This window comes from Perognathus longimembris, chromosome 28 (genome assembly GCF_023159225.1).
Source record: "Perognathus longimembris pacificus isolate PPM17 chromosome 28, ASM2315922v1, whole genome shotgun sequence".
NCBI classification, from domain to species: domain Eukaryota; kingdom Metazoa; phylum Chordata; class Mammalia; order Rodentia; family Heteromyidae; genus Perognathus; species Perognathus longimembris.
In genome coordinates this window covers 28,429,789-28,569,897 of record NC_063188.1, presented here as the reverse complement: position 1 = coordinate 28,569,897, position 140,109 = coordinate 28,429,789, and the positions used below count along the sequence as shown (strand labels likewise).

The 140,109-nt window shown below is 36.0% G+C and overlaps 1 protein-coding gene and 2 pseudogenes across 1 annotated transcript; 2 read left to right on the top strand and 1 right to left on the bottom strand.

Moving 5' to 3' along the window:
* Positions 1-33,151: 33,151 nt before the first annotated feature.
* Htr2c (5-hydroxytryptamine receptor 2C) lies at positions 33,152-115,015 on the top strand. Its single transcript, XM_048335894.1, has 4 exons — positions 33,152-33,186; positions 35,967-36,280; positions 102,632-102,832; positions 114,186-115,015. The coding sequence occupies exons 1-4, from the start codon at positions 33,152-33,154 to the stop codon at positions 115,013-115,015; spliced, it is 1,380 nt and encodes a 459-aa protein (XP_048191851.1).
* On the bottom strand, positions 99,591-100,444 carry LOC125343459 (annotated as a pseudogene).
* Positions 115,016-121,635: 6,620 nt separating the features above from the next.
* Positions 121,636-121,891, top strand: LOC125343808 (annotated as a pseudogene).
* Positions 121,892-140,109: the final 18,218 nt, after the last annotated feature.

Here is a 140,109-nt window from a genome sequence, read left to right as displayed (position 1 = left end):
TAACATGATCCACTGATATTGAATAAAGCTATTAGTCAAAGAAGTACTTATTTCCATGGCATTTCTTATGTTGGACTTCTTGTTCTTCCCAAAGTGAAAGAATGGTTTTGTGGGCTGGAAGTGGAACTCAGAAGAGAATCTGCTTAGCTTGGGATGACCCATGCTTCAATTTTTAACACCATAAAGACACACACACACACACACACACACACACACACACACACGTATGTTCTGGAATGTGCTTTATTTTATACTTAGAAGCTAGTTGTATAGGAATAAAATACCACCTCTGTGTCATATTCCTAAATTTTTAAAGAGATTCTTTCACTTAATGTTCATTTTGGTTCTATGGATTATTTTCTGGAAGGAGAAGATATTTTTATAAAGGAAAACATATAATTCCCACTTTGGTGAAACTATTTATAAACAAACTAAGAATAAGTGCAAAAGCTTTTTTGGCATAGAAAGTATTGCAGCACTTTTGTCAACATACCAAATATACAAAAGTGGGAACAATAGTGGGAGGATTGTATTTTTCCTCCCTATGGTACTTCAAAAATATGTATAACAGAAAAGGAGTAAACAAGACACCTTAAAAATAACTTGTATAAATTAATTTGCTATTTTTTAAGTTTAATTTGAAATAGAGTCTGTTACCAAAGAGGTTAGCTGTAAAAGGCTTTTCACTTTATGGCTATATAGGTAAAGCCATTCATTCACCTTCAATTTTGTTTTTATTTTTCCTCAAGTTTATGCTTTTATTTTTTTTTTCAAATTTTTATTATCAAACTGATGTACAGAGAGGTTACAGTTTCATACGTTAGGCATTGGATACATTTCTTGTACTGTTTGTTACCTTGTCCCTCATGCCCCCCTCCCTCCCCCCCTTTCCCTCCCCCCCCCCAGGTGTTCAGTTCACTTACACCAAACAGTTTTGCAAGTATTGCTTTTGTAGTTATTTCTCCTTTTTTTCCCTGTGTCTCTCAAATTTGGTATTCCCTTTGAATTTCCTACTTCCAATACCAGTAAACACGGTTTCCAATATACTCAGATAAGATTACAGAGATAGTGTAGGTACAACCACAGGAAGGTGATACAAGAACATCATCAATAATAGAAACTACACATACACATAGGACGTTGAAAGTAGTTACATCTGTGATATAACAATTGTTTCCATAACATGGAGTTTATGCTTTTAAAAACATTGTTTCTAATTTTCTGCCATTTATACCATAAATACCATTAATCTATGACATTCATAAATACCATTAGTGAACCTGTTAACAACAGCTATAAAATTGATGAATACTTAAACTTTTATCAAGAGTTTCTAAATGTCCTCCACTAATTATATCTTCTCAGCCAACAAGAACAGCACCTAATTACCTTGTTGCACAGGTTATGAGCTTGTATACAAGATGATTAAAGTTTATTTTCACCCCACTTGTTCACTTGTATGAGTCAAAGCCATCCTATTGTATCTGTGACATTTCATTAGAATAACTATGTAACTTCTGAACCCATCAATGAAGTGGTAGCCTACTGTAGGAACTGTCATAGTTTGTATTATTAATATGTGCTTTCAAATGTTGATGCACCTTTCAAAGTTAACTTATTTTTCTACTGCAAAAATACCTGAAATTAGGATAAACTTTCACCAATTTCTAGACTGACTTGATTTCAGATATGCTTTGTGCCGTCCATTTATCTAAAACTGGTTATACACCCATTAATTACCACAGACTTGAAAGACTTTAGAGTTAGAATCTTGTTCAATTATTATATTTCACACAGGCTAAAGAAAGTGAGGAACAGATTAAGCATTTCTACCCAGTTGTGTTTTCAGTTCTTGTTTTTAACTCTGATAATAACACTAACTCATTGGTGAATTCACAACATTGGGAAAAGCATGACACACTACACTCTCAGTTACCTAAAAGAGATAGGTGTGGATGCATGGAGGATCTGGACAATCTTGTACAAATGAACTGCTTATGGCAGAAATACTTGGTTCTTTGCTAATGTTTTCTATCGTGCACATGTTAAATAAAGGTTATTTTTTTAAACCTAAAAAAAATAAAACACTAGTTCCAGGAATGATGGGATAGGCCTGCAATCTTTCCACTCAGGAGATTGAAGAAGTAAAGATCCTAAATTCTAGGCCAGACTGGATTACATATCAGGACCTTGTCTCTAAAACAAATCAAAGCTAAACAAAGCAAAAAAAAAAAACACTATCCAAGGGAATAAAATTTATTATTAATCCCACAATAAAGGACGATTGATAAATAGAATAAAATATTTTCAAAGAAACAATATAAATTACAATCATTTTGTAGCTATTTAGGATACTCATTCCCTGTTAGTACTCCCCACTCTAAAGTTTTCATTTTCCTGATACATGGTGAAAATGAAGCTTTTATTTAAAAATTCACTTTGGCTTGGTGGTAGTGGCTCTTACCTGTAATGCTAGCTACTAAGGACACTAAAACCTGGGGTGGTCAAAGTTTAAACCAATCATGGACAGAAAGATCCTCGAGACTTTAATCTCCTATTAATCAGAAAGAACAGCCTGAAGTGCGGCCCAAGTGGTAGAGCACAGGCCACGCAAGCAAGCCAACCAATTGAGCATAGGGAAGGCCCTGAGTTCAAACCCTGGTACCTCCAAGAATATCCCTTCACTATCTAAAATTAGTTACTACAGTTGGATGCTGGTGGCTCATATCAGTAATTCTAGCTAGTCAGGAAACTGAGATTTGAAGATTAAGGTTCAACACAAGCTTAGGCACAAAAGTATGAGACTCCTGTATGAAATTAGCCACCAAAAATACCCCAAAAATTAGAGCTATGTCTCAAGTGGCCAAAGCTCAAAAAATATCACCCAGTCCTTGAGTTGAAGCCTCAAAACCAACACAAAAAAAACAAAAGCAAACAAACAAAAACAAAATAATAATGACGACACTGGATGATAAAAGCATCATTTTTAACATCTCTACTTCATAATATGTTCCAGAAATAATTTTTTCCACATATTGCACATGCTCAGAGAGCTTGTTTCATTTGTAAACAGATACAAAGAATGTGTGTTACTTGATGCTATTGAGCACATACACATTTTAAATCTATTTTTTCCTCACTAGAAAAGAATAGTTGGCTTTCAAAAGTTTTTCCCATGGATCATTGCTAGAGTGTCCCTCTTCATTCAAGACTGAAATTGCAGTATGATGTTTTAAGGTATTTTTTCTTTTTTCCAACTTCATTTTTTTCAATTAATTTATTTATTCATTCATTTGTTCCTTTCTCTGTCTCTGTCTCTGTCTCTGTCTCTGTCTCTCTCTCTCTCTCTCTCTCTCTCTCTCTCTCTCTCTCTCTCTCTCATCAGTACTGGAATTTGAACTCAGGGCATGAATCTTACAGGCAAGTGCTCTAGCACTTAAGCTATGTCTTCAGTCTGACAGCTATTTTCTAAGCAACTGATTTAGAAGAAAAAGTCTCCATAATTTTTTGTAAATAGCTTTGAAACTTTAAACAGCTGTATTTTTTTAAACTTCCACTCAAAACAGAGAAAAATGTAAACGTAAACAGCAATACTTTTGGTGTCAAATGTCCAGTATTATTATGCAATGGTAGATTACCACATAGATTTATCCTCTAGTCTAGAGGTATGAGTATAATTCAAACAGGTCTCTGTGATTTAGATAGAAAGTGTATTTTGGCACTAATGCCATGACACTCTGGAACTGATGTTAATTTAATTAAATAAAAATAGACTTACATAAACCAAGTTCCTTTAAATAGAAATAGGAACACAACTCTTACCATAAATTATTATGGGTAAATGGACTTTTTAAAATTTGTGCTTGTTCATATATGTGTTTGAGATAAGCTCTCATTGTGTTGCTCAGGCCAGACTTCAGGCTGCAGGTATGTAATGGCAAGCCTAGCTAAGTAGGCTTTCTGCTTTACTCAGACTCATTAAAAGTTTGCTAGTATAATTTGTTCAACCATGGATTTATATTAAAAAGAAAACTAGGGACATGGGGCATGGCTGAAGTGGTAGAACTCTTACCTAGCGAGCAGGAGGCCTTGAGTGCAGTCCCAAGTACCTTTCTCCACCACTTCAAAAAGAGAGAGAAACTGCAAAAGCTTACTGGCTTGTAGAGTTCCAATCTTCCTTCTATGTGACAGCAAAGAATTTCTTATTCCATTCAAACGGACATGATCAAAGGATTTGGAAAACATAAAACAGTTCATTATAACCAAATAATGAAGATGGTAACCTACAAATAATATGGCGATAATCCTGGTATTAGTAACTCAATAGTTAGATTGGAACTTCAATATGGTTGATCAAGTTTGGTTTGTGCTGCAATAATATTTTTAAGTGAAATGACATTTACACTTATTCTTGGGAACATCACTTGTCATTTGTAAGATAATTCATTCTTCATTTGGAAAAATCAGCATTTATCAAAGGTAGCAATTTGACAGCTTGGGAGACATGCTTTCTTTTTTTAAAAAAATTATTCAAATAATAGGAACAGCAACACCACAACTTTATGTGTAATATCCAAGTAAAGCATCTGTTGTGTCTATCACTACTTTTAAAAGTCTGTTTCCTGGGTGAGGAATTATTTTGGTCAATACATATGAACAGTACCCTGGAAAAGCTGCCTTTGTGTGCTCAGGACACTTATGCATCCTCATGACATGCTGATACGGAGAATTTCTGACATGCAACCCAATCATGAGATCCTTTAAATGTCATGGAATCAACCATGAACCATGTTAACCATAGGAGCTCCTAGAATATGCCTAGTATTCAATGTGCTAGTTTGCCTTTCTTAGTTTCCTTTCTCTTCCTGAATATAGTAATAAGGACTGAAGCTAGCACAACATGACTTTGACAGACTTCATCTGCTTCGATACACTTGCCCATGTTTTTCTTTTGTCAGTATCATTTTCTTATTTTTGTTTGTTTGTTATTTGGCGGGGGGTATCAGGTTTTAATCCAGTTCAAAAACAAGGTTGAGCCATTTTGAAAATATTCATTTACAAAGAGAGAACCTGAGCTAGTTAAACTATGTAAACCAAATAAAATAAAATATTTCAATGCATTGGGTATCCACTGTTGTCAATGGCTATTTTTCTCACCATGGGATTCTAAGGATGCTTGAAACTGGCAGAAAGGGTAAAAGGTTCTATAGTTAAATATAAAAACAAGGAGAACTGTTCTGTTGTGCACTATTCAATGACACGGTTGTGAAAGTTAGGTATTTTTGTACCCATGAAAAATAAAGCATATAGTGATATGACTAAGCAATACTCTAATTAATGAAAAATGTCATTTTGTGTTAATACATGGTTACAACTGCCAAAGGTTACGACCGTTTATTTTTAAAGTCTTAATGAGGGGCATTTTTTGGATCTTTCTACCTCAGGTTTTGGAATTCCTCCTTTTATCTTTTGCAAGACAAGATAATGCTACTTATCTTAAAAAAACAGAATAATTATTGAATAATATTTTTCATAATTAATTAATTTTTTTCTTCACTCTTGTCTTCTATTTATTAGTAATTTCTAGGTTAGTGAAATTTAAGTTATTTCATGGAATCTATCTTTTTCATAATTATAAACATCTCAAATAAAGCCCATTTGTGCTTTATAAAACCATAGATTATTTATATTCCATATCCTGTTCATTTTATTCTATAAGTAAATATTAATTATAGTCCAGAAATACCCAACAACACCAGATCGGATCAGAGACTTACCGCTTCCTCCTAAGCAGCATCTCACATATGTAACCACATTATCTAGTTTGTTGTTTCATAAACATAGTCGAAATCAGTCATTTCAAATTTGTTTCCATTCCTTTTAAGCCATCTCCCAAATGAATCAGTTTCCAAATAACCAACAAGTTAAGATGATATATGTGAAATATACAGATTGAAAAACATAGAGGCAGCAGGCTGATTAATTTTTAGATGTAATAATTTACTTCTCTTTGAAAGAATTCATTTTCTCAACAAATGTGGTTTGTTTTTTCTGTCAGTTTTGATCAGCTTCTACATATCTCTCTTGCAACGTTTTCCACTGGCCTAAAATTTTTCTTCATGAAATAACATCACAGTTGTTTGGATTGTAGCTTCCACTGTGGAAGATTTTTTCTTTATTAGATGAATTGTTTTTTGTAAAACTAGAGTATTTATTTGGCACCGAGAAAGCAAAATCTCTTTCAGTTATCTAAGTATATCTTTAGATACAGATATGCAATATATAGATTGGGACTTTATGTTTTCTCTACATTTATAAGATCTTGAAAACTTTCAAGCTCAAGTGGGATTTGAATTGATCAGGAATAATTTATGATGAAATTGGAAGCATATTTAATATTAATTAAAGGGTTACTATTCCAACTCGGGAACTAGATTAGGTCTAGGTTGCAGTTCAGAATAGTCTTCTTAATAAAATAGTGTTGACCCCTAACACTTTTTCCAAAGAAAGCTACCAGATTCTCTAATGAGGTAGAATAATTTGTCTGTCTGATAGAAAAATGTAATTGCACATATCATATTCACCTCAACTTTAGCAGTAACTTCTGGGAGATTTTTTTTTCCTGAGTAAGCTTTCAGATATATGACATTATCTGAACCAAATATATCTTTTTTTTCTGAATAATTATTTATTGTCAAAGTGATGTACAGAAGGGTTACAGTTCATACGTAAGGCAATGGGTATATTTCTTGTACGATTCCTTACCTCCTCTCTCATTTCCCCCCTTCCCCCTCCCGCTGTCCTTCTCCCCCCTTGAGTTGTTCAGTTGGTTTACAACAAATGGTTTTGTAAGTATTGCTTTTGGAGTCGTTTGTCTTGTTATCCTTTGTCTCTCAATTTTGATATTTCCTTTGCCTTCCCTAGTTTTAATACAAGTATAGACAGTATCCAGGGTACTCAGACGATATACAGTGATAACGCAGGGACAACCACAGGAAAGGGATACAAAAGGATCAACAACAAAAAAAGCCACAGTTTCACATGGCATGTTGAAAATAATTACAACAGTGATATAACACTCATTTCCATAACATGGAGTTCATTTCACTTAGCATCATCTTATGTGTTCATAAGGGCATAGCCATTTCCTCTGAAAATCAGGAGCAAGACAAGGTTGTGCACTCTCCCCTCTCCTCTTCAACATAGTGCTAGAATTACTAGCCAGAGCAACAAGGCAAGAGGAAGACATAAAGGGAATCCAAATAGGAAAAGATGAAGTTAAAATTTCTCTCTTTGCAGATGACATGATCCTGTATCTAAAGAACCCCATAGACTCTACTCCCAAGTGACCTGAGCTGATCTGAAACTTTGGCAAAGTAGCAGGATATAAAATAAAACCTCAAAAACCAAGGGCTTTTCTATATGCCAATAACCAGAAGACCGAGGCTGAAATCAGGAAAGCAACTCGTTTTGCTACAGCCTCAAAAAGCATCAAATACCTAGGGATAACCTTAACCAAAGAAGTGAAAGGCCTCTATGATGAAAACTTTAAAAACATGAAAAAAGAAATTAAGGCAGAACTAAGGAAATGGAAAAATCTCCCATGTTCCTGGATTAGGATAATTAACATTGTGAAAATGGCAATATTGCCAAAGGCTATCTACAAATTCAATGCAATACCCATTAAGATCCCAACACCATTTTTTAATGAAATAGAAGAAACAAATATATCTTTCTTAATATAGAAAAAATATTTTTAATTTTTTGTATAACCTTTCTTGAGACTAATATTTAGTAGCAATTCTATTTATTACTTTTTGTTTGAGCAGCTGCCTGGAAGTAATACATTAGAAACGATCAAATTTTGACTTATGTACATCACTATTTTCTGATTTCCTAAGGTATTCAGTTGACTGCAATTTTATTTTATACTGTTAAAAGAACTTTATGGACTGCTAAAGTTCTCCAGGGACAAATGGAAGAAGAAACACAAATATCATTGTAAATGTATTCTTAAACAAAATTTTCTTAGACTGTTTGCAAAGCCTTAATGACTAATGATCTCTCACATTACTCTTGATTCTGTTTTGTTTCAACCCAAAACACAGTCATCACAGTTGTTCCCTATCTTTGACCATTTTAAGAATCATCTCTCAAATAGGAACTCTTCCATGAGCTTCATGGCCGTCCACTTCCATTCTACTTTAATCATGACTAACTATTTTGAATTCTATACATCTATAGGAGGCTGTCCATTGGCTTCCTCCCTCATGATTAGTTACCCTACTTTATACAACAACCTGTAATTGCTGTCTTGGGTTTTCTGAAGACATTCACACATAATGCTTAATTACAGAGAAAACAATTCAGTTCACGGAATGGATACTGACCATCATTATAAAGATTATACTATATTTTCACCCTGTTCTCAAAAATGTTCATGTTGTATTTATATACTAATCCCCTAAAACCTGTTGTGTGCCTGACTACATTAAGAATGAGTAAATACTCTTGCTAGTATAGGTGTTTGTATGCTTACCCATGTGTTTTCTGAATAATTTATCTCTTCTTACAAAATTACATCAATTCAATACTAGAACATTAAAAAAATTATAATGTTGGAAATGGCTTCATGAGATCATTTCCCCACCTTTTTGACTTTGGAAAAATGGATGTGATCCATATTTTCTACATTGGCAAATTAGGGCCCTTCCCAGACTGTAAATGGTTTGTAGTAAGGTAAGATCACTTCTGGGGCCTGCAGAGAGGTGAAAACATCACTTTTAGTGAATGCTTTAACATTTTGAATACTGACATTGTTCTTCTCCATACATATACTTTTCAACTTTTTCTAATCGCATTATGATCTCTAAAGAGTATCCCTGAAAAAAAATGTTTGTGGAAAAATGAGCAGAAATTTGTCATGCAAAAAGACTTTCTAAGCTCTATTAAAGCTCACAGAAATTTGGTGTGGTTTAATGATGAAAAAGTTACTTGATATACACATTTTATATAGAAAAGATCTTCACATTTCATTAGAGACCATAAAATGAAGCTTGAAAAAAAACATGTCAGGGGCTGGGGATATGGCCTAGTGGCAAGAGTGCCTGCCTCATATACATGAGGCCCTGGGTTCGATTCCCCAGCACCACATATACAGAAAATGGCCAGAAGTGGCTCTGTGGCTCAAGTGGCAGAGTGCCTAGCCTTGAGCAAAAAGAAGCCAGGGACAGTGCTCAGGCCCTGAGTCCAAGCCCCAGGACTGGCCAAAAAAAAAAAATGTCAGTTATTGAATGATCAGCATGGAGGGAATAGTTTTATTTTATATACCATAGATTCAGACATTTTAGTATTAGGATTAGAAGGTACAAAATACTCTTTCATGGATATGAATGGGGAGAAGAAACACACAATGAAAGACACTTTGACTTTCCTAATGCAGAGTACCTGCTTTTCCTAAATTACATTCTGTCTCAGATTCCACCTTCAATTCATGTTTGTCTTCTTTTACCTTTACAGGTTCTATACAAAAGAATTCATTTTTAAATATTTATTATGTAATTCCAAGGACAATAATCGTTATTTCCTGAAACATTTTTGAAGAGCTATGAATTTTTAATAGCAGAATATTAAAATTAACTTTATTGTATTCCAATTGCATAGTAAACATTAGCAGGGAACCACAAAGGCTTTACAAATAATAGCTACAAGGAGCGAATAATTCCTACAAGATTTTGCAAAGCTTCACTTAGTTAATTGAACAAGAGAATTATGTGCTCACTCTGACTTCCCAAATTCAGTTGTAAAGTTAATACGAGGTAATTTATCTTTCACACCACAAATATGAAATGCCATATAAAATGCACCACCATAATAATAGTGAAGCTTAATGCAATGCTCCCCATTTAACTATATCTTAAAATTGAATTTTGCAAACATTCCTCTTTTCACTAACAGCAGAAATCATATTTTCACACTAAGAAAAAGCCAATGCCACTAATGAAAGCATGTGGTTGAAGTAGCATGCTTTCAACACTTAAATCTAAATCTCTACTTCAAAGTCAAATAAATGAGCTTGCTACATGTAGTGTTGAACAGGGCTATATATGGTTTTCATCCTTGTCCCTGACTTCAGACAACATAACACCTTTAAAAAAAAAAAGAAAGAAAATACTTCCATTCCCTAGTAAGTGAAGTAAAATTTGGTTTCTTGTTGACTCTTATTAACTATAACCATCAGGTCACTCATCAGCCTTTGCAACCTAGTGAGATAGCATTTATCTTTGTTTTACCTTCTTACTTCTATCCCCGCTTTGAAATAAAATCTTCTATTCAATAGCATCTACTAAAATGATGTACCAGATTTATTCAGAAAGTATTTGTAGAAAAATAAAAAGGAAATCTTACATATGTTACATAAAATCATAAAATTAATTGGAATAGTTTTCCTACACTATTTGGTTAAAGAAAATGAAATTACAAAGCCTGGTTGAGACAGGAGGATCACAGTGCAAGGTTAGCCTTGGCTACATATCAAGATCCCATCTGCAAGAAAAGAAAGAGCTATAACCCGAAGTTCCAGACCAGAGGCTCAACTCTAGGGGTTCCATGTCAGATCTACCCATTTACCCCAATATGCTAAATAAAGAGATGAATAGTGGTGAAGGACAGAGAAAGGAGATTCATTATGTGGCATGGCATGCATGGGAAGAGACAAAGGAAATACTTTATCCCAACTCAAGTCAGTCTAGAGTACAGACATGAGCTTTATATTGTAACAGAAGAAAAATGGTGGTAAGGGATATTAATTATACTTTAATATTAAACCCTGGTTGGAGATGGTCTTGTGTGTGACCTAACTGGGGAAGTATTGACTCTCATAGCAAGATGTTGAACATCATATACTTCCTAGATTCCAAGGTGGCAGCAAGTTGGATGTTCAAAACAAAGGCATATAAAATGAGACTGGGTGTCAAGCTTTTTTATGATTCTACCAGCTTACTTTTGGGCCCAAATAAGGAGTTGGTGCTTTTTAGCAAAAGTAGTTTTTGTTTGTTTTTATTCATTTGTATTGTTGTTGTAAAGGTGATGTACAGAGGGGTTACGGTTACATAAGTCAAGTAATAAGTACATCTCACTTTGAACAGTGCCACCTCCTCCCTCCCAGTTTTTCCTTCCCAACCTCCCCTCCTCCACAGGTTGTACATAATGTCTAGAGTTTAAATCTAAGAATCATATTTTTCAGACAATAAAGTTGACATAGATGGACACTAAGACATTGTAAATAAAACTGAAAGTTTGTACCAGAAAAAAACACAGGTTCTTAAATGTTTTCATTTATAAAAATGAAACTGACTTTAGTTTTACTGGTTTGAACTTTATGCAAGATTGGCAATCTAACAAGAGGAAAATAATTTTATATTCTTTGATTATACTATGCAATGTGGTTGATAGTTCTTGTTCATCTACTTTCTTCTTGTATTCTCCGTGCCCTTTATTACATAAATCCTAATGTGAAGAAAACAATGTTAATGGTTGTTTATTCATAAATTTCTATGAAGCTGCACTACAGGAAAAGGATTTAAACACTTAATAATCCTGCTACTTCTTGAACAGTTTAGAGTACGTGAGATGTTTAAAGTTTTAGAGCTTTCTCCTGGGAAGTCATTTTTGCCATTCCTCACATTGAACATTTTAATTGCCTCTGTTTCAATAACAATTACAGCCTACTCTGAAATTTCCTGTGCATGATCTGACAGCTCAGGGTTTTAATTTCTCAGAAGCTTTTCTTAAGTAGGTTATATTCCTTATTGAAAGTCTCAGAGGAGTTCAATTTGTACATGATGGGGTAAATTTCCCATCTATTTGCTTTGGTTCTAGCACTGTTGTACCTGATTCTGTATATTAAGCCAGTAGAGCTTTCCAATGTTTCCCTTTTCTTTTTTGCTTCCAGTTGAACAATGTAATGACTCATTCACTTGATTTATTAATCTACATCAATCCACATAAAGTGTCTTCTGCTTTTTGGCATACATTTAATTCAATCCTTATTCATGCTGTTCAAATCCAATGAAGTTTTTATATTAAGATGGATTGTAACCATGAACAACTTCTGATTCTTTCCCAAACATCTTTATTCTTTTAGAACAAACAGTCTAAGAAAATTTTGAGTCTGAATGTCATCTTTCTGTTTGGGAGAACATTTAAGAAAACTAATGAAATACATTAAAATGTAAATGGTTTCTTCCTGTGGAAGAAGGAGGTTAAGCCTTTTCCTATTCTGTCCTTTAATAATTCTGTCCTCTGTTCTCTACCACTCACTTTTCTAAGTCACTATTTTGTACTTATAATGCCTTCATTTTTCCCATGCCTCTTATACTAAATTTATTGAGTACCAATAGTAGTTTTCTGTTGCTATGTGGTAGTTGGCTTAAACCAAGACCTAGTCACTAGCTCATTGTCTGTAGAAGTCCCAGGACTCACCTGGACTCCCTGACTAAAAATCTCAAGTCAAAATAATAACTGGGAAAAGTTTCCTTTTATGCTAATTCAAGTTGTTGATGGGTTTTTTAGGGCTGTTAGGACTGAAGTTCCTATTTATTGCTGACTGTTAGCTGAGGCCACTCTTCCTAGCAAAGTCTCACCACATTCCTTCTCACATTCCTTCTCCATCTTCAAAGCTAGCAACAGCACATAGAAGCCTTTGGAATGCTGTGACACTTCCTTTGCTAACAAGCCACAAGAAAGGATCTACTTTTACAGGGCTGGTAGTGTGACATTAGGTACCCTTGCATAATCATTTTTGCCATATAAAGAAATATACTCGCAGAAGTAATATGTCACCTTCCTCTCACACTCAGAAAGGATGGAATTATAGAAAGATGAGAGCCATTGGAGGGTAATCCTTAGAATTTTGATTACCATACAAATCCATTTTCATGGAAAGATTTCTAATAACTTCCAGATTTTTTATTGATAGCATTACCAGAGAAATAACTTGTATAACATACAACACTGTCTCTCAGAGAACCATTTCACAAAACAGTATTCTTACTTTGTGCAATAAGTGATGCTATCTTAAATTGTACAGCATTACATCAAAATCAAAAGATTAACCTATAAAGTTTATGGAAAACTCCATTAAAATTTTGGTGCTTGTTTTGTTTTAACCAGATGGGGGAAGGCAGTCACTTTGGTTTCTCTTTTTGGAAACTCATTCACAAAGTTTAATGTTCTAAAAATCTGATCAACCAAAACTGGGATGAAATCCATTTGAAGTGAGATTTTTTTTATTTTTATATTAACATGCAGTTTCCCTTTTTATATTAGTACTGCTGCTATATGCACTCATATTGATTTCATTTCATTTCATTTTTGACCCAGGCTGACTTGGCACTCAGTATGTACTCAAACTGTAATCCCTCCAACACAGCTTCCCAAAGGCTTGTTTATTACCACACTTAGTGAAAATTCATTTTAATGTGAAAGATTCAGGGAACTGCAATCTCACGAATGATATCATTTTGATAGGACCATGGAAAATATCATCAGTGTCCACTCCAAATGACCATTCGTAGTAGTTGTTATGGTAGTCACTAGATGGCAGTATGAAAGTATGTATTGACTGAAATGGTCACAAAAAGTCATCTGTTGACTATTAAATTACTATTTTAATCTTAAATATTCACTGTCTTCTTGTGATTGGTTAATAAAAAGCGAAGTTAATGTGGTGTAGTTAAAAATAATGCCTTCTGGTTTTATTTTATAAATATTTTCTATTCACTTACCTTTTTTTCTCTCTAAGCTATGAGTTTTTACTATACTCATTGCGAAACTATAGCCCTCGAAGCAGTAACAGATATGCCAGACTGGAGACTGATATAGAAGCTTTCACCAATAACCTATAGCCTGATGCAAAAAAAGATGTATATTGTATAGCATGAATCCTCCAGGTCTCAGTCAATTGTTACTACCTGAAAGAAGGCATACTTGACTAATCTTCTAGTACCATTGTGCCAATGTCAAAGCACCATGCCCTTCTCCATTGTTCATATTGACCATCTCTGACATTATAGAATTGATATGATTACCTATATAAGGACAGTTCCAGACTTTGTTCTCCATACAAAACCAGAATATGTCAGTTTTGCCTCTCAACATATCTCCAGTTCCTAACAGAACTCAACACATGGAAGGCCCCCAATTAAGATTAATTCAGCAATTTTTCCCTTCATCATTTTTTGTTAAAGATCTTTCAAACACTTAGCTATATGTGAGTTTTTTCTCAGAGGGTACCAAGACAAAAGTAAATCTCCTCTGTCATTCAGATTACTGCCAATTATGTGAAAGTCAATGGTACATAAGTAGACTTTAAAAATCTAGCTATACAACATTTTAAATGAACTTTTCCATTATGAAAACTCGTCCTATATCTATAATTTTTGTGGCAGAAAAGAAGAAATGTCAACCTGGTAGCCAATATGTTCTTCAACAATTGTATTTTCCATGATCCATCTGCTTTTATATGACTGCCAGTTCTCTCATTAAAATCAAGAGTTGCTGCCATAGATACTGGTACATTGCATTTCTTATGATTCACTTACAAAATTCTTGGCAAGAGAGCATGAGTCTACAGATTTGAAAGAATATATAATGTCAGCATAATAAATGTATCTCTTCATTTTGCTGTAACACTTTGTACTGGCAGATGATTTTGTACCCATTCACATTTTTCTTTTATAAAACACAACTAATTGAATAAGGCACCAGATATTTTCTTGAAGTGTAATATAAATTGTGCTTATGTATAAATAATCCTTTTATCCTGTTCCAAATTTTCATGAGCATGATACATCTTCCCTAATAAGCTGTTCCTTCATTTTACTGTTGTTTTGTTTGAACATCAATGTAAAGGCTTTAAATGCATTGGACATACTCATTTCTTCTATATTTGTTTGTCCCGATTTTTCTCAACTTTGAAGTAAAAATGACATAAATATTTAACTCTTCTCTCCTTGCCTCAAGATTAAATGTCATTAAAACTAATTGTATGAGGCACCAGTGGCTCAAACCTGTAATTCTAGCTAATTCAGAAGCTGAGCATGTTAGAATTAAGGTACAGGTCAGCCCAGGCAGAGCAATCCATGGTTCCCTTCTCAGCCCATAGTTAGACCCAGTGTCATGCAATTGTCATCACTTTGTATTTTCCATGTAAATTCTCAGGGTATTTGGGAATCATTTTAATTTGAATATCATGAATCCCTACTTAGTTGCATTGCTAGACTTATAGAAATACAGTCAGTTTAGTTTTATGATGTTAAAGTTTTTCAAGGTAATACTACTTAAAGAAATGTATTATAACCATTTCTATTTTTCTTTTTTCTTTTTTTAATATATATATATATTATTATCAAACTGAATTACAGAGAGGTTACAGTTTTATACATTAGGCATTGGATACATTTCTTATACTGTTTGTTACCTCATCCCTCATTCCCCCTCCCCCCTCCCTTTCCCTTCCCCCTCCCCCCATGAGTTGTTCAGTTTTCAGTTCATTTTCATCAAACAGTTTGTAAGTATTGCTTTTGTAGTTGTTTGTCTTTTTTTACCCTGTGTCTCTTGACTTTGGTATTCCCTTCCAATTTCCTGGTTCTAATACCAGTATACCCGGTTTCCAATGTACTCAGATAAGATACAAAGACAGTGTAGGTACAACCACAGGAAGGTGATACAGTAATATCATCAATAATAGAGGCTACAGTTACATATGGCACGTTGAAAGTAGTTACAACTGTGATATAACAATCGTTTCAATAACATGGAGATCATTTCACTTAGCATTATCTTATGTGTTCATAATGGTATAGCTATTGGGCTCCTGTGATCCTCTGCTGTGACTAGCCTAAACCTGTGCTAATTATTCCCTATAAGAGAGACCATATATTCCATGCTTCTTTGGATCTGGCTCACTTCACTTAGTATAACTTTTTCCAAGTCCTTCCATTTCCTTATAAATGGGGCAATGTCATTCTTTCTGATAGAGGCATAAAATTCCATTGTGTATATGTACCACATTTTCCTGATCCATTCATCTACTGAGGGGCATCTGGGTTGGCTCCAGATTCTAGCTATGACAAATTGTGCTGCGATGAACATTGTCGTGCTGGTGGCTTTAGTGTGATTACGTTTGTGGTCTTTTGGATAGATACCCAAAAGTGGGGCTGCTGGGTCATAGGGGAAATCTATGTTTAGCCTTCTGAGGAATCTCCACACTGCTTCCCAGAGCGGCTGAACCAGTTTACATTTCCACCAACAATGAAGTAGGGTTCCCTTTTGGCCACATCCCCTCCAACATTTGTTATTGTTAGTTTTCTTTTTTTTTTTAATTTTGAATGCCAAACTTTAATTTATTATGTATTTCTTTTATTTGGTTTTTTGTTTGTTTGTTTGTTTGTTTTTTGGCCAGTCCTGGGCCTTGGACTCAGGGCCTGAGCACTGTCCCTGGCTTCCTTTTTGCTCAAGGCTAGCACTCTGCCACTTGAGTCACACCACCACTACTGGCCGTTTTCTGTATATGTGGTGCTGGGGAATCGAACCCAGGGCCTCATGTATACGAGGCAAGCTCTCTCGCCACTAGGCCATATCCCCAGCCCCTCTTAGTTTTCTTGATACAGGACATTCTTACTGGGGTGAGATGGAATCTCAATGCTGTTTTGATTTACATTTCTTTTATGGCCAGTGATGTAGAGCACTTTTTCATATGTCTCTTGGCCATTCTCATTTCCTCATCAGAGAAGTCTCTTTTTAAGTCTCTAGCCCACTTGATGAGGGGGCTATTGGTTCTTTGCGGTTTTGTTTTGGATAAAGGTAATTTTTTTAGTTCTGCATATATTTTAGATATGAGGCCTTTGTCCATTGAATGGCCTGTAAAGATCTTCTCCCAATCTGTGGGCTTTCTGTTTATCTTGTGAGCTATGTCCTTTACCCTGCAGAAGTTCTGTAGTTTGATGTAGTCCCATTTGTCCAACCTTTCTTTGATTTGTAGCCTTTCTGCGTCTTTGTTCAGGAAGTTCCGTCCTGTGCCAAGGAGCCCAAGTGTTTCTCCTAATCCTTCCTTTAGTGTTTTCAGGGTGTCTGTTTTGATTTCTAGGTCTTAGACCCATTTGGAATTGATTTTGGTGCAGAGTGATATATAAGGATCTAGTTTTAGTTTGCTGCATGCGTTGAACCAGTTTTTCCAACACCATTTGTTAAAGAGGCTATCTTTCTTCCAGACTATTGTTTTTGCTCCTTTATCAAAGATTAAGTAGGCGTAGTTCTGTGGGTTCATTACTGGGTCTTCAATTCTGTTCCATTGGTCTTCAGGCCTGTTCCGGTGCCAATACCAAGCTGTTTTTATTACTATAGCTCTATAATACAGCTTGAAGTTGGGTATTGTGATTCCTCCAGCACCGTTCTTTCTGCTTAGGATTGTTTTTGCTATTGTATGTCTTTTATTGTTCCATATGAATTTCTGGATTGCTTCCTCTATTTCAATAAAAAATGGTGTTGGGATATTAATGGGTATTGCATTGAATTTGTAGATAGCCTTTGGCAATATTGCCCTTTTGATTATACTAATCCTCCCAATCCAGGAGCATGGGAGGTTTATCCATTTCCTTAGTTCTGCCTTAATTTCATTTTTCATGTTTTTAAAGTTCTCATCGTAGAGGTCTTTCACTTCTTTGGTTAAGGTTATTCCTAGGTATTTTATGTTTTTTGACACTATTGCAAAAGGAGTTGCTTTCCTGATTTCAGCCTCGGTCTTTGGGTCGTTAGCATAGAGAAAGGCCGTTGATTTTTGAGGGTTTATTTTATATCCTGCAACTTTGCCCAAGTTTTGTATCAGCTCTAGTAGCTTGGGGGTAGAGTCTATGGGGTTCTTTAGGTATAGGATCATGTCATCTGCAAAGAGAGAAAGTTTAACTTCGTCTTTTCCTATTTGGATCCCCTTTATATTTTCTTCTTGCCTAACTGCTCTGGCTAGAAATTCTAGTACTATGTTGAAGAGAAGGGGAGAGAGTGGACATCCCTGTCTTGTTCCTGATTTTAAAGGGAATGGCTTAAGTTTTTCACCATTTGGAGTTAGACTTGCTGTTGGTTTGTCACAAACTGCATTGATTATATTCAGGAATGTTCCCTGGAATCCCAGTTTTACCAGGGCTTTTAGCATAAATGGGTACTGGATTTTATCAAATGCTTTCTCCATATCCAGTGATATAACCATGTGCTTCTTTACCTTGCTCCAGTTCATGTGCTGGATTACATTAATTGACTTGCGTATATTGAACCAACTTTGCATCCCTGGGATGAATCCACTTTGATCGTGATGTATGATTTTTTTGTTGACCTGTTGAAGTCGATTGGCCAGAATTTTGTTGAGAATTTTTGCGTCTATGTTCATCAGGGAAATCGGTCTATAGTCCTCTTTCTGTGTTGAGTCCCTGCGTGGTTTTGGGATGAAGGTTATACTGGCTTCATAGAACGTGTCTGGTAGTGAACTTTCTCATTCAATTTCATTGAAGAGTTTGAGAAATATTGGTGTGAGTTCTGTTTTGAAGGCCTTGTAGAATTCTGCTGTGAATCTGTCTGGAGCTGGGCTTTTCTTGGATGGGAGATCACTTATGGCCATTTCTATTTCAATACTGAATATGGGTCAGTTTAGAAGGTTTAAATCTTCATGGTTGAGTTTGGGGATATGAATTTTTTCTATGAAATCATCCATTTCTTCCAAGTTCTCAAATTTGTTGGCATAAAGGTTTGCAAAATAGTCCCTTATTATGGTCTGAATTTTGGTTGTTTCTGTGGTGATGTTACCTGTTTCATCTCTTCTTATTTATTTGGGTGTGCTGCCTTCGTTTTTTGGTCAGGTTTGCTAGGGAGGTCTGTCTTTCTTGTTGATTTTTTTCAAAGAACCAACTCTTTGTTTTGTTGATTCTTTGGATGGTTTTTTTCATGTCTAATTGATTTAATTCTGATTTGATTTTAATTATTTGCTTCTGTCTATTGACTTGGAGTTTGGTTTGTTGTTCACTTTCAAGGAAATTAAGGTGCTTCCTTAAATTATTGAGTTGCTGTTTCTCCAGGTTGTTGGTGTATGCATTCAGAGATATAAATTTTCCTCTTAGTACTGCCTTTGCTGTGTCCCAAAGGAGCTGGTACTTTGTGTCCTCATCTTGGTTGAGTTCCATAAACGTTTGAATTTCAGATTTAATTTCTTCAATGACCAACTCATGATTCAGCAGTATGTTGTTTAGTCTCCATGAACTGTAGGATTTTCTGTGGTGGCTGTTTGGGTTGAGCTCTAATTTTATTCCATTGTGGTCTGAGAGAATGCAGAGAATGGTTTTGATACTTCTGAATTTGTACAGATTTTCTTTGTGCCCTAAGATGTGATCTATTTTGGAGAATGTTCCATGTGCTGCCGAAAGAACGTGTATTCTGTCCTTGCTGGGTGGCATATTCTGTAGATGTCGGTTAAGTCTAGTTGGTCTATCCAATTATTTAGTTCTGTGATTTCTTTGTTCAGTTTTTGGCGTGTTGATCTGTCCAGAGGTGATAGTGGAGTGTTAAAGTCCCCAACTATCAATGTGTTTGGGTCTATGAGTGTTTTTAGAGTCAGTAGTGTTTGTTTGATGAAGTTGAGTGCTCCCGCATTTGGTGTGTAGATATTTAGAATGGTTATATCTTCCTGTAGGAGAGATCCCTTTACTAGTATGTATTAACCTTCTTTGTCTCTTCTTACCTTTTTTAATTTGAAGTCAATTTTGTCTGATTAGAGGATTGCAACTCCAGTCTGCTTATGGGGGCCATTTGCTTGAGAGATTTGTTTCCAGCCTTTCACTTTTAGAAGATGTTTACTTTTGCTGGATAGATGTGTCTCTTGGAGGCAGCAGAAAGATGGATCTTGATTTTTGATCCAACTTATGAGCCTATGTAGTTTGATTGGCAAATTAAGTCCATTAATGTTGAGAGTTAGGATTGAGAGCTGATCATTTGTTCCTTTCATTATCCCTATCTTGTTAAAGGCTGAGTCTTCCCATTTGTTGATCTGTTATTCTGGTTTGCTATTTAGGGTTCATTTCTCGGTCTGCATTGGGATCTTGGTTATTTTCTCTGTATAGTACATCTTTGAGTATGTTTTGTGAAGCTGGTTTGGTAGAGATATATTATTTCAGTTTTTCCTTACTGTGGAAGACTTTTACTTGACCTTCAGCTATGAATGAGAGTTTAGCTGGGTACACTATTCTTGGTTGGTAGTTATTTTTATTTAGGGTTTGGCATACCTCATTCCAGGCTCTCCTTGCTTTCATGGTCTCTGCTGAGAAGTCTGGGGTAATTCTGATTGCTTTCCCCTTACATGTGATTGTTCTCTTCTCCCTAACAGTTTTAAGAATTCTTTCCTTGGACTCTACTGCTCCTGTTTTGATCACAATGTGTCGGTGGGATGTCCTATTCTGGTCTAGTCGGTTTGGGGTTTTAAATGCTTCTTGTATCTGTATAGGCCTTTCCTTCTTGATATTTGGGAAGTTCTCGGCTAATATTCTGTTAAATAGGTTGCCTATTCCATTAACTTCCTTCTCGAGGTTTTCCTCAATACTTATTATCCTTAAATTGGGCTTTCTGATTGTATCTTGAATCTCCTGCAGCAATCTGTTTTGTTGATTGAATTGGTTTTGTATTGATTTTTTATCTTTCTCCATAGATTCTTAGGGAATCTTCAGCTCTTCAGATTCGATCCTCTGCTTCAGTTAGTCGGGACTGTAGGCTAGCTACTTGATTTCGAATCTCTTTTCCTTTTGACTGGTCTTTCCTGATGATTTCCATGTCATTTCTTAGGTCCTGTATGGACTTCTTTACTTCATTAACTTCATTAATTTGGTTTTGAGTGTTGTCTCTCAAATCTTTAAGCTGGGTAGCTATCTTTTCATTTTACTCTTGAAGCTCATTTATCTTTCTATTTGTGGAGGCCATGAAATTCTCTGTTAATTTTTGCTTTGCCTCCTCCCTCTCTAGAATAATTGACTGAAGAGATTCAAACCTTTCATTTATCATGTTTATCAGTAGACTTTGTAGAGCATTTTGGGGGTTCTCTTCTATGTCTTTGATTGACTGCTCTGCTTCCTGCTTGCTTTGAGTGGGAGATAAGACTTCATTGTTTGCCATCTTTCTTGTGTTTCTTCTGCCCATTTGGATTGGGAATGCCAATCTACAAGCACCTGTGAGCACCATTTAAGACCCAAAGCAGACCTTACCAAGCACCGTTGTGTAAATCTTAAAAGTTCACAATTATATACTGATATCTTTTGTACCTGTGTATAAAATTAGATTTGGTGTGCCTAAAGAAAACAATTTCAATATAACAACCGGTCCTGGGCCCTGTATTCAGTAGTTACTTATTTACTGTTATAACCCTATGAGCAATTCTTGTTCTTATATTAAGTTCCTTTTGGACTGGCTTTCTCTATGAACCCCTTTGTTTCACTCGGATTAAGCAGGGATACCCTCTATCCAATAACCAGGAGTCAATGGGATCTGGAAGACCTAGAAGTAAGTCAGGAGGGTAAGTTAGAGGTAGTAAAGAAACTAGAGTAAAATGTATGGGGGGTGATGATTTTGGTTTAGTTTCAGTGACGTGGAAATGTGGAGGAGAGTAGAATCTGTAGAAACAACAAGGTTAAAATGATAGACTGGAGAGTTAGCAGTAGAGTGGAGGTGTTATTCATAGGAAAGTAATTTTAAAGAAAGAGAATACAAAGAGAGAAATAAAGAAAGAATACTGGAAGACAGATGCACATAACAGAGAAAAACTATTTTGAAAAATAAAAAGAAAAAAAATACCAGAAAAAGTAAAAAGAAAAAAAAAGAACAACAACAAAAATTTGATAGAACCAACAGGTGAAAATGGAAAACAAAAACAAACCAAAGACGTTTCAGAAATGAAAATATAAGAAAAATAATAAAAATAAAAATGAAAGCTTAAAAAACTTTTGAGACAAAACAAACAAAAAAAGTCTTCCTTGTTTGGGTGGGCTTTCCACAGTCTCTGGTTTCCTTGCAATGGTCTGCAGTCTATTCTGCTGCTTGGCTTGTTTGACTTGCTTTCAGTTCGCAGGGTGTGGATCTGCTCTGCCCCTCCCACTTTTAGTGAAATCCTGGGCTCTGTGATTCCCACAGCTTCCAGGTAAGACTTGGGTGTCCTCTGTAGGTGGTGGACCTGAACAGTCTTGGGAACCCTGGTTCCTCTGTCTGCTGTAGGGCCGCTGCCTTTAACGCCTGGCTCTGAATAGGCTATGGACTCAGCAGGGCGGGGTGCCTTTGGCCTGGTTTATTCGGCTCAGGTTTGCTTGCCTGGAGGAGGTTCCTCCCTCCTGGGCGGGGCTGCCTTCTGGGCGGAGCTGGGTATGGAATTCAGCTCTGTTTCAGGCTGGGAATTGGGCTTCCTCTGTGATGGGACCATTTATCTGTCTTGGGAAGTTTGTTCTCCCATGTGGCTGTTCCATGCTGCTGATAGCTGTTTGCACCTTTGGCTTTTAATTTGGGAATTGTGGTGGGCAGGGCGGGGCACCTCTAGCCGAGCCAAGGCCCAGGACAAGCCCCTGCCTGGGCAAGGGTCGATCTCTTGGGCGGAGCTGGCTCTCACTGGTCGGTCCCTCTTGCCCTTCTCAAAGATGGCCATTTGTCCTCGCTTTCCCCAGACGGGCTTTAGCACCAGTCTGGTCTGACCCTTTGCCAGTGTCAAAGATGGCACTTTGCTCTGGTGGTGGGGGAAGGAGCTGCTCTGTGGGCACGAGTGAGAATGTCTTTCGTGGGAGTACTCACGCTGTCTCTGCGATTTCAGCCCGTCCATGCCTGCGATCTGTGTCTGTACACTGCCGTCTGGAGGATTTCACCCTGGTCTCTGTTGAGCTCTGTTGTGCACAGCACACTGGCGTGGTGGTGGGACTCCGCCCGGAGCTCACATCTGTGTTTTCAGACCAGCAAAGTTGATTTTTCCTTCCTGGCCAGAATCCCTGTACTGTTAGAACTTATTTCGGCAGTCTTTCTAGGGGTAAAAGTTTCTCTGGGGTGGGAAAACTGCGATGTTGGAGGGAGCTCAGCTAGGGCTCTGCTGCTCCTCCCAACAGTTTTCTTATAATCCTCCCATTTCTATTTTTCTTACTGTTTAATGAAGACAGTGAAATATCTAGGCAAAATAAATTTGCCTAGTGAGTTGTTTCATTAAGAATATGTTTTAAGGTTGGGAATATGGCCTAGTGGTAGAGTGCTTGTCTAGCATGCATGAAGCCCTGGGATCTATTTCTCAGAACCACATAAACAGAAAAGGCCAGAAGTGGCACTGTGACTCAAGTGGTACAGTGCTAGCCATGAACAGCAAAGCTCACGGACAGTGCTCAGGCTCTGAGTCCAAGCCCAAGGACTGGCAAAACACACACACACACACACACACACACACAGATACACACACACACATTTTATTTCTTGAGTCATATATCATGGACATAAGCCTTTCAAAGGGAACTTAACAATGTAGCCTTAAAGGAAAAGTCATTTGTAGAACTTTTGTACCACAGTCCAGTATTAAATTTCTTCCAAGAACTTTGCATTTTATAAAACAAACTAGCACATTTAACTCATATTAGAAATACCAAAGTCACTGTCATCTTTTCAATCACTTTGGTTCATCTTAATGAGTCAAACCTAAACACTGTCCACTGTACAATTCAAAATCTTCCTAATGGAGTTTTGGTCTGCCTACTATTATGCCAACTGAGCAACATTTATAAACTATATTAAAATGTTAACCTAGGAATGTTCATTGGTGAGTTGAACTCCACCTTTTTCATTTGAATAAATAGAACTGCATGTTTTTCTGCACATCAAAATGATTTTGTTAAATTTTCAGTCTAGTCATGGAATTGTTCATTGTTTCTAAAGTCACTTTGTTTCACTGTTATTGTTGTGAGTAAATTAAATGCTCAAGAAGGCAACTGTGAGATTTAACAAAGTTTTTACATAAACAACTTATGTTGGTGAGTAGTCCTGCCAGCATATTCCTGCCAGAGTTTGTCCCTGAAACAGCACACATAACATAACCATGTGGAGCTTCCAGACTTCAGGAATTCATACACATTTGAACACAAGTTCTGTATTCATTCTTTCTTCCATGTATTCTTTTCCTCTTCTTTTTCACCTTTCTTCTTGCCTGTCTTTTTGCCAGACTTCCTTCCTTGAATATTTGAAAGCCAAGTGTCCAGGCATGTATTTCAAAGTAGCATTCTATTACATTTAAATTTGTAGCTATGACAGGTTCCTTCTTTTCTTTTCACTTCAAGAAAGGACATCAGATAATTGTATGAGTTATACACAATCCAGGGACACTAATGATCTGTTACTCTTAGAAGCCCTTTGCAATCTGCAAGACTCAGAATCAGAGAACTGAAGGGAACAGGAAACTGGCTTCTATTCTTGGCACTGACAAAAAATCAACATAAGGACACTGAATAAGACATTTCTCTATTCTGGATCAGTTTCTTCAACTATCAAAACAGGAATTTGGATGATTTTCAATTGTCCCCTTTCAATATTTTCTTTGAAAGTATGCTTTAACTGACATAAAAATTGAGTTACTTTGTCAAATTTAGAGAATTTCACAGTCTTTATAGGAATCAATAAACTACTTATAGGGTAGTGATATGGAGTGAAAAAGTATGAACACTGAAAAGTATGAAATCTGAAATGGAATCATGTTCTATCACTTGCTAGATGCATGTGATAATTGAATATTTTAATTAGTGTTACATTGTTGCTTTAACAAACAGTAAATGATGAAAGGTACATAGAACAATAAATTGGTAACTGAAAATAATTATCCCTTTTCATATTGTTTTCATATTGAGCAATATATGTAGGATGACTTGATCAGGAAGATTCTTTGTCTTAGGATGACAAATGGTGTCTTAGATAATAAGGCTTCCCAGGGTGTACTGCAATGACAGATTCTGTAGCATGTGCTTTACAAGGTCCTGTACTAACAGGTTTTCTGCTGCCAGAATTGTAAGGTATCAAGCCAAACGTTTTGTAGGAGACTAATGAATAAATTTCCACAAATATTGGAATGAGCGAATGCTTTTTTCATGAATGTAACTTTTCAGTATTTGGCAAGATAATTACAGTGACCACTCAGAATAATTTCCAGCTTTCTGTGAGTAGTGGATGTTTTGTGGAAACTGTAAAATTTTTTAAACATATACATATAATGTAATATGATTGGCTCTGAATGCACTATATTGCCAGTTATTCCTTCTTTGGCTTTTATTTATTTACAAAAAATGATGGTATTTTGGAACAAAATATTTAATTAATTATTTTAAAATTGTCTTCTTATAACAAGTAATACAATAACAACTGATTTTGTATTAGAACCATAATGCTATCACATGATGGGAAAATTGAATTTGAATATTGAATAGTAGTAAATATAAGCTAGTAAAAATGTTAAAAATTGTTGTAATTTGCAAAAAGTAGCATAGATAACTTTTATTCCTTTATCTACAGGAGTGTTTAAAAACCATGCTATTTTTAATTGATTTATTTATTGTCAAAATGAAGTACAAAGGGTTTACAGTTTCATGCATAAGGCAGTGGGTACATTTCTTATCAAACTTATAACCTCCTCCCTCATTTTTCTCTCGCCTTCTCCCCTCCCCAATTCCCTCTCCTCTCCCCAAGTTGTACAGTTGGTTTACAGCATATAGTTTTGTAAGTATTGCTGTTGTATTGGTTCACTATTTACCCTTGTCTCTCCATTTTGATGTTCCCCTTCCCTTCCCTACTTCTGATAAACATATATACAATACCCAGGGTACCAAAATGAGTTACAGTGACATGTTATCTCACTTTAAGTTATCATTTAAGAAAAAATAGATGGAAAGAACAAGAAATAAATATTATATGATAATGAATCTTTGCTTCATTCACTGGTATATTACAAGTGTCAAGACTATTGCCAAGCATATAATAGACATTAAATAAATGTTGGATAAATGAACGATGCTTCAATGGACATTGAACTATTTTCTGATGCTGACTTCCTGTGTTTTTTATTAGTCAAAATATTCTTTTATCTTAACCCTGCCAGTTACTATAAAAAATAACTTCACTTCTTTGAACCTCACAATTTCATTTTGTATACAGTAAATTTCTGTTAAAATGTGATAATATTTAACACAATTCCTGCTGTATAGTAGAGAGTGAATTATCTGTTGAATGATATTTTTATCATTTCATATCAGATAAATAAGCATTTCACAAATTATGAGTGCATTCTTATAAAACCACAGTGCAATAATGACATCCATTAGGTTTTAATTCATAATACAGTAACTACATCTTTTGTAAAGAATACCTTTGGGCAAATTGAGAAATTATTATTTATAATACACTGAAATATATGGCTCCTTGTGACATTTTAAAAATACAAGAATGGTACTCATGTCACCTACAACTTACTACTTGACAAACAAATGCTAATGTGGATGTATATATTTTTGTTAAAATGTGGAATTTAGTCAATATTATATGCAGCTCAGAAAAGAAATGTGTTTTTATTGTCTTTAAGTAGTTATACAAAGGGAGTTCAACTCAATCTGTCCATGAGTACAATCCATCCTGATCAATGTCGCCCATTTCATCATTTCCCCCATCTCTCCCAACCCCACACCTCCCCTCACGTTACCTGCTTCCATTTCATGTATGTACATTGAATATTATAATTGCATTTTCCCCACATTCTCTATTTCTCTACCCACTTCCCTTAACTTTATCCCTTCCTCCAGTACCACAAGTTCCAGCTTCCTGATTTCATTAGAATGTACTTTAATTGTTCAATGGAGTTACATTATTGGAATATTCCCAATATTCCCCTGCATATACCATACATTATTTAACACATTTGTGTGGATATTCATATGACCTTGTATATGTTTATATATATATATTTATAACTTAGTTATAACTTCAAAATATGAGAGAAAACATATGTTCCTTTGTCTCTCTGAACCTGACTTTCTTCATTTCACATCATTTTTCTAGGGCCATCCATTTCTGTACAAATGACATAATATTACTCTTCCCAATGGAGGAGTAAAATTCTATGAGTGCTATTTCTGCCATCTCAGGAAATGCACATCCCCTGAAATTAGAGAAAGGAATAAAATACTCTGGTTAACTTAATCCCTTCATAAGTTAAAGTCCCAGGTGAGGCAAAGGTATATCTCAGTGAACTGAAAACTATTTCTTCATAAATTTCCAATGAAAAAATCAATACATTTAGTCAAAGCTACTTAATACTATATTTAGTCACTGATACGAAAAACTTATGCCTAGACATGCAAGATGGAACCAGTTGTCCTTCAGAACATTTAGACTTTTGCCAAACTAAAGCTGTGGTCTATACTAACTCTCCATTATTGTTCTTTCCTGGGGATCTTAGATGAGAGCGCTTAAGCTGTCCAAGACTGCCGTTAAGTGAAGAAGGTGATAATGGCAAAAATACTTTAATAAATTGTTATTTGAAGTGTCATTTACTCAACGACTACTGTTACCAAATGTATTATCATAAATATCTATTGGAGAGAAAGTCATCAAAAAATGACACCAGTATAATTTTATAAGACTGAGAAACATCACATTTTTGAGGGCAAATAAATAATTCTCATTTTAGGAAAGGGCTAAAATAGTATCTTTAGTTTTACATTCTTTTCTTTAAGATAACTAAATTGGTGGCATATTAAGGTGCTAAAAATAAACTGGATTGGGCAAAGAAAAACTTAATAACATTTATTTTTAAGAAAATTTACATTGCTTAAATAATAAATTATATTAAATAATTTTGATTTTGGCTCAATTTTCTGCATTTATGACATTTTAATTTGGGGTTAATAATGCATTATTTATACATATTAATGATTTGTAGTGATCTATGTACATTTTATGGTAGTAAGTTGTGAAACAATAGCAAGGATTGCTTTTCCTTCAGGTGGAACTGCAAAACCACAGACTGATCCTTCAGCTTCGTAGTGCCTTGTTTCTCCTATGACATAGGAGTTTCTGAAGCTACGAAACGAAGAACTATTGGAAAGATGAGGAGTTAAGAGTTCATTCGGCTGTCCAGATGTATCCAAGTACCCAGTTATTTGGCAATAAATACATCTGGGCAACTGATTGAACTTTTCGCTTTTCATAACACAACTGGAACTTTCTACAACATGAAAGGCCTGCTAGGTAATCCTGTTTGCAATTTCTTGATATCATGACCTAGGGAGTAAGAAGGGAGGAGATGCTACTGTAGATGTGAGTGGGAATTCATTTTGGTACAATGCTACATCAAATTGCAGCTGTCTTGAGAAATGGTTAAAAATTGTTTTTTTCTTGCTTCTAAAAGTAAAATCAAACTAATAGAAAAGTTTGAAACATTCTCATCAGTGGTATTTATCATGTACCTACCTTAACAATATGAAAAACTTTGTTTCCACTTGCTTGAGAATAGGTAGCAAATGCAGGCTCACATGATTCACATGGTATATGTATGTATATATGTATGTATGTATGTGTATATACAGAGAGAGATTAAAAAAAATCAAGCTATGCCTGTAAATCCATCTCATGTATTTCCTGCATTCTCTATGCAATTTCATTTTATTCAAAGTAATGTTCACTGTTTGAAACTATTTTATCTATGTATTTACATAAATATTGATGTTTCTCTTGTTAGAATGTGAGCTCCATGAGAGCAAGAGCAAATCACTTAATGATTTGGCATTGTACCTAACATATAATAGGCAACCAATAAATACTCAAACACATGAAAGTTCTGTTGTAATGGTGTCAGCCTTGCAAATCAGTTGGAATAGGTCCTCGACACAGAAATTAAGCATATGGGTTCTGTCTTAGCTCTGCTCTTTAAAAGCCTTTCAATCACTTTCTATAGATTCATATGCTGAGATAATTCAGGGATAGTTCTGCTACTCCCTATGGAGAAGCTTCAAACGACTGGGCTTGTTGCCCATTAAGATGGAGCCTATAAATGTCTGTTACTATACCCATGGAATAATATGTAGTACCTACTGTAACTGTATTAATTTGGCAAGTGTAAAAAACTTACAATCCTGTACACTGTAGTTTTTTGAACTATTGTATTAATTTGTACTAATTCTCACTAAATTTTATGGTAGTTAATGTCACAAGAAGCTAGGGAGGTGCTTAGCCATGACCTATCAGCTTTTACTACATTCAGTGGTGATTTATTTTTTTCACTCAGCACTTCACTAATGACCTTGAAAACATACTTATATAGAGCTCCTTTACTCAGAAATTTGTCTTTAAGGCAAAATCTTGAAAAGGGAATGTTGGTATCAGCCTTTATTACCTGGAAAATTTTTACAATTTATTATTTTCTCTTTAGAGATTATTGATTCTGCTGTTTAAGTATTTCGAGTTTGAATTTTATTTCTAACTTATCCAGTGGAGATCTCATATCAAGTCATTTGTTGTCATATTTAATGACATATGCTAATGAAACATGTCATATGCTGACACAATAACCATAGATTTCATAATCTTTTAAATATAATGATGGATTTGTTGTTGAGGTGTCACATTAATTAAGGATATTCTGCAATATCTTGCATGAAATTACAGTACTGAAAAACAATATTTGTTCACCTTTTGACCTTAGAAAAGGTAGTTTCTGTTATTGATGCCCAAAAATCTTATAATGTTTTACAGATAGTATGAAATGTTTCGTGATTTATTGTGCCAAAAGGGATAAAAGATTGATCCAACTAGGCACGTACCAATCCTAAATCTGTTCTTATTATTCAACCTCTGCTGTAGAGTTCATAATTGAGTCAACTTATGGATTTAAGGACCACTGATCATTTTTTCAAATTTTTGTAAAACACTTATCTAACAAAATTTGAACACAGGAATTCATAGGTACTTTTGGTGTTCACAGAATGCTGAGAGTTCCAATTTGAAAGATTAGTGGAATCTGAGATGATATACAGATCAGAAAGCTGGATTATACTTGTGTTATTTTTGAGTTTCTATTATTAACTGGCCTTATTTAAGGCTTGAGAGATTTTTGCATTCCCTTTCCTTTCGGTAGTTATTCACAGAGCATTTCTTTTTGCAAAATATTATCATATGGGCCCAGTTGTTTGAGTAACATGATTTGTGTTGCATAATTCATGATATTATATCATATCTCAAATTGCTTAAGAACACTTCAAGAGTATTTTCCTTCAGATAAAAACAACTTCAATGTAATTTTGAAGGTAATGGTTTAATATATGAAAGCCCTGGATTTTATTCTCAGCATCGTCAAGAAAGGAAATTAAAAGAATGAAAATTTTAACAACATAGGAAGATGTGATTTTTGCACTCAAGTTATTTTAGTTAATAAACTGGAGATCTATATGCAGTTTGCAATAATTACTTGTTCTACCTAATTAATTGATTGAAACTTTTAAAACTAAATATTGATCACTTAATTTGTCCATCTATACTTCCAGGAAAATATAGAAGCAAAAAGTATGACTCACTGACTTTTCCTCCTTGATCCTGGGGCCTAAAATAGGATCTGGGAGCTTGCTGTCACTTCACTTTTTCACTCAATGCTGGAATTGTAGCACTTATGCTACAGTTCCACATATGGTTTTTTTGATGGTTAACTGGAAATAAGAATCTCATGAATTTTTGTGCCGTGGCTGGCTTGGAACCATGATTACCAGATCTCAGTCTCCTGAGTAGCTAGGATTACAGGCAGGAGCCACTGGTGCCTGGCTCAGTTCGTAACTTTTTAAGAGATTACAGCATGTTGAATAATAACGGAATTCTACCATAGCTGAGAATGTGAATGATAAAATGTTTCGTGAGATACCAGACAGACCAAACTATGGCAAATATGAGTTCTGTTTTTCTGCTACAAGTTTTTGGAGCACATTGTATTTTACCATCCTTGAGTACTTTAAATTAGTGTAATATTTGGACACTTAAAAAATAAGTATTGAAATCTACTTTCAATTCTCCTTTTCACATTAGAAAAAAGTTTTTCTCTCTATTCTTGAATGTTCAGAAAATAAATGGTAAAATATGTGGATATTTATCAGTCTCTGATCATTTATTTCTGTCATTTAAGACCTTTCAGAGAAAAAGGCATTTATGTCTTATCTGACTGGATTTTATCTGATAGAAACAACCTAACAGTCCTGTTGTTATTACTGTATTCCACAAATTATTTTGAGTTCCTGAATATTAGGAGGCCCTATGTTATGTGTTTGCTGCAAAAGAAGATGATTATGTGATACACTTTTGTAAACATAGTATGATAGAAGTGAAACGTGAAGATTGAGGAACAAAGAAAAGAGAAGATATTAAATTGATAGCTTGAGTGACTAAAAGAACAGTTCTATGAAATGAGATTGGAAACACTAGGAGATGAAGTTTATTCTAGAAAATTTTGACTTACAAATTTTTCAAAGGGCTGAAAATACCAACAAAAGATTATCAAGCCAGATTTTCATTTTTCATTAACATATCCCTTGAAAACATTTACAAGCCAAACAAAATTAACTTTCAACATTACACCATGTTCTCAAGTCATTCAACTGGCTCTTTCTCTGTCACACACACACACACACACACACACACACACACACACACACATCCTTGTCATTGACAGCACAATGAAAATATAATATTTCAATTCTAACTCATAGAATAGGCTTGTAATCTCAGAAAGAAATAGTTTGATGTGTAGTGTAGGAAGAATGTCATAAAACTCCCAAACACTAAATAAAACCTTTCAAAATACAAAACAGGCTTAACCACTTTATTGTATGTTAGAAACCTCTAAGCAGAAAAGGCAAAGGTTTTCTATAGTACTCTAGAATTCATAGTGAATACTTGAACAATATTTAATGTCAGTGTGAAGACTTCTAGTGACATATTCCCACAAGGAGTGTAGCATGGATTCTCAGCAAATTTGCATCCGATTTAATTTACAATATTTTAACAATGTACTGTGGAAATATCTGTGTAAACATCTGCTAGGGTTTGTGAAATAACAACTCCTTGAAAAATAGCTTACAGAAATACAAAGTATTTGCTCTACAATTATTTTATAAGTAACTTGAATTTCATATTTTCTTTTTATTACCTTAGAGTTGTAGTAATCCAAAAAAGAAACTAAAGAGTTCTTCTTCAATTATCCAGCACAACTTATCTTTTGTTTGCAATTTTCAATATTACTGTATATAATCCTTATTGGATAATACATTATTAGCTACTCAATGCATAAAGTAGTTGCTTCTATTTAATATAATAAACTTAATTTACTTTGGTATAAACCTGTTTGTGCTGCCCTCTGGAGCATATTATTATTTAATGCAGATTGCTTTACTTTGCAAAAAAGTAAAACTAGAAATGTTATACAAAATAGATTCATTTAAAAAATTTCTTGAAATTTATGACTTTTCCATGCTACTAAGAGATAAATCTTTTTATTTTAGGCATGCTAATGACTATATTGCATACTTTACCCCACAGTCATGAATTAAGGATGTATTTTTAATTATTTTATGATCTTTGAGTAGATATATATAAAGAGGTTTCTGTTGATCATAACAATTGATAAGTAAAATGCATCTTGATCATTCTTCAACCATCTCTCCCAACCCAACCCATCAAATCATTCTTTAAAACATGGATTAAAGCTATATTTCCTCCATTGGGTAAGATCTAGCAGAATTCGATATGCCTAAAGCCTGTGCAAGAAATTTTTAGAAAAATCAATAGTTTTACATCTGTTGAAAAAAATGCTTTGTGCTATTTCGTGATTGCTTCTACAATATGGCATACTTATCTCTTTGTTACATTAAGTATTCAGTGTTTCTTATATGTGCATTTACATTTATTGAAGCTATGAAAGTTATTTAAATTTAACTAATTTTCTTTTTTCTTTTCTTTTTCTCTCCCCAGAAAATGAATCCAATCTGTTAAATTTCCTCTTTTCAATTTTCCACTTGGGTTGCTGAATACTAAAGCAATCATGGTGAACTTGAGGAACATGGTGCACTCATTCCTGTAAGGATGTTATTACCACTTCATTTCATAAAAAGACAGTTTTATATTTGTTTATACATATTAAACCTGCTTCCATGTGACAAGGGACCGATAGCTGATAAAGTATTATGTCAAAATTAAATAAAGGAGTGAAAAATTTTGGCAAAATTTTAAATACATAATTGGAAAATAAAATCAAAATACTTCTGATTAACTTGGAGGGTGGACTGGGGGTGTAGCTCAGTAGCAAACTGTGATCCTAACATGTCTAAGATCCTGGGGTCAATCTTCAATACCAAATAGTGAAAACTAAGCTGATAGCAAAAAGAAAAACACTTAAGAATTTACTGAAGTTCTTTTATGACACAGGTACTGTTTTCAGGACTTTACATAGATTATATCATTTAATTTTAACAACAATGCTACATCATCTCTATAATCTTTATGATAAAGGAACTGATATTATAATAGATTAAGTTTCAGGTAAAAAAAAATCATACAAATCATGTGGCCAGGACATTGTCCTTAAGCCAAACACAGTGGAAGATTAACCAAAGTTGTAAGCAAAATAACTTGCCTCTGTTTATTTGGTCTTTTTTTTTTTTTTTTTTTTTTTTGGCCAGTCCTGGGGCTTGGACTCAGGGCCTGAGCACTGTCCCTGGCTTCTTTTTGCTCAAGGCTAGCACTCTGCCACTTGAGCCACAGCACCACTTCTGGCCGTTTTCTGTATATGTGGTGCTGGGGAATTGAACCCAGGGTCTCATGTATACGAGGCAAGCACTCTTGCCACTAGGCCATATCCCCAGCCCCTTATTTGGTCTTTTTAATAATTTCTATATATGTTAGTCATAAATTATGATAGAGTTTTTTAAGACATATAGTCTCAATACATTCTGGCATCAAGCAATTCTTCTGCCTCAGCGTCCTGATTTGATGTAGATTTTTTAATCATGTATTATTTTTGCTAATTGTTTATATTCATATTGTTTAGAATACCAGGTAGCTTTGACTAATAAGAAAGTTATATTCAAATAGATATCTGAATATATTTTCTTTCCATTGTATGATGATAGTCAATATTTTTCATGCTGTTTTGTTGTTTTAACAACACAGAAGTATATTAATGACAAGTTATTTTTGGCTATCTTAGGCATTAAAAGAAATAATTTTTAAATAGGCTAGAAAATTACTATAATATTTTGACTTAGGTTGAATTTATCCCTACATCTTTTCAGTCTAAGGGGTCCAGCTTTGGTTCAGAAAGTATATGCATGTGTATATGTAGTAGTATGAATATGACATAATTTTGATAGCTATAATTAGTTTTACCACTCGAAATTTCTCTGATAATGTTAATGACTCAGTCATTAAATCACTAACCATTGACTTATTGGTCAATCAAATGACATGTTTGTTTTCTCTTTATAAAATCAGAGTTTTCAGTTAAAAGAATAAGTGAATGAGATTAAAACATTTATATGTAGAATTTGTAAACTCTGGATGTTAATGTCATTATGTTCCAGCTCTCCAATTCTAAAAAGAATCTTCCAAATTCTTACATAGACATTCTCTAGCGTTATTTATCAGAGAAAGTTATATATTACCAGCAAGGGAAATTTTCTCCCCTGCTAATAATATCAAATTTTAACAAATGCAACAGGTAGGAAAGATATGTTTATGCTTAATAGTCAATTAAAAACCTATTACTACATATGGAATAAATTTAAAACAGCCATTCACTGATACATCTTGCATTTAGACAGAAATGTGGAACGTGCATGCATGTTTTATTAAAGAAAATGAATGTTAGTTTTATTGGTCACTTTACAAGGTTATATTTTGAGCGAACATTTTATTCATAACTTGAATAAATCTAGTATCGCCATCCAGGAAAATTAATTTAAAATGTGAAAATGAGAATTACATTTATGTTTGTTGCACTGAATCACTATCTGATCTAAAATTCCTACTAGTATAATCTTTCTGAGGACCCATATAAAAATGTACATTTTGAATGACTTAAGAGATTCAGTTCCTGGCTAATAGTTTAGGTCTCATGAATGAGAGTGAAATAGAAAATTTGATAGAAGCAGGCATGAAATTGTAGAACAGCATAAAGTCATGTTGCAAATATGAGAAAGTAAGAAAATTTCCAAAAGAACTCTATATATACTATTGTCATAACCCACTGGGGCCTCTTTCGACACTTCTCTGAAGTTGATCTTATGGGAAATTGTTTTCTTAAGTTTCAATTAAAAAAATGCCAAATTCTCATTTTATTCACAGGTCAGTAGATTCCTATATTCCCTGTCAGCTCTCTCAAAGGATATTTTGAGGAAATTAATGTTTAAAAATATAAAAATGAACCATTACAGCAAATCAAACATAGTATGGTTTTGAATTGCAGTGAAAGTTTATAAACCAGTCTTTGTGATCTGTTCAACCTCTGATAAGTTCCCTGGATCTGTGACTTTCTTGGCTGTATTGGCTTGAGAAAATTTACTAATCTCATTTAACCTGTTTTCTCATATAATTATTTAATAGATATAGATCAGTACTAAACTCATGTGATTGTTATATGTAATCAAATAATATTATACTAAGATATTTCAAGAAACTTAGTTCCTAACTCATAGCAATCATTCAGTAAAAGTATTCTTTGGCAAGAAGGAAATTAGGAGAGATGAGAATAGGATAATCACAGTAGTTAAAGGAAAAGAAATTATGTTATATAAGTAATTTATTGTGCATACTCCATATAATAGGTACCTGATTGGGTTTTTTTCCTTCTTATTTTTCAGTGTGCACCTGATTGGCCTATTGATTTGGCAATTCGATATTTCAGTGAGTCCAGTGGCTGCTATAGTAACTGACCTTTTCAATGCCTCCGATGGTGGACGCTTTAAATTTCCAGATGGGGTACAAAATTGGCCAGCACTTTCAATCGTGGTGATAATAATCATGACAATAGGTGGCAACATCCTTGTGATTATGGCAGTAAGCATGGAAAAGAAACTGCACAATGCCACCAATTACTTCCTAATGTCCCTAGCTGTTGCTGATATGCTAGTGGGACTACTTGTCATGCCACTTTCTCTGCTTGCAATCCTTTATGGTAAGTATAGTGTAATTCATTTTCAGTTGCAAATTATACCATAAAATCATGTCAAATACCATAATCAGCACTCATCATTCATTATATTACCCATAGCAATTGGAAAGTGGAGAAAAAAGCAAATTGTGTGACAAAAGAAATTGATGAGTATGTTTGGATTTACTAAATAAAGAACTTGAAGAGTTTTCAAAAAGCAATGCAGACATTGTATATGTTGAAATTAGACATATTCTGTTCCCCAGAATGAAATATTGACAGAAATATCACCGGATCTGTATTGTGGACAGTATACATAATATAATTACCATCTCTAATACAAAAAGAAAAAGTGTATTCTGGTACACATGCTCACTCAGTTTTACATATAACTCTTTTTGAATTAGTGTCCATCTATGTTATTGGCTGAAAAATATATCATTTCCAGATTTCTATAGCAGAGACTGAAAAACTTCTTTTTCTAAAAAGCACTGGCTCTTAATTGGACCCACAAGTTAATTGACAGAAATATAAAAGGCTTGACCCTCCAGCCTCCCTTTTTCATATCTTTACCCTGAGTATCCTTTTGTGGAAATCCACAAAACTAGAAACTTTTTAAAAAGTATTATTTATAAGGCAATTAAAATGTAAATCTTAGGTAAATATTCCAAAATACGTGCAGGAGTTATACAGCAATATCTTCAAACCATTGAAAAAATAAATTAAGGAAGATTAAAATAAATTGAGAGATAGATCTGGATTGTGGATAGAAGAATCAATATTCTTAAAATGGCATTGATCATAGAAATTATCTGTAGATTAAAAGTGTAATAAGAATTACTGTTTACAAAAATGACATTGCATTATGAATATGAGCTCATTCAATCTCCATGGAGCTAACAGATTTTAGGATTGAAGTTAATCCTGAAACCATAAATTTTTTAATTTTTTATTTGGGTTAGGAGACCAGATCACACTCATTTTCTCTATGGTAGCTGCAAATGTTTTTGTTTTACACAGCAATTCCTATGTGCAAACATTCCACAACATGGAAACTTACAGGGCCTTTAAATGACAGATTAAATTAATGAACTTCAACTTGCCATAAATTCTTCAAAACAAATGAATAGTTGTGCTTCTGCTAAATGCTATTTGAAAACATTGTCTGTGTAGCTTTTATCTTATCATTGGTCAAATCATTTCTTCTTTCCTGGCTTTCATTTCCAATACTATCACATCTTTCTTCATGTGTTTAAGGTGTCATGCTTAATCTATTTTGTTTTCTATTATTCTGAAGAAATTAGAATACTTACCCAGTATCTATGTGGATAAGAAATTATATGGAAATAGTTTACTCACTTTAGCAACATGGTTTAGAAGCAAGTATTTATATAAGTTATAGAGCATATAACTGTTTATAGACTTATAGAAAGTTATTATCATCATAGCTAACATTCATTGTTTTGGCTGAATTAAATAAGTTAATTCTCCCATATCATTCTGACATATGACAGAACAGAGAAATTGAGTTATTGGATAAGTTGCAGAAGTTTACATAGTTAAGAAATTGTAAGAATGTTTTGTATTTTCATTATTTTGGGGATAGGGTTTCTCTACATTACCCAGGCCAGCCTCATACTTCTGAGCTCGTGATCCTCCCACATCAGCATCCTGAGTCCCTAGCTGTGTCCAGCTTGAGAACAGTGATTTTAAATAAAGCTATTTGGCTTTAAAGCCTATGTTCTTGAACACTAAAACAAAGTGTTACCCTTGTCAAAGAGACAAACTTAACTAATCACCTACAAACAAAAATGGTACACAGTAAAAATACCACTATATTCTGTTTTGTCATACAGAGATGACACTAAGAATGTTTTACATGATTACATTACAACAGAGTGAACACAGTCCAGAAAGACTTCACTGAGATAGTGAAGATTGCTAAATCTTGAAGTACATAGTTTCAGTGGAATTTGAATTACATTAATGTCAGGATCCTAACAGTTGCTATTTAAAAATTTCACAGTAAACTATCTTTACAGTCATGAAAATGGAGGCTCATCTATTCCATGATCACTTGAGCATTTACTCTATACCAAGCACACTTTTGGATATTTTGGCTAATATGCAATCCATAATAACAGATCCCTACCCTCATGAAGATTATACATTTCTTACTTATGCCATGATTTACTCAATGTCACATGATAAGACCAGTAGAGTGAGAAGCCAGGTTGTAGCCTAAAAATGTTTAAGTGGCAGGGGGGCAGGAGGTAAGCCTATAGTTTTAAAAATGACTTCAAGAAATTGTGAGAAAGGAGGTTAGTTTTGTGAATTAGTTCAGTGCCTCAAATTATAGCTGATGTCTTTGTGTGTCATTGAGGTATTTAACTCACAATGCACTTCAAAATGGTCATTCTTATTCCTGAAAAATGGAAAGACTTGTTTTTGCATCAATGTACTTTAATAATGACCACAGGTGTCAGGTTTAAAATATTCTTATTGCTATAATTGCTGTTGTTGTTATCATATTCTTCCCTTGATACAGCTGTTCAAACTTCTGAGAAGATCTGCTATGGTACGATGGAGGTTCCACACTTAGCCTCAACTTTTACACAACACAGACCATTACAGAAAATGATTGTTAAATGAAGAAGTGTCAAACTGAAAGTATAAAAAATATGACCAACACTTACAAAAATATACTAAAAGTGTAAAGATGAAGGTGAATGAACTAGGGAATACAGTGTTTGAAGGATAATGCTATAGTGACTTCTCTCACATTTCTCTATATCTCTTCTCTATATCTCCTCTATATCTGAGCCAGATCTTGGAAAGTTCTGAAATTCAAGATCAGCAACAGGTATAGATATTTTTTGCCAGTCCTGGGGCTTGAACTCAGGTCCCGAGCACTTTTACTGGCTTCTTTTTGCTCAGGACTAGCACTCTACCACTTGGGCCACTGCACCACTTCCAGCCTTTACTATATATGTGGTGCTGAGAATCAAACCCAGGGCTTCATGCATGCTAAGCAAGCACTCTACCACTAGGCCACATTCTCAGCCTCCAGGTACATAGGTGTTTTTTTTAATGATCAAATAGGTTGTTTGCATATACAAGAATGGAATAATAAAACCTACCGAGATTCTTTTAGGAAGAGGAAAGATTGAAAGGATCATGGAGTCTTGGAGGGGTGAGATTGATGGGAATACACTGTAGTGCATGCTTGTTAGTATCACAATGAAATTCCTTCTGTTTAGTGTGTGCTAAACCAACAAAACCCCAAGTATACCAAAGTAGATTTAGCAAAGACACACATCCTTAGTGACAGGTGAACTTATCTGCCCATAGCAGTGGAAACAGTGGAATCTAGGTGCAAGATTGAAAAGCTTTTGCCCTCACATTGAGTAATACAGTAAGCTAAGGATAAGAAGTTGTGACATGTCATCACATAGTAGGATGCCTACCAAGAAAAATAATGTAACATACATTTGAAAAAGTTAGTGGAAAAGACTTTGTGTAACTAGCACTTTACTACTTCAGCCTGACTTTTCAGTAGTTACTTTCGAAATGGAGTTTAGTGGGCTTTTCTGCCATGGCTAACCCCAAACCACCATCCTCCAGATCCGAGCCTTCTGAGTAGCTAGGATTACAGGGGTGAACCACTGGCTCCCAGCTAAGATTCTAAAGTTTTCACCCTTAAGAAGTGATCATTATTTTGAGGAGACAGGTGTGTTTAATTTGATTTTAAAATTATGTACATGTATAAAAATATCACATGGCACCCTCTTAATATATACTGTTCATAATTATATAGCAATTCAAATTAGGTTAATTTAAATAAAAAGGTGAACATCAGGCTGTATAAATTTACATGCAAATAAAGCCTCTCAAAAACAAAACAAAGCAGTGAGATGAGAGTATTTGTCCTCACTACCATTAGATAATATCATACTGAAAGTCCTAGCTGTTGTCTTAATGCAAAAAGGAAAAGGCATGTAGATCGGAAAGGAAGAAACAAAGCAAAAGTGTTTCTATGGGTACACAATGATCAGAAAAAATTCTAAACATGATACAAAAACCTCTTAGAACTAGTAAGTGGGTCCAACCAGGTCACATGCTACACAACCACCATACAAAAGTCAGTCATGTTTTTATGGTAATAATGATTGTATGGAAATAAAAATTAATAATCAATATCATTTACTGTCATTCAAAAGAAAATACTGCAGTGAAGATGTGATTTTAAAATATGCACCTATGTTCATATTTAGCATTGTCAAATGTTAGTGAGAGAAATCAAAGAACTAAATAAATCAAGAGATTCACCATGTTCAAGCATGGGAAGACTAAAAATGGTAAATATGTATTCGTTTTCTAGAGTTGCCCTAACAAAGTACCACAAACTAACTGCCCTGAAAACAAATTGATATAAACCCCTTGTACAACTAAGTGGTGTTAATTGAAACCACCCACCTACATAATCCAGAATTATCTTTCCATCTCAAAATCCTTGACTCAATTAGGCACACAGTGATCCTCCTTCATTGCCATACAGCCTAACATTGAAACTTTCCAGGTATTAAGACATGGCTATTTTTAAAGGGTAATTTTTCAATCAACTACAACTAGTTCATCTAAAGCATATGAGTATCTCTAAAATCTCAGTAGAAAAAAAGAACCCACTTTGATAATGGGCAAAAGATCTAAAAAGACATTTCACTGTAGAGAACATGCAGATAGTACATTGATACAGAAAAATATTTTTTGACAACAATCATACATGATAGAAATTCAAATTAAATCCAAAATGCTATATGAATACATAAATTACAAAATTAACCCCCTACTTTTCTAACTATTTCTTACTTGTTTGCTATACTACAGATTGAATCCAGGGCCTTGCACGTGCTAAGCCTTGCACTCTGCCCCTTGAGCCACATCTCCAGCATTTTTTTATTTCAATAATATTTTTATGTAGGGTCTTACATAGTTGCACATGCTGGCTTCAGACCTTGCTCCTCCCTATTCTGTCTCTAAAATAGCTAGGGATAAGGGTGAACCACATCACTTGGCTTGCAATTTGAGATAGGGAGGGAGGGAGGGAAGGAGGGAGGGAGGGAGGGAGGGAAGGAGGGAGGGAGGGAGGGAGGGAGGGAGGGAGGGAGGGAGGGAGGGAGGGAAGAGGACTGGAGGGATGGAGGGAGGGAGAGGATAACAGGCTCGAGGTACAGCTCTAGTAATAGTTTGCTTAGCAACAGCAAGCTAGAGTTCAAACCCTAGTACCACCAAAACAAAACCTAAACCAAAACAAAAACAAACCAAAACAAAAAGGGAAGGGCATGTGTCTCAAGTAGAAGAGGGCTTGCCTAGCAAATTAAAGGCACTGAGTTCAAACTTCGGTACCACAAAAATGAAAAATGGTGTGCAGAAAACCAAATTAGCAGCAATCTCAGGCCCAGCATGGGCAGCTTTGTGACCTACCATTGCCCAGTCTACAGCATCCCAGAAACCATGAGCTCATTGTGACATATCAGCCACATGGTGCTGGGAGCCTAACCCAGGCTGAGAGAAGCCGCGCCCCGCACATCCCCCAGGGGAACCAGGTGCCCCACACCCACTTGCTTTAAACAACTTGAAAAAAAAAGTGAATCCGAGTTTTAGATGATGCTCCTATAAACCTGTGGGCCACTCGGAGATTGAAATTTGCTAGCAGATGTCTTTTGGTTAGAATACAGTGACATTCCTGCCAAGGATAAATATGAGAGGCTAGAGAGCATATATCATGTTATTATCACAGAAGGTAAACTATGCAATTAAGCATTCTGGGATTTCAGGTACAGACAACATGGACTTGGAAACCTCCTGGATTAATATTTTTATAGCTAGAGGAGACCTTGGCTATTAGTGGTGAATTTAATATGTGCATCTGAATTTTAAAATAGAGTGTTTGTGTACATTTATTATCCACCAGAGCAGGGCTATTTTCTTGTAAACTTGATTTAAATATGCCATAGGCCACTCTAACATATTTTATTACTAAAATTTCATCAAAGATAATCCTGCTATTACTGTAACTGATCTTACTACCCTGGATACTGTATATAAGTGTATTGGAACTAGGGAAGGGAAAGGGAATACCAAAATTGAGAGACAAAGAATAAAAAGGCAAACCGTTCCAAAAGCAATACTTATAAAACCATTTGGTGTAAACAACTATGCAACTCATGAGGGGGAGAGGGAAAAGGGGAGGGGGAAGTGGGGGCAAAATGAGGCAGGAGATAACAACTTGGATATGAAATGTACTCACTGCCTTGCATATGAAACTGTAACCCCTCTGTACTTCACTTTGACAATAAAGAAAAAAATAGAAACTAAAAAAAAAAAAAAATTCATCAAGACAAAAAAAAAAAAAAACCTAATGGAGCTGGCTCCAATGGCTCATGCCTGCAATCCTAGCTACTTAGGAGGCTGAGATGTGAGGATCACGGTTCAAAGCCAGCCCATGCAGGAAAGTCCATGAGACTCATCCCCAATTGAACACCAGAAAACCGGAAGTGGCGCTGTGACTCAGCTGGTAGAGCACTAGCTTAGAGCTGAAGAGCTCATGAACAGTGCCCAGGTCTAGAGTTCAAGCCCCATAACTGAGACTCTCTCTCTCTCTCTCTCTCTCTCTCTCTCTCTCTCTCTCTCTCTCTATATATATATATATATATATATATATATATATATACACATATATATGAGAACATTTTATAAACAGATCTTGCAAGTTTAAAATGATCCTTGCCCTTGGTACTTTTTATTTTCAAAATATCTAAGTCATGTAATTTCTACAGGGCCTCATTTTGTCCATTCCAATTCCTTGAATCTTTTCTGCACATAAAGAGCTCTGTAAAAAGTCATTGATGGATGAGATGAATCCAAGCCCTATGTATGGCACCATGCTTACTTGAGGGGGCTGATATATTTCCTCTCTGTCTCTGTCTCTGTGTCCCTATCTGTTTCTATCATTATCTTCTAACAGCTTCTCAGCACACTTCCTGGGCACAGGAAACCCACAACTTATTCTTACCCATGGGTTTCCTCAACACACAATTAACTTATTGCCAAGAACTCAAGGGCAGCAGGAATCAATGAAATGCCATTTAATAAAATCATTCATTCATCAGTTCTGACCACTCACTAAACATCCACTGTCACACACAATGAGCAACAACAGAATAAAGACATGATTTCATAGAATTTACAATCTAAGAAGTTAAGGCAAGATCTAGATCCTTCCTTTGCAAAATCACAGACACTACGAATAAGTAGTAAGGAACAACTGGGAAACAAATACCTGCCCAGTAATTAGAATAATATAGTATGCTGAATGAAAAATTTAACTGCTTAAATCATGCACCTGTCAGTCCATATAGCATTGGAGAATTCAACGGATTCATCATAATTACAAATCTCCCATATAATTTGTAATAAATGCATCACAAAGGAAGTGTTCAATAGACAAGGTTCCAAAACACAACCTTCTTGAGAAATTTTTACGTACCAATATTTAAGATCACTTGAGAAGAAAGGGAGTCTAAAACTTCCAAATCTCCATCTAGATATTATCAAACAATATATGCTATTGAACACTCAAGAACATACAAATTACCACAATGGAAATACGTCACTCTAAGTCCTCTATTGGATAACCATGATTTCTTTTCAAACAATATGTTTATCATTTATTTGCAAATCCTCAATCAATCAAAGTATTGTGTGTATTTAGAGGGAAAAGCTTTCTTACTTCACTACTAGTGGGCAACTCAGGCAATCAAACATCTGTATGGGAAAATAAACTTAAGACTCTAGATTGCTTGGTGGAACAAATATATTATTGATTTTAGCAACCTTTTTAACATCTTATGATAGAACCTAAGTGGGCCTCAAATTTGCAATCTTCCTCCCTTATCCTCCCAAATGCTGGGATTAAAGGCAAGAACCACCATGACAGGTAACTTTTTTTCTTATTTGAAGGAAGCAGTTTCGTTTGTTTAAAAAGAAAACTACACAATTTATATATAGTACCATTTTAATGAACTAAAGCAAGTGAATATCAATATAATATGTTTCAAAGTATAGCTTTTGATTGTTTTTTAGTATTTGATATTAAGATTAGTAATGATAATTACCTAGATACTTATTTTTAATCCTATGAGAAGGCAAATGTAATGGGTTAATTTTCTGTTCATCTCGTTCAAGAAATTTGTTGATCAGAAATAAGCAAAAATTACTGTGAAACTTTCAAAGGGGTTAGTTGTTAGCAAGATATAGGATTACCTATGTAGCAAAGAAATTAACCTTACATGAAAGTAGAAAGGACTAACATCAGTTGACTAGTAACCCTATAATTCTCTCAACTCTCTAAACTTTCCGTTGCTTATCTCTACACTCATAATAAATATCATTAATGAGAACATGCTTTCCTCAAGAATACCACAAAGAACTTCGCATTATTAACTCATTTACTCTCATAAAATAATGTCTATTATTTATTTTATTACATGTTCATATTTTAAAGATTAGAAATTAATGTATATGAAGCCTGTTATTAATAAATGTTGATGCCTATCTCAGTCCCTTGAAAGCTGGTTTTAGATAATCTTAAAGATTAAGGGAGGTCCATGTCCCATTTGAAATGAAAGATACGACGTCAGCTGAGCTTATTAAGAAAATTTGGGTGTGAGACACAGGCAGGTGAACTAAGATCATTTTCATAGGATATACTCAATAATTAATTTCATTTTTCATATAAAGAAAATATAAACTCTGAGAAAAGGAGGAGGGTTAAAATCTTACCTTCTCCCTAGGATTGTTGGGAGAAGCAAGGGAGATAAAACTTAAGATGTATCCTATGTACCATATAGAATACACAGTAAATGTTAGTTCTAGCACATCCATGTTATTGTGAAATAAGTTGGATATTACTATGTAAGTGAAAGCTTTTTGTTAAGATCTAAATAGTGATTATTAATGAAGCACATTAATGTTTAGGCAACTCCAGTAATGTGTCTAATTCTTTATAGTTTGTTAGTGGTAATACTGATTATTAAGAATGAGCAAATTAAGAATGATTATTAAGAATGAACAAATGTCCAACACTTAGTTATTTTTCCTCTTCTTTTTTTTGTGTGCCAGTCCTGGGGCTTGCGCTCAGGGCCCCGGGAGCTATCCCTGAGCTTTCTTGCCCACAGCTATCACTCTACCATGTGAGCCACTGCTCTACTTCTGGCTAGTTTGATAGTTAATTAATTGGAGATAAGGGTCTCATGGGCTGATACCTCCAAGGCTGGTTTTGAACCATGATCCTCAGATCACAGCCTTCTGAGTAGCTAGGATTACAGGAATGAGCCACTGGCATCTGGCCCATTTTATTCTTGTCATTTTATTAGTTTATTAGATATACAATAGTATTTCATTGTGATATTTCCATATGGGCATACAATGTACCCTAACCAAATTTACTCTTTCTATCACTCCCTTTCCTCCCTCTGTCTACCCTTCTTGAAACAATTCCACCCTTCCACTGGTGTCCATCCCTAAATGAGCCTGTTTTACATTCCTGTCATTCATTTTAAGAACTAGATTTTGCATATGAGAGAACATGTGACATTTGTCTTTCTCCATCTGTGAAAGCCCTTATTCTTAATCACTGGTTCATGTTATATGTCACTTAAGACACTCACTTAAAGAGCAATTAGGTTAAGCGTGGAACTGCTAAATTAGCCACCACCTTTCATAGAAAATTATCATGAATTTAAATATGCAATCAATACAATTGCCCTGATTTGTTTGAATTAGATAGCAGATGGTAAAAAAAAAAATCTTCTTTTTATTTTATTTTATTTTATTATCGTCAAGGTGATGTACAAAGGGGTTATAGTTACCAATGTAAGGTAGTGAGTACATTTCTTGTCAAACTTGTTACCCCCTCCCTCATTTTTCTCCCACCTTCCCTCATCCTCAATGGCCTCCTCCAGGTTGTACAGTCGGTTTACAACATATTGTCACATTGGTTTGTCTTTTTATCCTTTGTCTCACAATATTGATGTTCCCCTTCCCTTCCCTAATTCAGATAAACATAGATAGATAGATAGATAGATAGATAGACAGATAGACAGACACACACACACGCAATACCCAGTGTACCAAAATCAAATACAGTGACATCAGGGGCTAAACCATTGGGAAGATAAACAAAAGAAAAAAATAATTTCACATAGTACATTAAAATAACAACGATAAACCACTTGTTTCCATAACTTGAAGTTCATTTTGCGTAGCATCCTCTTATGTGATCATACGTACATAGCTATTGAGCTATTGTGATCATCTTCTAGGATTGTCCTAGACATATACTAACTATTACCAGTGAGAAAAACCATAAAGTCTGGCTCACTTCACTTGGTATAATTTTTTCCAAGTCTTTTCATTTTCTTATGAATGAGGCAATGTCATTCTTTCTGATAGAAGCAAAGAATTCCATTGTGTATATATCCCGCAATTTCTTGATCCATCTTCTTTTTTTTTTCCAGTCCTGGGGCTTCGACTCAGCACCTGAGCACTGTCCCTGGCTTCTTTTTGCTCAAGGTGAGCACTACACCTCTTGAGCCACAGTGCTACTTACAGCTTTTTCTGTTTATATGGTGCAGAGGAATCGAACCCAGGGCTTTGTGCATACTAGGCAAGCACTCTACTGCTAAGCCACATTTCCAATCCTACTACTAAGTAGACTGTGTCTGCCTAGAGCCATTCTCATATTGGAACAATTTTCTTATTTTTGTAAAGGTGCTTCCACATTTCGAACCCTAGGATATTTATTCTTTCTCTTTGTCTAACTAAGATAGCAAACTAGTTGCTATTTTAAGGCTGTGTTCTGCCTGCAGGGGAATTTTGTGAACTTTAAAAGTTTGTGATTTTAACACCTTTGAATAGTGCATGAGTTCTGAGTTGTCACATTTTCTACCACTTCTTATCTCCTCATACCTAGTTGTCTTACTCATGAGTATTATCTTTATGACCCCTAGAAGCATTTAAGTTTGTGACAGGCTCCATACCACTGTATACACAAAGAAGACTGCCTTGATAGATATCTTAAATTGACTTCTGTGTTATCTCTATATGGCTACAAGGTTCTTCTAGCCCTATAGAAAGTACATCTATTGTCCCTAAATACTTCTAAAAGTCCCCAGAGGTTTTCTCACATGGTTACCTATGAAGTCATTTATATTATATGCTGGTACATTTCCTCCACATTTCCATAGAGCATAAATACATATACATCTATAACTATATCGATATCTATATACCACCTACCATTATTCACAGTATCTGCTGGTCATCCATCTTTCCACCTACCGCCACTAGACATCTGTCATCTCTCACTGAGTTTTCTTCATCCCCTCTGGCCTCTATCATCTGTCACTGGGTACCCATCATCATTTGCTCAGTATCTGCTGAGTACCACCCTGTCTGTTGGACATCCACAGTCTCCCACCAGGCTTTGTGGTCTCAGCTGATACTCTGCCATTTCACCACCAGTGCCTCGTGACTGATGCTTTTCTGTCCAGGGTGCTTTCATTTGATGCCACCAAACCTACAAACCTTCAGTATACCTCATGTTGATGCATTTGTTTCAGTCTTCATTGTACTTAGTTACATTTCTTGTACAAATTAGGGAAGTGTCTTTCTGTAACTGTGGTACACTTTACTATTTAGGTATTTTTTAAAATCAATGCTTATCCTGCTTCCTTGACAAAGCCTTTTTGTAACAGAGCTATACTTTGTTTTTCTTTTTTACTTTATCTCGCCAGACCTTACACATTCCAATATAGAGCTAGTTTACAGTATATATACTGATGTTTTAATCTCATATTCAGGCATTCACATAAAATTTCCTGATAAAAGGCTAAACAAGGACCTTGTCAATCTTATGTATTTGTATCTACCTAACATTTATGTCTAAACTTGACCCTTTAAATTTTTTAATGACTAAATAAAATCTTTTCCCTTTCAATCTACCCATGAGTTTAGACACTTTGCATTTCAGTGCATCACACATCTACAGCCACGAATCAGTACTCATTGGTTGAAATGTCTTCTCTCAATATTCTCTTTTCCTCTATCAGTACTTGGAGAATGAATGCCCCTCAAAGGTCTATGTTCACAAAGTCGTAGTCCCCAGAGTAGCCATGTCAGGAGGTGCTCTGATCCTTTAAATGGAAAGGCTTTGTGGGAGGTCCTATGTCATTGGGTGCATGACTTTGAATGGAAGAGTGGGGCCCTGCCTCCTTTCTATTTCTCTTTCACTTCTTAGCTATGGAGTATGTTTACTATAGGTCATCTGATAAAGAGTAAGGCAGATTCACTCCTTGATTTTGGCTGGTACCTTGTAAGTTTCCCTGAAGGGCTTTATTTTTTTCAAATTTTTATTATCAAACTGATGTACAGAGAGGTTACAGTTTCATACGTTAGGCATTGGATACATTTCTTGTACTGTTTGTTACCTCGCCCCTCATTCCCCCTCCCTCATCCCCCTTTCCCTTCCCCCCATGAGGTGTTCAATTCACTCACACCAAACAGTTTTGCAAGTATTGCTTTTGTAGTTGTTGGTCTTTTTTTACCCTGTGTCTCTCAATATTGTTATTCCCTTTCAATTTCCTAGTTCTAATACCAGTATAGATGGTTTCCAATATACACAGATAAGATTACAGAGATAGTGTAGATACAACCACAGGAAGGTGATACAAGAACATCATCAATAGTAGAAGCTACAGATACACATGGGACGTTGAAAGTAGTTACAACTGTGATATAACAATCGTTTCCATAACATGGAGTTCATTTCACTTAGCATCATCTTATGTGTTCATAAGGGTATAGCTATTGGGCTCTTGTGATCCTCTGCTGTGACTTGCCTAAACCTGTGCTAATTATTCCTAATAATGGAAACCATATAGTCCATGTTTCTTTGAATCTGGCTCACTTCACTTAGTATAATTTTTTTCCAAATCCCTGAAGGGCTTTATTTGAAACAAACTTTAGAGGCATTAATAGTTATTTAATGGAACAGCACCTTTCCTCCTCTGATCTTGCAAGTATACATTGCCTCTAATGTACCTGCCTAGCAGCTAACAATATTTATGCCACCAAAATACATGCAAATGTTGGACATTCTGTGTTCTTAAAGACTTAGACCAAACATTAGTGCTTGCTTTATGTCCTAATACAGTGTGGAAACTGTATCGAATAAGTAAAAAATAATATGTTGTATATTCAGGCATAAATTAAACCTTATTAGGAACATAAAAAGCAGTTATTCTATACTATCTATTGCTATACATGGTTACAACTGATAAATACTGTCATTGAAGAATTCATAATTCTTCTGCCTGGCTTGTCAAAATGAAGATGATAAAGGTATAAATTTTCTCTACCCTCAGTAAGTTCATAACTGAAAAAGAACATAACAAAAGACATCAGAAAAAGAAGGAAGTTTAAGTGAGTGTAATGTATGCCACACAAAAGAAACTTCGGTTAAAGTAACTCAAAGCAGTGGCTTAGGGTCTGTGTTTAGTGACATTTTTTAAGCAAAGTGTAAAGAGGTTGCAAGACAAAGGAAAGCAGTTTCAAGCTTCAGAGGCACAACTGAGAGAATAAATTTATGGAAAGAGAGACTCTATGTGGATTCCCTTATGATTTTGCCAGAACTAAGCAAGTAAAAATTTCCATTTCCATCTTTAGATGAGGAAGCTGAGGAGAGGCATAGAGAGACCTTGTTGTGTGTGTAATTTTCTGTCCAGCTTTTTGGCAGAGAACCACTCTATGTTTTTATTCACATTAGCTTAAATGTGTTTATATTAAAGAGGCAGATTTGAGCTGATACACCGTTTCCCTTCACTATTTTAGAACCATTTTGTTGTTGTGTAGTTCAGATTCTGTTTCATCACCATGAAGACATAGATTGGAGGCCCAAATTTCAATGACCCTGATGCCATCGATTAGAAAATAAAATTAAGGCGGAGTAGAAAGGAAAATAATGCATGCTCAAAGATCTGGAAGATTTTCATATTCATTTGACACAAGAGGCAAAATTGACATAGTGGTAAAACATATAGAATGTGGATTAGGTTTAATTAACTGAAAATCTCTGCTTTTCAGAAGAGACTAGAATTCAATCACTGCTAGAGATTATACAAGGAAGTTTTGTACCAGACAAATGGTTGAACTACACATTTCTATGCCCTCCTAGGACCCTATAATTATATCACTTTGAACAAGCTATTAGGAATACAAAATTATTATTATGAGTGTAGGCATACTGAATCTTTGTGAATGGGAAATGAAAAGAATTGCTGTTTTATACAACGTTACATTTCATATATGCTTTTATGTGCCTGTGATCTTTATAGTAACTTTGGTTCATCTTGGTAAGAAATCCTGGATGAAAAATCTAGTCATTACTTTTATATTATTTTAATAGTTCAGAGGTATTTTATCTGTTGTTGCTATCTAAGGGAACATAAGATAAAATTGTCTTAGAATGGATGGACTATATACCTATAATGCTTGATGGTGAGATGGATATGAATCATATATTTAGTCTTTATTTCAAATGGCAGTAATAATCTTGAAAGCTGTCTTCCCTATACTAAATGGGACCTCTTACAACTATTAATAACTTAAATGATCTCACATTATAGTGTTTCAACTATATAGTCTGAGGATTAATCCTTAAGACTCATTTTTATTCTTTTCCTCATTAGTCAAATTTACATATTCTTTGATTGCTGAGTTCTGAATCAACTAACATAGATTGCTGTGCGGCTCAGTGATGAAAGTCCCTGTTTAGCATGTGCAAATTCCTGAGTTCAGTCCACTGGACTGAAAAACAACAAAATCCAAACATTTTCCTAATTTTTCTGTAAAGTACAGCAAAGACTAGCCATATATAGTCAAAGGTCGTATAACACTAAATCCCCCAAATATACTTACTGAACTATATTTTCCATGAGCTGATATCACTATTTCTTTTTAAACAATCAATAAAACAGGAATGAATGAGATTTTTTTCTTTTAGATTTTACTGAAAAACATTTAATTAGATAGACAATAAAGACAGAATTTTTATTATCTACTGATTTGTCTCTGTTTTTATGGAAGTGTGCACAGTTACAGATCACACATGCCATTTACATCCCATAATACTCTTCTCTATGTAATTATAGTATCACAGAGACAAAATATTCTTTACTCAGAATAAAGTATTGTGAGTTAATATTTTGAGTGCATAACGGAAAGCCAGGTGAGGTTACCTTTTTTGGAGCAAAAGCTTTCCCTAGTCTAGATTAAGATCATTCTTGGAACCCAAGAGCAATGGAAAAAAAATATGTTCTCATTAAAATTTACTACAAAATCTTGAAGAAATATATTTAACATTATTAAGTAAATATTCATTTTTCTACTTTGGCTAAGTCATTTTCATATGCTCCAAACTTAATATCCTCTTCGTATTTATAAAGACAAAGAATATTTGCAGATTTTCTAATTTGGTAAAAATAGCTCTTTTTTGGTAAAAAAAATAAGTGATATTGAACTGATTCTGAAGCTGTTTAATGTATTTAATGTCAAATGGAAAATGTATTCAAAATGAGAGGCAGTTAAGTAATGGAAAATAATTTCCCTATGTTCTTTGAAGTATTTCTACACTTTTTTCTTTTTTTAACTTTTTTCTTTATTGCCAAAGTGAAGTACAGAGGGGCTACAGTTTCATATGTAAGGCAGTGAGTACATTTCTTCTACTTGAGAGAAAGTAGTCTATTTTTCCAATTCTTCAAAAACTCAGTCACAATCTGTGAATACACCAATCCACCAGTGGGTGGCGCTTATGAACATATAATCAACCTCTGTGTCCTCTAGACAGGCTACTGGAGTTAAAGAAAGAGGCAAACTGTTTTCCAATAAACAGTATAGAATATCTTTCCATTACTTTTAGTATTATAGTAAATCAAATCTCTATCTACAAATTAAAATATTGCATTAGGGGGCTGTGAATATGGCCTAGTGGTAAAGTGTTCGCCTCGTATACATGAAGCCCTGGGTTCGATTCTTTAGCACCACAAATATAGAAAAATCCGGAAGTGGTGTGGTGGCTCAAGTGGTAGAGTACTAGCCTTGAGCAAAAAGAAGCTGGGGACAGTGCTCAAGGCCTGAGTTCAAGCCCTAGGGCTGGTAAAAAATTATGTTGCATTAATATGAAATTACATCACAAGTGTTTTCACACATACCAGAACAAATTTCTAAAAGTATTTTTTCACCTACATAAAATGTAATATAGTGTAAATGTATTTCTTCAGTTTAAATACAATTAAGTAAAGGTAAGCATCCTATAGTTCAAGTAAATTAGGAAATAAATGACAGATCCCCTAACATTTCATTTTACTATATTAAGACACTTTTTGAACATTTCATAAACTCTTAGTGCATGGTACAATATTATTTTACAGGCAATTAAGAAATTTTAAGTTGCCCTATGTGATAATGCCTTTTCAGGTTTTTTCAGACAAAAATTAATATTACTTGAAAAATAATAAAAAATATACAAATGGTGAAGCGCTAGTCTTGAGCAGAAAAGCTCAGTGTCAGTATGCAGGCCCTGAATTCAAGCCTCAAGTCTCACACACACTAAAGAAAATGAAAGGTACACAAAGCTGACAGTTAATAGGGAAAATAAGAGGAAAGAAAGGAAAAAAGTAGTTGGAAAAGAAAGCTATATGTGCTCACCTTATTTTCTCATTTGTTGCTTTTGTAAAATTCAAGGCCTACTAGAGCATTATAGCCTTAAGAAACTTATTTTATGCTCTAAACACAGTAACAAAATACAACGAATAATAACTAAACCTATTATACATTTGGCACCGAACAGAGATAATGTTTAGTGAAACTTCCCTTTAAATGTAGGAATTTTTCACTTGGGGACGTCACCCTTCCCCCCAGCCCTGGGGCAGTGTGGAAGTGAGCCACACCTATCTCCTTCTGGGTCCAGAACCAGAAGGGGTAGCTCTGAGACCATTCCCCACCTTGCACCAGGGAGCACACAGGGCGGTACTATGGGAAGTGACGTTAGCCCATGAGGGAGGTCCTTGGGAGCTGCTCTTGGACGGACAAGCTCGCCAGCCTATCACAGCTCATGCTCAATCCTTGTCATCACTACTATATTACTGTGAGCCCCTCCCGAATAAACCGGATTGCTCTCCGAAGCGTCTCCGAGAGCCGTCTGCGCCTGGCTTCCTTGGTGGGTAAGGAGGGAGGAAAAGGGGATCTCGTTCGGCCACGTGCACCTTAGGCTAGCCCGTGTCCCTAGCTCCACCTTGGCCGCCTGCTGGTCAGGTGTCCAGGGGAGAGGGTGAAAAGGGGAGTGCTGATAAGGGAGTAAGCTTAGCATCCCCACACCAGGGGAGGTAAATCTAGCCCAGCACATGACTAACCAAAAAGAAGTTGTATAAAGGAGGTATGATTTAATGAAGCTGTTTATGAACATAATGCGTTTTGATCAGTGTCACCCACCTCAACATTCTCACCCCACTTTGATTCACCTTTTCCCTTTTCCTGATTTTGTGGTATATACAATGAATTCTAGACTGCATTCTCCAACCATCTCCCCACCCCCTTTTCTCTCTGCATTTGAAGGCCATTATTTTCTACACAATTTTTTACCACAATGAAAATAATTTTCTGAATTTTGAAAAACCACGTACTACTACTCAGAAAAAAAATTTACTCTTCCATTCCTACTCCCTGCTTTGTGACTTTGTCATGGGAATTATATCCATATTCATTATTGTACATTAAAACACTTTTGCATCTCTTTTCTGTACACTTTTTTGCATATATAAGCTTATCTCATTTGGGGAGGACAAAGGGAAGCACAGAAACTATAGGACAAAGGATGAACTAATTCAGCAGTGAAACCCAGTAGACACTATGTTGGAAATGAACTATAGAACTTGGAGGGAAGAGTGTCAGAAAGGAAAAACTGGGAGAGAATGAGGACAGGGGTAACACTGTTCATTACCTGACTGTAACCCCTCTATACATCACCTTTACAATAAAATTTTTTAATCTAAAAAGAAGTATGCTCTTCACAAAGATAACTCCACCAGATATAGAATTCTTGGTTGGTAAACTACTCTTACTATGTATGTTGTACAATAGATCTTGAGAGTATATCCTATATTCTATAACCATCTTGGCTTCTGACCACAAAGCTTCTTTTGATCCTGTTTCGTGCAAAGACATTTATCTCTTGATTTCTCCAAAACTGTTCTCTTGGTCATTAACTTTTAATTGTTTTATTCTGAAGGTTCAATGTGTGTATTTCTAAGTTTATTATAGCTAGTACAGATTGAGTTTTTATATGTAAATTCATATTTCTCATCAAACTCAAATTGGAGAAATCTGAGCCATTATGTCTTCTTATGCTTTTTCTATCTGTTTAATTTCTATCCTGGGTATCCATTGTGTATAATTTGAAGGGATCCTTATAGGCTTCTGAGACTCTGTTCATTTTCTTTATTCTTTTTTCCTTGTTCTTCAGGTGAGAGAATTTATTTTGACTTCTGGTTCTTTGTCTGATACTGATTTGCTATTAAGCCTGTGTCATTAATGTAGACTTGTAGTTATCAGATATTTTTCAATTACAGTATTTTTAGATGTTCTTTTTGAAATATCAGATTAATTTGTATCTCTTCATTAATTTTCTTTGTTAAGACAGCACCATCATAGTTTCCTTTACTTAGTCTTCTTTAGTTATTTGGACATTTATGTGGAGATGATTTAAATTCTGGCCTTAAAATCCAACATCTGCTGTATTCAGAAATACCCAAAATGTATTTCCTCTTTCTTTTTTTTTTTCAATACTGAAGTTAAAACTTAAGGTCTTGTATCTACTAAGCAGTTGCTATACCACTTGAGTCATACTCTCAACTCATTTTACTCTAGATATTTTCCAGATAAGGTCTTGCATTTTTGTGATGAGTGGCCGGGACCAAGACTAGATTCCTCCTGCTTATGCATCATCAGAGATAACATGAGAATCTTGTACCACCATGCCAGTGATTTGATTTGTTTATTTGTTTTGATGATGGAGTCTTTTTACCCAGGCTGGCTTCAATCCACAATCTTTGTCTTCTAAAGATAGAACTGTAGATATGAGCCGCCATTCTGGTCTCCATACTTTCTGTTATCTGCTTTTTTTCTATTAGCCACAGTTTCCTATTTCTTGTTGAAAACTGGATATTTTATGCAATATATTATAGTGACTGAAATTAAATCTTCTCCCCAGCAGCTAGAAGTTTTCTTTGTTGCTGTTTCCTTCAAACCGCCTTCCTAGATTCCTTCTGCTAAATCTATTCCTTACAATATATGTCAACTATTTTCTTTTCTGTCTTTATTCATGTTTTTCTTTTTGGTCTGAATTCTTAAGAGTTGTGATTGAATCAGTATATTATAGTTAACTAATGATTGTTCTGACTGTTTTGTGAAATGTTGCCAACCATTTTTTCTTCCACCAATTCCAATGGGGATTTTTGTGAGAAGTCACTACTTCAAATTTCAGTGTTGACATCTCACTTGAGTCAGAATCAACCAGTAATATTATTGATAGCTTAGTATGTGCATTAACAAGTATATATGCATGGCTTTTTAGACCTCTTGAAATATGTTGGAGAATTTTTAAATCCCCTATATTGGTCTTATTCCCATTACCAAGTTTGCTTTGAAATTTTTAGCCAGTTTTTGTTTTTGTTGTTGTTGTTGTTGTTCCAAATACATTCACAGCCTTAGGCAACTGCCATGTTACTAAATCCAGCTTATCATTGCTGTTTCCAATACTAACCTGAGGATAGGGATTTTTCCAAGGAATTGAACTAAGAGTGAGGTCAAATAGCCCAGTGGCCTGGGAATAGTATGTTTAAAGGAAACTCCTGTAGATACTGTCAAAATAGTGATAGTATTCTGAGGGTGGTACTCCAAAACATGTCATCCCCACTCCAGAATTTCATATTCCTTACACTCCCTTGCTGTGGTGAGAGAGCAATGGAAGTAGGCTCAAAGTAATATATTCCCCACAGTTGTTAGTGAAGTTCATTAGGTTTCTTTTGAATAAATATCTTCTTGAGTCAGTACCATGCCTTCGATAAATTTCTTTAACTATTCAATGGCTAATTTTTTTGTACTTTTGCAAAGATTTTTCTTGCAAGTGTGAGAGAAATTATTCAACTGGGACTTAACCCTGTCATTCTGTATGTCTCACCCCCACAAATACATCCTTACTAACCATCAAATATAATAACATTTTAAACAAAACATCACAAAATTATCTTATATGATAAAAAGTTAAGCAGTCATTTAGTATTATCCACCACCTAATCTATAATCACTTTTCACCATTCGCCAAAGGGATCTAAATGGATTTATTTAGATACAGCTTTCTATATAAGAGAAAATGCCTAAGTCTTTGGGAAGCAGATGGAAGATTATGCTATTGGGTACAGAACATTTTCTATTCCAGAGCAGCAATGCAAATGCTCCAATATCTGTCAATAGTTTAGTTCCATCTTAACTTTATTTACCATCTTCTCAGATTCCTTATAGAAAAAGGAATGGAATATATATGTACAATATATTTACAGGTTGAAGTAATGAAACGGAGTATTAAATTTTTGTGTATGCCCTATGCCCTTAATCACAGACTGAACAGCCTTACAGAGATTCCATATTATATGACGTGGGAAAGGATCAACTCACCTCCTGGACCAACACATTTTCAGTTGACTCTATGGGCCTTTTACTTAAAACAGAGTTCATAGACATGAATATGGTTCAGTTCAGTAGATAACTTATGAGGAAAGTATAAGAATAGGTAGAAGTGCTATCTGAGCAGATATCTGAATTATTTGACTCATTCATGAACATTATTTTAGCTTATCCTTGAACAACATTATAAGGTAAATTGATCTTGATGAAAAAAATAATATCATATATATCAACATAGATGGCAAAGAATCCTTAAAAAAAAACTATAAAAATGGCGGCTTGGAATGTGGCTTAGTGGTAGAGTGCTTGTCTAGCATGCATGAAGCCCTGGGTTCGATTCCTCAGCACCACATAAACAGAAAAAGCCGGAAATTGTGCTCTGGCTCAAGAGGTACAGTGCTAGCCCTAAGCAAAAAGAGACCAGGGTCAGTGCTCATGCCCTGAATCCTAAGCCCTAGGACTGGCAAAAAAAAAAACAAAAACCCTATAAAAACAGGAAGCAGTACATCCTAAGAATACAAAGTTGCTTTAGCATCACATAATAAATTCATAGTGTTCACAACTGTAATAGAGTAGAGAATAAAAATCAAATAATGATCTTATAGATAGAGGAAAGCATTTGATAAAATTAAAGCTTCTTTCATAGTTGGGCACTGGTGGCTCATACGTCCAATCCTAGTTACTCAGGAAGCTGAGATCTAAGGATCATAGTTTGAAGCCAGCCCAGGCAAGAAATCCTGTGAGACTCTGATCTCCAATAAATTATAATGAGAAGATCAGAAGTGGTACTGTGACTCAAGTGGTAGAGTGGTAGGGCACTAATATTGAGAAGAAGCTCTGGCCCAGAATTCAAACCCTAGAACCGACTCTCTCCAAAAAAAGAGAAATAAAGGGAGTTTCATTAATCTGATAAAGGTTATCTTCAAAATACACACAGAAAGTATCATATTTTTAGGGAATGATGAAAGGAGTGACATATCAAAATGTACACGTAAATTGGCATTCAAACTGAAACCTCATTGTACAACTATTTGAGAAAACTAACTAAATAAGTAGACCAGACCATTTCCTCATTATCATATCCCAAATAAGTTATAGTTTCATTAAAGAACAAAATGTAATATATAAATTATTCAGATTTCAAAAATATTGTAAATATCTTTATGATCTCACAATAAAAAGATTTTAGAAAATAAGATACAGAAAGCAATAATTATAAAAATAAAATCTAGCTACATTAAAATACAGAAGATCCATTTACCAAGACATTTTGCAGTGAATTTGTATGTAAATTATACCTTTATATAATATGATAGGGCTGGGAATATGGCTTAGCAGTAGAGTGCTTGCCTTACATGCATGAAGCCCTGGGTTCAATTTCTCTGCACAACATAAACAGAAAAAGGCCAGAAGTGGCACTGTGGCTCAAGAGATAGAGTGCTAGCATTGAGCAAAAGGAAGCAAGGGATAGTGCTCAGGCCTTGAGTCCAAGCCCCAGGACTGCCAAAAAATAAAATAAAATAAAATATGAGGATAAGCAAAAGCTGTAGGACACTCAGCAGAATAAAATGACAAGCCACAAAGGATGCAAATACATTTGTTGTACAAGTATTCAACATAAGGCTACTAACAAGAGTACATATATATATGTATATATATATATATATATAATGAATTAATAAACAAATTGCAAACAATGCAATTACAAAAGGGAAAAGACTTGAGAAGGTACTTCACATAAACCTTCCCTGTTCCTGGATCAGGATGATCAACATCGTGAAAATGGCAATATTGCCAAAAGCTATATACAACTTCAATGAAAAACCCATCAAGATCCGAACTTCTTTCTTTAAAAGACCCCTGGTAGCAAAACAATCCTTAGCAGGAAAATTAATTCTGGAGGAATATCAATACCAAACTTCAAACTCTATTACAAATCAATAGTAATAAAAAGAGCTTGGTACTGACACAGAACAGGCCAGAGGACCAATGGGCTAGAACTGATGACCCAGAAATGAACCCACATACCTATCATCACCTAATCTTGGACAAGGGAGCCAAAAACTAGGGTGGATGAAGGATTCTCTTTTTAACAAATGGTGCTGGCAGAAATGACTAAACATATGTAGAAAACTAAAATTAGATCCTTATATATCACACTGCACCAGAATCAATTCCAAATGGATCAAAGACCTCAAGATAAAAACAGATACCCTGAAAATACTTCAGGAAATAATAAGAGAAACAATAGGGCTTATTTGCAAAAGTCAAAAATTTCTCAATAAAGACCCACAAACACAGCAAATCAAAGAAAGTCTGGATGGACAAATGGTATTGCATTAAACTTCAGAGCTTATGCACAGCAAAGGACATAACTAGCAAGATACACACAAAGCCCACAGACTAGGAGAAAATTTTCACTAGCCATACAACAGAGCTGCTCTGTTGCCCAAACAACCCCAAAACAAACCCCAAAAGAAACAACCGTCCCATTAACAAGTGAGCTAAAGACTTATAGACTTTTCTGAAGAGGAAATATGAATATCCAAGAGATATATGAAAAAATGCTCAACATCTCTGGCCATAAAAGAAATGCAAATCAAAACATTGAGATTCTACCTCACACCAGTTAGAATGGCCATTATCAAGAAAAGTAATAGCAGATGCTGGCAGGGATGTGGCCAAATGGGAATGCTGCTACACTGTTGGTGGAAATGCGAACTTGTTCAAACACTCTGGAAAGCAGTATGGAGGTTCCTCAAAAGACTAAACGTGGAACTCCCCTAGAATCCAGCAATCCCACTTCTGGGCATTTACCCAAATATTCACAAACAAGGCTATACTAAAGTCACCAGCACAACCATGTTCACTGTAGTATTATTTACCACAGCAAAGATATGGATCCAACCCAGATACCCCTCAGTAGATGAATGGATGCCTCCATCAGAAAGAATGGTATTGGCCCATTCTTAAGAAAATGGAAAGACTTGGAAAACATTATATTAAGTGAAGTAAGACAAACTCAAACAAAAGTGCTTTGCATGATTTCCCTCACTTGTAAGAACTAGAATACGTCTATGATATTCTTAACAGGGGATCTCAACAACTCAATTGGTTAATCCACAGGACCATATATAATGAAGTATACCAACATGAATTCCAAGATATGGAAACAAGAAGTTCTTATTATGAACTGCACATAGTTGTTTGCTTAATTTTTATTTTTTAGTTTTTATTTTCATCTTTCTTAATTTTCTGTACCTTGGGTCTTGTATGTAAGGTTATTCGACCAGTGGAAGGGAAAGGGAATCAAAGAAACAGCAGGTCAAAGGATCAACTAATACAACAATGATACTCACTTAACAGTTGGTTGAATATCAACCATACAACTTGGGGGAGAGGGAAGTAGGGAGGGGTAAGTGGGAGAAAATTAAGGATGTGGTAACACTGTTTAAAACAAATGTAATCATTTCCTTACTTATGTAAGTGTAGTCACCTTTCCAATAAAGATTAAAAAATTTTTTAAAGAAATCTAAATGCACAAAAAACACTTGAGGGGGTGATCAAATGTCTTAAGAATTAGATATATTAAAACCAGGATTAAATAAAAGTTAATACTAAATCAGATTAAAAAATTAAAGTGTGACAGTAATTGTCATAGTCAGAAAATCTTGGGAGCTATATACAATACAAATGTATATTGATATGACTATATTAAAGACATTTTCATATTATGTGGCAATATTATAAAACTATCCTGCCCTGGGATTGTGTCCTAGTGGTAGAGTGCTTGCCTAGCATGCATGAAGTCCTGGGTTTGATTCCTCAGCACCACATATACAGAAAAAGCTGGAAGTGGCACTGTGATTCAAGTGGTAGAGTGCTAGCCTTCAGCAAAAAGAAGCCAGAGACAGTGCTCAGGCCCTGAGTTCAAGCCTCAGGACTGGCAAAAAAAAAAAAAACTATCATGTAACCCACAAATTTAATTTTTAGCTATATAGCTCAAAAAAGGTTTAATAGCATCACAAATATATAAAAGAAATACTTCTAGCAATATTGCTAGTAATTACTCCAAACTGGAATTACTAGTAATTCTCGAAGCTGGCAACAATTAGTACAATTAGTACAAATTAAAATGTACACTTAGTGCAAAATAAAATGTACTCTGATTGGTGCCCCAGTTATTCAATCAAATACTATGTAGATGAAAAAATTCAGTCACAAAATGCAACTGTTTGCCCCAAATCACAGTCTTTCAAGTGGCAGGGTAGGTTTTCTAGTCAAGTGATTGAATGTTTACATCTTATACATATTATACTCTGTCACTTCTTCTAAATTTGCTCTAGTGTATGGGAATAAAATTAGATTGAACTATGTGAAACTAATATTTTGTAGATCAAGAGACTTGAGTATAAGGAGTTACACATGTATCATTCTAATAGCCCTGGTTAAAAACTACATTGACTGAAATCACTTAGCTTAGTGTAACAGTCTTTGCTCACTAGCTTTGTCATTCAGTATGACCTCCTAAACTATCAGTTAGTGAAAGAAATTTTTCTTTGCTTTTTTTTCCTCTGAAAGACATTGATAAAGGGCTTTGTTTGCTTCATTATCTGACTTTTTGTTTTAGAAATGAAACACACACACACAGCTAATCACAAGGAACAGAAATGATTACTGCTATTAAAATGTTCTACATCTGCAAAAATTATAATCTTTAGTGTATATTTGTGCTGGCCAACAGTTTCCCAATTCAAAGACCCACAAGAACTTTTGTCTGATCTGTAGCACATCCCTAATGAGAATGAATCCTCTGTCCTTGGGCCTCCACTTCTACCTCAACTGAATCTATGTAAAATAAACTTGCCAATAAAATTGAAAAGCTATTCTAACATTCCATGGAAGCCAATAAGTGAATATATTGCACCAATTTATATACTTAAGGAAATTTCTCACATATTTTAAGAATGTAAGCACAATATTGAAGAGATTATAAAAAAAAAAGTCACCACAAAAAGTTTTTAACATTTTACATGCTGGGAATTCTTTTTTTACTTTATTTATCTTTATTGTCAAAGTGATGTACTGAGGGGCTACAGTTTCATATGTATCTGATGCACATGGAAGAAGATTTGGAAACTTCAGCTTAAATGCAATACATAGAATTCAACTAATCTGCCATGGCCATGCAACTTTACCATATATGGCACACCTTTTTCTAATGGTTTTAGAAAAGAGACCTTCACTTCTTGTAGAAATGTCCATTCAAAGCTACATTTGAAGTCTCAAAAGTATTTCCTGGATATGTTTTTAAAATATTTTTAGTTTAGATAAACATTTGGAGGATGAGAAAATCCCATTGAAGTTCAGAGCTCATCTTGTACTTTCACGCAAAAGGAGAAAATTTAGGGAATTTCCTTAATTCTTGCTCCAAACTAATCATAAATCATACCATACATTCTACATGTGAAATTAATACTATATATACAAGCAATGTAATGTAAGTATTTGCTATCCTAATAGTCTTTTTGGCCTTCATCAACATAATCTTCACAATTCAGACAAAATGAGCTGTAGGCTAAGGAGAAATCATAAACATTTTTAAAACATTGTCCTTTTATATCAAGTTCAAGTTTTCACCCTCTTACTTTAGCTTGAGTTTGAGGATAAAATAACCATTACTGTCAATCTTCTCAAAATACATTGACCATAGTCTATATTTGGGAAAATCATTACAAAAATTATATTTCTCATGAAAGCTAATACCTTCTCCTTACTGGTACTATTTGAAAAAGGAAATTATTTGCTTGCTTCACACTTTTTTGCCAGTTCTGGGGTTTGGGACTCAGGGCGTGAGCACTGTCCCTGGCTTTTTTTTTTTTTTTTTTTTTTTTGGCTGAAGGCTAGCACTCTACCACTTGAGCCACAGAGCCACTTTTGGCTTTTTCTGTTTATATGGTGCTGAAGAATCGAACCCAGGGCTTCAAGTATGCTTGGCAAGCACTCTACCACTGTCACATTCCCAGCCCTGCTTCATATTTTTGATCCACAGAGAATTTTGTGGGAAATATTTTGAAGCTGTTTGATTATCCATTTTGTCACAATTGAAATGTAAGTTTGCTTGAGATTTTTAACTTTGGCATAGAATGCCAATATTTTCATACAGTTATTTTATACTATGTAAAAGATGTGGGGGGTCATGTTTGATCATAATATCATCATATTTCTCATTATTTTCAGGCATTACCCTTCTAAAATATTGAGTAGGATCCTCCCCAAGCTTCAACTTCTCCTTAGAAACTATCTTTAAAAGTGTCATTGAATTTTTTTCAATTGGTTTTTTTCTTCTACTTTCTTTGGGTTTGTTTTACTTTAATTAAATTTATCTCTAACTGACACATAAAATATAAGAATTTACATATTAATGGAATATAATGATATTTTGATATTAATGGAATATAATGATATTTTGATGTTATGTGTGATATTTATATCAAGTGAAACAATCTATCATCTGAAATATTAATTATTTCTTTATGGTAAAACTTTCAAAATCTCTTTTTGTAGCTTTTCAGAATCTATCATCTGAAATATTAATTATTTCTTTATGGTAAAACTTTCAAAATCTCTTTTTGTAGCTTTTTTTATTTTTCCGGTCAGTCTTGGGACTTGCACTCAGGGTCTGGGCATTGTCCTTGAGCTTTTGTGCTAATGCTAATGCTCTACCACTTTGAGCCATAGCTCCATTCCCAGTTTTTAGATGGTTAATTGAAGATAAGAGTATCACTGACTTTTCTACCAAGATCCTCAGCTCTCAACCTCCTGAGTAGCTAAGATTACAAGTGTGAGCCACCAAAGCCCAACTACAGAGTATATTCTTATTACCTATAATCACCTTATTGTTTAATAGCCTGCCTAGTAGAACCAATTGCTCTTATTTAACAAGATAGTATCATTGATCAACATTTCCCCATACCTCCTTTCCCTACCACCCTTTGCTTTTGGGAACCACAATTCTACTCTCAACTTATATGACACTGAATTATTTAGATTCCACATGTGAGTGAAATCATACAGTATTTGTCTTAGTGTGCCTTGCTTATTTCACTTAGTATAATGATCTCCAGTTCCATTCATGTTGCCACAAATGTCAAGATTTCATTCTTTTTTATGGCAGAATATTATTTGTGCATATATACAATGTTTCCTGTATTAACCAGGTCACAAACATTTATATTGTTTCCATTTCATAGCAATTGTAAGTACTACTGAAAGGAACATCAGAAGAGAGATGTCAGCATGCTGATTTCACTTTCCTAGGATATATATTCTAGAGTAGGATTGATTTGTGAAGGGGAACTAATCTCTACCAGGGCTTTCTCGGGTAGAAAACACCAATAACTAAGGTAAAATTAAACTGCAGAATAAGCATTTAGACATTATACAAACATATTAAAGATAAAAAGGAGAAAATGAAAACCCTTTTCTTTTTCCTTTTATAAGATAGCACTGCAAGCCAAATATGGTGGCACCATATAATCTCAGCACTGAATAAGTGAAGGCAGAAAGACTAAGTTTGAAGCCAGCCTAAGCTACAGAGCAAATACAAGATCAGCCTGAACTATATAGTGAGATCCTATATATCACTATTATCTTTCCCACAAATAAATTAAACTATGAGTCACTCTTGTTTTATCAGAATTTGATAAATTATATGAAACTTTAATCACAGAACATTTCTTCTTAATCACAAGTTTTATTATGGAAACAGTATAAATATTCTTGATGTTCAAGACTATTCATTTAATCACTGGAACATCTGGAATTTTAAAATAAGCAAATGAAGCATGAAATATAAGTTTCTTATAGTTTTAACAAAGCAAAGTTTCAAGGCCCTTTAAAATTCTAAACAGATATAGATTTCTGAATACGGCAATCATCGGCAACCTGAGCACACAAGCAAGACACATAAATGGCATTATACTGTACAGCATAATAAAAACTCAATCATGCAACAGATGTGACAATAAACTTGGTAGAGGAGATAAGAAAATATGTGATAAAACATATTTATCGTGTCCCAGTACATTAATCTGAACACACTTATGAATATTTACATGTGAACAAATGCATGAGTGTAGGATGGCATCCTTACTAAAATAAGGGCACAAATATATCAACTATGTCAGAACAGTCTGTAGGATTTTTTCCAACTTCTTTAGTCCACAGAAAATGAAAGTTCAATTACTTTAAGAAGATAATGAAAATAGAAAAAGGAAACTCTTTGAAAGCTGTTGAATAATAATGAGTAATAAGGATTAGGAAAGTGAAAGTGAGGGGTTCAATCTTAAGTACTGTGCATGCATTGTGAAATACCATGGTGAAACTCCTCTGAAGACCCCTGAAGAGTGAAAGATAGAAATGTAAAACAGCTTATCTGAGGTTTGGCTATTTACGTGGGGAAGAAGAATGAGCAGAGAGGATGGAGGAGTGTGGATATGGTCAAAATATCTCATATATGAGTGTGAAAATGAAGCAATGAAGTTCTTTGAAACTGGTTTAGGAAGGGAGAGGGAGAGGGAGAGTGATAGAGGAGTATGACCAAGTTACACGTATGTATATATGAATATGTCAACATGAAACTTAATTATACAATTAATTGGTGCTATTAGAAAATGTGAAAAAAATAACTTTTTATTTCATTGAGAGGCCAAAAAAGAGCTATGTGTAGAAGAAAGAAATGAGTTCTCCTACTTTTTCTCAGAAAAAAATTGGTAAGCCAGGCATTGTTGGCTCACATCTGTATGCATAATTACTCAGGAGGATGAGACCTATGAATTGCAGCTCAAAGCCAGCCCAGGCAAACAAATTTGAAGGGCTTTTATCTTCAATTAACCAGCAAAAAAAATTCTAGAAGTGGAGATGTGGCTCAAGTAGCAAAGCGCCAGCTCTTGAGCCAAAAATCTAGGGCTCTGAGTTCAAGCACCAGTATCAGCCCAAAGGAAAAAAATAGGAATCATGTTTGTAGCTGGTTCAAGGCTAAACTGAGTGAGAAAGATTTAGATGGCTTGATTCTCTTCAGTATGTACCAATTAAAGATGAGTGCTTAAAATGTGTTTAAAGTGATCATTATGACACACTCAGGACTCACTATTTCAGGTGATCTTCCTTTTAATTTTTAAAATATGTATGTATGTATACATTGTGTATATTTGCATATAAAAAGACATTTCCTGGGGCTGGGGATATGGCCTAGTAGCAAGAGTGCTTGCCTTGTATACATGAGGCCCTGGGTTCAATTCCCCAGCACCACATATATAGAAAACGGCCAGAAGTGGTGGTGTGGATCAAGTGGCAGAGTGCTAGCCTTGAGCAAAAAGAAGCCAGGGACAGTGTTCAGGCCCTGAGTCCAAGCCACAGGACTGGCCAAAAAAAAGACATTTCCTATAACAAAGCTCCAAGGTCTACCAATTATTAACCTCAACTAGTACAAAAATAATGAGAATTTCAACAATCTTTAAAAACATTATTTAATGTTGAAGATCTTAGGAAGATATTAATGAATTACTGTCTGATAGCGATACTTTAATCTTTTAATCACCGCACTACTGGCTGCTCATTGCTTCTTGGACTTAGGAAAGTTTGCATTTCACAGGAAATATTACTATATAACTCAACAATCTTCACATTGTCTTCAAAGAAGGGTCTTTCATGATGCATAAATACAAGAAAATTAAAAAATAGCCTTTATGCTTTACTCATCCAATATATACTAGGGACATACATTATATCAGGTACTATTCTAATAACTGTGGCTGAAGCAGAAAAATATACAGCTACAAAGCAATATGCATGGGAGGAAATAGACAATAGATAAAAGGAACAAGTAAAATAAAGAGAAAGGTAGATGGGGATAAGCTTGATGAAATGCAGTAGCTTAAGCAATAGGGAGAAATCAGAAGGTCAAGAGAAAGAAATGTACATGTTTTGTCAATTATGCTTATAAAACATTGCATAACCATGTAAAAATGTTAGCATTTGGTTTGTGATAATTTCTAATTATTATAAGCTCAGTTTGCATTATGGCCAAAGATGTTGAATATTTAACCATGTGCTTATTGGCCATTATTACTACTTCTAGGAAGTCTCCATTCAGACTCTTTATCCATTTATTAATTGGGTTTTATTGTTTTTATTTATTGTCAAAGTGAAGTACAGAGGGGTTACAGCTTCATATGTAAGGCAGTGAGTACATTCCTTATCCAACTTGTTACCTCCCCCCTCATTTTTCCCCTGCCTCCCCTCTCCCTTTCTCTCCCCCTCCCCCCCGCCCCATGAATTGTACAGTGTTTACACCAAATGGTTTCTAAGTGTTGCTTTTGGAATGGTTTGTTGTTTTATCCTTTGTCTCTCGGGTTTGATATTCCCTTTCCTTTCCCTAGTTCTAATACACATATATACAGTATCCAGTGTACTAAGATCAGATACAGTGATAGCAGGGATAAAACCATGGGAAGAGAATATGAGAGAGAAAAAAAAAGAAAAAATAGAGTACTATTTCACATGGCATGTTGAAAATAAGTACAACAATGATATACTACTTGTTTCCATAACGTGGACTTCATTTCACTTAGCATCACCTTATGTGATCATATGGGTATAGCTATTGGGCTATTGTGATCTTCTGCTATGTCTATCCTAGAGATGTACTAATTATACCCTATAAGGGAAACCATAGAGTCCACTTTTTGGGGTCTGGCTCACTTCACTTAGTATGATTTTTTTCATAATTTTTCCATTTCCTTATGAATGTGGCACTGTCATTCTTTCTGATAGAGGCATAGAATTCCATTGTGTACATGTACCACATTTTCCTGGTCCACTCATCTACTGACGGGCATCTGGGTTGGTTCCATAATTTAGCAATGATAAATTGTGCTGTGATGAACATAGTTGTGCTAGTGGCTTTGGTGTCTTCTTGTTTGTAGTCTTTTGGGCAGATACCCCAAAGTGGGGCAGCTGGGTTATGGGGGAGCTCTGTGTTTAGCATTCTGGGGAACCTCCATGCCACTTTCCAGAGTGGCTGAACAAGTTTACATTCCCACCAACAATGTAGTCGGGTTCCCTTTTGGCCACATCCCCTCCAGAATTTGTTATTACTAGTTTTCCTGATAATGGACATTCTTACTGGGGTGAGGTGGAATCTCAGTGTTGTTTAGATTTGCATTTCTTTTATGACCAGTGATGTAGAGCACTTCTTCATGTGTCTCTTGGCCATTCTCATTTCCTCTTCAGAGAAGTCTCTTTTTAGGTCTTTAGCCCATTTGTTGAGGGGGCAATTGGTTGGGGATTTGTCTTAGAAGAATTTAATTTTTTGAGTTCTATGTATATTTTAGATATAAGGCCTTTGTCCATTGTATGGACAGTAAAGATCTTTTCCCAATCTGTGGGCTTTCTGTTTATCTTGCAAGCTATGTCCTTTGCCCAGCAGAGGCTCTGCAGTCTGATGCAGTCCCATTTGTCCAACCCTTCTTTGATTTGTTGTGTTTCTGGGCAATTATTAAGAAAATTTTGTCCTGTGCCAAGGAGCCCAAGTGTTTCTCCTATTCCTTCTTGTAGTGTTTTCAGGGTATCTGATTTTAGGTTTTTATTCTTTGAGGGTTGAATTTCTTGAGCTACTTGTATATTTTGAACATACATATACAGGATCATATGCATATATACACATATACATATATATGTGTGTGTATTTGTGTATAAACACATTAACTAAAGTACAATACATGCAGCAGAAGATCCCACTGGTCTAACTACATTGAACAAATAACCTGAAGTCTAACAAAATAAACACTAAGAAACTAGAACATTTGTTGTTCAAGACAAGGGTGAGGTGAGGGAATTGGGAGGCAAATGAATGGAAAGAGGAAAGGTTGCCAAATGCAATCACAATATTCAGTGTATATGTTTAAAAATGGAACCCGATAAAGCAAAAGGATGGATGTGGTTGTGAGAGATGGTTGAGAATGAGATAGAAAGTGTGACATTGATCAAGATACATTATACTCATAAGCTAACATCAGGAATTGAATCCCTTTTTGTGCAACTACTTAAAAACAAAAAACAAATTTTTAAACGTTCAATTTCGCTAGTGGAGCCACACTGTGCCTTAGATTTCTAACTTAAACAATGAGGTGTATAGATTAAATATTCATGAAAAGAAAAGTGCATTCAATTGTTACTTCTTCGCCTTAAATTAATTGACGAACAGATTGTTGTGCAATCAAGGTTAAATGAGGTTGGAAGCTCTCAAAGAGCACATTGTTCCATAAATGTTCTCACTTGGGAAGTAGGCAAAAAGTATTTAATCGTGCTAAAGAAAATTTAGCCAAGACAGATGTGTGTGACCAAAATACTGCTAGTTATACTGAAATGACATCTGTTCTCAAAAAAAGAGATAGCACAGAACAGTATAATGAAAAATAAAGATAATTCCTGTGAGGTAAGGAATTAGCCATCATCAAATAGGGGACAGGGGCAGACAATATTCTTTTGATACACAGGCATAAAATTTATTTTGTATGTATTACATACATCAGATTTTACATATGCATGTGCTAACATAGGGATCTATGGAAAGCACATACTTGAAATACTTGGCAACATTCTGATAAGAACATTTACTTTTAAAATGTTCCATTATTCAGTTTCCTCATTTTACAGATTTGGAAACTACTATGAAGTGACACAAAGAGACCTTAAGAGATATGACAAACAGGAGTGAAGTCCATCTCCAGAGGATGGCCATCCAGCCAGACTGCAGCCCCTGAAAATCCAGAGACCCACTCACTTAGGGCTTTCTTCATATAATTCCAGTTCTGTAGGAACTGATAAATCTGATGAAATTCTACTGTTGGGGGTTTTCATGTCAGAAACCTCTATTTCCTTAGCATATTACCCATGATTCTTTGCATAGTACATTTTATGTAACACACACAAATATATTATATATGTGTTTGTATACTATGTACAGTACTTAACTGCATATAATAACTTTTGAGTATGTAAACAGAAGGATAACCTAAGGGATTTAAAATTGGACTAATATGTCATGTTAGTTGTGTTCTGTCTACACAAAAAGAACTGTCAAATTCTACTATTATTCTTTGGATTCAATTAAACTACATAGCCCATAGTTTCAGGCTTATAGGAGACACACACACACACACACACACACACACACACACACGAGTTAGATATACATTTAGCTTCTAGTTGTCAGACACAAGTGACAGAAAAATATAGGACAAGGCACTATCACTACCCTTCATGTCTACAGAAAAATAAAATAAAAGATAAATGAAGATTAGTTTAGATCAAGGGACAAATATGTGATGTAAATTAAGAGAAAATGACAAGATTAGTGGTCAGAGAGTACCTCAGGTAGACGTTATCCAACTCAAATAACATTTTCTTGATGTTCAGATTTTCCACTGGTAAATATTAGGTGATAAAATCAATTAACTTTATTTTTAATATATTAATTTCTCCATTAGTATAAGGAATGAGTAGGTAAAGGATGGGTGAGAATGTCAAAAAGGGTGACATTGTGCAAGATACATTGAATTCATAAACTGTTTTGCTAAATGGCAACTCCTCAGTACTACTACTTAAAGATAACTAAAAAAATAATAAATCAGTCAACAAGAGTCACAAATCTTAAAATAGGAAAATGATTATGTTCAGTAGATAATAGTTGCTGTCACAACTCATTTGTAATGAATTTTGCTCAAAATGATAAAATAAGAAATAAGCTGAATCACAGCAATTTGAAATCTATGATATCTATTGGTGTAATTTAAATCATTGTAAGTCACAAAAGTTTAGCAGGAGCATAAGACCAATAGTCACTCAAAATAATTTCTCTCAGTTATTTTAATAACAAAGATTCCTTTTTAAATGAATATTTGAAGTTTTAGCACATATGCTTTCCTGCACAGTGAGAAAAGTAAACCTTTTCAATGACTAAAAATAAATTATAAATAATTCATTAACTAAAAAAAGTGACAAGTAGCATAGACTTAAATTTAGCAGTAACTATATACATTCCCCAAATTAGTGCTAGAGAGATCACTTCATATTCAAATTTTCTAGATCCTTAGAGAGTGAAACTGAGTAAGCATAGGTCAAGGTTCTATAGGAATCATGTTTCCATATTTGTGCTCATACATATTCTACTGATAATACTTTTGTGCCAATACTGTAACTTGAACTCAGGGGCAGGGTGCTGTTCAGTAGCTATTCACTGAAGACTGGCATTTTACTATTTGTACAACACCCCACTTCTGGCTTTTGCTACTTAATTGGACATAAAAGTCTAGATCCTCAGATTTTAGCCTCCTGAGTAGCTAAGAATACAGGCATGAGTCTTTGACCCACAGCTAATCTGAAATGTTTGATAGATGATAAACTAGAGGAATACGTTAACTTCTAGGAGGGATATACAAACTAGGAAGTTTCAGTTGCATATTCACTCATTTCTTTTACTCAAATATTTAGTGTCTATTATGTGTGAGGCAGCATTCTATTTGCTTCCCAAGTGAGGTGACTTGTAAGCAAAGTCTTAAAGAGATTGTTATTTTAAACAATTGTTAACATTTCCCTAAATTCTCCCAATATTCAGAGATCCTTGTGACATAACAGTCACCTTTCTTCCCAGTTCCAACTTCGTCCTACTGTTCCATGCAGACACATTTTTGAGGTATTTTTGTCCCACTAGCCTCTCTGCTCCCTTGCTATTCTTTTTTGTTGTTAAGGTGATGTACAGATGGGTTATGGTTACATACCTAAGGTAGTGAGTACATTTCTTGTCAAACTTGTTATGCCTTCCCTCATATTTCTCCCACCTTCCCTCCTCACCAACCCCACACCCCTCAAGTTGTCCAGTTTGTTTACAACATTTTGTCTTTTTTTTTTTTTTGCCAGTCCTGTGCCTTGGACTCAGGCCTGAGCACTGTCCCTGGCTTCTTTTTGCTCAAGGCTACCACTCTGCCACTTGAGCCACAGCGCCACTTCTGGCCATTTTCTATATATGTGGTGCTGGGGAATCGAACCCAGGGCTTCGTGTAAACCAGGCAAGCACTCTTTGCCACTAGGCCATATTCCCAGACCCAACATTTTGTCTAAGTATTGCTGTTGCACTGGTTTGCCTTTTACCCTTTGTCCCATCATTTTGATGTTCCCTCCTCTTCCCTAACTCAGATAAACATAAATAAAATACCTAGGATATCAAAATCAAATATAGTGACAACAGAGGCTAAACCATAGGAAAGAACAACAAAAGAAAAAGGCATAATTTAATGTAGCATGTTGAAAATAACAGCAACACTGATAAGCCAATTATTTCTAGAACTTGAAGTTCATTCCTCTTAGCATCATCTTATGTGGTCATATGTACATAGCTATTGAGATATTGTGATAATGTTAGGACTACTCTAAGCATTTACTAATTAGTACCATTGAGGAAAACTATAGTCTATGATACTTTGGGTCTGGCTAGCTTCACTTAGTATGATTTTTTCCAAGTCTTTCCATTTCTTTACTAATGGAGCAATGGCATTCTTTCTGACAGAGCATGGAATTCCATTGTTCATATGTACTACAATTTCATCATCCCTTCATCTACTGAGGGGCATCTGGGTTGGTTCTATATTTTAGCTATGCTAAATGGGGCTGCAATTCATGTGGTTGTGCTGGTAGCTTTGGAATGGTCTTGCTTGTGATCCTTTGGGTAAATGCCAAAAAGTGAGGTTGCTGGGTCTTAGGGGAGCTTTATGTTTAGCCTTTTAAGGAACCTCCATAATGCTTTCCAGGGTGATTGAACAAGTTTACACTCCCACCAACAGTGTAGTAGGGTTTCCATTTGGCCACATTCCCGCCAGCATCTGTTGTTGTTAGTTTTCTTGATAATGGCCTTCTTACTGGAATAAGGTGGAATCTCAATGTTGTTTTGATTTTCATTTCTTTTATGGCCAGGAATGTTGAGCACTTCTTCATGTGCCTCTTGGCCATTCTCATTTCCTCTTCAGAGAAGTCTCTCTTTAAGTCTTTAGCCCACTTATTAATGGGGCAATTGTTTCTTTGAGGATTTGTTTGGGGGCAACTTAACTTTTTGAGTTCAAAGTATATTTTAGGTATGAGGCTCTTATCTGTTCAATTTATCTTGCAAGATATGTCCTTTGCCATGCAGAAGCTCTGCAGTTTGATGTAATCGCATTTGTCCAACCTTTCTTTGTCTTGTTGTGTTTGGGGGCCTTTATTAAGAAAGTTTCAGCCTGTTCCAAGAAGCACTAGTGGTTCTCCTATTCCTTCCTGGAACGTTTTCAGGTATCTACTTTTACCTCGAGGTCTTTGATTCATTTGGAATTAATTCTGGTGCACGGTGATATATAAGGATCTAGCTTTGGTTTGTTGTTGTTATTTACATGTGTTTAATTCTTCCAGCACCATTTGTTGAAGAGGTTGTCTTTCTTCCATCCTATTTTTATTGGCTCCCTTATCAAAGATTAGGTGGCCATAAGTCTGCAGTTTCATTTCTGGGCCTTCAGTTCTATTCCATTGGTCCTCAGGCCTGTTCTTGTGTCAATACTAAGCTGTTTTTATTAGTATAGCTTTGTAAGAATTTGAAGTATGGTATTGATATTCCTCCAGCACTGTTCTTCTTGGTTAGGATTGTTTTTGCTATTCAGAGTCTTTTATTGTTCCATATGAATTTTTGGATTGCTTCCACCATTTCGTTAAAGAATGGTGTTGGCATATTGATGGGTATTGCATTGAATTTGTAGATAGCCTTTGGCAGTATTGCCACTTTCACGATGTTAATCCTCGCAATCCATGAACATGGCCTCTGCTCAGAAATCTGAAGTAATTCTGATTGTTTTTCATTTATAGGTTATTGTTCTCTTCACCCTGACAGATTTAAAACTCCTTTCCTTCCTCTCTATTGATCCTGTACAGATTACAATGTGTTTGTGGTCTGGTCTTTTTAGGGTTCTGGATGGGCCTAACCTTCTGGACATTTGAGAAATTCTCAGCTATTACTTTGTTAACTTAATTTCCTATTCCATTTACTTCTTTCCACTTCTGTCTTTTTGTCTATATGTGGTGCTGAGGAATCAATCCAAAGGCTTCATGTTTGGGAGGCAAGCACTTTACCAGTAGGCCATATTCCCAGCCTTAGTGGGTCATTTCTTATGGCTTCAATCTGTCTGCTGAAGCTTTCTTTTAGATCTTGTATGGACTTCTTTACCTCATCAATTTGGTTCTGAGTGCTTTCTCTCTAATCTTTTAGCTGAGTGGCTACCATTTCATTGGACTCCCTTTCCTTCTGTTGGAATTCATTCAGCTTTCTGTTTGTGGAAGTCATGAATTCCTCTATTGAGTTTTCATTAGTTTAATGACTCTCATGTATATATGAATGCATGCTTTCAATTTTTTAATTAATCATATTTATCAGTAGTGCTTGTAAGGCATTTTGAGGACCATCCTGTAGGTGTTTCATTGACTGTTCTATTGCCTGTTTATTTTGAGTAGGAGTTGAGATTCTCTTAGTTCCAATTTCTTCTTGTGCTTCTTCTGTCCATTTGGGAAAGAAAGAAAATCCAATAGCATACCAGAACAAAATTTTAGGATATGAACCAACCCAGCCTCCAGCTCTGTAGTTGTACAAGCTTTAGAGTTTCACAATCATAGGTAAATTTTCTCTCTCCTTTCTTGGATATAAAACCAGAGCAAATGCCACCACAGAACACAATTTTAAGACAAAAACCAACCCCGAGCCCTGTAATTGCACTGATCTTGGAGGTTCAATATGTTAGGTATCTATTCCCCTATCCACCTCTGAATTTCCTTGTTAGGGAATGAATATTGTGATTCAGGAATTAGATTACGTACAGTTGTAGGCAGTGAAGAAATCTGTCCTTTCGTTTAGATCCATCTGGACTGAAAGAATTACTCAATGAACCCCTTTGACACAATCAAAATGAATACAGATACATCTAGCTAGACAACCAATAACTAGGGATCAATGGAGTATGAAAATCCAAGAATGAGTGTATGACCAGCAATTACAAAGTATAAGGAAAAATAGGAGGAGAAAGTAATATAAGAGAAATGAAGGGAATGAAAAGAACAAAAGTATGATAATTGTAATCTAAATTCAGAGAGCAGAAAAAGAAGAAAAAATAAAAAGTAAATGTTACGCCCAGATTTCGGGGTCCCCAAAGACCACCAAGGAGCCAAAAGCCGATATAATCACAGGAAAGTCTTCATTGCAACTGAAGCCTGGGATCACAATTGTCACCAATGCAGCGAGTCTGAATCAAGAGCCCCGACCCTCCATTCAGCAGGGTTACTATAGAGTTTGGGGGAACATTCCATGAGTCACATCATCACACAGCAAATCATGTCACACCACAGGAATATCATAAAACAGCATAGCAACTTGCAGCAAATCATTTCATATGACGGGAAAGTTATAAAATAATTCTTAAGAATGATTGGCCTAATCAATGGTGGGAACGGGCCTGGTGAAGGTGATTGGCTAGCTTATGGGGTTCAAAATGATTGGTTTAGACAAATGATCTGTTGGGTCACAAGGGTGTCGCCTGAGTCATCCTTAGCTTGAGGGGACACATTAACCAAGTTTCAAAAACACAAAACACACTGGCCACACTTCAATACATTTCCTTAGTGTCACAATGGCTAAAGCATTCTAACTTTAACGGACCTCTGGTCAAATGAAGTCTCTCTGGCTACCTTCATTATAGATTGCATTTTGTGCAAACTCTTCACATTGACACGTTCTGGAATATCCAACAAGCTTCAGGGCCCAGTCAGGCTCGAGCTACAATATGGAGGTACAATGGCTACTCAGGTTCTTCATAAATAAAGGAGAAAAACAGAAAAAGAATAATAAAAAATAAATAAAATCTTTAAAAAGTTATGTACATGTGAAAGAACAATACCAAAATTAAGTGTACTGAGCTTGGGAGATAGAGGCTTTAGTAAATGGAGTCTGAATTTTGTGTGTACCCAATGAGGGAGGAGGCCTAATGAATACTATTGGCTATGTATCTAAGGATGATGTAGAAAAATAAGAAAAGGTTTGTTTTTTTTAAGAGAGAAAAGAAAAAGAAAGAAGAAAAAGGAATGGGAGGTGTTAGGTTTTTTAAAGTAGATAGCCAATAAAGGAGAATGCCATGTGATATTCAGGCAGGAGAAAGAAAGTTTGTTACCGAACTGCTGGCCTGTGGCTGAGATGATGCATGGTCAGAGAAAAGGGGCAGACCCCGCCCCTGCCTTATCTAGGGCAGGGGCACAGGGGAGTGTGGCCAGGTGGCTTAGGATGTGACCTCAGGGAAGCGGGAAGTAACTGCCTCCAGGTATGCTGGTTACCCAGGCAACTGGGTGGAGACTTAACCAGGTGGGGGGCATCTGCATGGAGCTCCCACACGTACATCTTATAGAAGGGAACAAGGGAAAAAAATAAAAATGATGAAAAATTAGAAAAAAAATTATAATTAGTAAAAAAGAATTCTTCATTATTTGGGTGATCTTGTGTCTCCCCAGTGTCCACTGTCCAGTCTCTTGATTGAGCCTCTCATTTCCTTGTGGTGGTCAGTTTTCCTGTGGCTTAGTTGGTTTTTAAAATCAGTTTGTTTGACTTGGCAGGAAGAGGGTCAACCTTATGGAAGTGGGGTCCCTGTGACCGTCCTTTCAGGCTAGTTTATTGCTAGAGCAGTCTGCTCTGCATGTCTTGCAGAAGGGCTGTGGATGTTTTCTGTAACTCACAGCTATTGCAAGGCAGCTTGAGTGTGGAGAGGGTTGTTGCCTGTCTGGGATCAGTGACTTTTCCCAGAGGGCTAGCTACTGACTGACGCACTGTTTTGGTCCCGCCTGGAGTTGCTCTGCTTTTCAGGTCTAACTAGTTTTCCTAAACTGAAGCTAGCTAAACTGCTGATCTGCAGAGGGGTGGGGCCTCCTCTGGCTGTGTTTATCTGAGGAAGAAAGCACCACAACCTGGGAAAACTTCTTCCCACCTGGGTGGGGAGACTGCCCCCTGCGTGGAGCTGACTTTCTCGGCTCAGATTCATTTGCCCTTTTGAAAGATGGACCATTGTCATCATCACTATTTCTCTGGCGCAACTTATTTCTTGTCTTCTCTGGCCAGGTCTGTGCCAGGGTCAAAAGTGACATTTTTCTCCGGTGGCAGGTGAAGTGCTACCTTCCAAATGCTGTTCTGTGAGCATGAGTGAGAATGTCTTTTGTGAGGTTTCACACTGTTATGCCAAGTCGTGAAACCACCACCAAGAAGACCACCGTGACTCAGACATTCCGAAATGCAATAGCAAGGCAAGGCTTTATTCAAGCGGGGCCGCGGCCGGGGCCTTGTCCTACCCACCAACACAGTGGAGGTTAGGAGGAAGCCCTGAGCTGAGATTACACAGAGCTTATAAAGGCAAAAGACAGTTACAGCAATCAGGTGTTTAAACAAGCAAGATTACGGGTACAAATTTGATTGGCTCGGGGTTCGAGGCATTCTAGGGGCGGTTAGAGTTAAGCATTCCCAGGCGGTTAGAGTTCTCAACCGGCTGGGCCCTAATAAGCTTGTCCTGGGTTTGCTCACAGTTTAAACAGACAACAAAACAGGGGTTGCCTGAAAATGGGGTTTACTTTAACTCTTCATTTCCCCCTTCATTCCCCCCTTCTGATAGGTAACTCGAGAACCAATTGTGGTTCTCCTTGCTTATTAGTTTGATTCTGACTGCGAATCAGTAGGGATAGATTGGTATTGTGCCCACAATACCATAAGTTGTCGGTGGCGCTTTACTCAATTGGTAGCGGGTGTGGCTCAGGAGGAGGTCCAGTCTCATAAAGGGCCTTTAGCTTGGGCCAGATCTCTTGGTGGACTTGCTATAGGGCTCTGAGGGGGCGATAAATGCTCATAACAAATCCGATTACAAGTTAGGAATAACATTTAGATGACATCACACAAGTCCCTTAGCCCTGCAGTTACAGGTACAGATAAACATAGTTTTATACCAAAGCCCCAATTCTGACCCTATTTATATTATAGCCAATTTGATTAGATACCAACTTTACTCATATGCTCTAATTTTAAGACATACTGATACCATTTGTTACATACTCACTTTCTAGGGATTGTCTTTCTCACCTTTAACATGCCAAAACCTTTTAATCTAAAGGAAACATTTTTGTTTTCTCTCTCTAAAGTCTTTCCTTATACAGTTTTATAATTTGTGTCTTATAAAATTTAACATAGCCCCACTCACACCATCTTCTACTTCCACACACCATCAGTGACTTACTGGAACATTCTGTGACAATTTCCTTTTTAAATCCCTTTCTTATCCAGAGGAAACCATTTCTCCCTTTCTCCAAGGCTTTCTATACTAACCTTCCTCTTTACATTTCCTGGGGCTTCTTTGCTGCTAGAGTTTTAAACTGTCTACATTTTCCGGTTTATCTCAACTACATCAAGGCAATTTACTGTGACTCCACCCACAGGCTGTTGGGGAAGACAAAGAGGGAGAGACGGTCAGTCCAATGGGACTGCTGCTCCTAAGAAGCCAGACCAGAGCCAACTATCATAAGCCAACTATTCTATATCTATATTCTATATTCTATATCTATATTCTATATCTATATTCTATATCTATATTCTATATCTATATTCTATATCATGAGCCAACTATTCTAGAGTGGATTTCTCCAGTTTCCAGTTCCTCCAAGTGCCTAAGGTTGGCCAGTGGCATCTGCAAGCTCCACCCCCAGGAGGGCTCCATGAAAATGCCCCCAGCCAGTTTAAATCTCTGTCCAGTTACCTTGGTACCTGGCACACCTGATGGCACACCCTCTCTTCTCTGAGGTCACACCCTAATCCATCTGGATACATTTTAATACTCTTGGACATACCTCCACCCCAGGCATTGCCTGGAAGTGACTCTCCAGCCTGTCATACATGCTTTGAGTTTAGCAGCAGGCCAGTCTGCTTGAAAACTTCCTACAATATCCAATTTTCTTAACAGAGCTAGTTAGCAGATCCAAAGCACTTTCCAGCAGAAACCAGCTGCGTATGATGAGTCTGATCTGAAGATGTAGATTCTTCCAGATGACTGTTGACTCTCCTTGATCCTCATTCAAATGCAATGGGCAGGGGCCATGGTGGTGTCAGGCAGCAGTGGCTCCCAATGGTTCCAGTAGAATGTCACACCTTCTGGGTCACGTGTAACTTTCTCCATAGACTGGTTAGAGAAGCTTAACCTAAGTTAACCTAAAGCCTAACTTTAGTCAAATTTCCTAGTATTTTCCTGATTCCTTCTTAAGCACACTAGCTTTTGCAGGCTGGCACATTACTGAAAGTCAAGACAGCTTTAGGCAATCAATGGCCCTTGGGTGATTTTGCCAGGCAATAAGTTTGAATCAGATATTAAGACTAGGATGTTTTTTAAGCCAACATAGAAGGCTTGGCCTGTAACCATTTCTCACAAGTGCAGTCTCTGTATACAGTTACCTCTGTTTTCCATGCCTCTAGTTTATCCTGCCTCATCTTCCCAAAAACAACTCTGGTCCCTTGGTCCTAAAAGGGGGGGCTGATGGGCGAAGATCATCCATCTTCTATAACTTCTTCATGCTGACTCAGGGATGTTGACCTTACCTAGCCAGGAACCTTAACCTTAGTCTACTTTACCTAGGGGCTGCAGGATCAGATGTCCATTAGGAGCTGTACTCCAAACTGGAAATTACATTCAACATTTTAACTTTCAACTATACAGACTTCTTTTTGGGCTATCGTAGTGTAGCCTTTTAACATTCTAGTTTGTGAAAGTTTTTTCCTGACTGGCTAGGGAACTGATCTCTGATGACCTAAAAATGCCTACATTACCTTAGCAGGCCTTTAACAGATCTCAATAAGGACAAAATCTCAGGTCTACAAGCTTTCTTTCCTGAACAGATGTATCAGCTTAAAATTCTCACTGCCAGTTAGGACTTTGAGTTAGATGCGGGGGGTTGGGATTTTAAACTATCCTCTCATTTGACAAACTTATCCTTACTACCCACTCTCACAGATGACTGGCAAGTTCCTGCCCAGTAGACAGACATGGGCATTAGAAAGGCATGCTTACAAACTATTCTTCTAGGACTTCCCAGCTTTGATTACCTTTTGAAAGGCCAAACGGAAGTGACTCTGAGATCTGACACCATCTCTGCCATCCAAGCAGTGGCTTATTGCCTCTGGATGCTCCATCACTTTTGTCCCAGGAGGAGTGACTTTTCACTGGACTTGGACTCAGGGCCTGAGTGCTGTCCCTCAGCTCTCCAGCTCAAGACTAGCACCCTACCACTTTTGAGCTCCACACAACTCCGTTCCCAGCACTCTGCTGGTGGATTAGAGACAAGTTTCTCACAGGGGCCTTTCTCTGCCTGGGCTGGCTTCGAACAGCAGATTTCAGATCAATGAGTCTTACAAGAGGCCACTTTACTCCAATTAAAAGCAACAAGGTGGTCCATACAGAAGTAGTTTTTAAGCATGCTCTTACCTGGAACTTATTAAGGGCCAATATTAGATCTTGACAAACTTGTAGGAATCACCTGTGCTTCTCTGTGGGCCTGCTGGAGACAAAAAACCTACAGAGAGACTGGAATGGCAATTAAACATTTTGGTAGCCATCTCCTTTTCTCACTTTGCAATAATAGTGAGAAACGTTGGCCCATTTTGCCATTTCTTCCTAAATACATAGAGTTAATGAGAGTTTACTCCTATCCCCATTAGTTTAATATATATCGTTTAAAATCCAAATTACAAAAATAGCACAAGAATTGAATCACATCAAATAAACTTTCTAACCATTAGAAATTCCAGTCAAATCATTCATTTTTACCACAAGGTTTCCAAAGTTCACCTGAAAACAAAAGAGACAAAAGAAAGCCCTCTATTGGCTCCATCCTGACTCCATAGGGCTTGATGAATTCACGTCAGCTTGTCCTTTGTTAAATCAAGTCTTAATTTATTAAGATACCCACTTTTTTTTGACTGCTAATTAAAGAGTCCTGAGAAATCCTTTTTTAACTCTAGTTCGTTTCTAAAACCATGCAATAATCCTTTAAAACATTTGGTAATGCCCAAACTTGATGACCATTTGAATTTAACCTTAAACTTAGTTTTGCATCATACTGTAGTCTTGAACATGTTCACACTCACACACACACACACACACACACACACACATACATATTCAAAAGATCTTAAAGCACGCAAAATAAGCATTGGCCGTACATTTTCCAGTGGCAAGAGGTATTCAATCTTACTCCTGCAACACCCAAATTTTAAGACAAAACCTTTATTCTCGCTATGACAAATTGCGCTGCAATGAACATTGTTGTGCTGGTGGCTTTACTGTGATTTTGTTTGTGGTTTTTTGGATAAATACCCAAAAGTGGGGTTGTTGGGTCATAGGGGATTTCTACATTTAGCCTTCTGAGGAATCTCCACACTGCTTGCCAGAGTGGCTGAACCAGTTTACATTCCCACCAACAATGAAGTAGGGTTCCCTTTTGTCCACATCCCCTCCAACAACTGTTATTGTTAGTTTTCTTGCTATATGACATTCTTACTGGGGTGAGATGGAATCTCAATGTTGTTTTGATTTGCATTCCCTTTATGGCCAGTGATGTAGAGCACTTTTTCATATGTCTCTTGGCCATTCTCATTTCCTCATCAGAGAAGTCTCATTGTAGGTCTTTAGCCCACTTGATGAGTGGGCTATTAGTTCTTTGCGGTTTTGTTTTGGAGGAAGGTAATTTTTTTAGTTCTGCATATATTTTAGATATGAGGCCTTTGTCTGTTGAATGGCCGGTAAACCCAGATGCCCCTCCGTAGACGAATGGATCAGGAAAATGTGGTACATATACACAATGGAATTTTATGCCTCTATCAGAAAGAATGACATTGCCCCATTTGTAAGGAAATGGAAGGACTTGTAAAAAATTATACTAAGTGAAGTGAGCCAGACCCAAAGAAACATGGACTCTATGGTCTCCCTTATTGGGAATAATTAGCACAGGTTTAGGCAAATCACAGCAGAGGATCACAAGAGCCCAATAGCTATACCCTTATGATCACATAAGATGATGCTAAGTGAAATGAACTCCATTTTATGGAAATGATTGTTATAATCACAGTTGTAACTATGTTCAACATCCCATGTGTATCTGTAGTTTCTACTATTGATGATGTTCGTGTATCACCTTCTTGTGATTGTATCTACACTGTCTCTGTAATCTTATCTGTTTGTATGGGAAACAGTGTGTACTGGTATTAGAATTAGGAAATTCAAAGGGAATACCAAAATTGAGAGACAAAGGGTAAAATAAGAGAAACAACAACAAAAGCAATACTTGCAAAACTGTTTGGTGTAAGTGAACTGAACACCACAGGGGGGAAAGGGGGAGGGGGGAGGAGGGTATGAGGGACAAGGTAACAAACAGTACAAGAAATGTATCCAATGCCTAACGTATGAAACTGTAACCTCTCTGTACATCAGTTTTATAATAAAAACTTTAAAAAAAGACAAAACCTTTAACAAAATGATTTTAGCATTCTCCAGCCTCATTTTCCAGGGCTTGATAGTCTTAGTAAAATCCTTCTTGGTTTCTCTTTTGTCTGGATGGCCCAAATGAGGGGTGTAGATTAGGCGTTGCAAAGTCCTGATCTTACCTATGTCAAAGCTTCCCTCGGGTGGCCAATTAGTTCCCTTAAAGGTGGGCCATTCTGACTTGCACTTTTCCTTCTTAAGGGCCACACTCTGGTTCTGAGCTATCTCCTTAACCTCCCTCCAGTGAGCTAGGATCAAGTCTAGGAGGTTAGATGAATGTTCCCATGATAGAACGTTACCCATAGCTCTGATCAGATGTTCAGTCCAAAAGACTACAAAAAACAAAACAATTATAACAATACAAAAGGAGGAAAAAACACAGGCAAGAACAAGTACAAGAACAAGAACAATAAAAGCTATGAGTTAGAGATGGAGATTTCCCAAGTTCACCCACAACCTCCTGCAAGGGTGCAGAAGGAGTGGACTTAAGTTGAAGACGGGGCTCCAGGGGTCCCTCTTCAAGGGTAGAGAGTCTGGGGCATTCCCAGTCTCCCCAGGATTGCTGAGTAAGCACGTCTGTTTCCACACCCCCTTCAAGAAATAAGCAAAAGCAAAACAGACAAACAGACACATTACAGGACAAGACAAATGAACAGGGCTGTTTTCTTACCTTCAGAGTCTGGGGTCTCGGGAGTCTCTGGGGCTATCCTGGACGAGCCCCCAAATGTTATGCCAAGTCGTGAAACCACCACCAAGAAGACCACCGTGACTCAGACATTCCGAAATGCAATAGCAAGGCAAGACTTTATTCAAGCGGGGCCACAGCCGGGGCCTTGTCCTACCCACCAACACAGTGGAGGTTAGGAGGCAGCCCCGAGCTGAGATTACACAGAGCTTATAAAGGCAAAAGACTAAGTTACAGCAATCAGGTGTTTAAACAAGCAAGATTATGGGTACAAATCTGATTGGCTCAGGGTTCGAGGTATTCTAGGGGCGGTTAGAGTTAAGCATTCCCAGGCGATTAGAGTTCTCAACCGGCTGGGCCCTAATAAGCTTGTCCTGGGTTTGCTCACAGTTTAAACAGACAACAAAACGGGGTTGCCTGAAAATGGGGTTTACTTTAACTCTTCATTTCCCCCTTCAACACTTTCTCGGGTTTTTGGACCATCTATGATCTGTGTCTGACTGTGTCGAGCAGGCTCCTAGTTATCGATGCTTGCTGGAAGTGAGTGGAAAACTGCATGCTTGGTCTCTGCCGCTCTTATCCTGGGTTTTTTTCTACCAATGTGTTGGTGGCCACTGCCTTTCATACTGCTGCCACTGGCATATGCTCAAAATCTGACTTCTCAAGTAGCCTGCCTAAATATTTCCTCTCTGGCCAAAATCTATATACTATTATGGCCCACTGTGACTCTGTAGCAGTGGATCCTTCACTGGAACACTAAAACTGGCTTCTTGGAGAAAGCTCAGTTAATGGTCTGTGAAGTGGGGTTTGCTACAATGAAACAGGGTTACCCACACCAAGGGAGGGGATTCCTGGTTTCCCCAAGAGTCCACCACACAGCCTCCAGCTACAAGATGATAAAAAGATGGATTTATTGGGGAAGTAAAAGGCGAACAAAAAGTGAACTAACCAGTGTTGGTCGCAGCCCAGACTCAGAAGCCAGAACCATGCACATGTGTGCAGCCCAGACTTGGGAGCTGGAACCGCATGCACGTGTGACTTTCCAGCCTGGTTATAAGGCAAACATCACAGTCAAACTTGCTACACACAGGTGGCCAATGAGGATACAGCACTTACAGAGCATGCTAGGCCGCATGTAGGTGGCCAATAGAGTTACAGTCTCTCATAGTATCTGTTTGAACCAACCTATCATTCTAATTAGAATTGGCTCATGGATTTGATGTCAGGTGGATACACCCACTCATGAGAGGGCACAGGTTCCCTTGAACTTCCCAGGCCTCAGGTGGTCAATTTACATAACTTATCATAATAAAGGGGAACTTCCCTGTATAGGGTGGGTGAGATCTTAGTGGAGATGGAGTTGGCTTCTGCTCTAATCTGAGCTGGAGTCAATCCGACACCTCTCCACAGTCAATGATGGCTCTGGCCAGATCTGACATCCCTATTACAATCTGCTGCTCCTCCACCATTTTTTTTCTAAAAATAACCCTCCCTTGTTATTCTGTGAGTGGTTATTTGCATTCTGAATTGTTTTTAGTAGAAACAAAAATACTTTTACATAGTAGCCATCCAAATTCAGTGGCTTCTTACTTGGTTATCCTGAATTTGTTTCACTTTCTACTTTCATTTAAAAGCTTTAGTAGGGGCTTGTGTTTCCTGTTCATTAAACATTCATATTTCATTTTAATCTATTTTCATTGTGTAAGATAGTAGTAAAATTTAGGGTGTGGAGATATTTGCAAATTAGGTGTATAAAAGTCTTAAGTAGTTTCTTAAACTACTTAAGTTTTACCCACAATTTGTTTCAAACCATAATATGAAGAAAGAGAAATTTTGGGGTGTTCAAGGTCAAATATTTGAGATTCTCTAAGATATATCTTGCTAAATCTTCAGTCATTGCTGCTAGTAAGCCAAAGGTTTATTAACTAGATAAGACCAATATGAGTACAGGTTGGAATCTCATGAAAGCATCTAGTCAGCTGATCTCAAGCTGTAAATTGTAGCTCTTAGAATTAATTCCACAATGAGCAATCTGAAAGCCTGACTGATAACTGATTCTTTAAGGAAATATTCCTGCTGCCCAACTGCAATATGTAGCTATTTACTTACAGTAGGATGAATGGTATATATTAATAACCACATTAAGATAAAATGAAATAGATTTTGTAGGTTGTATTAACTTAAACTTTACTATAGAAAATAATGTACTCCACCCACCCCAAACTAGAAATCTTTTTGTAAAATTTCCTAATGATGAACTACTTTATTGAGAAAAAAAATTTTTAGAGTATTTATATTTAACTAGCATCTACATTTTAGCATTTTAATATTTTATTATCTTTACATAGTTGTACAAAAGGGTTACCAGTCAATATACCAGTTCATGAGTTCACCCATTTCATTATTCTGCCCCATTCTTCCCTTCTCCACTATTTTCCTAGTTACATAAGATCTGCATTCAATATTATCATAATAGTCAATGCATTTCAGTATTTATGAATAGCTCATGAAAGATTAGATTGACCAATATAAAAGATATATTTAGAACAGCATTTACTATTAAATCTACTGCATTAAAAAAGTGATGTAGCTACATTACTTTTCATTGAAGTAGTGCCTAGGAAAGTCAGCAAATTTTAATTCTGCTAGAATCATTAAGTGTCTTTAAAAACATTTTTCTTACATTGATTTAACATCACTTTTCATAAATGATGTATTCAAATGGGCTTTATGTATTTTTCTTTGAAAATAAAATACCAGAATAAGAGTATTAGTTAATGGAAGAAAGTGAAGATAAAATCCCAAACAGAAACTCTAGAACCATAAAATGAAAGCCACAATTGCACTTTATTCCTTGTCCTCAATCATTTATTTTTTTCCTCACTATGGAGAGAGTTGGGCCACATAGAATAAGCATATTTGAAATCCTTACTGATGTGTACTTTCTTTGCCAGAAAGCAACAAGAAAGGATTCATGGGGCTGGGAATACGGCCTAGTGGCAAGAGTGCTTGCCTCATACACTTGAAGCCCTGGGTTAGATTCCTCAACACCACATATATAGAAAATGGCCAGAAGTGGCGCTGTGGCTCATGTGGCAGAGTGCTAGCCTTGAGCAGAAAGAAGCCAGGGATAGTACTCAGGTCCTGAGTTCAAGGCCCAGGACTGCCCCCCAAAAAAAGAATTAATGATTGTTTTATGATTATCATTCCTTTCTTACCACTTATGATCCATATAACTTATTCTTAAGTCTTCCATTGGACTCTGAAGAAAATATCAATAGAAATGGAAACCTTTACTCATAAAGGCTTGAAGTCAACTGAAAAGAAGCGGCTTAAGCAGAAATCATAAGGAATTCTACAAAGTTGAAGAATTATCTCAGGTGGATAAACCCAGGGTACAGTTCTAAAGATATTGTAGATGATATAGAAACTTCCAGATATCAGATCCAGGTGAAAATGTGGGGTCACTTGGTTTTACAGGTAAAATTCTCCAGACTCTGAGACTTGAGATGAAAAAACATCTCAGATGGAATTTCCAGCTTTTAAAAAGATAGAATTTATCCCTAGATAAATCTCCATCTCAGAATGTGGTAGTTACACTAGCCCCAAGGCCTCACATCTCAGGATGGTGCCTGTAGGCCAAATGAGTTGCAATATTTATGGAATAGTTGGTTTCAACAGGGATAGGCTTGGGGGAAATTGTGTATGTCACATCTAGGGGCTTTCTTTTAGCAATCAGATATAATGTATAAAACATCCATGTGCATCATTCAGAAGGGCAAGCAGCCAGAGTTGCCTAAAATGGAAGGGGAGTTGGGGTGTGTAACCAATGAAATATCCTACAATTATCAGAGTACTTCTCCTTTTATGTGTGTGGATGTATGTATGTATGTATTCATGCATGTATGAATGTATATGTTTATGTATGTATGAATGAATGAAATGATAGTTTTGAGAGTTAGGGGTTAAATTTGAGGGTGAAGTGGATTATTAGTCATCCGATTTCTAAATCATTTGGACTATGTATAATCACAGTAGTTCATCAGGAACAAAACACGTGGTCAGAAGGAGCCTTTATGACATCATTCATACAGAGAACCTTCAGTGGATGACAAGTCCTCCAACAGCAGCTGGAACTCTCATGGTGGAGCAGTTGACCTTCAAATGGGCCAGGAGGTTGAACATCCTGCATAGTGCTGCCAGGAAATCCCCTATTCCGTACTAAGAGGGGGCTAGCTGGTTGCATATGTAGGATGTCCCATCTCCCTGCCCACTTCATCAGGACAGAAACCAGAACCCATCAGCATCACTGAAAAGCCATTGAATCTCCATGTCAAGAAAAGAGAAATGCTGTGCTACATCACTAGGAAGGCACTCTGAAAAATATGTAGTAGAAGGTATAGACTAAGTGCTATGAATCTAGTTTGTAAGAAGAAGTTGTGTGTGGGTCTCTAAACTCTGGTAAGTACATATGCGTTGATCCATTCTAGCCATCAAAAGAGCCAGGAGAATTGCCACAAATCAATCTGGTCATATGCCTCTACTTTCAGAACTGCACCAAGGTAGCGGCACTTGGGTGTTGGATATATTTCTTGACACTGACACCAGCAAAGTATCTAGAAGAAGAGAGGATCCATTTATTACTTGTACATAAAAGAAAAGTTTATAAATGAAAAGATACAAATATGAAAAATAAGTATGCAAATAAGAAGTGAGATATTTGGGAGTAGTCCAGACAGGATAAAATAATCCTAAATTGAGTAGAGATACAATCTAATATCAGGCAAGAAACAATAATGGGGAACACATGTGATTCCAAGAAAGAAAGCTAATTTCATGCACCCCACAGTAATTCCTAGATAGAGGTAATGTTTGATGCAGTATCCAATCAGAGCAATGAACTCTGTAGAAGGACAAATAATGAGAATATGCAGTGTAGAATCTAGCTGTCAAGAAAATGGAAGCCACCCCCAGCTAATTTCATAGGCCTCCTAATTCTGATTCTATAAAAAGAGTGCAATTTAGACTAAAAATAAAACATTTGAAGAAAATAAATTTATCAATAAGTCCCCATTATACTTTTCTAATTTTCACAGTAGATTGATAAAATTTCATTATGAACGTGTATGTGTGAGAATCACTTATCTGTAAGAGAAGAGGTTGACAGGGAAACCATTCTGTTAGCAATGTCAACAAAGCAACAGCCTATGATACTATGAAGTTTTCTACAGACTTTAGGTTAGAAGCCATGTCAAGTACAACATCTCAAGATTGTAGAGCTATGAAAAGGGTTTGTTGGATTTCACTGAAAATATTGATCAACTTTTCAGTCAATTAAACTGGCTTTGGTGATCTTTAATGGGTGGTAAATGAGGAAGTCATAGGCTGAAGAAAAGACTGGACTCAGGGTTGAGGATTTATATTTTTCCCTTCTCAGTACCACAACTCTTCACTGGAATTTGAGGTCAGTGCATAGTTCAAAATTTCATAGCATAGTAATCAAAGATTCCAAGATGCTATGCAAATGTGTGGTAGTGCTGCTGTTTATAATTTTCCTTATTGTCCTTAGAGGTTCCTCTCCTTCTCTGACCAATAATATAAACTTTGTGTCTTCTTTTTTTTTCTTGGTCAATCTATTTAAAAGGTCAGAAATTTTGTTGATTTTTAAAACACCTCATTGATTTCTGCTTTTATGATCATTGTTTCCGTTCTTCTAGTACTTGGACTTAACTCTTCTTTTTGTCTAAGATTTAACTTGGAAACATAAATCATAGATTTGAGGTTGTTTGTGGTTGTTTGTGGTTTTGTTTATTTAAGAAATATTTTAATTCCCCTTGAGTACTACTTTAGTACTACTAGAAAGAATTTATATGAATTAATTTCATTTTTGATTTAATTCAAATTTCTCTCATTTCACTTGCCTTTTCCTTTTTAAAACATAAATCACTTAATTTCTAAATGTTTGGATATTTACTCATTCTTTGTTTCCTTTGTTAGGGCTGACTTGAAAACTGGAGTAACTAAATATAAATTTTAGTGTTAAAATTATAACAGCTTCTAAACCCTGGTGATGACTCCATGCTAGAGGGCTGCACCCCTACCCGTGAGACTAGTTTCTTGTAGTTTGACATTTAAAAATATAGGTAGCACTTGTTCCTCTGTACCTGGGTACCAACCATGGTAACGGACAGTAAAAATGATCATAGTCATAGACTATAGAAATAACCATAATGGTAGTAGAAATGCCATGGTAACTGTTGCGATGGTTTACTTATGATTGAGTACTGGATTGTTTTAGCCCGCTCAAGCTTGCTTAGTGGTAATGGGAAAACATGGTCGCAATTGTTAAAATAAAGTTGGTACTAGGTCAGCCTGACCGCAATATTCTGCTTCTGTAAACAGCTCTCTTAACCATTTGTGACTTGCTCTACCCCTGCATTAACCCCCTGCATCAATGCTACATGATCACCTGTTGTCAATTCCTGATATCGAGGCCAGTTCCCGATATAAAAGCCAAAATAGATAACTGAAAGGGTAGATAGCCAATAGAAATAGGACAAGACTTGCTTGCTAAATGTCATCCAACCAAGTATTTGCCAAGTTGGAAATACCCTTCCCCTGTTGTAATCACAATAAAAACCCTGCCTATCTTAGGGTCTGGACTCTCAATCCAGATCTGCTGTGTCGGCAATGGTTGGGAGTCCAGGCTCAAGCTTGCAATAAAGACTCTCTTGCGTTTGCATTGGTATCGGCTCCTTGATGGTCTTTGGGGACTGTAAATCTGGCATACCACCTTTTATTTCATTACTGAAGTTTGAATTCAGGAATTAGTACTTGCTAGGCAAGTGTTTTAACACTTGAGCCAAAGTTCTCACTTGTTTCTTTCTTTAGGGTTTGGTTTTTTGTTTATGTTTTAGATAGATGCCTTACATTTTTGCCTAGGGTCCACCTCAGATTATGATACTCCAACCTATGTCTCCCTTGTAGGTGGGATTACAAATATGAGCCAACATAGGCTTTTTTTTTTAACAATGAGATTGAGTCTTGCTAACTTTTAGCCTGGATTTCCCTGAAAAAAAGCCTCCTAATCTTTGCCTGTTAAGTAGCTGAGATTACAGTTTTGTAACACGATGCCTGGCCCACTGAACATTTTCAAATTCTTTTTGCTGCTAGATACAAGGTTCATTAGGTTATGGTCAGAGTAGACATATTTATAATTGCAATCATTTTAATTTCTTAAGTCCATGTAATGGTCCACAATATGGTCTTTTTCCTAGAAAATTTCTATGAAATCCTTTTGTTATTTTAAAGGTTATGTACAGAGGGGTTGCAGTTACATAAGTGAGGTCATGAGTAAATTTCTTTTTGAACTGAAATGCTCGAGTTTGAATACCCGGAGAGACTACCAGAGATCAAGACCAATGCAAGCAGCAAAAAAGGGCATTTATTTCGGGATAGCTAAGTTCTCTGCGCACTCAGCATGCTGGTGATGCTAAGAGGCCCTGAGCCTATGGCTTCCAGCTTTTTTATACATTCTTTGAGGAAGGCAGGGACTTAGCATACATCATAGCATCTTTTAACAAATCAACACACACCGCGGGAAAATTATAAAGTAATTCTAAAGCATATTTGGCGCATTTGGTGGCAGGAAGGAATCTGGAAAGGGTCATTGGTCAGATCAAGGGACCGATGCATTTAAAATTGATTGGTTAAGCCATAGGGGTGTAGAAAGGGGGATACGTACACAGCTGCAGGGTTTTGATTAAATACTGGAAATCATACTCACAATTAGATACTGGAAATCCCACTCACAATTACTGGAAATCACACTCACAATTAGATACTGGAAATCACACTCACTATTTCTGGAAATCACACTCACAATTAGATATGATCTTTACCGGGAAGTGAGGGGGTGGGGGTAGGACTTACAGTAAGGTCAGTCAGGTAGAGAATGGGGTCTTAGTACAATATGAGGCTACTCTGGTCCTTCACTCTGGCTCTACAGAACAATGTCACTTCCTCCCTCATTTTGTTCCAGGTTTTCCCTCCTGACCCCTTTGTCCCACCATTTCTGTGCTCCCTCTTCCCCTCCCCCAATCAGACAAATTGACATACAAGATAAAAGATACAGAAATCCAAAGCAGATAAAAGGGGAAAAAGAGGAGACAAAAAGAATGTTTCTACTTCTTGGAGTTCATTTTAAAAAGCATCATCTTACATAATCATAAGTACCTAACTACTGAGCCCTTGTGATCCTCTCCCAAGAATATCCTCCTTTGATCTCACTGTGTGAATTTTTAGAGTCCTGTTTAACTTAGCATCCAAGTATAATTCTTTGTCATTTACTATCCATTTGGGTTTACTTGTAGAATTATAGGTACATTCTAATTACTACAAATGAGGGAAAACATGCAGCCTGTTTCTTTGGGTCTGGCTTACTTCTGGCTTAATTTTGAAAAGAATGTATTGAACAATGGCATATAAATGCCAGTTAGATCAAGTTCATTGGTACTGTTGATTAGTTCATGAAGTAGTTCATATATGCTTAAAAGTGTTACATTCTCTTAGTGAATTGATATTTTATAATTATAAAATTATCTCTGCTATTCTTAGTAATATTCTACGATCTGAAATTCACTTTATTAATGTAGCAATGTCAGCATTCTTTTGATTAGTATTTGCATTATATACCCTTCCATTCTTTTGCTATATCCAATCATTTGTGGTTGATCTGTAGTAGTTCTGTGCATATTTTGAATAATAACACCTGAGATATGAGTTAAAATATTTTCTCCATTTATTCATGTTTTATTTTCATTCTTTTAAGTCCTTTAAGGAACAAGAGTTTTAAATTTTCATGTAGCCCCATTTGACTACTTTTGATCTTATTTTCTGGAATTTTGGTATCATTCTAAGAAAGCATTGCCAAGTCCAATGTTATTGTTTCCCTCACATTTTATCCAAAGAATTTTATGGTTTCAGAACTTGCATTCAGGTCCATCTTCTGCTTTTACTCACTTTTAGTATAAGAGTGTAAACTATGAATCAACTTTATTCTTCTGCATATGCAGTTTTCCTGGCACTGTTTGTTGACAGACTGTCTTTCCCCATTAAATTCTCTTAAGCCGCCTCCTGAGATAATTTCCACCATATAAATTTTCTAGCTCTCTGTTGTATTCAATCAGACAATCTGTTTCCTCTTACACAAATACCAAAGTTATCCAATTATTATACCTTTGTCATATGTTTTTAAATCAATACATGTTAATGTTCCAACTATACATATTTTCAAATTTATTCTGTCTACGAGATGTCACTTAAGATTACATATAAAAAAAATTTAGGATGAATTTTCTATTTGTGTAGTCATTGAGATTTTGAAAGGTAATTTGTTGAATGTGTAAAATACTTTGGATAGCATTGACAATGATATAAACTCTTCAAACCTACTAGTAGATAATATCTTTCTACTTAGTAAAATCATTTGAACATATTTTCAGTAATATTTTGTAGGGTTCTTTGCAGTGTTGTGGATCAAACTCAGGTTCTTGCACATTCTACACCAGTACTCTATCACTGATCTATATCCCAAGTCTAGCACTATTTGTAGTTATAAAGGTACAAGCGTTTCACTTTCTTGATTTAACTTATTTCTAGGCATTTTTTCCATTTGATGCTGTTGTCAGCAAAATTGCTTTTTTATTATTAATTCCCTAAATAATGTATTCATACTATACAAAAATGTAACTTTCACATTCATTTTAAGCACCACAAATTTTATTCTTTTTTTTTCCAGTTCTAACAAATTCTTCTGGTTTTCCACTTTTAAGATAATGTCAACTCTGACAGATGCCTTAAGTTCAACCTGTCTCATGTGGAAACCTTAATTATTTATTTCTTAGCAAAATTCCCAGGCAAAAACTACCAAGACACTGTAAATATTTAAATTTAAGTAATACTTGCAGGAATTATTTCCTTATCCTTGATATTAAAAGAAAAGGTATTAATTTTTCCATTTATTCATGTAGATGTAGCCCTGATTGATTTTCATTCATTGAACCATCTTTGCATCATTCTAGAAATAAATCCCACTTTGTCATTGTGCACAATTTACTGAATAAATATTCTTGAGTTTTATATTTTTCTGTGTGGCTAATATAACTATTGTGTGTTTTTTGTGTCATCATATGGCTCTAAGACACAGTAATTCTTTATTATAGTCTCAAAGACTTTTAGCATTTCTTGTAGGGCAACTCTATTAGTAATAAACTTCTTCAGACTTGTTTAATTGGTAATATGTAGTTTTCTCCTTCAATTTAAGACTAACTTGAGTACATATAGAATTTCTGAATTACAGGGCTTTTCCTCAATATTTTAAATCTGTTTGTCTACTGCTGTTATTTTTCGGGGTATTTTTTGGCTTCCACACTTTCTAATGATGAATTGTCTTTTAATACTAAAGAACTTGAAAGGGGGAATTTGGTTAAGGGGAGAAGAGTAGATGAATGAAGACAAGGAGGAAGCTACAGTCAAGAATTTAATGTATATCCTACAGAATTAAGAAAAGTGAGGGAAGGGGTACGTTGAGAGGGATGGGTGAAAATGATGAAAAAGAGGACATTGATCAAGATTCATTGTATTCATAAACTGCTTTGTTGAATGCCAAATCTATTTTACAATTAAAGATACCTTTTTTTGTAAAGAATATTTTGTGCATGGCAAATCATTGTTCTTTTGCTGCTTTTTTTAATCCTGCTTCGTCTATCATAGTTTAATATGGGTTTGTTTCAGTTCAATGTTTCTCAGCATATACTACTAGTAGTTTCTGGGGCTTCTTGAATGTGCACATTCATGTCTTTTTATTCAATTTAGAAAAAATTATCAATAGTTTAGTCTTCCACAGCTCACTCTCTCTGTTTTTCAGCAACTCGTGGTGAATTGGTATGCTTAACAATGTCATACTAGTCTCTGAGGCTTTGTTTTTTCTTCATTGTTTTCTTTCTATTCCTTAAATTGTGTGATTTTTGCTTGACTAAAATTGGTCTTGGACTCTTTTAGTGACTTTTTCTTTACTTTACCACTGCAAAATTTCTATTTTGCTTCTTTTTGATATTTTTCAGCCCTTAGTTGATAGTATCTATGTGTATATCACTTTCCTAATCTCATTTCTTTTACAGCATGTCACTTATACGTGTTTTTGTCTAGTATATCAAATACCTTTGCTTCTCTTGGATGGCTTCGGGTAATTCACTTTCATGAGTAGAATTTCTTCTCTTAGTTGTTTCCTGTTTTGTAATGGTTCTGTGAATATAGCCATTCTGGATATCATGATATACATATTCTACAAATCTGATTTTTTCTCCTTCTCTAGAATACCTGGCTTATTGTGGTTGTTTTTATTAGTCTGTTTAGTGATATGTCTAGCCCATTTGGGAAAAGTCTGTTTTTTTGGTCATCTGTGTTCATGGAAGTCATTTCTCATTCAGCAAATGTCTCAACAGATACTTTATTAAACTCAGAGTCAAAAAGGAAAAAAAAAGCAAGAATAAGAATTCTTCAAATATTTCATTTTAAAAGAAAATACCATAAACTGTGTGGTTTATAAACAAATTTTATGCCTACATTTGTGGAAACTGGGAAACCTGAGATCAAGCTATCAGTAGATTTGGTTTCACACTAAAATTCACTTTCTAGTTTGTAGGTAGTGACAACTCAGTATGGAAGGCACAAGTGGTATTTCCCATGCCTATTTTCAAAAGTCACTGATTATAATCATATTGGTTCCATTTTCATACAAATTCCCTAAGTCCTCTTCCCTATGTCCTGTTTCTAACCACAGGTATGTGCCATCATATCCAATTTATTTTGTTGAAGTCTCACTAACTTTCTGCCTGAGCTGGCTTTAATCCTCCCAATTGCCACCTTGATATCCAACAACCTTTCTAAAGTTATCTACTAGTACATAAGATTTATCTGTAAAGGTGTTTCATTATTCTAGGTTCACAGTGGGGGTTTTTTGTTTGTATTGGTTAAGTTGTTAAGTTTTTATTTCTTTTACTTTTCATAGCACACTAATGGATGCATGTTAGTGGGCATTCTTGTCTCTCCACATTCGAAGGAAATTCTTCAACAGTTAACCATTATATCTGTTATATGCTATAAAAATATCAAGATATTCTTTAGAAGATTAAGGAAGTAGATATGTAAATTGCAGAAATTATTTTATCATGAATCATGTTGAACTATATAAAATGTTCATTTATTGATTTATTTCTACAGTTTCCTCCTTTATTTTTATAAGACAGTACACATTTCAGATTTATTTTCTAGGACAAGATTGCTTTGTAAAATATGTTGAAAAATAATTCCTTTCTTTATCCAAAAATCTGTGTATGATTGATGTTATCTTTTCACACATATGTAGTATCACAAGTAAATGCATTTACAAGTAAATCCTGTGTTACCTGCATGCATAGGATATATCTTCCCATTTGTTTAGATGTATTTTTGTATCCTTCCCAACATTTAGTACCTATTTAAAAATAAAAACACAGTACCCATCTTGTTAAAAGTTTCAATACTATTTCTGTTGACTTCTGTCACTGTTATGAATGGGCTATTTCCCCCATTTTCCATTTCTAGCACTCACTCTTAATCTAGTTAAAACTCCTGATTATTTTATATTTATTTTGTAACTAGACAAACTATAATTTCATTTTTTAAATAAAGTGTTGGTTTTAGAAAATTCACCAAATTTACAGGACTGTAGTTATATAAAAAGTAGATAAGACATGATTTTATTCTGTTCTCAAAAGACATAAAAGTTGCTTATATTCTCATCTTAGTAAAATTTGATAAAATAATAACAATTAGTATTTTATAGGTGTTTAACCAATTTTGCTAACACCATTTGTTGAAGAGGCTGTCATTCTTCCATCCTATTTTTTTTTTTTTGCTCCCTTATCAAAATTAGGAGCCAAAGGTCTGCGGGTTCATTTCTGGGTTTTCAGTTCTATTCCATTGGTCCACAGGCCTGTTCTTGTGCCAGTACTAAGCTGTCTTTATTAATATAGCTTTGTAATAGAGCCTAAGTGTGGTGTTGATATTCCCCAAGAATTGTTCTTCATGATAAGTATTGTTTCTGCTATTCAGGGTCTTTTTTGAACTCCAAGTTATGGAAACAAGCAGTTTATCACTGTTGTTGTTATTTCTTTTTCTATTTCTCAGTTCTACTCAGGGTTTATTTTCATTGGAAGATAGTGGAAGTCATATATAAATCATGGACAATACAAGTTCTTTTTGCCTGGCAAATGTCCACATGAATCTGTTAACCTCTAAATATAGATACAGCATTTTTTGAAATGGAAAGACAAAGGTAATATGGCAGTTAATTAGCAAATAATACTGTAAACTACAGTAGATAAAAAGTTTCATATAAATTAATTGCCATTATAAAAAGGCAACTCTTTGCCTAAGTAGGTAAAAAAAAACTGGCAACTTCCATAAATATGACAAGAAACTAAGTGAAAAAATACAAAACAGGCCATTTTCCTATATAATATTTGAATATGCAAACTAAGACACCTGTGCCACTTTCCACAAAAGTCAGAATAGGACACACACACACACACACACACACACACACACACACACACACACACCTTCACCCACCCCTCACCCAACCAGGCTCAACCCTTCCCGCTCATGGATTTCCAAACATGGCAAAAATCTAGAGTTACAAGGACAGGATGCTGTGTGGAAGCAGCAAGACAGAGAGCTCCGACCTGCTAAACAAAGAAGGAGCCTTATTGGCAGTTGTAAAGCACTAGGTATCAGACAGAAACTTGTCAAAAACAGCTGTTGTTGGGTACTGATTGATAATGTTTTCATTCTGATGGCTGAGACGCTGCAGACAGTCACGTGGCTGTGGAGAAGCCCAGCACGCACATGAACACACAGAAAACGGGAAGTCATTTAACAGATGGTTGAGGAGCTCTCAGCCATGGTATCTTCAAAAGACAACGTTCTCCACTTATTGAACTTGCAGGGAAAGAAAAGACTGAAAATCACTTCTTTCTTTCTTCCTTTTTTTTCTTAGAAGATGAAACATAATAGGACAAAATGAAAACAGGCATTTTGTTGGTCGTCAGGATAAAAATTATGTGCTGCTCACCAATTATTACAGTGTTCAGAATACTTAAGGATAGATACCACAGACAAATTTTATATGAATCGGTATGGATCCCTTTCTGATCCACGTTATTGGAAAGAAAAATAAATTTAAATAAGTGTTGGATATTTGAAAGAAAGGTAGGGCTGGGTATATGACCTGGTGTTAAAGTGCTTGCCTCATATATATGAAGCCCTGGGTTCAATTCCTCAGCACCACATATATAGAAAAAGCAGGAACTGGAGCTGTGGCTCAAGTGGTAGAGTGCTAGCTAGCCTTGAGAAAGAGAAGAAAGGGGCAGTGCTCAGGCCCTGAGTTCAAGCCCCAGTACTGGCAAAAAAAAAAAAAAAAAAAAAAACAAGAAAGGTAAAGATTTCACTGAAATCCACTGTTATGATGGAATTTTTAAAAAGCTGTGTTTGAATGGTGTGAAGGTTCTTAAGTGTGTTCTAAGGAGAAAGACAAGATTTTACCTCATCTGTGAAATAGTGTGTCAGTGGTATCTAGGTATTGGCCTATGATACCTACAAATTACAAACATTTCTTTATTGCCCAGGTGTCAGGAGCATATTCTACCATTTGGCTACTTGGTGGTTTAATAAGTGGTCAAAAGTTTACAAAATGTGCCAAAGAATACCTCATCTAGGAATTTCATTTCCATAGATGATTGTTGATTTTGAAAAGGTCAAAGGTGCTAAACCTTACTAAAAGGGTACATTTATCTCTATACAGGTTTATCACTTAAATTAAATGGAAAATTACATCCAAAAAATCTAGGCCTGTAAATTACTTATTTGCTGTAGGCCCAGCACATTTTTAAGGACACATTGAAGCCCCTGAAAATAGAGGTTTATGACAGAAATACTGATAGGCCTTAAACTATTAGCTGGAGGCTTTGGAAGACTCCACTCAACTACATTATCATTTAAAGCATAAATATACAGATGATTCTGTTTTTTATATTTCTGTCAAATTCGTGCCAACTTAAACCCTAAGCAGTATAAATTATATTTTGCTTGGCTTATTTAAAAATTTTAGCTATTATTATAAAAATTATTTTCTCTGTTTCAATCAAACATTTATAATTTTTAGAAAAAGATGCCTATAATAAGTTGTACCCTGGCTTTATGTGAGCTAATGGTTTCACTAAAAAATATTTGAGGACTTGATCAAATATAATCAGTGGTGCATGCATTGTGCATGCATTGTGCCTACATTTCCTCCAGCTTTTAGAAACTAAAACAATGTCCTTGATTCTTAAAAAAGAGGAAAGTAGGGGCTGGGGATATGGCCTAGTGGCAAGAGTGCCTGCCTCATATACATGAGGCCCTGGGTTCGATTCCCCAGCACCACATATACAGAAAATGGCCAGAAGTGGCGCTGTGGCTCAAGTGGCAGAGTGCTAGCCTTGAGCAAAAAGAAGCCAGGGACAGTGCTCAGGCCCTGAGTCCAAGCCTCAGGACTGGCAAAAAAAAAAAAAAAAAAAAAAAAGAGGAAAGGAGCAATTTTGATGATGGAATCAAGAAGAGATTGTGCATCTTGTCTTGAAGTTCTTCAAAGCTAATTTTGCTATGGTCAGATATTCCTTTATGATAAAATGATTAAAGGAAGTTTTTGGTGTTATTAATTTTTGCTTATAAAATATAAAATCAGTATACAAAGAAAAACGGTACATAAATATACAATAAAGTTAAAAATAACAACCCAAGCTCCCAAGAGATCATGAAAATGACAAATATGTAGTCTCAGACACACAAAATTCCAAAATTCCAATCCCAAACCCAGGGATTATTAGTCATCAAAGTATGTGAATTTTTCTGAGCTCTTCATAAAGAATCTGATTTGCACAAACCAGGAATTCCATTCATTTTAAGCACAAAGTGTCAAGAGATGCTCAGAATGACAGAAGGAAGAGACATGCAGTGAATGCATAAGTGGTAAATGGAGAATAAATTGTCTCTCAGTAGTGTGTACTTGACATTAATGCCAATGGTAATTCACCTGGTTTACAGAATATTCACTCTAATAGAGAGATGAGAGTCTGCAATAATTAGAAAAAATAGATTTAGGAGCCATGATGATCTTGATATCGAAATGAAATTACTATGAGAAACTAACACAATAGGTTCAAGATCTTTTGGGAACCTATTTTCTTTGACAGACTTCACATTCTCATAGTTTCATGGTCTTTTTCTTCTAACAAGTTTATCAGCTGAGAGAAGCTGTCTTTCAGTGTGTTCATGCCATCCAGAGCTGCAGAATCCAGCGTTTTCCATGTGCCAGAGGTTCAAGTTCAAAATATTTTCTGATCTCCTGTACTGAGTGAGCTGCTGGCTTTTCTTGATGATTGGCCAATATTACAAAGGGTAAAGTGCATAACTGTGGGTGCTGAAGAGCTGAGTGCACTTCATTCCTAGCAGTTTCTAAGTCATCCTCTGAAGAGGCACTGTCCAACACGAATATCATGCCTTGAGATCCTTGGTAATAGTGGCTCCAATATTTGTGGATATTATCAGCCCCTCCAAGTTCTTTTACTTTCAGGATAGCATTCTGGAATGACATTGCCTTTATACTGAAACCTGTGATTGAAACGACATTCTCAGGGCTTTCACTGCAGAGCTTTGACAACAGACTGGTCTTTCCAGAACCTATGCAAACCTATGAGGCCTATGCAAACCAGGTCATATTTTGGTCATGCAGGTGTGGTCCCTTGCAGTAAAGTGCTCTAAAACACAGATAATCCATGTACAGAAACTCTTCAACTATCCAGAGATCTAACATCCAGCAGTCTAAACCATCCAGAATGGCTTCTAACCCCTGTTGTTATTTCTAACACACGATATGAAATTCTTTCTTTTTGCTTTTATCTTCCCTATGGTTTAGCCCATGTTGTCACTATATTTGATTTTGGTAATCTGGGTACTGTATATATGTCTGTCTGAATCAGGAAAGGAAGGAAAATATCAAAATGGTGAGACAGGGGCTGGGAATATAGCCTATTGGTAGAGTGCTTGCCTCGCATACATGAAGCCCTGGGTTCAATTCTTCAGCACCACATGTATAGAAAAAGCCAGAAGTGGTGGTATGGCCCAAGTGGTAGAGTGCTAGCCTTGAGCAAAAAGAAGCCAGGGACATTGCTCAGGCCCTGAGTTCAAGCCCCAGAACTGGCAGAAAACCAAACAAAACAAAATAGTGAGACAAAGGGTAAAAGGCGGACCAATGCAACAGCAATACTTACAAGACAATATATAGTAAAGCCTACAATGTGGGGGGGGGAGAGGGAAGGTGGGAGGATAATGAGGGAGGAGGTAATAATTTTGACAAGAAATGTACTCCCTGCCTTCCATATGTAACTGTAACACCTCTATACACCTTGGCAATAATTTTTTTTTTTTGGCCTGTCCTGGGCCTTGGACTCAGGGCCTGAGCACTGTCCCTGGCTTCCTTTTGCTCAAGGCTAGCACTCTGCCACTTGAGCCACAGTGCCACTTCTGGCCATTTTCTGTATATGTGGTGCTGGAGAATTGAACCAAGGGCCTCATGTATAGGAGGCAAGCACTCTTGCCACTAGGCCATATCCCCAGCCCCAATAAATTTTTTTAAAAAAAATAACAATTCACTAATAGAGATGTGGCTGAAATCGTTTTCTTTAAGATCATGAAAAATAGTTGTGACAGGAGTATAGATCAATGGCAGAATGTTTGCCTAGCATGTACAAGGCCTTGGGTTTGATCTCCAACACAGCAAAAGATTCTTTTTAGTTTTTTAAACAAAATAATTGAAAGATTAAAGCATCTCTTTTTTAATTTTTTAAAATATTGGTGGTGATTAACACAGTCGGAATAAAGTGAGCTTTCTCAACAATGATTAAAGGTATTCATGAAAAATCCAATATAAAAAATGAAAATATTTTTGTATAAGGTAAGGGAAAAAGGAAAGATATCTATGTTCATTATTTTTATCCAACATTGAACTGAAAATATATCTTGAGTAATTAAGCAAAAAGAGAACAAGTCAGAGAAAAGTTGAGTAGAATTAAATACAAATTATCTTTATCCTCATATGACATGATTTTGTATGTGAAAAATCTCACACTCCATACATACAAAAAATAGACATAATAAGGAATTCAGTAAGGTGTAGCATATAAAACCAATATACTTTCTATACATAGCACCAAAAAATCTGTAAAAGAAATTAAGAAACTATCTTAAAAGAATCTAAAAACTTCAACTGATAACAGCAGCAACCATTAAAAGGTATTAATATTGATAGTGAAGCGAAAGAAATAATCCTTGAAAACATTGTTTCAGTGAAAGCAACAAGATAAAATGTTTCTAAATGCCAGCCATTTGGATTTTAAATAAAGAGAGAAAGCAGATTAGAGATTGTCCAAGGTTCAGGTAAAGAAGTAAGAGAGATGACTACTTCGTGAGTATTGGCTTCTCTGACATGTGATGAAATGTTTCAGAACTGAGAGAGATGATGTTTGTATAATATTATGAATATTTAATTGCCATGGGATTTTACACTTTTTTTTTTTTGGCCATTCCTGGGGCTTGGACTCAAGGCCTGAGTACTGTCCCTGGCTTCCTTTTGCTCAAGGCTAGCACTCTGCCACTTGAGCCACAGCGCCACTTCTGGCCGTTTTCTATATATGTGGTGCTGGGGAATTGAACCCAGGGCTTCATGTATACAAGGCAAACGCTCTTGCCACTAGGCCATATCCCCAGCCCCGGGATTTTACACTTAAAAGCGATTATTTTCATGGTATATAGTTTAATTCAATAAAGGATTTTACCACTGAAATCATTGTCATTGTCATCATCATCATTACCACCATCATCATCAATATGAAAAATAATTCTAAATTCTCACTTTATTTGAAAGCTTTAGGTATAGAAGAAAAGTAAATAGACTAAATTTTAAATTTTAGGCAGTACAGTTTGAATGACGTATTTTTGTCTTCCTGTGCTCTCTTTCAGATTATGTCTGGCCATTACCTAGATATTTGTGCCCCGTCTGGATTTCATTAGACGTCCTGTTTTCTACGGCGTCTATCATGCACCTCTGCGCTATATCGCTGGATCGGTATGTAGCAATACGTAATCCTATTGAGCATAGCCGTTTCAATTCGCGGACTAAGGCCATCATGAAGATTGCTATCGTTTGGGCAATTTCAATAGGTAAATACACTTGGGCCATTAGAATTGCAGCGGCTATGCTCAATACCTTCGGATTATGTACTGTGAACAACGCACAGACGTCGACTGGTAAAATTGCGTGTAATCGGGAATGTGTAAAACAATTATTCTTAACCTATTTATCTGATATTTAGGTTAACAATAATGAAACAAATATAATTCACATGTATATAATGATATAAAGTTTCCATTTGTTCTGCTAAAGTAATTTTTGCATTAGTATGCCAACGAATTCTGCAACACAGATAGAAATCTACTGTATTTAAAACTCTAAATATCAAAAAGCTATTCGTTAAGTCTAAACTGTTTAATTATAACATTTAGATCTTAGAAAAGTTGCATCAATCCCCAAATATTAGCCTTCATATTTTCATTATAATTCCATAGACTCTTGCATGGCAAAATTAATAATGCAATCTGAATCTTCATGCAGTACATATGCCTAAATTTCTGATGCTATTACACCTACAATCCAATATTTATCATCTGTTCTAAATTATGTTTTTGAATTTTGATTACACAAAAAGTGAACTTACTGGTTCCTTTAAGAATTGAGAGAACATAGAGAAATAAATAATCATGAGTTATGCATATTTATTGTATTCACAGACATTTTAACAATGACAAATTTATCTAAATGCAATTTAGGGCTTTTGCAATCCTCTTTGTGTTCTCTTCCAGTTGAGCTTACTTTGTGTCCCATTAAATAACTTCTATTCAAATGTATGTTTCTGTAAAATTCAGGTAAAGACTACAATAAGACCAAGACCTCTCTACAATCGTCACTTATCTCTTCTAAAGATTTGCTTCTGGTTTTACTGATCAAATAAATTTATTTAAGTTTTAAGATAATGATAAGTGAAATTTAGATGCATCTGCTTTCAGTAATGACACACTGGGCAATTTTCCCATCAGATTGAAGAAAATTAAAACTGTGGACAAAATTCCCCAAAGCATTGAAAATCTAATAAAATAGTGAGGAATTATATGGCCAAGATTTGGAAACAGCCAGAAAAATGACTGACTTTTGCTTTGTTTTAGCCAGTATGCAACTAAAGGTTTCACTAGCAATAGAAAACAAAAACCTCATTTCATAGTATCACAAGCAAACATGGACTGAAAAAGAATGCAGTCTGGCAAAGGAACCTCTATATTGCTTTCCACAATGACTATACTAGTTTACACTTCCATTAACAGCATGTGAGGGGTTTTCTCCACATTCTTATCAGCATTTTTTATTCTTTATTTTCTTGATAGTGAATAGTCACTCTTGACTAAGGTGAGGTGGAATTTCCATTGAGGTTTTATTTGCAGTTCCTCAGGAATAAGGATGATGAACATTTCTTCACATATTTGTTGGCGAATTGTATTTCTTTCTTTGAGATCAAGCCCAATTCATTTGTTCATGTAATAGCTGAGTTAGTTGTTCTTTCAGTGTTTATTTTTTTTTACTTCTTTTTGTATTCTGGATATGAATCTTTTGTCAGGCGAATATCCTGTAAAGATTTTTTTCATTTCTTTTTTATTGTTTGCAGCCGGATGTTTATTTTTTAATAATTATTTATTTATTGTCAAAGTGATTTACAGAAGGGTTACAGTTTCATACATAAGGCAGTGAGCTCCTTCACTTTGGTAATTGTTCCCTTTGATAAGCCAAAGTGTTTTTTAATGTTTTTAATTGTTATTACAAAAGTGATTACAGAGGGGCACGGTTATGTATGTCACATAAAGAGTACATTTCTTTTTGGACAATGTCACCCCTTTAGTAGCTATCTCCCAATTTTTCTCTCCCCTATTACCCACACATTGTGTAGTTCATTTTCAGTATAGTGTTTAGTGAATACCACTGCTGCATTTGTTAACCATTTCTCCCTACATTTCTGTGTTCCCCTTACCCTCTCAAAGACAGATAAATGAACAAATAAGATGAAAACAAAACAGCAACAAGGAAAAAGCCTCTTGTTTCCATTTCCTGGAGTTCATTTCGATAAATATTACATGTTCAGATGCATGTAGGCATTGAAAGCAGGTTTTAATTTGTTGCAATTCAATTTGTTTATTCTTGCTATCTTATTCTAAGATTTTAAAGTCCAATTCAGAAAGTCATTCCCTATGTCTATGTATTCAAGTGTTTTCTTTTGGTAGTTTCAAATTTCCCGTCTTGCATTAAGTTTTTTGATCCATTCTGAGTTGCTTTTTGTACAAGATGAAAAGCAAGGATGAGGTTTTAGTCTTCTATATGTAGATATATAGATTTTCCAGCACTACTTGTTGCAGAGGCTGGGTTTTTTTTCCAATGAATGTTTCTGATGCCTTTTGCCAAGAATCAAATGGCTATAGCTGTGTGGGTAAATATCTAGTTCTTCTGCCTCAATTCCATTGATCTATGTAGCTATTTTTCTTTTTTTAAATTGTCATTGTAAAGGTGATATACAGAGGGGTTACAGTTACATCAGTCAGGTAATGAGCACATTTCATTTTGATCACCCCTTCCCTCACTTTCATTCAATTTTTCCTTCTCAACCCCCTCCACCCGCAAGTGGTATAGTTCATTTTCAACATACTGTCTAGTGAGCATCACTGCTGAATTAGTTCACCCTTTGTCCCACCATTTCTGTGCTCTCCTTTACTTTCCCCCAGATGAATTTACATACAAGACTAAGGGTACACAAAACAAAAACAACCACAAAGAAAAAAAAAAGCAAATTGACAAAAACCCTCTTGTTTCCATTTCTTGGAGTTAATTTCAATAAACATCATGCTCTAGCATTTTTCACTAATGCCCCCGGATCCCAACTGTTCTAAAGACTACTACAAGCAAATGTGAATGGCTTAGAGGAAATAATTCTGAGGTCAGTGTTCGACTTTACCCTTGCTCTAGGCAAGATCCTTCCAATAATCTCCTTTCCCAGTTTGTTTACTTCCCTCTTCCATCTTAATCACTGGGTCATTGTCTATAGAGTTAGGATTGATGGATAACATCCTTCTTTCTGGGTATTGTCTCCACTTTAGGAAGTGCACCCTTTTGGGGACTTGAGGTGGATGATGACCTCAATTCTTCGCTTTCCTTTTTTGTTATGGAACTGTTATTATCCATCATTAGGATTCCAGTATTCCCAGTATTTGGAGGCCTAGTATGGAAAAGGTGTGCCTACCCAGTTCTTGGTCATACTCACCTGGAAGTTAAGCAATTTGATTCTACGTATCCTCTAAGATTTGTTGTTTCTACTTTTTATCATGGTATTGTTTGTTTTATGACTTTCTGGAAGTAATTCTTAGATTACTTTAAATGCCTGGAACCAATAAATCCCCCAGTCCTTGCCAGGTGCTGGATTGTGGTTGGAACATTGCTTTAACATTTAGCCAGGCACTTTACAATTTTGCATGGTCTTTACTTCCTGAAGAGAACTTAAGGTCAGCCAGAACTGAGAACTTTGTGCCTTCTCCAGTTTTGAAAACACAGTCTTGGCAATGCATACAGACTTACATAAACAGGAGTTCTTCTAAATACTAAGTAATATGTTGGGTCTTTTGAAAGCCCTATGGGCATATTATTCTTCAGCTATTTTTCAACGTTTTTCTTAGTCTATTGGTTTTCCTGATTGTTAGTCATTGCTTCAGGCAACCCAGATGCTAAAACATTTTCCAGTAAAAGTTTCTCAGTATTGTCCCTTTGGGAGATATTTTTTTAGGACTGTTTAAACTCTTAAAGTCAAAGCCAATACAGAAAAACAGGTTAAATACTGACAATTTTTTAGGTTCAAGGTTTCAAAAGATTGATTGCTCTATTTTGGTATCTGTAATTTCAGAATGTCAACTATTGTTTTTCAAGGGGATATGGATCTGGAGAACAAGTAAACGGGAAAAGAGCAATTCTTAGCAATACTGAGACTGTTTTAAAACAAATATTTGCTATGTTGCCATAAGCCTTTGGTTAGTTTCCATAGTTCTAAAATTATTGACTATTTTTCCGGTGTTTCTGTTGCTTTTATGGAGGAACAAATGTTTGAAGGTCCTAACTGCCCTTTTCATACATATTTCACATATCTTGAGCTTTCTTTTCTTCCCTTTATCCTTTCATTTCCTAGACACTAATTCTTTTGATCTTTGAGGGGCTGGGAATATGGCCTAGTGGCAAGAGTGCTTGCCTCACATACATGAAGCCCTGGGTTCGGTTCCTCAGTGCCACATATATACAAAAAGACCAGAAGTGGCGCTGTGGCTCAAGTGGTAGAGTGCTAGCCTTGAGCAAAAAGAAGCCAGGGACAGTGCTCAGGCCCTGAGTCCAAGACCCAGGACTGGCAAAAAAACAAAACAAACAAAAGCCTCTTTTGATCTTTGAAATCTGCAACCATGTTATCTGGTTGTTCTTTTGTTTTTAAATTTCCAATGCTACTATTTCCATTTGGTAATTTCATATTTGTCATTTCTCTGCTGCTTTTATTGTCTCTGATCATTTATATCATACTTTCCTTCAATTAATTGACACATGTATTCACTTTGAAATATGGGTGTTTTATATATGATATGTCTAGTTATAGTTTATTTATATTAACTTTCTTCTGTACTGTCTATTGCTTCTACTTTGTGTTTGAGTATCTAACAACACTTCTTTGAGAAACTAGACATTGTTAAATGGTATATTACTCTCTAGTTTATTTTTTCTTGTAAGGATTGTTGGCTTACTCTTTTATGAGACAGTTAACATTCCATACTCAAAGTATACCTTTTATGTCCCTCTCATTATTCAGAATATGATTCTGCTCAGTTGTCTTGCTTCTAGTTCCTTCTTTTGTTACTCTGCTTCAATGTTTCCTCTGTGCCTATATAGTTAAAAGATCAGCCAAGATTTGGAGAAAGTTTACATTCAGATTTAGCACTTGTTAGAGAACAACACATTTATATACAGACATAGTAAGCCTGCAAATCTGGATAGGAGCAGAATTGTTCTCATCTTAACAGAAAGCAGATGTCTTCTACATTGAAAAAGTCAGGAGGTATAATTCAAAGGAGGCAGAGAACATAGAAAATAAGGCCTCCAAAAGCAAGGATCAAGAAGGAAGACGTTAAATGTCTCAGTATGAACTGACATTGCATCTCCTCATCTTAGTAACAGAGCCTCCAATGTAACATCATTTAGTGTAGCTAATAGCCACTGTGGTTTTATAAACATCCTTCATAATCTGTGGAAACTACCTTTGGTCCTGTGTGTATGTGCATGTGTATGTGCACAACTCCTAGGGCTTGAACTCAGGGCTGGGACACTATCCCTGAGCTTTTCTAATCAAGGCTATCACTCTACCACTTTAGCCACAGCTCCAATTCTTGCCTTTTGGTGAGTAATTGAAGATAAGTCTCATGGACTTTTCTGTACAGGTTGGATTCAAACTGTGATCCTCAAATCTCAGCTTCCTGAATAGGTAAGGTTACAGTCATTTGCCACTGGCACCCAGCTAGCTACCTTTTGTTCTTAGTTTCAGAAAGTTTATTATTTATCAGAAATTTGTATTTTGTCAAGTGATTTTTTCTATTCTACTGAGATAATAGTACACTTTTTCTCTAATTGATTTTACTAATGTTGAGAATTTACTTCATATACAAATTTGAAATATCCTAGCATTCTTGGAATCATTCTGAGGGATAACTTTCATTTGCTGACAATACAATTCTTATATACTGATGAATTTTGTTTGCTAATTATTGTTGAGGATTTGTGCATCTATGGACAAAAATGATACAATTCTATAATTTTTAACTTAAATTCTTACATCAGAGTTATGCTATCTTCATAAGATTAGAGAAGTTTCCTCATTTTCTATTATCTGGATCTATTCATGTAAAATTGATTCTATTTCTCTATTAAATGTTTGACAGAATTCAGCAGGAAGACATTTGGACATAAGATTTGGGGAGAGCTTTTAAATATGAGTTGATTTCAATAAATAAACAGTAATTTAACTTTTCTATTTCTTTTCATTTTGTTTAACTTTAGTTCATATCCAGAGCAATAAAGCTAAATAAATAGCCTGGAGAAATGCAAGGTTCAGTAGTATCATGTCACCCTATTTAAGCACAAGGCCCTCACTTCAACACACAGTACTGCCTAAATAAAGAAAGAAATGGGTAAATAGATTAAAAATAAATGTAATGGTAGTTGTAAAAATACAACATTAGCCAAGTGCTGGTGGCTCATGTTTGTAATCCTAGCTACACAAGAGGCTGAGATCTGAGGATCACCATTCAAAGCCAGCCTGGGCAGGAAAGTCCATCAGACTCTTATTTCAAAAAAACTATTCAGAAAAAGTCACAAAAACTGGCATGGTGGCCCAAGTGGCGGAGTGCTAGCCTTGAGCCAAAGAAAATAAGGGACAGTGCCCAGTACTGGCAAAAAAAATTATATTTGAAAATAACATAATTAAGTCAATGGAATCTTAAGGAAACTACAAAAATAAAACTTTACAAGAATTGGTAAAATAACCCAAATATACAGCCATTTCAAAATTTTATTTTTAACATTTTGATAGAAAAGCGTCAAAATAATTTCTTTCTCTATCTTCTATATGGCATACTATGCCATCAGAAATGTTACCCAAGAGGAAATCTATAAATATAAGAACATTTAGAATGTGTGTCATCGACTCTTTTGTGATTTGTTTTCTATCATTTTAACTATAATCTTCCCTAACTTATCATAAGCTTGTAGTAGTAATGCGGCCATCTTTGACTGCTATTTCCTTTCACCATTCTCTCAGCCATTCAGGAGTGAAACGTCTATCTGCCAAGGGCCATTTAGATATTTTACAGCATCATTTATAGACCATACAAAATTGTCACTACAAGCAGGTGGATTGTCAAGTTATGACCATCTTCTATTATCAACTACTAAATTCAGGGAACTCACTGCATTCCACAAGGCAAGGGGCCATGCAATTCAGCCTGATATTGTATGTTACCTAGGTTTTCTTGCATGCTCACTCATAAAAATAGGTGACTTTGAGTTATCTTTGTAACTGGACATTAATTTCCCTAATCTGTATTTTTATTCTAATGTTGGGCTAGCTGTCCTAGGAAAGTTATTTTATTATATCTTTATGTTCATTACTCATTATCCATCCCTTGGCAGTCTTTTTCTTACTTCACTGACCTCTTCTTTATACAATCACCAATGACCTCCTCATTTTCAAAGACAGGACTTATTGAAAACTCTGAACTTTACTGTGGCATTTGAAACTGCTAAGGACCCTCCTCAGAGCTTTCACTTTCTTAGGCTGTTGTAGCATAATTTTTTTATTTACATAGAAACATCATTTTTACAAATTCTGAAATGGAAAATTATTTTTACACATTTAAACTCATTTTAACTGAAATGTATTTTTAAGCTGAGACTTATTTTTACAAATTTTGCTACTGGTGGTTTTGATCTAACTGGAAGATTCCAAGAGAAAATTTTCAGAACCAAATTGCTAATGAACAACTACTGGATTGACAGCACTAACTGTAAAGTCACTAATTGTAAGATATATCCTAAGTTCAAAGACCTTAAAATTTGCAAAAAATATACACCTAAGAATCCTTGGCAAATGGTGTTTATTGATGGTTCAAAGACAGATAATCTGTGTTGCATGAATTCAAGGCTTTAGGAAGTAATAGAACCTACTTAGACACCCCTTTTTGCAGTAAAAAAACTTTACTTAATACTGAGTTTTTAAAAATTATACTAGAATGAGACAATGCATGAAAAGTATGTAATACTGATAGAGTAGCAAACAGAATATAGCCCTCAGTGAAGAGCAGCTGTCATAACATTTTTAATGAGGCAGTGGTAGCAACAATGCATGATATTTTTAACAAAGCAATATATTACTGAATTTAATCATTTTAAATGTGAAATAAGACTTTGTAAGTTTACTGAAGATACTTTTTTCTTTCTTACTTAAATTTTATAACTACTTTTGAAGGGTTTACAAAAATTAAACAAGATAATGCATGCAAAATATTTATTACTTGAAGTAATACCTAATATTTACAGCAGAACATAAATTATGTCTTTGTTGTTTTAAAACAGTATTTTATATAGATTTATAAGATAACATAGACTTACTGAAGTTAATTTCAGAAATGTGAAGTCAATCCACTTAATAATTTATTGTGAATTTTTTCATATGGATTGAATAAAGTGTGTTAATAATACTTGGGTTGAATATTGTGTATTGATAATACTTGGCCCATTATGTAGGAACTGAAAACCATTCAGTAAAAAGTTGCTGCTGCTACTACTATAAAAATTGCTGTTACCAGTACTTAGTGTTTCCAACTGTAATTTGTTTCCAATTTTTCTTTACTACATTAAAGATTTTAAAATACCAAAATTTCCCTATTGTTTGTGCTAAATTTATTTCTGAAATTAACTTCCCCAAATAACATCTATCTTTTAGAATTTTTATAGAAATTAATGATCTTATGAATTAGGGTGTTTCATTGCTAATATTAATATTTATAATTAACTGTCATTATAATAGCATGTTGATCGGTATTGTTTGAATTTAAAATGCTTGAGAGGGTCAGGTACTAGTGGGTCATGCTTGTAATCCTAACTACTTAGGAGGCTGACATCTGAAGATAAAGGTTTGAAGCCAGCCTAAGCAGAAAAAAAATCTATGAGACTCTTCTCACAAATTAACCGTTAAATAAATAAACAAATAAATAAAATGCTAAGGAGAATGATAGTGTGCATGTGTGTGTGTGCACGCACGTGCAACATTCTGGGTTAACTCTTCAGAACTTGAATAACTTTATCTATCTATACTGAACAGCAGTCCTCAAATCTTGATGTTCTTGACTCCTTTATACTCTGAAATACCTAAGTATTCCAAAGAGCTTTTGTTCTCACAAGACATATCTACTGATATTTATATTTGAAATCAATACTTGGAAATGTTGAAAATTTTTACCAAGTCCTCTTATTTTAAACAAGAATAAGTACACTTAATAGTAACAAAAGTAATATGCATATTTTATGAAAGGTAACTATAACTTTAGAAAATCATAAAGATGACAAGCATTTTTATTGGTTTGAAAGTCTCTTTAATATATTATTAAATTTGATACAGACAGTTGCATTTTCAGACATGTGTCCAAATTTGGTACAGTGTAGTACATTGTTTTACTTAAAATTTATGCAAAAAGAAGGAAACAATACAATTTTAAAGATAAAGGTTGGAGGATGGAAATGTAAAACATACTTGCGTCTTAGAGGCCCCCAAGGTCCTCGAACCACACTTTGAGAACTGCTGACCCAATCTTTTAAGAATTAAATAAGATAGTCTATGATTGATATATTGTTATTAATATCATTCATATTATGGTCATTATCACTATTTATAATCTGATATTGGTCCAAAGTTTGAATTTCTTCTTGTTTGTTGACAGCATACATGATTTCTAAATGCAAAATTTATGATGGTACAGATTTGGTAAAAAAAAAAAAAAAAAAGGTTAAGCTCACCAAACAGCTGTTTAGGAATTTGAACCAAATTGAAAATAGGCATAATAAGTAGAAACTATTAGGAACTCTTTCCTCAATGTATGGAAATTATACCATGAGAGTCTAAGGATGAAATTGCTCTTACATTTCCCAAAATGGCTTCAGTTCATCTACAATGACTGCTCCACTATCTTGTTGTCCTTTGATAAACTCTACTGTAGACCCAAAAGTCTGTTGGGAAAGGGAGTAAATCAGCTAATAGAAGCAAGTGAACACTACTCTAGAACTTGGCTCTGTGTGATGTCAACATCCCTCAGATATCCAGTATATGAGGCCATCTTTTTTTTTTTTTGTTTTGTTTTGTTTTTTGGCCAGTCCTGGGGCTTGGACTCAGGGCCTGAGCACTGTCCCTGGCTTCTTTTTGCTCAAGGCTAGCACTCTGCCACTTGAGCCACAGCGCCACTTCTGGCCGTTTTCTGTATATGTGGTGCTGGGGAATTGAACCCAGGGCCTCATGTATAGGAGGCAAGCACTCTTGCCACTAGGCCATATCCCCAGCCCAATGAGGCCTTCTTACAGCCACTGAATGTAGCCTTTCCCAGAGACTCCGGTTTCTGTAGGACTATCTAGAACATTGTTCAAGAATCCATGTCCTGAAGGAAAAATCTCCACATCTAGGATACATCTACTGGAGTCAAGATGCCACTAGAGGTCAGACACAACCCCAGATAAGTCTGGAGCCTCAAGCTCCAGCTTCCATGTTGCTGAGAGAGTGGAGAAGAGGACAACCTGAAAAGTATCAGAACACACACACACACACACACACACACACACACACACACACACCCTACTGTTCTTACTGAAGCTTTGCTGAAAGATATAACAGTGTTCTACCAACATTGTCTCATAAAAATGTCCTTCCCTGTAGTCATCCCTATATTCATGTTGAGTGGTTCTACTAAGATCTAAATGTTTTGCTCAAAAAGCCATTATTTACAAAGTTAGCAATTGACACAAATTCTTGGAAACTATTTGGATCTGCAGATTGAATAGACACATTTTTGTCTGTTTCTGAATGTACCTCTAATGTAACAAAATTACTTTTGTTAATTTTTAGAAGTACTTCCCTGGTGGAGCACAAACTCTCCATGTTCTTCCAAAAATATTCAAATTCTATACTGCATCTCTCCTACCTATCATCCCCCTCTCTGCAGATTGACCCAGAGCCTCCTATTCAGTTCCATTGCTAAGCTATTGTGAAGAGACCTATCTACACACACTCTTTCTCTTGACCTTGAAAGAATGTTACTTATGCCCAGAAACAAAAATCCTCCTTAAAAAGAAATATTTCAGTTTCTGCTTATAGATTATTTTTACATAATATTCATACACACTAGCCTCACAGAATACCAGTACTTATATAATTGGTGTACATTATCATTTTATTGAATTTTAAAGATAATATGCTAAACACGAAAGCTTGATTTTAGTAGCTTGACTTGAGGACAGATGTGAAGTTATCCATTGAGCCAGCAAATCTTTATTGAGTGCCTTCTATGAGCCTAGGCAGCTTCAGATACTGAAAATCTGATGCAAGGAATCACTGAATAAACTGTCTCTAATAGCTTATCCCAATAATGATAATTTGATCCCTTCTACAGAAATTTTCTCTTATCTAACAGTGATCCGATGATTCCTAGTGGCCATCAATTATGCTGTGAATTGCTTTCAACAAACACCCAGTCTAAAGTGTCTTCAGGAAAATGCAAGTGAATGAATATATGACACTGGATCCATTCTGTTCAATCATTTCATATGCTGTAATAGTGTCCCACCTTTATCTTCCTTTAGGTGTATCGGTTCCTATCCCCGTAATTGGACTGCGGGATGAAGACAAAGTGTTCGTGAACAACACCACGTGCGTGCTCAATGATCCCAATTTCGTTCTTATTGGGTCCTTCGTGGCGTTCTTCATCCCGCTGACGATCATGGTGATCACGTACTTCTTGACGATCTACGTTCTGCGCAGACAAGCCCTGATGTTGCTGCGTGGCCAAACCGAAGAACCTATTGGGCCCAGCCTGGATTTCCTAAAGTGCTGTATGAAGAACACGGCTGAGGAAGAGAACCCTGCCAACCCCACCGAAGACGTGAAACCACGCCGCAAGAAGAAGAAGAAAGGAAGGCGTCCTCGGGGCACCATGCAGGCCATCAACAATGAAAAGAAAGCTTCCAAAGTTCTTGGGATTGTCTTCTTTGTGTTTCTGATCATGTGGTGCCCATTTTTCATTACCAATATTCTGTCGGTTCTCTGTGAGAAGTCATGTAACCAAAAGCTGATGGAAAAGCTTCTGAATGTGTTTGTTTGGATAGGCTATGTTTGCTCAGGAATTAATCCTCTGGTGTATACTCTCTTTAACAAAATTTACCGAAGGGCCTTCTCCAACTATTTGCGTTGTAATTATAAGCCAGACAAAAAGCCTCCAGTCAGACAGATTCCTAGAGTTGCTGCTACTGCTTTGTCTGGGAGGGAGCTTAATGTTAATATTTATCGGCATACCAATGAACCTGTGATGAGGATACCTCAGCGAGGTGAGCCTGGTATTGAGATGCAGGTGGAGAATTTAGAGGTACCAGCGAATCCCCCCAATGTGGTTAGTGAAAGGATTAGTAGTGTGTAAGAAAGCAGCATAGTCTCTTATGGCGATGCTACGTGTGTAGGGAAACTCTCTTCTTTGACTTTGTCAATCATCCCTAATGTAAATATTGCTGTGTGAAAAAGATTATATACATATACATATATGTATATATGTAGCTTTGCAACCCTGTACTTTACAATCATGCCTATAAAAGTGAGATTTAGGGGTCTATATTTACTGTTTATAATAGATGGAGACTAAGTTATTTTGAATCTTTGATGAATATAGTGTTTATGGTTTCCTTTTTCTTTTCTCCTTTCCTTTTTTCCTTCCTCACTCTCTTTTTCCCTCCTCTCCTCTTTCCCTCTCTTCCTCCCTTCCTGTCTCTCTCTACTCCTGTGCACGTGGACACGTTAATGTTCTCTCAGGTGGCATTTGCAGGAGACCAGAATGATGCACACACATGACAGTGGTTACCTTTGAACCACACCAAAATTGTGAAGCCCAGTGGTATCTTTTCCAGAATGACAGTAAATATATACTTTAAATTCTTGCTCTGCTCATCTACATACATCCAAACAGTAAGATAGATTCTGCCTTTGTGAAAAACATTCCTGTGTGTGAAAGACACAATTTAGCCTTGTTGTTACATATAGGGGCAAAATTTGACATTGTCAGAATGTTGTGTTGGTATTTTGCTGCAATGTCTGTCCCCAAACATAGTGGTATGTTAACATGCAGCTGGTTAACCAGGACTACAGAAGTGGAAGGATGACAAAGAGATAGCTAGCTAGCTAGCTAGCTAGATAGATAGATACCAAATCGCTTTTCACTTCTTTAGGACAATGTTCAAATTCTGATTCTTATGAGAAGTAAACTGGAATTAGTGTCTTCATTCTGGTCCTTAGTAAATACCTAATTCCGTGACTGAGCTAGGGAATGAGATCCCAGAGTTATTTCCCATTCCAGGATTCAACATCAATTGGGTTTTGATCTCAGAATTCTGGAAATCCGTGTGCTACACACAAAGTGAAATTAACATTTTGAGCCTTATTAAAATATTTTCTTAATTGTGGTACCTCTATCTATAGGACCTAAATTAGCAGTCCGTTTTTAAGTAAAATGTGTATTGTAAGGGTTGATGACAATAACCTTGGAAATTTTACTTGACTAAGGACTGCTGAATTAAGCCCTTAGAATGTGAAAAAAGTAATTTAAAAGACTCTTTTACTGAACTCTGGGAATAACAGAAATACAGAGTTTCCATTTGGATTTTAACCAAAATTTATCTAATTTTCAGATCCTTCCAAACTCTCTAGTGCAGGAAAAGGCTGCAGCTAATTTGTGCAAGTGGCAAGCTCTTCATTGATACTGCAATTATGTATCTGAACTTAAAAAATATTTGTTAAAATATAGTGTTGTGTTACAATAAGTGTTGGCCATTGTTTCATTCGTGGGCCTGCTACTGCTCTCTAAGAATTCAATACTACTTTAATAGTTCGTAAACCACGAAAGGTTTTCAAACATCGCTAAAGCTAGACTATTAGATTTATACCATGTGCAGAGTGTACACGTGTTTCCAGTAACTCTCTTTCCACTTCACACAATTGTGGATAAATTTCTGAAGAACTCATGATGCTATTTCTTATGCCTGACAGTTGCTCATATACTTTAGGGTGTACCTCTTAGTATCTTCAAACTGGTGGCTGCAGAATCTGAGTTTTTAACACTGCTGGTCTGTATTTTCAATACACAGCATAGATAAATCTAACAGTCTGCCACAGGGGCAGTGGGAGTGTGGCTGTATTTGAGGAAACTCAAACAGTCTCTATTTGATTACAACACTGCCAATTACCAGTCAATTGCTTGAGCATGCCGAAATATAACATGAAAGTCAAGTCTCACCTGCCTGTTAGGTCAGTTGAACTGCATGTTAAAACAATTATCTGAAACAGAATGAGATGATCTAATTCTTATCGAAATGAAAATGTCTGAACAGACACAGCATGCAATTAGCATGAGCTCTGCACATACAGATGGTGCCCTGCATGTATGCCACGTGTGTTGCATGAATCCATCGATTTGTATTAGTATAGGGCAGAGTACCTGATATAAACAGGACTGAAGAAAGATATTCACCAGTCCTTAAAAAGAGTGTACATTCAGATCTGAAGTATCATATTAGAGAAAAATTGGAAACATCTGATTTCTTTCTAAACTATCAGGGCAAGCTCATAGCACATGTTTTACAGAGAAATAAAATATAAACCACGGATTTCCAAAAGCACTAGCAATAAGTTGAATGATAATAGCTTATAGCACATTTGTTAACAATTCTTATGTCATCAAATAGTAGTACTTAATAGTACCCAACACAGTAATTATCCTCAAATTGTGTGCTATTCGTAATCTGTGCTGTTTGGTATGAAAACAAATATACTCATTTGGATATAAATCTTACAGTTCAGTGTTAAAGCTACAAACTTTTCTAATTGTTTTAAAACAGTCCATGTGATAAATGTAAACGTGGTGAATTTATTGTCAAACAAATCACTTTGATGTGCTATTATATATGTATATCTGTTTAAGACACGTGCAACAGACTGCCTTATATTATTTCCTGTAATTCTTCTCCTTTGTCCAATGGTACTTTTGTGAATGGTTGCAAAGTGATGTCTTATTCCTGATTCCTGTATGTTATTCACTCCAGGTTTTTGTGATACTTCCTATTAACTTATTAAATTTATTAAATGTTGGATACTGTGTCTTGTGTCTTTTTTTCCCCTGCTGAGGCTTTTATGGACAAATATACCCCTTCACTCGTTTTTTCTTTGGAGATTAAATTGGTTCCTATAAAATAAAGTTTACCAAGACAAACATCATCAGAAAATATTGCTTTTTCTATGTATGTACTTGAAAAGACTACAGCATGAGAGGCAAAATAATTACGAGGTGGGGCTGTCAAAATAATGCCACACTTCCCAATACTGCAGATCCCTATCATCCTCCCTGGCTTTCCTGCACAGAGGTTGGGTGTTTCATGACCTTGCCTTGCTATAGGTACCATCGTTGTCTTTTTCCCATGAACAGAAAAAGAACACATCTATCTTGTTCATGGTTTATCTCCAACATTTAGCAGCTATCTCGCACAAACCATACACTGAGGTTTAATATTAACTATCCCAATGTTGTCCATTTCTGTTGTCAAAATGAGCCTTAGAACTCACAATTCAGTCACATAGTGTGGCACAGTCACCCTAGTCTACCTCTAATCTCAGATTTGGACACCTGTGAAATCATCAGACCCACCATACTAAGCAATCTATTTCTCTATCTGGATTCAGGGATTACCACATATATTGACCTTATCTCTTCATGTTATTTTTCTGACACATGGTGGGCAGAGGCAATACTTGTATGACATTAGCTCCGGAGAAGAAAGCATCAATTCATCATTCATTTATAACCATAAGTAATTTCATTGCCAGAAAGGTCAAGAAATACAAGTTAATGTGCCACTGGGAACAATAGGGCTACTTGCAGTACAAAGCCAAAAATTGCTATAGCATTGAAGCTGCCCAGCACTGAGTCAGTGGAAAAAGGCAAAAATTCTTGATATTCCAGTGTTAGAGTCATTACTACTCATGAAGTATAGGAAAGGTAATGTGGGCTAGAGAACCCTGAAGCCTCTCAGTGCATAGCATTAGAAGCCCTTTGTGATCTGATTGGAAAAATCTGCTCCACACCATTAAATAGCAATGGGTTTCTGGTATTCTGTTTCCTAGTACAATTCCTGAGGCTAAGGCACATTTATCGTTGCACCTTTTCTCTATTCATATGTTAATAGGTCACCTAGAGAGGTAACTATATTAGAGTTAGTTGTGCACATCCACAGAAGTAGGTAGCATAATCATGGTTCTAAAATATTATGTGAACTATATGCAGTACATTTACTGTGTATGTAAATTGTGCTGATGATAAGTTTGCAGAAAGTCTATTGGAGAGAGGTTTGGGGATGTTTATGACTGGGAGAAGGCAAAAAAGTATGATCATGAGAAGTTTTCCCCTTTAGAGGGAAAGATCCACCACACACCTCTTTTCCTTTGAAAGTTGAACTGAATTCTGTAAAAAGAACTTCATGAAGACAAATTTAACAAAAGATGTCACTTTCCTGACATTAAGAATATACTCAAGGGCTGGGAATATGGCCTAGTGGCAAGAGAGCTTGCCTCCTATACATGAAGCCCTTGGGTTTGATTCCCCAGCACCACATATATAGAAAATGGCCAGAAGTGGCACTGTGGCTCAAGTGGCAGAGTGCTAACCTTGAGCAAAAAGGAAGCCAGGGACAATGCTCAGGCCCTGAGTCCAAGCCCCAGGACTGGCCAAAAAATATATATATATATATATATATATAATATATATATATATATATACTCAAAATATTATAATACCAGAGGTAAGAGAATTGAAGTGTGCAAACAACAAAATAGTATCGCACTTAGGTGGCACCCACGGGAAGTTGTGAATTTAGGATGGCACTTTACAATGGTTCTAGGTTGAGATGAGAGTATCGGGCCTTTGTGCTGCCATTGCCTTTAAGAGAGATATGTGGCCTCAAGAAGTGTGTCCAGACCATTCTATACAACAAAGGCAACTCCCAAAGAAGAGTTGACTTATATGTGAGAGCCATCAGGTCCTGGGAAACACCTTATTAGGCCCAAGGGACAGAGTAGCATAGTACACATGAGAAACAGTATATTAATTGGATAGCAAATGATTTGCTACCACTAAGGTATGTGTTTACAACACTTGTGACAATAAATGTGTGTGGTTTCCAAACCAAGCAATTCTCTGAAAATACCAATGGACTCATAATTTTATTCAATTCTATCACCCAAGAATAAAATCAACCTAGTGGAGAACAATGAAAGATGTTTTTGTCACATTTATCCAAGGCTAAAATTAGGATTGCAATATGGGAAACCAAAGACTCAAGCAGTCTTGAAAGTTTACAAAACGTCACCTACATATAAGCCACAAGAAGCAGGGGAAATTATATCACATGTCGTAAACTACTAGTGAAAGTTAAGCCACCTCATTAAAAGCAGTTGAGTGCCATTTTAGTCTTTGGGAAGTGATCTGCTGTTCAGAAGGTGAACAGGTTAACTATGTTTCAAAGATGAACTCACATGGGTGCAGAAGGAGCGATGGCTTGCAGGTCTGAAGCTTAGTCCTGCTTTAGACTTTTGTGGAATGTGATTAATTTTACATGTCCCAATCCAACACTACAGCTTGTATCTCCTTGACACTTTAAACTCTACCTGAAGTTAGCACAGAGTCTACATGCTAAGAACCCATTTCCCTACCTACTTTCAATACTTATGGCAAATACTGAGTACCTAGGATATCCACATTGAGAGAGAAACATTTCAAAGGATAAGCATGAAGAGACCATTAAGAAAAAAATCCTGGAAACCACTGATTCATACCTGTAACACTAGCTACTCAGAAGACTGAGATTTAGAAGATCTTGGTTTGAGTCAAGTCTAAACAGAAATATCCATGAGATTCCACATCTCTAATTAACCAGAAAATAAAACAGGGTGGGAAGCATGGCTCAAGTGGAAGAACATCAGCTGTGAGCAAAAAAGCTAAGCAACAGTACAAGGAACTATGGGGAAAAGATAAACTAGAAAAGAATAGAAAAGAAACCCCCAAACCTGAGGAGGCAATAGGAATGCTTACTCTACTATAGAATACTATACCATAGAATGGAAAATATCCAGTTTTTTGTATGTCTGGCTGTCTGCGTATACATCTACCTATAATGTGTATAGATTTATATCATATGTCATATATTTATTTATAAATTGTATATAAAGACAAGATCATCCCACTCTGGTCAGAAAAAGTAGGCAATATTGTTTGACTTTGTGGGGGGGCATCCACATTTTAGTCAGCAAAATCACACTTCAAACTTGCTATTATTAAATCATGTTTAACAATTTTAAACTAAAGCATAATACTTTGCTATAATCAAATATCAATAAGGAAAAAATAATAAATAAAAACTGGATAGCCAGGTACTAATGGCTCTCTACTACAATTCTATCCTAGCTACTTGGGAGGCTAAGATCAGGAAGTATAAGAGTTCAGGAGACACCACTTCATTGGAAGAAGCTGGGTGTTGTAGGGTACACTCATCTCAGCTACTGCGAGAAGTATAAAATGGAAGATTGTGGCCTAAATACATGCGCCAGGGAAAGCAAGATGTTGGACTGGAGAACTGAAAGCATGGCTCCATGGTAGGGTATCTGCCTAGCAAGTGAAAAGCCTTGAGTTAAAACTCCAGTACTGCTCATCCTACCCCCTAAAAAAAGAACTAAGTAGAAAAACTGAAGTTAAAAAGTAAAAAGTGGGGGCTGGGGATATAGCCTAGTGGCAAGAGTGCCTGCCTCGCATACACGAGGCCCTAGGTTCGATTCCCCAGCACCACATATATAGAAAACGGCCAGAAGTGGCGCTGTTGCTCAAGTGGCAGAGTGCTAGCCTTGAGCGGGAAGAAGCCAGGGACAGTGCTCAGGCCCTGAGTCCAAGGCCCAGGACTGGCCAAAAAAAAAAAAAAAAGTAAAAAGTACACGTGGAGCCTGGCCGGCAAGATGGCGTCCTCGGCGCTGCTGTGCCCTTGGTCGCGGCTGCTGGTGCCTGCCCGGCTCCCGCGCGGCCCCTCGCGGTCCAGGTTCTATGTGCGGGAGCCGCTGCACGCCCAGCCCAACTGGCCCAAGGTCATGCTGAGCTTGGCCGTCTCGGGCCTCCTGTGGTTCAAACTTCTCACATGACATGAAGAAGATCTTTTAGAGTATAAAAAAAGAAATGGATTAGAATAAACTTTGGAAATGCATATATAGGATGTTACACATGACTAGCAGTGTCTCTGGATTCCCCATCTACTGAGTTGTGAATGTAAGAGAAGTAATACACAAATACGTATCAAGTCAGCATTTGTGTTTGCATCATTAAATGAAAAATAAAAATACGTTATTCCTCAAAAAAAAGTAAAAAGTACAAAAATTGAAATAAAGCATTCTCTAAAGGCACTATAGCAATTCCTTGAATGATTAAATAAAGTTACCATAGAAACATATGTGTAATTCATAATGGCAAAATATGGGAAAAGGCAGGTGTGTAACAAATGATGAATAAGAAAGTAACACAGTAATCCATAAAATGGTATATCATTTGGCAATAAAAATAAATGAGGTACTGATTATGTTACAGTTGGAAAAAGAAGCCAGACATAAAAAGTTACAATAGTCTATGATTCTGTTTATATAAAATGCTCACAATCAATAACTCTATAAACATAGAGGGTTAACAATTGGCTAAGACCTAAATAAATAAATAATTGGAAGAGAGGTCTTAGCAAAGTAAATAAATTTTATTCTAAAATTTAATTATATAATCAAAAAAGGAAAATTGTATGCTTAAAATTATAATATCTGAAGAAAATTCAAGGAAGTGGTTTAAATATGCATTTTGCCAATAATCAGAAGAGAGACTTTTTTTTCAGAACAAATATTTTGCTTCGGAATTACAAGGCACTGAAATCTAGAATATATGTGATACAACAGGCAATGCACATTAACAGGGAGGCAAAAGAAGATAGTTTTTGAAGATAAGCTGAGGAGAGTTACATACATTGTTTTGGCTACAAGGATCAATATCAAAAGTGGTGTACAAGGCTAAATGGGCATCTTCATATTAATATTACTTTATCTAGTGTTTTGGTGGATTTTGCATCACATTGTGGTTTGGAGGATTTTTGCTATTGTTTTTATTATCAACTGAATATTCACAAGGAAGTCCATCATGGTTTGAATGTGAAATATCTCCCATAGACTCATGTGTTGAGTGTTTGGTACCCATATACTGGTGCTCTTTTGGGAGGTTCTAGAAGTTTAAGGATGTGGAGATTAGTAGAGAAAATAATGAAATTGGAGTTTTAGATCCTAAGCCCAAACCTCAGGAGTTCCACATGTCAGGTCTGGGCTCAAGATACTATATGACAAAGAGATCTGATGAAAGGTAGAGAAAAAAAGTTTTTACACAGCATAATCATGTCACTGGAAAATAACACCTCAGCCCATCTTCAGCCCTCTTGATATAGACTTTTTTTTTTTTTTTTGGCCAGTCCTGGGCCTTGGACTCAGGGCCTGAGCACTGTCCCTGGCTTCTTCCCGCTCAAGGCTAGCACTCTGCCACTTGAGCCACAGCGCCCCTTCTGGCCATTTTCCATATATGTGGTGCTGGGGAATTGAACCGAGAGCTTCATGTGTTGGAGGCAAGCACTCTTGACACTAGGCCATATTCCCAGCCCCGATATAGATTTTTGAATTAGGTTAAATAGGGAGAATTGGGAACAAGGATGAGAACGTATACCTAGTTAAAGCAATCCTAGTCATAAATGTGTCCAGAGGTGGTCAGAATTGGCAAAAGGTAACATCAAGGGTTGTCGGACAGTCTGTTATGTTAAGATTGCTAGGCAAGCTCTTGTTTCAGTATGAGGCACTGATGTCTAGCAGCTTGTCTGATAGCCCTCCTGGTTCCTAAGATGTCTTGGAAATGACTGGAAGAGGGTTTGATTCAGGACATAAACAAAAGAGAGGCTGGGATTCCTAGCCTTTATCCTGCTGCAAATTATTTCACAGGCCCACAGAAGGATCCAATGTTTCTCAGCACAAAACAACTTTTAAGCTTCTCTTATAATAATAAAACACTGAGGGTATGCTTTTAAAGCTCAAGTCTTGTCCATAGTCCCTTCCTCACTCTGCTTTCTGTCAGCTATGAAGTGAACAATTTTCTCCTCAAAATACTCCTGCTCTACGTTCTGAAGTACCATGAAGTCTCTGAACAGTGAGCCAAAATATATCCTTCCTTCTTTAGGTTGCTATTGTCAAGAATTTTATTATATTAACAAATATAGTAAGTAGTACAACCGTAAATTTACAAAACTTACAACACACATACACACACCTAGAAAACAAAAAGGACTCAAAAATTATTAAAATATACATCTAATGTATATGTGGAAGATACATAGAGAAATAAATAAAATCCCAAAGAGGTAGCTTGAATTTAGAGTGAATTATCATACTCAAACAAAAGAGAGGGCATCAGGGATGCAATAAAGAATGGGCTAGGAGGAAAGCAGGGATAGTATTTGGGAAACAGATTGGATCAGCTTGGTCTTTTCCACTGGTGATTATCAGCCTTCTCATCCTAGTGCCTGGAGGTAGCCACTCTTCCAAACCTTGAGTTCCTCTTTAAATGTAAATTTCCCTCAAAATGACTAGTCCTCTTGTTTTTCAGTGTCCTTTGTCTTTTTTCCAAATAAACAACCTCCAAATAATCCACATGTAAAAAGGATTCTGGAGTGTGTGTGTGTGTGTGTGTGTGTGTGTGTGTGTGTGTGAATAGAAGTTAAAATCACTATGGATTATAAAATTAGTTAATTCTACATATACAAGAAACCTACAAAGAAATAATACACTTCTACTTCAGTTTGGGTATTAACTTTCCTAGGATTTATTGTCAGTACACATTTGGTGAAGTCAAAAGTTTTCTTGAAATATATCTCTAAATACTAGAACAGTTTAGGAAACTAAAGTTTGATGTTTTCTTAAGGAAAGAAATCTCCAGCAAAGAAATAATAACTCCTTAAATCTGGGGCTATGAATTCTTACCCTGGGGAATTTCTTTGAAGTTAGAGCCATCTCTTTAACATCATTCTCAGTATTTTCCATAGGAATTTATTTTCTATCTCTTTTGAAGACAACTTTGGTTAAAATCCCTAATTTCATTTTACTTCCAAATATATTTGCATAGATGTGATGAAGTACTATCCTTTAAATTTTCATGTATAATTATTCTAATTAGTGTATTTGCTCTTTCTCATTAAAATTCCAGATTAAAGTCAGATCACTACTTCCATATTCAACAAATTAGATTTCTTTGATACATTGATTGCATTTTAATTGGTCTTTTTCAGTATATATGAGTTGACTTAATTTCCTAGTGCTTTCTTAATTTCATAAAATTATTTTAGTCTATAGTTCCTTATTGAACTTAATGCAAAAATACTTATTTCCATCTCTCATGTAAAAGTTACACTTTTAGTCCTTCACTTTTACTTACTCTCTGACTAGTATTTCTTTATGTTCTGAAGGATTTTAATACTCATGTTATTAGTTTATGTAATACTTAGATGCTATATTGAAGTGTTTTTTGACACATACTAGTTTTATAACCATTATTCACTAATGTTAAAGTTTATTGCTCAATGTTATGTCCTTATTTTCTTAAGTCTTGATTTAGTTCTATTTTGAGACGTTCACTTTTTTGGTTTTGTTTTTGGTGTGTGAAATGCTACACTCTAAGCCACTTTTATGATTTTTTAAGTTCCGGGAACAAGGATCATGGAGAGGAGTAAGAGAATTATGTCACATCCTAAATGGAGCCACTTTGTCTCGCCCTTTCAAAATTAATCAGAGCCGGGGGATCAAGAGGTAGTAGCTTGTCCATCTAATGTCCATGCCTGAGTATAAGAACTGTCCAAGTCATCCAATTTTTAATTTTGTGCCCTAAACCCTTCCTTTTGCCTTAATATTTTCTTTTGCCCAGCCCCTGCCTCATGAGACTTCTTCCAGGCTTCATTCAAGGACTGGCATCTACCACCAAGGGACCCTGCTGCTCACCTTCTCCAGGAGAGGCCACATTTCTGCCTTTTACGCCTAATGCCTAACGCCCCTTGTCAGCAGGAAGCAGCCAGAGAGAGTCTTCGCCCTTTTTCATAACTATTAAAAGGCTGGAATGTTAGGTCCTCTCCCTGAGGGCTACATGCATATGCCCCTACCTCATTAAGTCTCCACCCAGTTACCTGGGTAACCAGCAGACCTGGAGGCAGTTACCTCCCCTTTCCCTGAGGTCACCTCCTAATCCACCTGGCAACACCCCTTGCCCCTGTCCTAAATAAAGCAGGGCTGGGTGGGGGTCTCTCTCTCTCTCTCTCATCCTCTCTCTCTCTCTCTCTCTCATCCTCTCTCTCTCTCATCCTCTCTCTCTCTCTCTCTCTCTCTCTCTCTCTCTCTCTCTCTCTCTCTCTCTCTCTCCCTCCCTCCCTCCCTCCCTTCTCTCCGGCCATGGATCATCTTGGCCACAGGCCAGCAGTTCGGTAATAAATGTTCTCTCCTGCCTGAATACCGCGAGGCGTTCTCCTTTACTGGCTACCTACTTTAAAAACCTAACACTTTCCAGAGAGAGTAATTGTCACTGTACTTCCTTTTTTAAGTTGAAAAGTATCTCTTCAGTAATCTTACATATAATGACTGGCTAATATGTAACCAGAGTCCCAGGCCAAAAGACCAACATATCAGGCCCACTTATCCTACTATATCAATAAAAGAAATTAATATGACAAAGGACATAGGAAGAACAGATACTAATGTGGGGGCTAGCAGCCATAAGAAGAGGAAACATAACCAATTCAGCCCATATTAACGATACTGACGTGAGTTTTAGATTCTAACGAGCTTTAGATTTAAACAGAGAAAACATTGGGTCAGAGAATCAGAGGACTGCAAAAATAAAGCACTACTTGTCAAAATGTGGCTTAGTAGATCATTATCTCATCAGTACTCCTATAAGTTTGTTTAAAGAAGGCCTTATTGCTTTAGGGGATCATTCTTGTTTTTCTATAGGTTTTAAGTGCATTATCATACTGCTATGAAAAAATCAGCTCTATTTTGCTGATGTAGCACTCCTAGGTGATCAATTTTCTTCTTAGAACTGCCTTTATCATGTCCCATACATTCTCATAGGTTGTGTTCATCTGCTGTGTGTAGGATCTCTGAATACTTTCCATAAATCTGATTTAGTAGCAACAAATTAGTTTTGTTTATTGTAGCTTGTTTTTATTTGTACTGTTATGAATGTTGTGTTATTTTTTGCTGTTTATTTGTATTGTAATTTCTTCAACTCTATTCAAAAGTTTAACGCCTCCTCCAAGAAGTCTCCCTTTACCTATACATAAACAATCTTCTCCCTTTCAGTATCCCACCTGAGATTCTCCAGATCACCATGACCACTGCATGCTAGGGTCATGGATGACATCCATCAGTTGGAATTCATTCAGCTTTTTATATGTGTTTTCATTGAATATGTTTCTGGGGTTTTTAATTCAGTTATGGGGCTTGGACTCAGGGGTTGGGTACTATTTCTGATCTCTTTTGCTCAAGGCCAGCACACTACCACTTTGAACCAGAGCACTACTTCCAATTTTCAGTGGTTAATTGGACATAAATATCTCATGGACTTTTCTGTCTAGCTGGTTTGAATCAACATCCTCAGATCTCAACCTCCTGAACCACCAGTGGCTGGTGAATTCCTTTATTCATATTATTGTATTCTTTTTAAAAAAATTAATATAAACATTGTAATAGGGAGGCCAGATCTGCCCAGTGCCATCATTAACTGTGGAGGGACTTCAGGTTGACTCCAGCTCAGATAAGAGCAGAAGCCAACTCCATCTCCACTAAGCCCTCCCCCACCCTATTCAGGGAAGCTCCCCTTTACTATGTTAAGTTATGTAGATTTTCTACCTGAGGCCTGGGAGCTTCAAGAGAACCTGTGTCCTCCTCTTTATTATGATAAGTTATGTAGATTGACCACCTGAGGCCTGGGAGCTTCAAGGCAACCTGCTATGGGTAGGCATAGAATGATAGGTTAGTTCAAATAGATATTGTGAGACAGACTGTAACTCTATTGGCCACCTGTGTGCAGCCTAGCATGCTCTGTAAGTGTTGTATCTTCATTGGTCACCTGCGTGTGACAAGTTTGTCTGTGATGTTTGCCTTATAACCAGGCTGGAAGGCCACACGGACGCGCGGTCCCAGCTCCCGAGCCTAGGTTGCACAGGTGTGCGTGGTTCCAGCTCCCGAGTCTGGGCCCTGATGCTGCAGTTTCGGCTCCCGAGTCTGGGCTGCGACCAAGGCCGGTCGGTTCACTTTTTGTTCACTTTTTACTTCCCCAATAAAACTGTCTTTTTGTCACCTTGTAGCTGGAGACTGTGTGGTGGACTCTTAGGGGAACCAGGAATCCCCTCCCTTGGGGGGGGACCCTGTTTCATTGTAGCGAACCCCCACTCTACTTCTAACATAATTTCATTAGAAATACTTGTGATAACTTAGACTGTCAGATTTCAAATCCAAAATTTCCTCATAAACAATGTTTTGTAGTATCAACCTGTCTATTGCTTTGTGAAGTGTCTACAGGTGTGTCTACAGTTGCATAAAGTTTTGTTGTTGTTTTTTTGCCAACCCTGGGGCTTGAATTCAGGGTCTGAGCACTGTCCCTGGCTTCTTTCTACTCAAGGCTAGGACTCTACCACTTGAGCCACATCATCACTTCCGGCTTTTTCTGTTTATGTGGTGCTGAGGAATTGAACCCAGGGCCTCATACATGCTAGGCAAGCACTGTGCAAGGGATCAAGCTCAAGAACTTGACATTTGCTTAGCCACCTTGTACCACTACAGCTATATGTCCAGCTCAGCTTTTATCTGGTTATTCTGGATATGGAATTTTGTAGACTATAGTGGCACAGCTAGCTTCAAACTATAATCCTGTGGATTTTAGCTTCCAAAAGCTAGGATTACAGGCATGAACCACTGTTGCCCAGCCTGAGGTCCTATGTTTGTGTCATTTTTCTTTTTACAAAAAAGTTATCTTTAGGTTTTTTTTAAAGTTATCTTTACAAAGGTGGTGCAATTTAGCAAAGCAGTTTATGATACAATGCATCTTGATCAGTGTCACTCCTCCAACATTTTCACCCCTTGGACATACCTCTTTCCTTATTTTTATTCATTTTGTGGTATATATAATGAGTTTGTGACTTAATTCTCAACAGTTTCCCCCTTCATTCATCCCCTCTCCCTTTGACCACCCCCATCCTTGCATGTACTATTTCCTCATGCTGATTTTGTTGGGCTTTCACCTAGTCTTCCTAAAAGATTATACTATTTGAGCTCTCTGTAGAGAGTTTGTAATCACTTGTATGTCATCCAACAGGTTTACTTATAAAGTCATAGTCTATCTATCACAAATGAGGGGAACCCTGCATCCTTTGTTTTTCTGGGCCTGAATTTCTTCACTTAATATAATTTTTCTAAGTCTTTCCATTTCTTTACAAATAGTATACTATTATTCTTTCTAACAAATGAATAAAATTCTATTGTGTAGTATAAACCACATTTTCTTGATTCATTTGTCCATTCATGTGCATTTGGGCTGAATCCATATCTTGGCTATGATATGCTACAATAAACATGGTTGTGCTTATGGCTTTAGTGTAACCTGGTTTATGTTTTATTCAATAAATGCTTAGGAGTGGAAATGTTGGGTCATAAGATAGTCCTAGGTTTAGCTTTTTGAGGAACCTCCATACTGTTTTCCAAAGTGATTGAATAAGTTTACAGTCCCACCAACACTGTAATAGACTTCCCTTTTGGCTACTTCCTCACCAGCATTTGTTGTTAGTTTGTTTTCTTGATATTGGTCATTGTAACTGAGGTGAGATGGAATCTCAGTGTTATTTTTTATTTGCATTTCCTTTGTTGCCAGAGCTGTGGAATCCTTTTTCATTTGCCTATTTTTACTGCTTCTGAGAAGTCTCTCTCTAAGTCATTAGCCAATTTACTAATTGGGTAATTGTTTCTTTGAGGGTTGTTTTCTGCAGTGAGGGTAGTTTCTGCAGTGGTTCTCTGTCATCTCACTGAACATTATTATTAATAATCCTTTGAGTTCAGAATATAAAAGGAAAAGTGGGGATGGAGTAAGTTACTAGAGGGAGAATGAGAATAAAAGAAATGAATAGACTAAAAATCAAGGTAATGACCAAATTAAGTTCCCAACCATCCTTGGTGAGAAAAAAAAGCTTGTTGCCAGCTCTGCCTTATTATCAAAATGGATCGTCTCAGATCCTGCTCTGAGATCTGCTTTGAATGGGTTTAGTCTCTCTGTTACTAGAAGAAAGAGCACTCTGCCTTTAAACCTACACTTTACTATCATATGGTTGTGCTGTGTCCTAGCAGTTCCAGATATGGTTAAGTTCCAGATACCTGTATTGTTTTATGGAAGAAGTAACCACAAGTTTTTCCCAGTTGCCCCCAGGCCATGAGGGATCCACCCAATTAATCACTGCCCAAATACCTGCTAGAACATTGTTTATAAGAACATATAGGACTGTGTTTTCAGAGATTTACATTTGAAATAATAAATTCAGTACGGGAAATTTCCCTGATTGATGTGGGTGGGCATCACTCAATTGATTAAAAATTAATGGAACAAAAACTCTAGCCAAATAGAAATCATAATGCCTGGTGGCTTTCATCCAGAATACCATTTTCTGGTCTTTTGAATTCAATGCCAGATTTGAATAGAATTTTAGGTATTCTCACATTTTAAGGCTGCAGCTTTTGAACAAAAACTTATACCCTGAGCTCTCCTGGTCCTATGTCTTTTTATTTCAAACTAGAGCCATATATTGGCTCTCCTGTGCTTCCAGATTGCTGATCTCAAGCGTAGAGATTTTCAACCTCTATAATTGCATGCGAAGCAAGAAATGTTTCTTCTCCATTCATCTCTCCTTTACATTAACTAAAATAAATCCTTGTTTAAACTTTTACCTTATGAGACTCTCATTTATTATGAAATACTCTGAAATGCTTTCTATGATTACACATACACATTTAAGTACATGTAATGTGTGTGCATATAATTGTTTCATGGGAAGGAAATGTGGTAGGAGGATAGTTTAATTGATTTTTTTAAGTTTACTTTCTGGGTCTCAGCTACTAGGAAGACTGAAAGAAGATAATCAGTCAGTTGGAACCAGGAATTCTATGCCAGCCTGGGCAACATAAACTCTCCATTTAAAAGAGTAGATTAAAATAAATTAAATAAAATAATTTAAAGCTATCTGGATTTCTTTCATTTTTGTCACTAAAAATACTAATTTGCTATGACATAATATATGCTGCACAGGAGTAAACGCTTCATTTTTATCTTTTGAAAATTGATTATGAAAACAATTTGCTTTAAATAAAATTATTTTGTATATATGCAATCAAGGAAACTAATCCTTTTAACTCTATTTACCATATGTTCTATCTATATGGTTACCACACAGAAGTAATCAATATTGCCAGTTGTTTTGTTGTCCTTAATGAATGTTCCAGTGTCAGGTGTATATATTATTAATGTATGTAACTTTCATTTATACAAAGTGTTACAGGCTGGGAATGTGGCTTAGTGGTAGAGTGCTTTCTTAGCATATATGAAGCCCTGGGTTTGATTCCTCAGTACCATAGAAACAGAAAAATCCAGAAGGGGCCCTGTAGCTCAAGTAGTAGACCTCTAGCCTGGGCACAGAGAGTCTCAGGAACAAAGCCCAGACCCTGAGTTCAAGCCCCAAGACCAGAAAAAATTACAACACATTACTTACCACTTGAAAATTTGTTACTCAAATCAACATTTTATTCTTAAGTTTTTTTAATCAACTATAAAATTCAGAAAACTCAGAAGTATTAAAAATGAGGAACTACAGTGCTCCTTCTTTTACTTACATCCTTTTGATGTGATTTCAGAGGTTTTCCATTATACTGCTGACAGAATTTTGCCCTAAGTAATCTTTTTGTGTAATTTCAAATACATGAAATTATAGAGATGAATAATTATTAGCTAGAAGTTAAATCTAAACAGGTTATGTATGTTGTCTGTAGGTAGACATTAATTCATTGGCTTCTACAGAGGTTTTTTTTTTTTTTATCAGTTAAGTGTTCCTTCACTTTCCACCAGTCTTGTGATCTGAACATATGAATCAATCATTTTATCATTACAAAGAAGGTAAATGAAAATACTACCTCATTTCTGTTGATTCTTACTTCCTGAATTGAAGACAACACCAGATTGTGAGGCATCTCATTTTTTGTATCAGGATATTAATCCATAACCATTTATAGGTCCCATTTCTATTGTTACATTCTATTTTCTTCATTTTATACTTAAATCGCAATTTGTTTATGGAGTTTATAATTCACAGACACTTTTCATTTTTATGATGCCTTTTTCCATTTCTTAATAGTTTTTGAGATTTTATTACTTTAACAAAGGTCATCTACCCTCTGAAATTACATGAAAATGTATTTTTCCAAACTACCCATTCAAATAATAAGGTTACAGTTTGTAAAGTATTGATCTTATGATTAACTAACCTTTCAGACAAAATGACATAATATTATTTTTTTTAATAAACCACAGGCAATGTATTATTATAGGAGATTTAGGGTCCTGTCACAAGCCTCTGTGTTTCACAGGTCACACTAGTAATGGTGACAATAGATAGAGAAGGGAGAGTTAATGAACACACCCAAGGCTGCCATAGAAAGATAAAGGTATTCATTTCAACTCATTTTCCTGGAAAATGCTTGATTTTTGTTTAAATAAAAGAAGAATCTAGTGAAGAGGAGTGAGGAATACAAATTATTAAACAGTCCTGGTCACAAATGTGTTTGATAGTTACAGATGACATTCATAGGTTGCTCATTATTTTAGGATTGGTCACAGAGGCCTTGTTACAATAAGATGGTCTTTGCTGCCTGGCAGATGGTCTCTCTTGTGAAGTGTCTATTGTTCCTTTCCTTGAGGCAAGTTTCCATACTAAAGATGTTATTGAGTCAGTCCTATGCTTCTAGATCCCAAGGTGATTACAAGAGAAAAAGAGCAGAGTGAAGATATATACAGGGGCTGGGAATGTGGCTTAGTGGTAGAGTGCTTGCCTAGCATGTGTGAAGCCCTGGGTTCAATTCTTCAGCTCCACATAAACAGTAAAGGCTGGAAGTGGCGCTGTGGCTCAAGTGATAGAGTGAGCAAAAGAAGCTCAGGGACAGTGCTCAGGCCCTGAATTCAAGCCCTACAACTGGCCAAAAAAAAAGATATATACAAAACAAAGACCAAGGGTTTCTCTTGCTTGTAGTTAATCTGTATGCTCTAGTAAGGAGTTAGCACTTTAAAGAAAAAGTAGCATAAGTACCTGTTACATTATCTTGGGTAAAGATAGCAGCCAGTCTTTTAATTATGGAATTTTAAACATAGCTGTGGATTACACTAACATTGTCAGTTTTAAAAGTACTATTATCTTGTTTCCAGCCTGGAAAACATTTGAATTTGTTTCAGGTGTGGCCAAATATTAGAGATTTTAATGTGTTAAATTTTATTTTGAGATAGAATCTCATTATGTAGTCCAGACTAACCTCAAACTTGCAGTGATTCACAAGTCCTGGAACAACAAGCACATGCTGCCATGCTTGTCCTAGTGATTTTTAAAATCTCATCACAATGATAGAAAACAAGTTAATAGTGCTGAGCAAAATTGTTTTAAATGTATTAAAATTACTCAATTTCTTCTAAGATCAGAAGTTAAAGAAAGGCATCTCCTTTCCTCACTTCTATTCAATATAGTACTGGAATTGCTAGCAAGAGCAATGAAAAGAGGAAGAAATAAAGATTTAAAGAAGGAAAGAAGTTAAATTATCCTTATTTGCAAATAGGATCTGATACCTTAAAGATTCTAAAAATGTTTACAATTATTTCTTTCAAAAACAAGTGACATATTAGTTAAAGTTTTAGACTTAGTAGCAAAAGAAAAATCCAAACAAGAAAACTTAATAAACTAGATATCATCAGAATTAAAATATTATTTCCTCTGTAAAAGATCCTTCAGAAGAGTGCCGGTGGCTCACGACTGGAATCCTAGTAACTCATGAGGTTGAGGTCTGGGGATCATGTTTGGAAGTCAGCCCCAGCAGGAAAGTCCATGAGAATCTTACCTCCTAAGTACTCAGACAAAGCTGGAAGTGGCTCAACTGGCAGAATGCCAGCCTTGAGTGAAAAAGCTCAAGGACAGAGCCCAGGCCCTGAGGTCAAGCCCCACGGTTCACACACACACACACACACACACACACACACACACGCACGCACGCACGCACGCACGCATGCGTGCACAAGATATCCTTAAGAAAATGAAAATACCACTTATAGACTGGCAGAAAATAAATGCTAATCACATTCAGACCCAGGGTCTTGCACATGCAAGGCAAGCACCTTACCTGAGTTAAATCCCCAGGCTTATATGTAAGATTCTTGGTTCCAGTAAGACAAAATAATAAAGCAGTAACTCTAATATTCTATTATTGACAAGTTGTCAAACTTATGGATTGATATTTGCATTAGTAATTTTAATTAAAAAAATCAAAAGAAAGAAAGGAGAGAGAAAAATGAGAAGATATTGTTATTGGGAGAATTCAGATTTTAGCTAGATTCTTTGTGGAAAATTCTTGGGTCCTCAATTTACCATATCCATCCATATGAACGAACCTCAGTTTCCTAAAAGAAATTCTTGTAACTAATTTGGGAATAAGGTCACCTAAGGCTATAGTTTAGATTGGCTTGTCTAATATGTTTGTACTTGTCAAAGCTGCTTGACACATATCTCATTTTGTCTGGAGAACAGTTTGACCCAACCCAGCCCAGAAATGTTTATTGTCAGGCATTAAGTAGGACAGGAACTTGCCTGAGCAATATTATTTTCTGGGTTCTATGCTTTCAATGATGTGTTTACTACATAAGTCTACTTTTCCCCTTAGCTTGCCTATTAAATGAATGAAAGTTTCTCTGCCTGGTAGCACCAATCACAACCCAGGACCTGAATTCCATGCACCTCCCTCTGTCTCTGTCCCTGACCCTGCCTGTCTCTGTCTCTGTCTCTGTCTCTCTCTTTCTCTCCTAAGTGTGTGTGGGGGGCACACACATGTGTGTTACTGAAATTTGACTTGGAGCTTCCTACTTACTCAGTTTATTTGTTTGTCTAATTCTCTACAACTTGTGCAACATCTCCAGCCCAGTTTTTTGTTGATTATTTTGGAAATAGAGTTTCATGGACTTTTCTACCCAGGCTAGCTTCAAGTTTCAATCATCTGGATCTTAGCTTCCTGAGTAGGTATTACAGTAGAATTGCAGGCAAGGACCACCAGCACTAGGCTCCATGTACCTTAGTTAGTTGGAAGACTGAATTATTTGTTTCCTGTGTGCACAGATGTCTATTATGTAAAAGTTGGTAGAGGAATCATTCATAGACTTTTAGAGAATTACATGCTTCATTCAACAATAATCCTATGCCATTATAGATAAACTGAATACTTCAGAAGCAAATAATTGAAATGCTCTCAAGTAGTGAATCTCAAGTGCCTGTCTATAACCTATTTTTGACTAGTGGTCTCATAACCACAGTGGAAACTTACTTCAAGTAGAACCAACAAAATGGAATTCTTGCACAAATCATTCAGCCCACGAGATACTCATTTACAGGGCCTGGGTGACACCCAGGAATTCAAAAATTCTTCTCATGTTTCTAAGAAGACACCAAACTCAGAAAATAACTTTTCAAAGTATCTTATACAGTCTTCAGCTTGTTCCAGTTTATTTAAATACATTAACAGTGTAAATTTCCACATATATAAAGATATATTTAAACCACATCTAACCAACACATACACACACACACACGTACAGAGAGAGAGAGACAGAGAGAGAGACAGAGACAGAGACAGATACAGAGAGACAGAGAGTAGATCTTTCAAAGGTCATGCATGGGTATTTATTACTACCTTCCAAAGGTAGAGTTCAGACTTTTAAATCCAGCAAAGTACTGCTTCCATAAGCTGCCTGCAATAAGTACACCTTTCTTATTTTAAAAATCCCCACAATTTAAATTAGTCTTAGTGGTAACCATAAATAAGATTTATGCATAGAATTTTGTATTTTGTTTTGTTTTGCTTTTTGTCAGTTGTGGGTCTTGAACTCAGGGCTTGAGCACTGTCCCTGAGCCTCTTTATGTCTCTGAGCCACAGTTCCACTTCTAGTTTTTGAGTGATTAATTGGAGAAAAGAGTCTCACCAGGGCTGGCTTCAAGGTAGGATCCTCAGCTTTCAGCCTCCTGAGTAGCTACAATTACAGGAGTGAACCACTGACACTCAGTCGTGTAGATTTAAAAAAAAATAGAATCTATTTAGAACTTCTGAAACCTGAATTCATTCCAAAAGAACTACAGTCTACTTCTACCAAATTCTCACCATCGGATTCATTTAAGTGGTACCTGTGAGAAAAACATGGTAGTGGGCTTTGTACATAATCACATATGTGAGTAAATAAGTACACTTAACATTTTATTAAAAGAAAAATATTAAAATATGAAATTTCTGGGAAAAAAGAAACCACATCTAACCAATCATATCCTAGAGGAGCTTATACAGAAAGGATGACTAAATGCTAATATGTCTCTTATAATATGATCATCTGGAACTGACAAAGGACATTCAGATAAAAACAGGAGAAATTCTAATAAATTAAAAAATTTCTTTCATAATATGTAAATATTCATTTGTATATTATATTAATTCTGCCATACTTATTTAATATGCTAACTCAGCATAAACTATGGTTTTATTTGCAGACTTTCTGTAAATCTAACACTGTTCTAAAATACAAATTGGTTTAAAAAACAAATCTATGTAGTAGTATGTAGATTACAAAACACCTAAATTTGAATTATCCATTTTAAATTCACCAATACTTCGAAGACAGATAGAAGTGTTGTGCAAGTGAGAAAAATAAAAATTATAAGTAGAGAAATTAAAGCACTTGCATAATCACATAGCTAGGAAAATCAGATTAGACTACTTTTGAATAAAAAATGTAATTATTGTTTTATACAATTGTCTTAAATTGAAAAAAAGAGTTATAGTCTGAGCATAGTGGCTCATTCATGTAATCACAGCTTCTCAGAAGGCACAGATTGGAAGGATGCAGTTCAGGACCAGCCTAGTCAAAAATTTACCAAAGCCTCATCTCAACAGATTAAATCTGTAGGCACTGTTCTTTAAGCTTTTACATGGAAGATGTACATTGGCTAGTTTAAAGAAAATATGTACAGCTAGGGGGTATAATTTAAATGAGCATAGTATCCACTGTTAAGTGTTATGCTATTCTATCAACAACTGTGGGTATGTTGAGTTTTGTGTAGGTAGGAAAAGAAAAAAGCGGAACAGGCCATATAACAAAAAGAAACACTTGGAAGCCAAAGATGATGGGTATTAACTCAGTTTCAAACAACATAGGTAAAGTGTAAACATGGATGCCCAAGAAACAATTATCCTAGAAAATTTTATGACAGATTTTTTTATTTTTTTATTATTCATTTACTTTATTGCTAGAGGTAATGTATAAAGAGATTACAATTACATGGGTCAGGTAAGTGCCAGAGTATTTCTTCTGCCTTCAAATTCTGCTGTTGAGCTTATCTAGTAAATTTTTCCATTAAATTAGTATATTTTAAAACTTTTGAATAATAGATGCCTGTGGGACATGCCAGGGCATGTTACATCAGAAAGAGGCAACTAGCTGGCCCCACCTGTTTCCCAGACCCAGGGTCACATGTGGCTATTACACCGGAACACGGAAAGGCGATTCTAGCTGGCCCCGCCTCCCAGCCTTGGGACCACGTGTGGCTAAGATGGCGCCTGATGGTGAACCCAGAGGCGGTCCTGTGGGCTGATACGGAAAATTAGGCCGCCTCTTAGGATTGGTCCCCAGCCTTTCCTACCTTGATGGACAGCTCAGGCCTCCCCTCACAGTCCCTAGATAGGTGCATGTACACCCCTCCCCGTCCTGCCGATCTTTGACCTGATTGGCTCCTGTGCCTTATTTAATAGCAGGATCTACCTCAATAAAAGAGACCTTGCACTGACTCGGCTCCCAGACGTGTTTGATTGTCCTCTGGTAAGGGGGGGCTGGGTGTGGGCAGTCTGTTGACAGGAGAGCGCGGGGGAGCAGGGGCTAAAAACCCCGACTAAAGATTATGGGTTGAATATCATATGTTGGTGATGCTCAGTGGAAATCAGACATAACTATTTTAGTTTATATTTGCTTTCATTTTAAATGTCATAACTTTATATTTTGTATACAACAATATATAAAGACTTTCCTGGAATATCCAAAAATTTCTAAGGAAATATTATTTATTGACCTATTTTCAAGAAGCAACTAAGTTTGATCTTCCGAACCTTAAAAAAGAAAAGGCAAAGACTCTGATATTTTAAGCCTAAGACTGTAACAACAGTGCTTTAGAGACAGTATCCAAATACATTGTTAGGTCTTCTCTCTTGCAAATGACAAGTTACATCCATATAATATTAGAAATATGAAGGAGGCCAATAAAAATGGAAGAAGCAAATCTCACATAAGAACCCATCAATAATACATTGCTTTAACTTATGCTTTTATCTTTGCAAAGCATTTTAAATGCCTTCTATAAAACTTGACTGCAGGCTGGGGTTATGGCCTAGTGGCAAGAGTGCTTGACTCGTATACATGAGGCCCTGGGTTCAATTCCCCAGCACCACATATACAGAAAATGGCCAGAAGGGGCGCTGTGGCTCAATTGGCAGAGGGCTAGCCTTGAGAAAACAGAAGCCAGGGACAGTGCTCAGGCCCTGAGTCCAAGCCCCAGGACTGGCCAAAAACAAAACAAAACAAAAAACAACAAAAAAAAAACTTGACTGCAACACAAGTTCTTTTTTTTATAACATTAGCATGCGACATTCAATGACAGAATCCATAGTTCCCTCTAATATTACCTTGACTTAGTTGTTTAAAACACAATGAGTCATTTTACTGTATTGTAAAGTACATAAAATTTCCTAAAAGGAAAACTGGAAGTCACTGACACCATTGTCATAAATTTTTCTCTTGTCAAATGTTTGGCAAGTTTTCCTCATGTCATAATGGCAGATGTTTTGGGAAATTTTTCAACTGGAGAGAAAAACTACAATGCAAGACAGCTGGAGGAAATGCGTACCTGTACTAGCAGGTGGCCAAAGGAAATGAGAACTTAAATATTTCAACTTTATGTGTGAATCAGATAGCAATCATAAGCCTTAGTACAGTGCTTCTTAAACTAATGTATTTCACAACATAACAGTATTTCACATAACTGTAAAGTGTAAAACAATTCAATTTTGACATAGGTGTGGCATATTTAATACTTTTTCTTAAGAAAGCTTCTCCATGTCTTCTATAATTTGGCCTTATTTTTTATTTATGATGGCATAAAAATGATAAACATTCAGTAGGAATTATTTCCCTTTCAGTAAAGAACTGAATAAACTACTTGAAAGAAATAGGCTTCATATTAAACTATTTTGCATAATTATAAGCATATGTGTAATCTGAGCACATTTAAGTAAGTTGGCCTTAACAAGAACAACATTTGGTAGACTAGGGCTATTGAATGCATTTGCAACTTGTATAGTTATAATTCATGCCAGGTTTATTGAGATGCATTCCCATACACACACCAGTTCTAAGTTATACATTAAGGCATTATGTCATACCTAGAAGTCAGCATATCAATCTCACAAATACAGGAATGCAATCATGTATGTGTAAAAGGCAATTTTCGTAAGAAATTACCGTTGTAATCATCATGCTTCCCACTTTTCACAGACTGGTGAAAACATAAAGAAGTATGAGTAATTGGAGACCTTAATGTACAACACATTGTCAAAACATGCTCCCTATCACTATGAAGAAAATGTGACTTCTAAGGAAGAGCTTAACTCATCAAAGCACATACTTTAGGGAAATACATCAGAATTCTACAGAAATTGGGGTATATGTATTTAGAAGATGCTTCAGTAGTTACAGGAAGATACACAAATAAATAGTTCAATCTTTTTTTTTTTTTTTTTTGGCCAGTCCTGGGCCTTGGACTCAGGGCCTGAGCACCTTCCCTGGCTTCTTCCCGCTCAAGGCTAGCACTCTGCCACCTGAGCCACAGTGCCCCTTCTGGTCATTTTCCATATATGTGGTGCTGGGGAATCGAACCAAGAGCTTCATGTGTAGGAGGCAAGCACTCTTGCCACTAGGCCATATTCCCAGCCCAATAGTTCAATCTTATTTGTCAAGAG

Excerpts from the sequence above, each read along its gene's own strand:
- Htr2c (XM_048335894.1), top strand. The coding sequence starts at position 33,152 with ATGGTGAACTTGAGGAACATGGTGCACTCATTCCT. Across the intron at positions 33,187-35,966 it reads AACATGGTGCACTCATTCCT|TGTGCACCTGATTGGCCTAT; the intron begins GTAAGGATGTTA and ends CTTATTTTTCAG. Across the intron at positions 36,281-102,631 it reads TCTGCTTGCAATCCTTTATG|ATTATGTCTGGCCATTACCT; the intron begins GTAAGTATAGTG and ends GCTCTCTTTCAG.